The sequence below is a fragment of the Scatophagus argus genome, chromosome 18 (assembly GCF_020382885.2).
Source record: "Scatophagus argus isolate fScaArg1 chromosome 18, fScaArg1.pri, whole genome shotgun sequence".
NCBI classification, from domain to species: Eukaryota; Metazoa; Chordata; class Actinopteri; family Scatophagidae; genus Scatophagus; species Scatophagus argus.
The window spans coordinates 11892427-12036605 of NC_058510.1; the positions used below are offsets into that span (position 1 = coordinate 11892427).

The following is a 144179-nucleotide window of genomic DNA, read 5'->3' on the forward strand; positions in this document are numbered from 1 at the left end:
TCACATCTCTAACAAATGGCTGCTGGGGCAGACCCAGTGGATATTCCTGGTTCAGGTACATGTGTTAAGGTTCAAAATACAATGAGGAGTCTTCCTCATGATACACCAATATAAATGACATATGTGTATTGTTTGCCAAAACCAACATTCAAAACAGACTTCAGTTGCTCATTCTGCCAGTCTATGATATTATGATTCAACAGAGCCTAGCTCTAATTTCTAGAGGTCTATGATAATTATAAGGAGGGATTTATTACCTTCAGTATATTTAGGGACTGGTTCAATCCAACTGACTTGAAGATTAGAACCTGAAAAGGTGACCCCCCTTTCCCTGAGTTTGTGCTCGATTCAGAGGATGGTTAGTTAAAAATGACAGCAGGTAAGGCACCCTTGAATTTAACCTCTGGTGTCATTGTTCATGGATGTCCAATATGCAACCTGCTGAAGTGTCTGGAGAGTGGCTTTGTAACCATGGTGACCACCACAGGTGAGTCAGGGCGTGGGTGAGCATCACCCCCCCCCTCCCCGTGGCTGGTCGGGTTAATCTATCCTAAACAGCTGGTGATGCTATAAGAAAATCAAAAGGGGAAATATATATATTATAGGAAAAAAAAAGCAGTTAAAGGAACAGGGTTTCTGGTGTTAGGAGTATGTTTGGGTGACTAGGCGGCCTGAGTGGTCGATCTGAACGTCTCAGCCACACACTTCCTTATAAGCTCTTTTAAGCTTTCCTCTTGGAAGTCTTCCCTTTAAATGGAAGTGGGGCTTTGCCACCATACCTCCTACCCTGTTTGGAGTTGGATTTAAACCTGACCTTTCTGTCTGGCTGAGTGTCTTTGGGTGGCTCAGGTTTCGTGACCAGTTAGGACTGTTGGTCCTCTGACTGGGGTGTCCACCCTGTGGGCGGAGTGATTGGTATGCCGGGGGACCTGGTCCCGCTTGCATCTGGGGGAAAAAACCATGACTCCTCCTTCGTTTCGGAGAAGAGGTTTGGTCAAAGTGAGGGCGTGAGCGGCGCCCTAGATATGGCATGTCGGCCGGTGTGGGGCCAAAGTCCCTGTCGTCTCTCAAGGAGTATGGCTGATGTCCACCTTTCTCCAGGGAGGTTCTTCCTTTGGCAAAGTCAGGTATGGAGCGCTGGAGAGCTGATGAAGTTGCACTTCTTGTGCCTGAGGCATTCCCATGCCTATGGTGGACCAGTGGAGGAGTGTACTGGTCAAGAATGATCATGTCGGGCATCTCAGTAGGGGCTACTACCTCTCCACTAACTGTCCTCAGATCAGTGGGTGTGACTCGAACTGTCTGCCGAGCACCCTCAAGCTCCTGACATGTGGCGGCTATCCGTGCGGGATGCCTGTCGTTCAGCCCGCAGCTTGTCCTCCATGGTATCCGCCGTTCGCGTTTTCACCATCTCTTCTGGGACAGGGGCTGCATCTGGGTCAGAACCAATATCAGACGGATCAGGGATCAAGGCTGCTTTCACCTGATCCTCCGTCGTTTGGAGCTGCAAATTTAAATAAGGACAATCCTGCTGGATGGTCTCATTTTCCTCCTTAACTTCACTCAGCTGATCCCTAAGGTCCTTAACCTCTTGCTGTAGGATCAAGTTTTTGTGTTGCTCAGCATGATAGCCGGTCTGCAACACTGTAATCTGCTCCATATACTCTGCAGCTTGTAACTGGGCTTTACGGTGATAAAGCATTGTTACCTGACTGAGCATCTGAGAAATGAGGGACAAGTGACAAGTGACCACTTCCTGTATTTTCTTATCACAGGTGCTAGCGTTGTAGTTGTTCAGGTCACTCATGCCATTAACTGCCAATTTCACGAGGCCAGTGACTGTGGCCTGCATGTCCAGGTCATCTGCCTCTTGGGAGCCTCTAGCTCCTGGGGTGTGGAAATCCCTACTGCTCATTTTGTCTTTCCACTGAACAGACAAAACAAAAATCACAAAACTGCTACACTGAGCAAGTTTAAGTTGCACAGGTGGGCTTCAACCTGTGGCTTACAAACCTACAAAAATCAACAATGTGCTGGGCTAACTATGGCTGCTAAGTAGTTGTAACTGAGGTTACACAGTAGCACTATACCTTATGCTAAAGGAGTTAGTGCACGTCAAAACAGGACTCACAGAACCAGGAAAGCAAGAGAACACGGCCTGTGTTCTGCCACTTAACCTATGTAATCCACTGTCCAATCTATGGCACCTCTTAGTGCAATCACAACACAACACAACCAATACTCTTAGTACCCGTAATTAATAGTTAACAATTAAAAATGCAGGGGACGGCTTCTTCACTCTAATTCTGAGAAAAGAGGAGAATAAGGAGAATAATAAAACAACACAAAAGAAAAGAAATTCTCTAAACCGTCAGCAGCAGGTTACTGTGGTGATACTGTAACACAGCTGGAATTAGACAAACTCACCTGGGACCCAATTATGTTGGTGGACCCATGGAAAAGTTTGGTTTTGTTTTGTTTTGTGTTATTGTGCTTTTTTTGTTATTGTGTTTATACTGTAACACAGCTAGAATAAGACAGCCTCACACGGGGCACCAATGATGTTGTGCGACTTAGTAGGAGCAATTTGGTTATTGGCAAAGAGTCAATGATTATGGGAAATAATCATTAAAGTAAAATCAGTGTATGCTTAATACACATAAATATCGGGGCACCACCCTGTACCAGGGACCAATAGCCAAATTAATTAATGGGAAAACAGTCTCTTAAAATTGTGAAGGATGAATCCGAGCACTGGCTGTCATGAATTCAGCTTATTACAAGTACATACACAATAACCACAGACAACGACAGGTTAAACTATAACAGGATTTATTAAACAGCAACAACCATCCATAGATAAGTATCACTTTGTAATAAACACTATTATAATCTAAGTTTTATCAACACACATTAACTATTAACTAAGATAACACAGGTACAGCAACAAGAGTATATCTATATACAGGAGTGTGTGTGTGTGTGGGTGTGTGTGAGAGAGACAGATGATAAAGTATGGAGGCTAACAAGCTAGCCAGGTAGCGGCTAACAAGCTAGTGGCTAAAAACAAACAAATGGCGGTTAGCAAGCTAGCCAGAGGGTGGCTAACAAGCTACAGGCTAAAAACAAACAAAATGGCGGTTAGCAAGATAGCAGCTAACAAGATAGCAGCTAACAACAAGCTAGTGGCTGACTACAATTAAGATGGCGGATGGCCACATGAGGGGAGGAGCTACAACCAGAATGGCGAGTGGGGAAACTACAACCAAAATGGTGGAGGACTACATGAGGAGGGGTCAGCACACCAGGATGAACAACCACATAAAGGATGACTCAGCAAACAAAACTAGTCACACGCATGTGATGACTCAGCAAAACTCCAAATGACTACCGAAGAATACGCCGGCCGTATTATTCAGAGCCAAGATGGTGATAACCAACGTGATGTTGCTTATGTGGTCACAGAAGAGAACGATGGGCGGAAGCCTTTGAGCGCCACGTACCCCTTGGTTACGGTTCGTGATCGCGTGCTCGGACTTTCGCCTCACCGTTCAGAAAGAAGAGTGTGAGGAAAGATAGAAATGAAAATACAAGAAACACAACCCAATAAAATAATCCACTCTAATTCTTTAGAAACTCGCGTGTCACCACACAATAGCGGAGTCAGTAAACCGGAGCTTATCTGCTCAGCTATTGGTCCTTTAACTGGTGACGCGCGGTCTCGCTGAAACGGCGGAAATGACCGACCGGAAACTAAAATCAATGAATGCAGCACTTAAAAGTTACAGAAATCATGTGTAAACAACCCTACGTTACACTATCTCTGCCCAGACATAAGCCTCTTACGTTGCGTTGCTCCGATCGTTCGGAGTTTGAAATGATGATCCGCTTAAACGTTCGCAGCGTTGTCCTCGGCGGGATGCTGGCGGTCCGTTATTCTGATGATGCGGAGTGTTGATCTCTCGGCGGCAGCGGAGAAAATCACCGGTGAAGAAGTTAACAAACTTTGTTTCGTCCTTAACAAAGTCGGCTCGCGGCTCGTTAACGTGCGATCAGCTGATAGCTCAGCGATCCACGTCGGATGAGGAAAAAAAGGAAAAGTTACAGAAAATTACAGCAGTCTGTTTCTCGGCCTGCGAGTTGCAGAACTGTGACCCGGGATCTAAAATGATGTTAATCAAAACGTTTGATTGTTGCTCCCTTTTGGCGGTTTGGACATTTGGAGAGCCTGGAGAGGCTCTCACTGTCACAGCACGCACGGGGAAAAAGCGAAGGCTGATGGTCGCAGTGACCTTTTATTACCTGAGTGACGTCACCGTAGATTCCTTAGGGATGGCTGGCACACAGCCAATGTCTGTGCTCGTTTGGGGTTCGAACTCAGGAATTTATGAATAGGCGTACGCCATAAATAGATTTCTAACGGTTAGTCACTCTAAGTCAGGCTTTATGGGTCACATGTAGGCCTCTCTATTGTTCTCCAGAGCACATGACCAGAGATCCCAACAGATTGGAAACATTGTGTAAGCCAATATAGTTTCTCTGAGAGCAGGAGACAATGAAATTCCTTGGTTACCTCACCAACCAGACTCCTGCCCCAGGCTTTCATTGATTGCCCATGCTATATCAATCCAATTGAGATGCATTCCTCTTGAATTTGGCTGCTCTGTTTTGTCCATTATTTTAGCAGGTCTGTACTTTCCCACCATCAGAGCTTTGATTCTGTTGCATTCAGTCCGACATCAAATAATAAGTAGGTGTGGGACTGCAACCCACTGCTGTCAGCTGCCATTCCGGTCTTCACAACAAAAGGCAAATCAAAAAGAATATCATGCATTTCTACACTTTCTTCATCACCACATGCAAATCATATCAACTTCAAAACATACATTGTAAACATCACTCACTCCTCTCTAAGTTGGTGCACAAACCAGTATTTATTAATTAAGCAATGACAAATTGTACAATTCCATGACCTGCACCATACTTTCCTCATCATTGTCACTCTTTCTTCTGTTCTTGTGTTCTCTCCCTCTTCTTCTCCTCCCTGCTCTCCTTTGTCCTTCTGACTCCTGGAACCCACTTCTTCCTAAATATCCTACATATAAAAAAACAAAACAAACAAACAAAAAAAACAACAAAAAAGCAAAACACTTCTGGAACTCAGTGTTACTATTACTCAGCATTTTCTAAGGGCTAAGGGTAAGCTGCCTCAGCCCACCTACTCTGCCAACCCAGTCAACTGTCTGAGGTAATGCTGGTCTAATGCAGGGCCCCAGGGACCTGTAGGTGTATCATGCCCAGAGAAAAATGGGGAGTCAGATTCAAAGCAACTAACACACATAGCTCTCATCCCTTCATAGGTCCTGACTCACCCCACTGAACACCTCTACTTCCAAGAGGTAGAATCATATGAATGGACAAGGTGTAGACTTTAATGTGGCTGTGCATAAACTCTCTACACTAAAAAAGACCATCGATACTGCAGCACTACACGTAGAGTGTGCATGGGACACAGAGGGAGGGTCTGTTCGTACCTGCCTATAGGCTTCAGCAATGCACTGGTACAGTCAGAAATTAGCAAGTAATTTCTTGGACAGGACCTAAAAAAACTCCATTCTCGGGAAAGAAGGAAGGATTAAGAGTTCCAATATTATAATTCCAATCCATATTGAACATACATTACAATGACGTTGACTGTGGACATAAAGAACATCAACCATAGGCTATGTGGTTGGTAGATGTGAGAGGAGGGTGGGGACACAAAGCGTTTTGTCTAAATACATATCATATCGTACATATAAAATTGATGCTTGATGCTAAGTTACCACGAATGTCTGAAAGGTTTGAAAAGGCAGGGAATTGTATGTTTTACTTAGGTAAAGATCCTTAGTATTTCTCCACCACCGAGTAAAAAACAAACTAAAAGCAACAGTAAGCAGCCTCCTACCCACACATGTGAGGGCTTGTTTGACTATATTACTTCTTAGACTGTATTAATGCACTGCCATCGCTGCTCTATTAAAATGCTGGCCTGTTCTCATCATCATTATTACTCTGCAATGGATAATATATGTGTCCTTTGCCCTTTTACTTTAGAGGAAGATGATATGCTTGATGCTCTGACTTTATTGGATCATGAATTTTGAGCTCTAATTGTGCATGCCAGTTTTTAATTAGCAAGTTATTATAAGAGGTAGCATTGCAGATGTGCTTTGCAGTCCCAACCTGGTGACAGAGTTAATATGTTTAGCACAGGGAATGACACCCCCAGCTGGAATAACTATTTTGGTGGGTTGGCGGTGGCAGCACATGCCCAGCTTCTTTGGCAGGTCTGCTAATGTTCTGGCTGTTAGCGATAGGGATTTAACTGAGATGAGGAAAGACTATTGGACTGCTGTGGCTCAGTAACCGACTAACTCACCTAAACGAGTTGGAGAGAGGTCATAACTGTGTTCACTCCCCTCAGTCAGCTTTAACTCTCACTTGTTTTACAGCCGGTCTGCATATAAAACAACGTGGATTGAAACCTAAATTCGCAAGCAGTTCAGTCTCATAAACATTCAATAAAATGAGCATAAAACCCAGAAAGTGCTTATGTGTGGGTGCAGTTAGAATATGATGAGCCTGTACCAGGAAAGGATTTTGTGAAAAATTGCAGAAATTATACAGAAGGTCAAGTTTAGGCAACAAAAAGGATTTCTGATTTAGATTTTGCTGCTAATTACATGTGCAGACATGCATATTCTTTTACACCCCATAAAATCACTATCTAGTAAAGCCATTTACTGCAGCAGAAATCTTTATTCGACTAATGAGCAACAAAAAATGAACAAAACTGTCTCAGTATACGCTGCTCATGTAGACCAGTCATACCTAACATTTACATTTGAGAAAGTTTTGATAAATTTTGTAGCATCTTGAAAGTTTGGAGTTTTTACTAAATTCTTTTTGTACGGTTTCTTGTAGTGGAGACAAAATGATGTCAGAGTTACCATTCTTGTTTCTCTCATTCACACATAGTGTAAATGAAAAAATGTAAGAGCAGATAGTGTCCAATGACAACATTTTTTAATGTTTAATGTTAATGTTTTAACGCCCAATCATGATTTGCCATTATGTGTTACTGTGGTGTTTGAGCTTCAGAAAGCAGCTGATGATTGGATGAGACAGTGATGGTACCTCCTTTAAAATGGCACTTGCTCATCCCAGCTTTGTTTTTCTTCTCCATACCTGACTGTGCCTTTGTGTACTGACCCTACTGATGCTACTGTGCTGACAGATGGGAGCTGTTGTAGTGAAGCTTAACCTCTTTCTGTGCATACTGTAAATAACCTTCTAAAGAAGCAGTCCTGGTATTTGTAGGGGTGAGAGTGGGGCTCTTCGTCTTTTCTGAGGTTTTTTTTTTTATTATGTTAGAGTTGGACAAATTGGTTGTCTTTTGTTTTATTTTCAAGTTTGTTTGTTTTTTTACTGAAGGTTTCTTGCTTGTTACTTTGGGCCAATCTCAACCTGACACATTTTCCTACCACTTATTAGAAAACAGATCAGTTCTGTTTGGGGTGCACTCAGCATGGCACAGTCATTCTTGGGAGCTGGTAAGTGGGGAGTCACTATTTTATGCAGGGCTCGGTTTGCCCCCAGGCTGAGTGTAACAGCGTCCAACATGGAGCACAAGTTCATTGTCTATTGAGATACTGTCCGACAGTCATTTTGTGGTGCCAGTGAATGGTGATAACCCAATTTAGATGATATAGCCAACAAGTTGAAAAAGCAAAAATGTTGAATAAAATCTTAGATCTTGGTGTGTGTGTGTGTGTGTGTGTGTGTGTGTGTGCGCACCGCACGCGTGTGTGGACACATGCACACTGGATGTGTGAAACATCTATTTCATAAGAAGGTGATGTTTTGCTCTGGGCTATTCACCCTCAATTATCACATTCTTAATAGTTGGAAATTGGATCCTTCCACCTTTTCGCACATGTGTTCTCACCTGTAACACCATTTGAGATTTACACGGATGGCAGCAAAATCATTGCTGCCCATTACATCTTGTTTGTAATTCATTTCATGTTTATCTGTTACTCAAACTCTGTTACATTATATATATATATATATATATATATATAATCTCTCATTTAGTAAAATCCATCAGAAATCTTTGACCCAAGAGGCACCAGTATATCTTCATCAAATCTATCAGTTTTACCAAGTGATCCAAATCCATACCAACAAACTGTTTCACTGTTCTGAATTAGATGACCGTGTTTACATCTGCTCTACCCTTTAAAGACTGACAGATGTCACCCTGTACACTTTAGGTAGATGAAGAAATGTACACATGGTACATGGCATATGACAACCAAGTTCATGCTATTTCCTGTTATGGAATTAACCAAAGCTAAGAATACACAGCACATTGATTATCCTGACATGCTTAATTGATTAATTATGATGGCAGGGATCCCTATCTTCTCAAATAACCTTCTATATTGTGCTCAAGTATGTTATAATGAAAAGTATTCAGCAAACTGCTCCTTATAAATCAACATCACCACTTTGCTTCCATCCGCTGATGTGAAATATCCCAATCAACGTGACTTCCATGTTTAGGCTGTCTGAATGAAACACCTGTTTCTCCTCAAATTAGCTTCTGTGGCTGCACCTGTCTGTGCACTCAACACCACAATGCTGAAGGCATTCTAATTATATTTTATTCTTGAGACCAGGCTGTAACCAGGTTGCACTCGGAGCAATAAGCAATCTGAAATTAAATATGAACATGAGCATTTCTCTTATTTAGCAATATACTACATCCAATGCAACTGTCCCGTGTATTATTAAACTGGTTGTGTACAAGTGCTGGCAATATTCCCAGTCATGGAACTTTAAAAAATGGAAGTTCTTAACATCTCTTGGGTTGCTTTGTAACCTAAGCGCAAAGCTGTAGTTCAAACTCTGCCGCTCAGCAAGCAACAACAATGAAACCACTGGTGGTCTCGTGCTTAACGCAGATCTACTAAAACTGGACATTTTCTCCTTCATCGCTCACTAGGGTGTTCAGGGCATCACTGTACAGAATGATGTATTTGCCTAGTTTGATACCAGAAAGCTTTTCTTTCCACTCAAGTACAAAAGAACAGGATTCTGTGACACCACAACTAGTTTTGTCTAGCACATGAGTGACATATTTATAGTTGCACTTGCATGATTGTGTAAATGTCAGCTGTCAAATAAGCTGAAAATTACGCAGCACCTTTTGATACATATGCAGCAGTGTGCATGTCAGCACTGCAGTTCAAGTATTTTTCCTTTCACATTACAATTTGCAGGATAGGTGTGCTTTTAAGCCGAGAATCTGCACAAAATTTTGTTATGCTTGCATAATGACAATAAAGACTCTTGAATCATGAGGGAAATTTTAGCAGGTACTCAGGAACCAGTCTTTTTGACAACAGCCCCACTGTTCCCACTGCACTACAGTAGAAGATACCGTTTTCATACTCTGTCCTGTTTGATTGTATGTGATGTTTGAGGTTTGCAGAGTATTGAACACTATTTTATTATTATTTAATGTAGTGCTGCTGATGCGGCTCGGTAACTAGAATAACTGCTTATGTAATAACGGACTAATAACTGAAGTGAACTCAAAATGGGCCACAACTAAAATGTTTTCTCTTCGCATGTGAAAGTGGCTTAAAGAAAGAAAAGTAGAAAATAGGACTTTAAAACTAATTAGCGTAATTATGCTTTATTACAGTATACAGTATAGTATAATACCTGTCCTACCCTACATCACCACAGTTCAGTTTCATAAGCAGCAGTTTGATTATTTCGCCTGCAGCGGTATAGATAATTTATAATAATGGTAGTGTTAGCGTTGTGCGCCCACTTCAGAATGTCTGAGTAGTAAGAGCTGATATGTCTAGTTGGCAGGTTTTTTTTTGTTTTTTTAAACCACAAAAGTTTAGACTGAAAAGGCATCTCAAAATTCAACCCCCGCTTCCAACACCCCAATCAAAAGCTAAGACCAAATTTAACAGGCCACAGGATTTTTGAGATTCCAGAGACTTACAGTTAGCATCTCTGCCTCTTGACTCAGTCTCTGCCACGGCTTCATTATCCACTGACTACAAAGGATTTGGTCTCTCTGGTGACTCATAGCATGATCGCCAGCTCCTGGTAGTCAATGCTTATATTTGTCTGTGTGTGTGTGTGCGTGAACATGTGCGTGTGTGTGTGCCATGGCTTTATTGTCTTCATAGCTCATTAAAGCTCTCCTCTGAGGGATGCAATGGGAATAAACACAAGAGCAGGCAAAACATCCCCTTCCCTCTGCCGACCATCGCAACGACAGAATCGATGCTCCCTGTGGCCCGGTTGATGACCACAGGGTCACTCATCACATCAGGCAGCTGATAACGTACAAGGATGTGATTGTGGCCACCTGAATGGGTTTTTAATTTGAGCTTTTTATTGGAAAAACCACTGTGGTATTGCCCTCCAGAAACTACTACTCAGCCTGTTTTAGATTGACCTTGAAGGACAAAGGTTAAAGTTCCTTTGTCAAATCTTTTCCAGTCCCCACAAAGACGCTCAAGATGTCAACTGTTTTTTTTTTGGTTTTTTTTGCCTTTAGTGCTACAAATCACATTCACAGAATTTCACATTTTAGGCACCTAAATTACAGGGCCAGTGAAATGTGTGTGAGTGACTGAACTCTCATGCAAAAAACAGTCACCAGCAGCTCTTAGGCTGTACTTATGCTGGAAATAGTTAGCATATCATATATCATAAGGCTTCCTCATAAGAAATATACTAAATGAATAAATAAAATAACTGGAATAAATAAAATGCTTTGTAATTTTTGATGTCTACTATTGGGGAATGTATAATCATACACAGCAGGACAGGTGAGTACCCCCTTTGCAGCCTCAAATGCGAAAAGAGCAGCAACAAATCACATTGTCATTATGCACAGTGGCCCATTTCGTTTCTTAATCAAATTTAATAGTTCCAACTCCACAATATCTGCACAGTATCAGTCAAACTTCAGAAATTATTTGTTAACAGTAAAAACAGTGAAAAAGTGAATTCTGTTGAGACTGCCAAGTTTAGAAACACAGTCTGTTCACTGTCACTGCTGCCCTCCAGCTGAAAACGTCCTGTGGCCCAAGAGGACATCATGAACTTGAGGGCATATGTGCTATGTCACCTGGAAGCCCAGTTTAAAATGATTATGCAAAAAAATGGCCAGTTGTCTAGAAAGAATGTTTCTTTGATGGCCCACATACGAACTGAGACGGTAACTAATTAATTAGTGGTTCAATTTTCCAGCCACCAGCAAGGAAAACTCACAGAGACTTATTTGAGAACTTCTCTGTTGCCTCAAAAGTGTTTGGGCACAATGATGAACTTTTCCCCAATCTCTGTTGACTGTGTGATTTCAGCAAAATTTTAGATCTAATATACAGACATAACCTATAGCATGAATTTAACTGGACAAAAATGTAAAGAGGGTATTTTCTTTTCTTTCTCGTTACATTCATCTGCTGATAATGATAAATAATAAATAATAACAGTGTATATGTCGTGTATAGGGCTAAATAATCACGCAAAAAAAAATAAATATATACATGCAAGCATGGATATTTTCCCTATTTAATGTTAAAATTGTTGTGTTCTTTGTCAGTTCAAGTCCATTTAGAAGTATGTGACAGCAGTCCTACAGTAACAAGCCCCAAATCATTACTGGATAAGATGCCTCATTTTTGTCCTGTCTCTAAACTGTTAGTGATTATTCATAACATGTGGTAAGTCAAGTAATGATAATAATGCTTAAAATCATTTATTTCTTTGTGAACTTTTTGAACATAAACATACACATCAAAAACATAAAAGTGCTGGATAAACTTCTGAATACATTCGTCTGCTGCAATGAGATGAGATTATCTACACTGAAATAAATCAGAATCACAGTAAAGCCTTGTTTTTACTACACAGACATCTGTACATGTACATTCAATTTCTTGAACATATTTGATAACTTTGCTAGGACTTGTATAATGGTGGTATAATCTGCTTATGTGGATTATGCTGGAGAAATAAATATTACTAGAGACACTTTTCAAAAACTTCTCTGTTCACTTTACCTGTAAAGAAAAGATAGCAACAACAACAATAATAATGTTAGATACACTGAAAGTTATTTGATTTACCATCCACTGTCTGAATTCCAAATAGCTTGATATGTGTTGTAGAATGCTCCTTTTTTCCCACGTTAGATGTATTCTAGTGATATAATAATGATTTCTGTGCCAACCCAAAATCACCTTTGCTCCCATCTGTGCCACTCTTTTAAAATGCCTGGCACTGCTTCTGGTGTTGTATGTATGTACCTTACATACCGTATACTAAAAAAAAAAAAAAAAAAAAGAAAGAAAAAAGAAAACAGTATGTGCTATAAAATTATTATTTCCAATGTGTTGCTCTTAAAGAAAAACATAATGATCCATTCTAAGTTTTAAATCAAATGATGAATAATACTGTTCATGGACAATGCATATATGAGTAATCCGTTATGAAAACATCCATAGGTAAAACATGTTCAACCCATTTCTGAGCATTCTTAGGTCTAATGTCTCATCTGTAACCACTGAAACGTCTGTCTGTACATTAAAAGACCGTAGTCTTAATTATCCGAGGTGATTAAGCACTCTGAAAGGCTTTCCAAACGCAGTCATTATGGCACATTCAAATTCAATCAACCAGCAGGCAAAGGCTATTACAGCCAGCATGGATTTGGACTACTGATTATATGCTTTGATGGCTTCAAACCACTTGCCTGTACATTACTTGATACAATTGGAAGGAAAAAAACCCACCTTCCATAGCCGTGAATTCATTTTTATTGCTGCCTTTTCACTTGCTGGAGCAAATGTGTCCTGTCGACCTTAAACTTTGTGATAATAGACTGCTTGGAATTGTGTTGGTTTTGCTTATAAATGAGGTGATCTGTATCCTGGCCTGTGGAACTTTCCTGATATGGTAGCTATCCTATGATTGCATCCTCAGTCCTGAGGAATACATGGAAAGCCACGTGAGATTGGAGATTATTTTCCAGCCAGAGCCCTTCACTGAAACAGTGACAAAATAAGAGGAATGTACACAGTCTCAAGCCGGACCAGTCAGGATTAACCATTGCTATTCACAAATAGTGATTACTGACACTGTTACTTTAGATTTTGGTGCACAGCAAACCCGGGTATGACATAGAAAGTCACGGTCACAGACACAGTCCAACTGTGGACAGCAATAGTCAAAAGGATAAGTGGTTTTCATGGTCCAGTAGTGTGCGATTTAGATAACTCTCCAGAAGTAATTTTATCAAAATTTCTCATCTGAGGTGATGTTGTTTGACACCTCACTTTTATCATTTTTAATGACTCTGCCATGTAGAACATTATTCCCATATTAAAAGAAACTGAGTCAGTTACATTCTGATATAATGAACAAAGAAGTTAGACCTTTCATTTCAGTTGATAACATTCTTGGAAGGAAACCCAAGGACACAGCTACTATCAGTCACATCTGCAACACACTTTCTCTGTAACCCAGAAGCCTTGGTTGTCTTTGATGTGCAACAAGAAATGGGATTTATAACAAAAGGTATTTCATGCTAATTTAAAATTACTCTTCTTCATCTGCAGCATAGGAAGGCTGGATGTGATGGAAAGAAGAAAAAAAGTACAATGTCAGTATGTGGTGTGCTTTCTGTAGATCTAGGTTAACAGCACACCAAGGCTCCAGCTGTGATAGTGCAGCCTAAGCATAAATTTGTCCTACCATTATTGCCATTTTCTCCTCTCAGGACACATGAATCATTGAGTCACATGAGTCACTGAATAGCACTTATACAAGATGCAACATACAGTGACAAAAAGCTTGAGGAATCTATTGAAAAAGTAGTGGGTGGTAATTATTTGCCAAAATGTGTGTGTCCTAATCTTATGTAATCTGCACAGCACTTCTCTTTATCCTTGGCTTTAGTTGGCCCATACTGTGTTGTCAGAATCACACAGAAACAGGGAATGGAGTGCACTGCACTAATCCCATTTTTGCATTTAATTACCACTACCTCAGAATGCTCACTGCACCCTGGCTGTAGAACTGTTTGCAAAAAAAAAATGGAAGTTGAATACCACTCCGTAGCACATTCTCCCCCAAGGGACAAGAGCTTGGTTGAGCAATTGTCTGCACTCTTCAAATACATGTCACATTAGCATATCTGGCTGCCTGCACAGACATTAAATGCAAGTGAAGCTCAACCTGGGTATTATCACTTTGTTTATAACACAAAAGCAGTGTGTGCGTGCTCTTCCCCTCTTTTCATTTTCCACAGACAACATCAGACAGCATGCTTTGCATACTCGTGCTTTTAATTGCCTGCTTGGTTTCTGAATTCTGACCCATAATATTTATTCTCAGTTGCTTGTAAGCCATTTTTCTTTTGTGCTGTCTTTTGCATAGCTGTGTTGGTTTTGCTTGTGCATGTCAAGGTGTTCCCAGAACACAGTCAGCGCATTGAATACAGATGTTTAGGTTCCAGAGTATCATGTTAATTTCAGTGCTGAGTCAATGAATTTGAAAGAATGATGACTGAATAGTCTTAATGATGTTATGTGTTTATTCTACACACCACAAATGGTCTATCATGAGCACAAAGCCACCAATCATGAGGTTATTCCAAAGCAACATTTGTATTCTGAGAGAATAAGTGATACACTCCATAGAAAGCTATTTTTGTGGAAATTTCTTTCATTGCAAGAATTTCCATGACTGAACTGTAAGCTATGAAATTATACCTGAAAAGGGAAACGATGCAGAAATGTTCAGTATATGGACTCAAAAAGGCAAATGGCTTGACAATTAGATATGTGAAGAAGTGGCATGTGCATTATGGATAGCACTTTCATATCAAACAACAATCCAATTACATGACAACAAAGTAAGGGAAAATGCTCAAATTGAGGCAGTTATTAGTTATTGGGACAACATTTAAGGGGAAAAAAGAGAGATAAATCCTTCTTCTTCTTCCTTTAAAACCAACAGACAATCACAAAGTTAGTAGAGTGATTAAGCTATTTATAATTCATAGTACTGGCAGTCAGAATATACCAACAACTGAAGCTGGGGAACATCTAATTAGCGGTGACATCTCGAAACACACGGGCTGTGTGTTAGCATGCTGATTACCACACCATCGACTGCAGTGCAGTCAGGCTTCTCCCTGTCTGCTGTGTTCCCTCATTTTGACACTTACCTGATAATGTGATGAGTCATTCATTCATTCTTTGTGCCTGCTAACACATGTAAACACCAGGCCATTGCCGGGTGCTTCTTCCTCCACACTTAGTCAGGTTTCACTCAGGTTAATCCACGAAGGGTTTTTGTTATGAGGTACAGGCTTGTAATAGGATCTGGGAGAGCATCTGGATGTGCAGTAACACTGAGCTTTTAACTTGTATGAAACAGGACGTACCTTGGAAAATCGTCTTAATGGATAACCCCGGATCAAAAAGGGATAATATTTTCTCATAATGCATTTACTGAAAGTAAAATTAAATTGGATGAGTTGTACCTGATATGATGTAGAAAAGGAATTTTTTGAGATAGTTACACAGCAATCTGTGATGTTACATGAAGTTGAGGACTAAATGCTTTGAGATGCATTAGCAATCCCAGAGAACACGGTCAGTCAGGCTTGGTTTGCCAAAGGGTATCCTGAAACAGCAGACAGCTACAGGGGGCCAGAAGGGCTACACCTTCAGCTGTCACTGAAGCACAAATCAGGCAATGGGAAGAGTTCAGGGAAGCCATGGAGAAGGGGTTCTGACAAATGATTTATCACTCAAAGGGAAAGCAGGATTTGGCTCAGGTTGTTTTGACTGGGATATTGTTGAGCAGTGCTGAGTCAATGAATCAAAATGATTCACTATGCAAAACCTCTGAACATGACCAACACAAGCAATGTGGAACTGTATGGGGTTACTATGGGAGTCATGCGTGTTTGACTATCCAGTCTACATGTCTTTTTTTGAACTTGGGGAGCACCTGTTACCTTGTTCCACAGTCATTGCTATCCAATTCTTGTATAATTAAAGTGAGGACTGTGTCCATATTCTCGGCATAAATTGAAACACATTATGAGCAGATGTCAGCCTATGCCAAGGTTGTCCTGTGTCTCTTGATTATGATGTTCATGGACTAGACCTCAAGGTGTGCCGACTGTGAAAAGAGTGTCTATTGTGGGAACTTCAGAACTGCGTCTCTTCTTTTTGCAGATGATACAGCTCTGTTGGCTTCATCGCACAGTGAACATAATCACAAATTGGATCATTTTTCAGCTGAATGTGAAAGCAGCTGGGATGACACTCAATACCTCCAAATGAAATGTACATTTGGATTGTGCAGAAATAATGTAGAGATTGTTCTGAATCTATATGATGAAGAGCTGAGCCAGAGGGCAGAGCTTTTGATGTAACAGTCAATCTTGGGATCTCCAAGGAGGAGATGGAAAACATTGCTAGAGAGAGGGACATCTGGAATACTTTAGTTTCCTGCCACCATGACCTCATGCCAAATAAGCTAAAGAAAATAGATGGATGGTTGGAGAGAACAAGGTGTATACTGCATGAGTATCTTTATTCTGGGGAAGAGAAAGTGTGATTAGAAAAAAGGTGAAAAAATGTATGGTAATGATAATGATATATAATCCCCAGTACAGAGCCATTTCTACTTTTTCCTGACTAGAGGACAAAGATGTTCAGTGTAGAAGTTCCGTCACACACCTGCATTTTTTCACTCTGTGTATATGAGCTCATCCTGTGTGTATTCAGGAGGCTCTGTTGCTATGGATTCTTGTCTGGTAATATGTGAAGGTCATCATGGTAAATATTCCTCAGTGCATGCCCAATCTCTCCCTCACACACACACACACACACACACACACACACACACACACACACACACAAAACCTGCCCCAGTTATTCACACAAGTAAATGACAACGGAAAACACACAGACTTACAATCACGTGTTAATAAAAGAAAAAAGGGAAAGTGCCCTATTTAAAGTGCACATTGGGCTGCATGTTGTATTTGAAATGCACTATATGCACCAATAAATCTTTACATACTTACAAAGTGCTTCACAATTAAAGCAAGTTTCAAATGAGCAAAATAATAAACACAAAAATCAGATAGAATAGAATTTCTGGTGCTATTTAAAGTTGATTTTGTCAACATAACATCACAAAAAGGAAGTATTTAGAAACTGTTAACATTTGTTTATTGCTGATCATAGCTCTTCATTGCATCTACTAATATTGCTATGCCACATTCTGTGTCTCCCCACTTTAACTGATTAATCATATATGAACCACAGCAACCCCTTCATTGGTCAAGGAGTGTACATCCTAAAGTATGCTATGTTTATTAACTAGGTTCAGGTAGATGTCTAGACAGGGTCAATAATGCCCTGCAACATGCTGACATTAATGATGTAATTATGCCTTAGATGGGTAATGGCTTATTTACAAAACCCAGTCATTGGTGGGGTCACGTTCATTCCAGATGAAGCAATTTGCTTTGATAGACCTTCAGAAGCTGCTTGTGCATGCAAATGGCAGCATTCATTAAAATGTGACTTCTCTCTGCATGGCAGAGAGAGGCTATTACCACCAGACACTGGGTGCCATTACCAGACAGAAGAAAGTGAGATGGATAGACCTTTCTCTTCACACTATCCGTGGTTGATTTTATTAATTTGGGTACTTGCCTGTGGGAGTGGTGTGTTTTTCTAACAACCCCCTTCAAGTTTGTAATTGGCTGGGACATCTACTGCAGACAAGTTCTTTCACTGCACTGTCATGTTTGGACTGTGCAGCCGGCATATATGGGATAATGGTGAGCGGTGTGTGTGATGGAGTGCTAGGAAGCTAAGCACACAGTCGGTGTCGTTGACATGAGCTGATATGCCCACCCCTCTACTCCCAAACTCAACGACTCATTAATCATTGTGTGTGCCGAGAGTGGGATGACGGGTAACTAAGAGTGTAGACCTGCAAAATCAACAGTGTAATGACATGGATTCCATACTGGAAGACCTTGCCTGTATGCGCTTGTCTTAGTCGTGTACAGCTGAAGTGCAAACAAGCTCGCATTTACTTGACAGCGTTGGTCTCAGGTTGACATTAGTATCAGGACACACTCTCTTTAATTATGTTATTGTTCTCAATTAACCTGTCTCTTAGCGTAACACTTTACAGTGTGTGGGTGTGGGACAAGTGTGTGATACAGCAATATATTCAGTGTTTGCTTATGAATAAATTACATTTCGTGATTTGTAAACAGCAGTCAGATGAGGGTCCAAGTGCATAGGAGAGTGTAGATTCAGGTAAATGTTAACTAACTTGGAAAAATACGTCCATTCCAGCCAACAAAGACAGGAACTTTGTGAAGTACAGTTCATGAGATACACCAAAGCTCAAGTGATCAGGGGAAGCAACTTGGTAAAATCATAAATGAAAGTCACTGGCATTAGGAATAGAGTACCATGAAGAGCTCTGTTGTAGCTGCAGGCTCAGGATCTTGGTCAGTGCTGCAGTGTGTGGTCTTGATATATACTCTTACAAACAGGTGAAAAGATTTCCTTCTTTCCTTTTCTGCCTAATATTTTATTTCCTTTTGATTAGCCCTGACATCTTCTGCTTATATCCTTTTGCCAATTTATGCCTATTCAGTATTAGAATGATGATAAATAGTTGAGCTATTAAGGTTCAGGTTATAAACATTTTTTTTTTTTTTTTTTTTTTTTTTTTACAAAGTTATGTTATGTAACATCCTCTTCATTCAAATTCAATTCAAAAACACAATGTAACAAAATGCAGTGTCAATCCACTGTCTAATTAAATATGTGTAATTCCACTTTAAAAGGTGGATAACTTTGTTAAGTCAAAACAGCTGATAAAAGATGATTGAGTGTCCTGCAGTGGCCCAATGTGCAAGACATCAAGAAGGGTTCCCTTGCAGTGGAAAAAATGTGATGTAGTACCTTTGGCTACCTTATAGTACATCCTAGAAAATGAGTCACTTCATACTTGAATTTACATGTAAGTCACATAATAAAAGAATCTACACCTTCGTGATTTATATTATCTTGAGCCTTAGAATACACCGCTTCATATCAGATGTTGTTGAAATACCCTTACGTGCTGTCTACAGTTGTTGTCATATACAAAGTTTGTCCATGCAGGGGTGACACATGGCTGAGTGGGTTAGTGCGCTGACCCGTTGTACAGGAGGTTGAAGTCCCTTCATGGCAGCACCTGTCACTGTCTCTGCAACATCCATTTAAGTCACAAACACCCCCCAAATAAAGTCTGTTTGTGCAGCAGAAACGTATGTATGTGTATATATACATATATACATACCCACACACATACATTGTGGCTGACTCACCACTCCTAAAAAACAAGACTTACAAAGATCTCATGATTCACATGTGGCTGGTTGTTTGTTATACTGAGTCTTGGCAATCTGTCATTCTGCCAGGTTACAGTTTTTGTCAGCAAGGGTGTGTCACAACAAATCTTTAGTTAAACATGATGGAGTGTTTGTGCTCGGTGCTGTAATTTACCTTCTCTGGTGTTCATACCGGTTACGAGCACATTAATCAAACCTTTGCTTGACTTTGGTTGATTCTGCCATGTTGTCTTTTAAGTCATGAGCATGATATCAGTCTGATATCAGTTTTAAAACATCTAATTTTAACCATAAAGATCTTGGTAAATTTCATATGAAAGAGAACTGAAACATTTTTAAGTATTAGTATAGTATATTTTACATACAAGTATATTTTAAGTATAGTCATTGTGTTTCTCTTAATTTAATGCCCATTTGTCTAAGAAAACATTTTTCAACCAGAAATGAACACCCAAGATCTCAAATTCTTTTTGCTGAAATAGGGGCTTAGTTGATTTATTATAACTTGCTTAGTAGTATACCAGATAACGCTACTGCTGCTCTTCCCCACTCATGCATAGGAAGTATCTCCCTGTGGTGAATTCCATGACAGAATTTACTGTACTGTAAGTCAGCATTCTCCAGGAACTGTGCAGGTGGGGAGTCAGACAGCTTTAGCTTTGCAGGCAGGGTTGAGGGATTTCTGTGTGAGTGTGTGTGAGAGGGAGGAAGTTCTTAAGAGAAGATGAAACACACTCTGATAGGAGTTGGTAGAAGAGACGGTTATATCCAGACAGAAAGTCCTGGAATGGACTGGGGTAGAGAAATGGACAGACAAAAATAAGAACCTGCAAAACCATAAGGAATATATCACCTCCTCTGGGGTGGTGTGTGTCTTCCCGTGTGCAGATGTTACAATGTACAAAAGGTCCCAGTCGCCCATTATTTTAAACAGCTTGACTATGGCTTCCAGGGCTCTCCATGGAGTGGTCAGGTGGGTGAGAAATAGATATAATAAGATGGGCTATTGTGTTTGGATGGGACTGCGGTGAGTCAGGGCACTAAAGGTCTAATGAGGCATCGTGTTCCTACAATCTCGCATAAATATAGTACAGCGTGGCCACCTGATCACTGCACTTGCACATGCTGCAGAAACTGAACAGCTGGGGGAAATAATGGAGTGTGAAAACCTCTGCCCTCTGACATAAATATCAATAGAATCTAAACAATCTAAAAAAAAAAAAAAAAACAGAGGGAAGTAAATACTTCTTGCTTGTGTGTTTGTCTCAGGGGGTTTTGCATTTGTTTACAAATGTTATGAGCATAAGCAGAGCGGATTCACATCCCACAGTATTGTAGTGTTTCAAAGCAAGCTGTTATTGGAGCATTATGTGGTTGTGGATCCGCATAATTCCGTCCATCTGTATTGTCGCTTTGTTACTTTGTTCTGGCAAAAAGGACTCAAATGATATATGCTCCTCCCATACCTCATCATAACAGCACCATTAAAATGCTACATGTCACAATGTGTGACCATAGTCCTTTTTCTTTTTAAGTGTCTGGCTAAGAGTCACTGTCGGTATTTTCAATCTTGCTGCAATGAGGGCCCATGGGTATTTGAACACATTAGTGCTTTAGAGAGTAGCTCTAAGCTGTTACCATGCCACTGTGTTTGAACTCAGCAGAAGTAAGGTATTTCTTTCTGTAGTCATTATTGGATCCATTTTCTTTGTAGATATGGTAATATTTCTGAACTTCACTGAGTTGTGATGACTTCAAAGATATGCGCTTCATCATAAGGGTCAGATATAACACTCACAGGTAAAGAGTTCAGTGGCGGAGCAACGGAGATAAAAATATTTTGTTGCAATGTCTTGTAGAAATGTATTAATACACTATAGCGCTGTAATTTACAAGAAGAGTCATTACTGTTAAAGCAAGAGATTTCTAAATTTGTCTGATGTTGTTATTCTGAGTGACTTCCAAGAAATATATTTTTAGTTTAGTCACCAGAAGAAACTGCTACAGGGCTCATAATTGATTTAAATTCCTTCCATCAGAGAGCATATTAGTTTTACTATTTTAATTCATTATTTCACTATAGCGCTGTCCTGTTTCCTTTTAGCTGGGTACTTTGCCTTTATCACCTTAAATCACCTGTTCACTAGTTTCCATCACTGAGTTTGTACTGAGTCTGAACTTTGCAGCAGCACGATCACATGCAGATCCACGCTGAAAAGCAGTTAAACAAGACAGCAGCAGTCTATATTAAATGGAAGAAGGTCTTCTGGGAATAGGCAAACATTGCAGATACAAATACACAATACAAATGTATAATGATTTTTTTTCACTTCACCTGAAACAGAAATAGTTACAGTATCATGAGTATAAACAGGAAACACGGTCCAGTATATATCCAACTTTACTGTCCAAGATAAAGCTTCTCTGAAATGTCTCTACTCGGTTGTTGGATGAAATACAGTTTTTGTGTTTTCTTGCTTTGTTTGTTTCTCTGATGCGTTCACCCAGCCAGACGTACAGTATAGCTGTCACCACTGAACACCAGCTGTGAAATGTGGATGTTATTCATATAACACAGATGGCAGCGCATAGAACGCCTCCAGTCTAATGTAATGAATGTTGGCAGTAATAAATGAGTCGATCCTTCATATTTTCAGCCAAGTGAAAGTATGTCAATACTCGAAAGAAAGTGATATGTCATCAACAAGATAAGAAAAATAGAAACTTATTTGGTGTTTCTCAATACTGTGATCAGTCATGTTCAGTCATAATGGTAACAAAAATACATAGTCTAGTTGGGGATCATTATAGAGCAGACCTCCTGTATGGATTCAGCCAGCTGTGTAGTTTTTTTTCTTTGCAAGTTAACAGCCAGTGTGTTTATTTTCTAACAGGTTGTAATAGATCTTAAAGAATTTAAAATGATTAATGGATTTTGGGTTTTAAACATTTGGCAAGTGATGCAGCAAGTATGTGGACAACCAAACAGTAAGCACATTTGAGATTTTTGATTCCTAAAGAGCTTATTTCAAACTGCTAGCCATTAATCTGCTGTCATAACAGCCTCCCACAAGTTTTTTAAACCAGGCTGTAGGGACTTGTTCCTATTCAGCCACAAGAGCATTAGTGAGGTTGGGCTCTGATATTGGGTGATAAGGCTCATAGTCAGGGACTTCATCCCTAATCAGGTGTTGCAGGCCAGCCAAGCACATCCACAACAAACTGGCACAGCTGGAACACTATTGCCAAAATTCTCATGGTATGGTATAATGTCAAATTTTCATTTCAGTGGAATTAAGGAAACTACCAAAAGTACACAAAAGCAGGATTTTATAGTATAATTGTTTATTTAGTAGCAAATATGTAAGTCTAAAAAATAAAACCCAAAACCTTTTTATGTACATACATCTTAGTGTAAAACACTGTATTTTTATCTTTTCATGTAGCATATATTGACTCGATTCTACTCTCTGCGTTTAATACAGCAAATTTCTGTTGTATAGATTTATTTCAGGTTTAAAAAGATGGATAAACTCATCAACAAACTGGGTTTCAGTGAGCTTATGAGCCACCATTTTGCTTGTAGTGATATTTAACTTTTTTTTTCTTTTTTCTGAATGATACTGGTGAAGGTTGAATACCCAAACAGGTTCACTTTAAGAGCTGCAGAGATAGAGCCCAATCATGTTTTCTGATTTTGAGCTGGTAGTTTTTTTTCTGCATATTCAATTCACCTTTCTTTGGCCTGAATAGAGCTGAATCAGCCTTGATGCGTGTATTTGATGGCACGCGATGGGAGATTAGTTTCTCAGACGTGTTGAATTGGGAGGGTTTCTGAGTGGGAGGCGTCCATCCTGCAGTAGAGGTATTATGCAGTAGAGGAAATGACTTAGCTTCCTAATGAAGTAATCAGGCAAGGGAAGATGTTCATCATTCCAGCGATCACAGTTAAAAAAAAATATAGGTGATGAATGATGAATTACATGAAACAGCCAAAACTTTCAGTCCTGTATGCCTCACTACTTCTTATTCTTGTACCTTCTTCTTTTTTTATTTTGCTTGCTTTAGTATGCACATTACTACTAACTCATCTGTGCAGGGTCAAGACTTGCCAACATTTGCTATGCACATGGAAGTTTTTTTCTGAATAATGTATGCTAAGAAACAATTTCCTGCTGAAATTAGGGTTAGAGTCACACACATTAGCGTTTTAGTTTCAAAGTTTGCATAAAAGCAGGTTGAAATTTTAACTTTACCCAATCACTAGTCATCCATGTAATGTGATGTCATAAAGAGCACTGACGTTTTGCATGTCATCTCACACATATTCATACAGTCCACATTTTATTACCTTTGGATAGGCAGTAAAAGACCAACTTGGTTAGGGTTAAGGAAAACAAAAATACAATCAAGGTTTGGGTCAAAATAAGCTTCAGTCACATATGTAAAATATGTAAAATATGTCAACATTTACTTTTGGTTTCACATGGGAGACAAACTTTAACCCAAGAGTTAAAGTTCAAAGGATTTTTTTTAACCCAATCATCTCCATGTAGGGACTTGTCACTTTTTATAGCATGTCACTTGACATTTAGTTCAATGACATTTTTGTCTACAATAACATGAGAAAAATTTCATGCAGACAACATTAAATAACATGGAAAAACAAAAGAAAAGTTGAATTGTTATAACACCCAAATAATTTCAGAACATTCGGCTGTCTATGCCTTTTGGTGAAACCGAGCTGGGAGGATCTAATTGAACAAAGTGGTTACTGTGCTCAAGTTTCTTGGTCCCTCAGGGCCCAGAACACTCCAGATTAAATGTACTGCATTCCTTACTTTGTAGTGATTTAGATTTCTTTGTTAATACTGTATAGTGCCTTAAGGCAACACCTGTATTATTAACCGTATCTTAATGACCCACTCTAGTGGGGTGTGGGTGTGTTTTGTACATAAGTAAACTTGTACAAGTACTTTCTGACTAGTACATTTATAATGCACAAAAACAAGAGGTGGTGCAGAAGAGACAAATTTTTCCCAGGGTCCCATATTTGATTAATCTGGTCCTAGATGTGGTTGAAAGCTTCTAAAAGAAGAACTGTAGAAATTACCCTCGGCCACTGTGTTCTTTTTTGTCCTCAAACTTCACTGTTTCATAAAAGTAGAACCAACCATCCAAATTGTTAGCATTCATTTGAGATTTTTTTTTTTCTCCCCAAAAGACTCAAAAGTTAAATGGTTACGTTGTTTACTCCATGAAATGTAAGAGGTTTTGGACAGAATATCAAAGACAATCTTTGGATGTTCTCATCATCAGTTGGCTACAAGTTTCTTTTGTCTCTTTGTTGTTCTTATTTTGGTTGCAAACATTGCTATCATAGAGGGAATACAATGCTGTGGGAATGATAAAGTGTTGTGTAGGCAAGGTTTCATTTATTTGCGTATTTCTCCTCAAGCATCGTATTAAATAAACTTCCCTTGGAGATTTGCCTAGTCAGCTGGGACATGACTGTGCTATCAGGCAACCACTATGCAGGCTCCAGATATTAGCTTTTGAGTAAATGGGACAAGATTCAACCCTGCCGTATGATTTCAATATGTCATCCACACATGTGGGACACAAAACATTTCCCCAGAGCCTTGGAATTGGAGTGTCGAGAATGAACTGAGTTCCTCACACAGCACACGCAATAATGGAAATGATCTTTCCCACTTCTCCACTGGGAATCTCCCAGCCTACAAGACTAATAATTTTTAATCCACGTCTGTTTGCTTTTGTACATTTTGAGCATTTTTTCACTTTTGTTGTAAATTTAAAAAAAAAGAAAATTGTTTGTGTGACGTTCCCATTACAAATGCCTCAGGCAAAAAAAAAACAAAAAAAAAGGGAGAAAGATTGAGAAAGATTAATCACTTCAGTTTTGTGAACACTTTCTCAAAGTTGAACCACAAATACTATTCCCATTTTTACCTGTTTGATGTTCCTCTTAATCTCTGTGTGCGTTATGCTTGTCATCTTGTGAGGTCCTTGCTTATTTTGGAAGAATACTGAGGGTGTGAGTACTGTTGGACGCAGCATGCAAATGCCAAAGCAGTGGCTAAATCGCACCCCCTTGAGGGTTTTGTCTTTTTATCTCCAGATCAAGAGTAGTACGGGATAATCACACGACCCCCACATGATTATACATAATCATGAGAATGCAAGCAGTGATGAACATGAGTCCTTTGCATTACCTGTGGCATTTTGATGTTGTTTTTCCCAGCAGGTTTTTACAGATCACTCTGCATGTCCCCGCTACACTTCTCAACTCTACAAATAACACCACTGCAGTGCCAACATTTCTCAAGGGAACCATCGCCCATAAGAATTCTTCCATCCTTTATTTTAAATGCTGGTATGGATGTTGTTCTTTAAATATTGCATTGTTGGCTGACCAAGTTTGTTGGTATCTAGAAATCCAGAAATAGAGATCTGAAGTGTGTGTATACAAGAATTGAATGACAGGAAATGTTGTGACTCTCTGCTCACTGAAATAACTGACTGGGACACTTGAAATCATTAGTTTCATCAGTTGCATTTGTGTTTTTCTTGCTATAACAAGTCAAAATGTCTGCAGTGAAGTTAGCTTAGCCAAACTGATCAGTAATGTGTGCATCTCATTGCTTATTTTTGCCACAAAACCTACATGCAACAGCACATTTTCAGTCCATTATGTGTGCAAAAAAATCCAAATAGCACACAACAACCCCCCTTTATTTATTTATTTATTTTTAAGGAGCACACACTGCCTCTGATGAAGGAAACCTGGCTTAACAAAGAAAGTTGATAACCACTGTCATGACACTCATCTCTGACTAAGGCTTTGGATTGTGTTGAGCCAACTCACACAAAGAAAGCCTGTCTATGTTGAATTTCATAGTGCACCTCTCAAGTCTCAGTAACCTTGCTTCCTTTCTCAGCCCACATTTCTTTATTTCTTTATGTGTGATATCTGGCTTTCTCACAGCCCAATATCCCATAATACTCTTTCGAAGGAATTTGCCACCCCTCATAGAAAATGGAAAAATGAATGAATTGGAGCCGCAGGCTCTATCCAGCTCAAAGCATTTGATGTATTTTCACTCTTGAAAACAGCCTGTATGGTTCAGCATCCTGCTGCTTTATACTGCAGCTCTCTAATCAGTGACTAATTTGCACCAGGTGAAGGCTGTTAACTGTTAACCAGCTGGTAGGGCTAGAGCAGCAGTAGAAGCAGTATTGAAAACCAATTGCTGCCTTTTTTCCCCCCTTTTTTTACACATTCTGACAATTTACAGCATATATTTTGATCTGTAAAGCTCACATTTCTATACATCCTAAAAAAGAATATTGACGTATATGGAGAAAATAATTTTAACTTAAGATAATGAATAAAACCTATAATCAGAAGCATTTTTTAACAAATGTTGTCTCAACACTTTGTGCTGCCGAAAGAGAAATGGTATCTTGCCTTTTATCATCCATAATTGTTATCACAAGTGAAATGCTGCAACGCCCTCCTTCAACAACAAGCATCAGTATGAGAAAACTCGACTTCCTCATCTCTTATAAAGTTGAATCAAAGTGATTTATATTTTGTGTCCCTCATTCAGCTCAATGTCAGAAATGCTTATCGGCGTGTCCCCAAAGACCTCATTATCCTCTTAATTTCCAATTATTTTGAAGACAAATGAGTACACCTGGCATCCAAGCAAACCTGTCAATGATGACTGTGCCATCCTCACTTCTCTCACTGGAGATAAATGGGCTGACGATCAAACCTTTTATTTTTTATTTTCACATTCCAAATAGGCTTGATTTCAAGAACTTCCTTCTCATAGCAGCAGTATTCCTTTCATTCACATTCACAAGAAGGTTTCCATGTTATCTCCTATGTACTGACATGCTGTGTGGTTTTCCTCATTTGTGAGTGACACTGAAAGAAGATCTTCCCAGTGTTTCCTAACATGTGTTCAGGCATTACTGCTAATAGTATCTAACACTCTCTAAATATACAATAAACAAAGAATTCAACATGAGTGAAACTGATACAGTCCTGAAGTAGGCTTATCTACATGTATGTCTCAGATAAAGTGTAGATAAAGCTGCAGATGAGTCAAAATGAAGTTGAAATATGCAAATAAAAATACTAAATCTGAGCAAAGACAAGTTCTCCCATACTGCTTATGAAACAAAACTTCAACATCAAAGAGTATCAGAGTTGTGTGCCATGAATTAGCACAGCGTATAAAAGAGAGAGGACACAGTTAGACTCATGCTGGATTGAAATCACTTAAGAAAAATGCTGGTGAAGGTTTGCTAGCTGTTACAAACTGTCAAAATTGCAAGTCATTTGAAAAAAAAAAGGGAATATTATACTTTGTTAAATAATATGTATTAGTGATATTAAAACTTTTCTCCTTAGGACCTATTTATTTCAAAACCTGTGATTATTGTCATTATCATTATTATTATTGTGTCTTGCAAACATGGAATTTGGGTCAGTTCTTGTTTATGGAGATAATAAGTTCTTGGAGAGACTAAATCTAAATACCCACAAATCTCACATCCAATCATGTAATGTTGTTAGCTTTATTGTTTTTTTGTTTTTTTTTTTTGTTTTTTGTTTTTTTATGAAGCTCAGATTTGCTTGGTTGGGATATTATTCATAATTTAAATGTTACCACCTGTGGACAAAGGAGTATGGAACCCAGCAGGTATTCAAGGTAAAATTTTTGATCGTGCCTGTGAACAAATAAGTAATTCAGTCCTTGAAATGAATAATTCCTGGCCAAACCGTAGGCTTCAAAACACATTTCAACTAGGTGATGTCACAACTGCATGACTTGTTTTTCAAATAATTTACTGAGCACATGATTTATTCACTAAGTGTTAAATTAAAATTTTATTTGGTGTAGCTTTTAAGGAATTTTGAGGGCTACAGATGCATATGGGCATCGTGTGGGAATCTCACATCACAGATGTTTAATTGAATTAAGCCTGTGAATGCTGATCAGACCTGGACACACACACACATACTGTGCTGACAGTGCACCAGCTCACATTAAGCCCCCAAGAGGCCAGAGTTATAAAGTTAAAAACACACCTCATTTGAAATCAGTGCAGTAAAGCATGATTCTACCTACTGAGCACTGGGATTAATGCTGTAATACATTAGTGGTTCGCCGTGTGTAATACATATGACTTATTCCACACTTAATCATTTAAATGGTTGTGGCTTCAAACTGTCAGAACAGCAGGGAGTACCAGAGCACCTAGATGAATTGTTAATGTTCGTAATGCATCTGCAGTAATCATTTGTTTAGTTCATGGGGATGTTGAAGGAAAGGAAGGTTTCACCACGCTCTTATTAGTGAAGAGCTCTGAAAATTGCTTGCAGCTTCCATCACTCACAAATTAGCAGTTTTCACATCTAAGAGGATAACGTCATGGAGTAACTCCACAAGAGTATGTCTACCTTCACCACAGGTCCCCACTATTGAGCAGATGATCTAATTACACTTTAGAGCTTCTCAGGGCCTTAATTAAATGGGTAAAACTTGATCACTGGTACACTAAATCTTTAATGATTTAATATATTATGGGGATTAAATTAACACTGTGCATGTGCTATGAGAAGACAAACACAGCATTCAAAAACATTTAAAAACAACTGTCAAAATGCATCGTCAACAGGAGAGCGGTTTCCACACCACTTCTTCAATGACAACACATCACAAATCTTTATAGCTGAGAGCTGACTTCAGGTTGTTTTTGTAGATGAACATTCCAATTTCATTAAGAGTGCCTCTGTAAGGAAACGCTCACATTGGGGACTAATTAGTGCAACGTATCCAAATGTTGCTAGAAAAATTCAGGTATTAGAATGAACTGCACTTTCATTCGACAGTGGATCATAATCCCCTGAGGCATAAATCTGTGTGGGAGATGATCCATTCTTGAACAGTCTTTGAGTGACTGTGAATTTGCACTGAAGCCACGCTAGAGGTTTTGAGAGTCTAAAGAAGAGTAAGGAGTACTCTCTTTGATTTGACTGCCTATAGCTATAACTTCCTTGGAAAACATTACATGATACATCAAAGAGTGAGGAGGGAAACTGGCACATGTGACTAAACATACACTATATAGACAAACGTATTGGGACAACTGACCATTACACCACCAGGGACTTTAATGACATTACATTCCAATTACAAGCTTTGCAGCTTTAACAGCTTCAGCTCCTATTCCACAAGATTTTGGAGCGTTTCTGTGAGAATTTTTGCCCATTCACGCAATAGAACATTTGTGAGTTGGACCAAAAGGCCTGGTTCACAATCTCCATCCCAGTTCATCCCAAAGGTGTTCGATGGGGTTGAGTTCTGGGCTCTGTGTGGGCCAGTCAAGTTCTTCCACACCAGACTCATCCAATCATGTCTTTAAGCATAGCATTGTCCAAAATGTCTTGGTAAGCTGAAACATTAAGATTCCCCTTCACTGGAAGTAAGGGGCTGAGCCCGACCCCTGAAAAACAACCTCCATACCACACCTGAATCCAATAATAAAAAGGTGTTTCCCAATACTTTTGTCTAAATGGGTAACTTGAAAAAGTTTAAAACTTTACCTCATCAGTGGACATTTCTGCCTGAGTCATGTCAGATTTTCATTATCCGTTGTGGTAATTTAATAGTAAAGACGATTTGTACAGGCAGTACATTGCCTGTTTGGTGCAAACAAACACATGCTTTATTGGCCACATCTGCATGAATAGTATGAGGCAAAACTTTGTTTTAAGCCTAAACGTACCTTACTTTTGGTAAGGTACACTTAAACAACGAGATCACTTGCATGGCTGGTAATCTTTGGTGATTTTGATAGGAAACTAGTGTTGCCAAATACCAGAATATAAAATTTGTGAGAAAGTGTGTCCATCATCTATTTAACTTTCCAAAAATGAAACACCACTGTACAGTTCTGGAAGCAAATGCAGTTATCTTAGTCTCACTAACACACTGACTGAATTACATTTTAAGACAGAATTTGCAGTTCATTCCATGTGTATTAGGCAGCATATGAATCTGTCTGGTATGCATGAAGAGGTTTCAATTTCATGATGTAGCTTTATATTAGTCACACACTGGTGAAGAAAATCTGCAGCAGCCTGTCCCCACTCCTCCCCTGCATAACTTTTCAAAGCTATGTAGGTCAGCTGTCCCACTGATAGGGCTGTCTTGAACCATGATCTTTAAATTCATCCTTGTTTATTCTCTCATGTCAGTTAACATTATGTATTGCTGAAGACATGAAGTGATTGGGAGACAAACGCTAATCAACATATTTAAAGCCTTATTTCCCCTTTTCAGTGAAAGCACAGTACATATAAAAGCAGCAACAATCACAATTATGTAATTGTACTTTCTAAATGGGCTCATTTTCAATGCCTGAATTCACAGGAAAAGAGTTTTGCCATTGAGGCCTTTCAAATGTCATAAACATCCGTGGAAGACGATGTGACACTGATAAGTCATTTTGAATCTTAAAGTTTAAACTCCAACTTTTACAAAGTAGTTTTTAACAGCAAACAAGCCTGAGCACCTTCCCAAAGTTTTGGGTAAAACAACTTTAATGATCCCAAGTTTGAATTTGAAAGGATTTTAGTGTCTTTGATCTTTTTATTTCCAACTCACCTTCACATACTCCAGAGTCATGAACATTTATAATATGCAAAGCCCTCCTCCATTAAATCATACTCTATGTGAAAGCTTCAAACCTTCTTAGAAGCCTCTGACCTCAAACGGTATGAAAAGTAGTACCAGCTGGCTCTGCCGGCCCTGAGGTCTTAGCTTACACAACCCACCGAAATAAAATAAAGTTAGAAAAAAGAATATTTACACCATGCACACACACCTTACCTCTCAGACAGTCAGATACACAAACATAAATGCACATCCATCCTTGACCTGATATGCAAAGTGCAATTAAAGCTGTTTTGGTATGCAAACACAGTATGTAAACAAAGTCTGCTGAATGCTGCATGGCTGCTCTTCCGAAAGATACGAGGGTGTTATGGGTAAAAGAGGCAGTAAAACATCAGGAGAACTATAGGATGCAATAGGATGAGCACTTTTTCAGATAATCCATTCTGCCTCTTTTGACAGAAGATAAAACCCTATTTCCCCAACACATATCCTCATATGGCTTGTCAGATTTTACCCTTGCCTTATCTTTGAAACAAATGGGCAGTGCTTTGGTAGATTGTAGCTCTATGAGTAAGAAATATTTATTCAGGGAGTGACGGTTAAATTCATGAACAACTTCGCAGTGTCTAACACTGATGTTAACATTCATTTTCCGTACAAAAGCACAATTTGACACTTCTTCGGGAAAAAAAATACACCACTTTTTAATTAATTAAAATGCAAAGTTGCTCAACTAAAGTTTTTCCGTAAGTGTCATGTATGCTTAATTACCTAACAAGTCGCTAACTGCTCTGAGATTAGTTTTTCCAGTCATGGATGAAACCCCCGCTCCTCTTAAGAAGCTTTATTCGCCACGAGATTTATCTTCTGCACAAACTGCATGTCTCTGGATAAGAACATGTTGGGCACAATATAACAGCACTGCAGCAGGAAAAATGATGTTGATTTCACATCATTAGTCTGGCATGGAGAAGTGATAGTGTAGTGTACACACCAGGGTATACATTAGAGGTCAAATTTAGTTCCTTCAAATTGAATAATTACCCATAGTAAAATTAGCTAATTTTGCCATCATTAAGAGAAGGCAAATGATTTCCTGGCCCAGGGCTGTTTACTGATTTGAACATCATCAACAGTACAAAAGTCAGTTTGTGTTGGGATTTTCAAAACTATGAGCTACCATATTGAAAATGCTATTGGATACTTGTGGATTGATTGGTTAAAAAAATGGGCAAAACAGTTTCTGTTTACATTTCTCACTCTAAAAAGTTTTCATGTAAAAATATATTCAGACAATACTGATTATTTGAGTTATTGATCAATTATTTTACTTTTCTCAATAAAACTGAGAGAAATTGCTTTTGCTTGACAAATAACTCAAATAATCAATTAATTATCAAAGTTGTCAATTTTCTCTCAGCTGATCAATTGATCGGCAAATTATTTCTGCATGAAAAGAGTTAATGGGACGCTCATGGTGCATGGAGATGGTTTTAAACAGAATGGCGAAAACTGCACAACAGACAAACTGCGCTCCAATTCACTTTTGCTTTATAATTTAACAGAAGCTGCTCTTATCAAGGATGCGGAATGCACATAATGGGGACCTACTTAAATACTATTACTACTTGTCATACATCAATCAGGGCCATATTAATTATACTTAGGAGTTGCAAAGAAAAAAAAATAGCAATAGCCTACTAGACGTGTTGTCTTCCGTTGTTGTGTCCTTGTCATCTGTCTGTGCTCTCTTGGTGGCTCAGTCGATTTGACTTCCACTGTGCAGGGGATTGTTCTTCTGAATATCCAGTAAAGCACACTGGCTTGTGGGCTCTGGCATACATAGACTCTTTTCTGGCATACTATATGGCAGTGCGGTTGTTGAAACACTGTTCAGGATTTCCTGTCTGTGAGGCCATAAAGGAGTAAAAGCAATCTTGCTGTAATATCTAAGATATGATGACATCATCAAGGTTATTTACTTTAACTTGACAAAGTTTCTCCAGAGCCACAGAACAATTTATACATTTATAAATATAGAACTATTTTTCACTGGCTGACGTATAGTAATGACTACTGTGCGTGCCATGTGTAAAATCAGTGGGCTGCCTCTCTTGATGCTTAGTTTGTTGTTGAGACCAGAAATGAGCTTTTAGTCACCTGAAAGGCTCCCTCAGGAATCCTTGTGCAAATAATGACAGTGCTTTGATTCATTTTATCATTTGGAGCATTCTCCTGCTGTATGGAGGCAGCTATCTATCCAGAGCAAGGCTTCCTTTTTCCTAAACTATTCCCAGTTTTCACTTGTTTACAAACACAGCCCTCCAGGGCAGGTGGGAGTATATTTGTTGCCTGAGGAAAGAAATTTTGACACTCTAGAAGTCTGGGAGTCATCAGAAAGTTGCAGCTTTGTGGGCTATGTTTCCCTTGGCAATCATACTCAGAAAAAATGATTTTGTGAAAAATGGGAGAAAAAAAATGAAGAATGAAAAGGAGGGAGAAAACATTTTGATTGACTGTCGCTGCATTCACCTAAAATCAAACACAGCCCCCTTAAAAACGCAAATACACAATGCCTGAGCCAGAAACATAAGCAGAGAAATAGCTAAGCCTACTCAATGTCAGTCTGAGAAACTTCCATGATTGCCTTTGGCCACCTTATTGTGTGTATGACCTTTGCCATGGGCCAACCCTTGGGCTATTCACAAATGTCGGATAAAATTCCATGCTTGCTGTCTCCTTGTTTAATCCAACTGTGAAAAAGAAATAAATAAAACACAGTCTTTCCGCGAAGGGAAATAATGAGCAATAAAACAAGGTTGAAAAATGAGACAAAGAAATGTTATAGAGAGAAGGGAGTTGTGATGTCAGGTCATATTATTGGAGGATCTAAAATATTAATTATGCTTTTTGTCTTTCTCCAGACCACAGTCAGAGTTTCACATTCAGAGTTTCTGGAGCGACCAACACTGAACAAGAGTATGACAGGATAAAAGGCCGGGTGAGGAAAACTCATCACGGCATACAAACAAAAACGACATTTACAAGTGTTAAACTTTTTGTAAGACAGTGCTGATGTTAGCGTCCAAGTACTTTTTGTTTCCTGTCATTGTTACACAGTGAACTAGACATTTTTGTGAGAAAATGAGACATACGCTATTTTTGGCAGCTGGTGAACTTTCCAGACATGAACACGACCCTGATTTAAAAAATGTTGAATGGAGTTGAGCCGAGAAATGACTCTTTGTTCCCTTGTGCATGGAAGGCACTGTGAAATTTCTTCCCTTGGATATCATGCTTGACTCAGAATTCATGGCATTGTGATAATAAATGTTCATTCTCTTGCTCCATGTTACAAACAAATTTAAAAAAACTACCATCAATATTGTTATATGACCACAGGATCACATGAATTCTTGTATGTGTAATAGTGAAACCCCATATATTTCAGCTCACTGTTTTAGTTTTATGTCCACCATTGTTTTCACTTTCACTGTTCTCATTTCAGGCATCCGTGTTTTTGTGAAAATTCTCCATAAACCATGCTACCATTGAAGCACTAAGTAGCAGTCACGCAAAGTGTTTGTGAACATAGTGGAGTATTTGTCAGCTTAAAGAAAAGGCAGGTGAGGATGGGAGAGGTGAAGGCGAGAGAGAGATTTAGGCATTAGCAGCAGGTGAAACAAACCTGCAGAGAGGGAATATTTTCACATCTTGCTTACAAGATGTATGTGTTGAAGGATGTCAAAGCACTATGAACATCCATAGAGAAGATAAACATGCTAAAAGGCCAAGCAAGTTTAATATGCACACCAGGTGAAGACTCTTGCGTGAAGGGTATATACCCAAGTGGTCCAATTGCAAAAAATGTAGGAACAAATTAATGAAAATATTCAGAAACAAGTTCCTACAGAAGGGCTTGCAGACAACTAATGAATTGGAACGTTGACCATGAGGAGATCTGAGATCGCATGTTGCCATTCTGTGGCTTTAGAAAATCAGTCTTGTGGGGGATAAAATGTCAATCACATTCATTGTTCGCTTTGGAATATATCACTGTAAGTATAATTAGGTAAATATTCCAAGTTAAGAAGCTTGGAAACATGAACACAGATTGTCATGTACATCTGATTTCAATGAATGGAATAAAAGACACAATACATATTCTACGCTTACTTGACTGGGGGTGTCAGGATTGTGCATATGGATGGCTCAGCATCATCCCCTGCATGGTGAATCACAAACACGCCACCCACCACGATAATCTTAACTGCAGGATGCACTATAAATCCACTCTTGAAGGAAGAAGACACAGACAATTCTTTCACATATCCACTCATATGGATTTCAGGACTTTATTGAGCAATAAAAAATATACACCAAGGAAAATATCATTTTCCTTTATCCCCATATTGTTCTTCCATCTCAAAATCTGATTTAATACTTCCACATGAACGACCCATGATCCAAAACGACAAATGAAAAAGAAAAAAAAAAATAGAACAAATAGTCTTTTTCAGTTCAACAGTAGAAGTTGAAAACCACTAGAACAGTTTGAAAGCATCTCTGTTTATATTGTTCATTGAAAATTTGAAAAACGGATTTCAAACAGATTTGGTTTGAACAGGAGTGAAATCACAGACTAGGTCGTCACATCTGAATCTGCCTCTCCGTAGAGTTCTGCCAGTTTCTGGAACTCAGGTCCCCAGTTGTCCAGGTAGTTATAATCCTGCTCTGATTGTGTGCCAGGAGAGTCTAAAGGGCTGACGGATCCTGTGGGTGAGCCCTGGCCCTCATAAGCGTAGGTCTGGAGGGAGTCGTAGGGTGGCACACTAGTGTCCATGTCGGCCTCCACCAATCTCTGCTTGATGAACTCATGCACATCCACTTCGTCCAGCTCCACCGACGGGCTGCGGCAGCTGCGGGGCGGGATGCTGTGTTGCCTCGCCTCCGGGCGGATGTCCCGTCGGAACTTGAGCTCTTCAGCGGCAGCTGGGTTGCGAAGGGCAATGATGTCAAAGGCCTCGGTGTCCTCCTCACCTCCGCCCTCATCGTCGTAGGTGACCACATTCTCTCTGATGTCTTCTTCGGAGATGATAAGGGGCTCTTTCTTGCTCCTCCTCAGGGTGATGAAGAGAACAACGATGGCTACAAAGCAGAAAAAATATATATATGAAAAGTCTACACTTTACAAAAAAGAGAAGTACGAAAGACAATACAGTAACAATAAATATGCAAGTATAATTCTTGAAAATGACTTAATGCGATAAACTGACATATTAACATTTATAGATAAAAGTCAGACATAAAGAAAACTGCTTTTCTCAACAATTAACCTGACAAACCGCTTAGCAGAGCAACATCATAAAATGGAACAGCTGAATGTGGTTACAGTGCTCAGCCATGTTTTTTTTTTTTATGCAAATACCGGTCCCTGTGTGTGCTTGTGTTGTCTGGTAATTCATAGCTCATGACAGACAAACATGCTGTGCTTCATAAACAACCAATCAAATGAACACAAGCAAATTTTATGTGCATATTTATCTAAATTGCTATCATGACACTAAAACAGGCCAAGCAAGGAAGGACTGTCAATCAGTGGTAGGTAATAGCTGAGATTATCAGTGGCTGTGATGATACTTTGAATGCAAGCTGCTCATATGATGACAACTTACACAATATCATTTGATTCCACCTAACATCAGACCAAAGCGGATACATCATGTAAACAAAAGGTGGACATGTGTCAACGTATGTAGGTCTCCTGTGATCATATTTTAGTTTTGGTGAGCCCAGTAATAAAAGAATGAGACGGTGGTGCTACAATGGAGAAAATATAGCGTAAAGTTACAAAATGTCTCTAAGTAGCTTACAATTTAACTTTTTTTCTCCAACTGTTAATGTAGTCATGAAGCCAAGTAATATTTGATGACATGCTAAAGCTCAGAACTTGTTCCAGCTAATGAGTTATACTTCTCTTTGGGTTAGTGATGACCTAGGGAAGTACATTTTTATAATTGTGCAACATCTAAAAGGAGTTCATTATACTACATTACCAGAGACGAGCAAACTAGATCAGTGTTCCTGCAGAGATATATTTGCTTCACAATTAAATTCTATTCAAATTCAGCAGAAGAAAAACATAAAGGTTCAGGAGAAGCAAAAGAGAAATTCAACTGATGAAAAGCCCTTTTGATTGGAAGTTGATATAAAATGTTTTCAGCTTGTTGGCATTCCACATCATATATGCTATATTTATCTAAACAGCAACACAGATCAGCCTCTCGGGATTAGAGGAAGAAAGGTGGTGTTGGTGGATTAAGACGAGGTAGAGGTTTCAGCTTTCATAATTTCTCTGATGCAAAGGTGCATTTGGCTAATCTACAGTATTTACTCAAGCAAAACATTTTTGTATACATTTTGTGGTGATGCGTTTAGGAATGCTGTAGACTATGAAGCAATTTCAAAGAGAGGACTTAAGGAGTAAAGGAGCACTGACACCAACCTTGAGCTTTTCAGTCAAACACAGGAGCATTTCCTCCATCGGTTCACTTTGTCAAGTGAAAATAATGCCATTCAAATTATTATAATATAATATAATATAATATGGTCTTGCATAAGTCAACCAAAACAGACTAAAAATGCAAAATCTCTCCCAGATCTTGTGGTTATTGAGTAACTGAACCAACTACAGTACATACATTCACATTTCATAAGTATAATGAAGGACACATCAACCCACCGGGGAGCCCTTGGCACGAAAAAATGGATATAATCCATGAGTAATGTAGAAACATAAAGTGTTTGTTGTCACATTCATTTGAATGAGACCAATGCACTAATACAGTGGGGATGCCAAAGCTGGAAAATCACTGGCAAAATTTGATTAGTCTTTACAACTCATGGAGATATTATTTAAAGAGAAACGTAAGATTAGGTTGAAAAGCAGTGTTCTGCTGGCTTTTCTGGTTGAAATTTTCAAGTCTCTTCCACCTCTGAAAACACCAAAAATAATCAGTGTGGTTGAGTTACCGTGACCGATATCACAGGGTCCTGGAGTACACCTGTGCATCACAGGGAGAGAAGTTAAACCACTGGAGGCCAGCAAAGGTAAGGTTTTCAATGGGTTGTTACTCTTTAAATTGGCCTAAGACATGTGGTCAGGTAATAATGACAAAACGTAATTCTTATAATCTCCACAAAAAAGTACAATTAATCAAATTACTTAAAATCAGATAGCAAAGTGAATCAGGTGGGTTTGAGACCCTAGGGCACTTGCCCACTTAATTCAACACCAGGTAATTAAAGCAGACTATTAGAAGCATCTAATAGCCATGCTTGAGGCAAAAAATAATAAAATGAATTAATGTGGACTGATTCACTCTTCAACAGCTACTGTTTTATGTACACTATTTTGCCAAAAGTATTCGCTCATATGCCTTTACACACATATGAATTAAGTGACATCCCATTCTTAATCCATAGGGTTTAGCATGATGTCGACCCACCCTTTGCAGCTATAACAGCTTTGACTCTTCTGGGAAGGCTTTCCATAAGGTTTAGGAGTGTGTTTATGGGAATTTTTACCATTTGTCCAGAAGTGCATTTGTGAGGTCAGACATTGATGTTGGACGAGAAGGCCTGGATCACAGTCTTCACTCGAATTCCTCCCCAAAGGTGTTCTATCTGGTTGAGGTCAGGACTCTTTGTAGGCCAGTCAATTTTATCCACACCAAATTTGCTCATCCATGTCTTTATGGACCTTGCTTTGTTCACTGGTGCACAGTAATGTTGGAACAGGAAGGGGCCTTCCCCAAAATGTTCCCACAAAGTTGGGATATGGAATTGTCCAAAATCTCTTGATATGTTGAAGCATTCAGAGTTCCTTTCACTGGAACTAAGGGGCCAAGCCCAGCTTGCCACAGCCACAGCCCCACACCATCACCCTCCCCTCCACCAAACTTCACACTTGGCACAGTGCAGTCAGACAAGAACTGTTCTCCTGTTCAACCGCCAAACCCAGAATCATCCATCAGATTTCCAGATGGAGAAGCATGATTCATCATTCCAGAGAAAGCGTCTCTAGAACACTTCTCTAGAGTCCAATGGTGGCTTGCTTTACACCACTGCATCCAATGCTTTGCATTGCACTTGCTGATGTATGGTTGGGATGCAGCTGCTCTGCCATGGAAACCCATTCCATGAAGCTCTCTATGCACTGTTCTTGAGCTAATCTGAAGGCCACATGAAGTTTGGAGGTCTGTAGTGATTGACTTTGCAGAAAGTTGGCAACCTCTGCACACTGTGCGTCTGTCATTTTACACGGTCTACCACTTTGTGGCTGAGTTGCTGTCATTCCAAATCGCTTTCACTTTGTTATAATACCACTGACAGTTGACTGTGGAATATTTAGTAGCAAGGAAAATGTCTGGACTTGTTGTACAGGTGGCATCCTATCACAGTGCCATGTTGAAATTCACTGAGCTCCTGAGAGTGGCCCATACTTTCACAAATGTTTGTCGAAGCAGTCTGCATGCCTAGGTGCTTGATTTTGTACACCTGTTGCTATGGAAGTGATTGGAACACCTGAATTCAATTATTTGGATGGGTGAGTGAATACTTTTGGTAATATGGTGGATTTTCTATTATGTTTTCACTACAGGGCCAACAAGTCCTAGTCACTAGTCCTGGTCCCCACTACATGGGGGTTGAGTTGAGGCTAGATAATGTGAAACTGAATTGCGAATATAACAAAATAAACTTTTTTTCCATGATGGACTAAAACATTACTTTAAACATCTTATTTCTAAAATAATTATGTACAGATTCATCTTTGTACATATATTTCAATGTTCAGAGTGAATCCCTGCCTGATGAAGTGTCCCTGCAAACGGCATGCAATTAATCTGTGTGGAAGTAAAAAAAATAAAAATAAATAAATAACCTCGTGCAGTGGCATCCCAAGTGGGGTTACAGAGGGTGAAAAATGCAATTTGTGCGGGACAGTGCTTATCATTCAACTTGTTTAAAGCAAGCAATTACACAATGCAAGGATATGAGAGAGCGTGGGTTGAACTGGGTCAATCACGGTGAGCAGAACTAGGAAATAGAGATTTTTTTTTTTATTTCAAATAAAAATGTTGGGCAGACATTCAGTTAATGCACCTTTATAATTTAATAGAATTTCATACACAAGACTGCACTTTCCATAGTTCATAATCTACTTGTATTCGCAGTATATTTCTATCCAATGTACTGTGCACACTGTGTTATAATACACTCTCTACTTTAATGCTCCCTTAGTGATCTGTTCAGGTCATTTCATATGCATAGCTGAGGTCAGCTGAAGCCAAACTTTTGCTCAGGAGACCACTTATGCCATCAGGGTGTATTACTCCCAATCATTCACAGCAAGACTAATTTTCTGCAGATGCCTATTTGCTAGTATAGAAGCCAATGAAGATGTCTCATTTATGCTGCAGTTACCCTGCGTATGGAAGATTACACTGAGGGACTAGAGAGCTGTATTTTATTGTAAAATAATCCAATCCAAGCAAGAAGTATTTCCAAGTAACTTCTTAAGGCAAAGAGCAAAACACTGAAGAATCACAATTATAATGTTGTAACTATCTTTTTTTAGTTTTGTTGTTTTTAGTTTATCAGAATCAGAATCAGAATTCCTTTATTTATCCCCGAAGGGAAACTCTTTTTCGTACAGACATTGCACTTGCAGTATTCCCGACCAAGAAAGAAAAGTGAAGAGTATAAAAATAGGATAAACAAAACAAAATAAGTATAAATCTAAAATCTAAAAGTACAAGTATTTACAATGTGTTTACATTTTTTTTAAAACAATTTAAAAATACAGGTATAGGTATAGACAGTACTTCAGCCAGTCAATATTCATGACGTGCTATTCTTCACCTACTTTTTCAAGGCTGAACAACCCACTTTAAATCAGCTTTGTAAATATGGTTTATATTTCAGATTGCTTTAAAAGTAATCTCGACCCAGTCAGACTAATGTTGACAGTTTGCGTACTCATCTGTTAACTTGTTGCCGTGCCAGTGAAAAACACTAAAAATTATTATACTAAATAAGATGCTTAAATTAACATAAATTTTCCTTTTTTCAACAAAACATTAAAACAAAAACAAAACATTTGCAAAAGTATTTGTTCAACACTGAGTTCATTCTTCATCAAAGAGGTTATGTTTGTATTTTTAATCCAATTCTTCTTTTTACTCAATTATTTTTGTAATACTATCATTTCATTTGAAGTCAAATAAGTATGATCCAAAGAATGATCTCCTAATGAATATTTAAATCACGTGTAAAGGCCATTATCAACTGAGTCAGCTCAGAGAATGATTGTATCCCTTTCTGGTTTGTTACAGACTTAATTAGTTGGCTTATTAGCGAGCACAGAGATAAAACATGGACGTGAATCAGACAGATGGACAGACACAAACAAATCACACTGACAAGCAAAGACGAGTCAGAATTGAATGGGTGGGGCATGTCTATGTAAGTAATACACAGTAGACACTTGTGCGCTACCGCTAATACTTTTATCTGCCAACCAATCAGCTTTATTCGGCATTTTTAAACATGCTTGCACTCTTTAGCTACACCCTGTGTAGGAAAGCCTCTCGCTCAATACTATTTAAACACAAACTATCCTAAAGTTTGTGGATGCAAAGAGATGGATTTATACAGTTTATTGGTAGGCCTAAATGCTGATAAATGCTGACACAATGGTGTGATTGTGAGAATTTCTAAATATCGTAATATAAATACAGTTGCAATCAGAAATATTCAACCCCCTCACCTCAAAAGACATTATAGTGATGTGGATGAAAGATAATGATAATAAATAAAACCTCATTAGACAACAAAAAATATTTATTGATACATATTTGAGTTATTCTGACAACAGAACTTGATTTAAATTTGAAGTTCAAATGAAAAATGAATGAAAATTCTTTTAACACATAAGCCTGGTCTTTCGCATGGCAGACATACCGCTGGTCCTTATGTTCAAACAGTTCCAATTAGGTTTCATCAGTCCATAGAACTGTCTCTCAGAACACTGTAGTTTTATTCAAATTACTCCTGGCATATTCTAACTGACTTTTGAGGTCAAGAGTGAAGTGCGTCTTGGAGTCCTGCCATGAAGTTCTTGTTTATTCAGTGCATGTCTTATAGTTTTTATATATAGTTATATATATAGTTTCTCTAAGTTGTCCTGACTAAGTTGCTAAGGGCCCTTGATGAAATTTTGGGCTTTCTTCCATGGCCAGGCAGGTTTGCATCTGTTCCATAAGTTTTAAACTTCCTTATAATGCTCCCAATGGTGTCTCTTGGTATGTTAAATTTTTTGGAAACCCTCTTATATCCCCCAAGGCCCTATAGATGTGATGAAATAATCTCTTCTGTCAGCTTTTGTTGAAACTCTTTTGTCTTTTCCATGATTGCAACTCACCTTGAATACCTTCATGGGTGGGGTTTATATATGCATCACAGCTGAAGCAAATGAAGGATCATTATAGAGTTCCCAAAGGCTTAATTATGTTTCAACTCCACTTTAGGCCATAAAAACTTTCAGAAAGCTTTTAAAGCAACAGTGTTATATAGGGGTTGAATAATTGTGACATGGCTATCTTAACACACCAATACTACATCATGCATTTTCTGTGTTGATTTTATGTATCACTCAACTCATAAAGAAGAAGTCATCCAAAGCAGAATCTTGCTTTTTGAAAAGACTTTAACTGATAAATCCTGTATACACACATCAGGAAAAGAAAAACATGCATAAGTATTTAATTTGTATAAGTACTTCTATACATATAGATATCTCTTTCGAAGTTTTATCAAATTACGATAACACTGTACACTGTTTTCCCAACAGATGGCATTACCCTTTTTCCACCTATCTGTGTGTGTGTGTGTGTTTCATGCATTATTGTGAGTAAGAAGGTAACAGAAGAAGGCAATGGTGGTAGACGTAGCAATCTCAAGCGACAGCAACATCAAGAAGAAGGAACACGAGAAGTTTGAAAAAATACCAAGGGCTGAAAGAGGAGCTAGAAAAGATTTGGAAAGTAAAAGCAACAGTGGTGCCAATGCTAATCACGGCCAACAAATTCCAGGTACAGCATCTGTAGTCTCGGTCCAGAAATGCGCAGTCCTAGTAACAGCTAAGATATTGTACAGAACCTTCAAATTCTCTGACGTCTATATAGATTTTGACTGAGACCCACTCGCAAAATATCAAATCTCTTGGGGTGACTTCTTACCAAACCTCTATCCAGCAGTTGAGCTACACTTCACTTGTAACTGGAAAGTGTGAAATCCAAAATGCACTAGAGGTTCAAAAAGAAAAAAAAAAGTGTGATAATATCCTGTCCTTCATTGTTTCTCTTTCTTCCTCTCCATGCTAACTACTATCTTCCTTGTGTACATAATTAGCAATTCAGCATGTGTCTCTCACTCAAGCTTTTGCTCCAGACAGTGGTGATGGCCTTTTGTTCGCATGAGCCAGAGAGTTTGGCATAGAGGAGGAAGACAGCTAGTATGAATATGCATAACCTTCACGCACTAATGTCCACAGACAATTGCTGAAGAGAGGAGGGGACAGCAGCAACGGTGAAGCGGTATTATTTAACAGCTTTGTCTAATCATGTCCCACTGCAGTTTGATTTGCAGTAGAATAAATTGGTCTGTGACATTTCTTACATGGTAAGTTTTATTGACTGTTTACTTGACTGGCAAATTTAATGAGTTCAGTTTTGTCTTTGATTTGGACTTTAAACCATTTTTGACACATACATATACACAGCAACAATGAATGCATACTTGTTGACTAAGGACATGTTTTGTTGTGGCGTGTTGGTATGAACTTAGATCTGTTTATTTTGACTGTATTCAATTTTGTATTCATAGTCCGTAATTACATTCTTGTGATTCAAACATGTGCTTGGCAGAGAGTGAAATTGATGATTCAAATCATCAACAAACATGATTTAGGAATAATCTGACAGAAAATGGTTTACTCTCAGAATTCTTTTAGTTCTACATACTTCCTCTCTGAATCACACTGACTGCAATCTCCATTGGCCTCTTCTTTGCTGTCTTGGTCCTCACCATCAAGTCCCTCTTATCCAGCCTCCTCTCCCTGTGTCCTCTTGTCTTTCATATCCTTTTCTTTTTCTTCCACCCTTGCCCTCTCCAACTCTTTCTACCCTTATTCTGAATTCTACCTGTGTCCCCATATGTCTATTCATCCCTCTCTCCTCCTCTGCCCTTGTCAAATGCTTTCAAACCCTTCCACCCTTCCCTGCTTCTCTATGGTTCATCTGCTCGATCCATGCCCTCAGGATATTTGCCCCTGGGCTGCTCCCTCCTGCTGCAGTCCCCACAGTGGCTGTCCCAACTTACCCAGCAGGATGACGATGCACAGCAGGATGGCAATCAGAGCCCCCGTGCTGAGACCTGCAGAGGAGAGGAAGGCCTCGCCTTGGCACATCCGGATCCTCCCGTGGCGTTGGCATGGGCACACCCGCAGGGTCAAGGTGCTAGTGCCGCTCAGGGATGGCTCCCCACCATCCCACACCACAATGGGCAGCTCGTATAGCTCTTGGGTCAGGTGGTTGAAACGCCTCCGCCTGGCAATGATGCTGGCTGTGCTATCTACAAGAAAGAAAGAACTTGTTAAAGAAAATTAGACCCCTGGACTAAAAAGACTAATTGTTGGTTCTTTTCAGTTGCACTAATCTTTCAGCAGCCTGCAATAACTTATTTATACAGACACACATTCAGAATAAGTGTAAAAATCATCAGGTAAACAAAACAAATAAACAGAAATAAAAATGTGGAATTTGTAGAAGAAAAGTCAAATAGGAGAGGACTTGAAAGAAAGATTTTATAAGAAGATTCAGCAAAGATGAAGCAGATAAACAAACAGATGGACAAGCTTGAACAAAACGCAGATTGAAAATTAACTAACTGTGTGAAATGTTGGTGATCTCTTTCTGGTGGACATATTAATAAATAAATATTGGTCACCAGGGGAATCCTTATTTCATTGTGTCTGTCATTAAGATGGGATATCAACAAAACAACATGCACAGCAGGCCACAAGTCCTGTATATTGCTGCAGCCAATTGAAGCAGCCTTATTTATGTCAGCCAAGTTTATTTTTACATCAGTAGATTGTGGAACAACACAGAGATTATATGAATTTGGAGCAACATTATATACACTAGGAAAAAAAGTCAAACTGTTAGAAGCACACACCGCTCATGCATGGACACAAACATGGGCAACATCACTGGTGGAAATACCATTAGCCATCTGGTGTCATTTATAGTCCAGTTGCCTATCAATTCCATACCGAGTCAATATGCTTCATTGACTTTGAACCTAAACTGTTTCGTCAATACTAGTTTGGCAACACCAGCACAAGAGGAGTGCCAGCAAAGTGGTACAAACTTTCTTCAAGGATGAACCAAGGAAACTACCAATGCCGACAGGAACAGGAGAACAGCTGGCCACTGATTAAACCCATCTGTAACTTAAATCAATCTATAAATAAATCTGTACTAAGTGAAAAAAAACACTAACTTTAAGTGGCTCATGGAACTTTAGGTGAGTCCTCAGCAGAATGTTGTGATATAATACCTAATCATAGTCAGATTTACAGGATAATTTGCTGTGGTAAGTGTGGATGCTTAGGCTAGCTTGTGAGCCAAAGTCATAATTTCACCTGCACCTTTCAAACTACCTACATTCAGATGTTTTCAGACAAAGATCATCTGACATTTGTTAGGGATTTTATTCAAAAAGCTTGCATGATAACAAGCTTACACCAACACATAGGCCACCATACAATCATACATCTCACATGCTGATCTGCTCTAACACGCAATGCTTTCTGGTACACATGACCTGTATGAGGTCCCAGGAGATCACCACTTTACCTGTAATATTAAGGGCATCCTAATAGCTACAATTTTATCAATGACAAAGAACACTAACACTAGATGGGCTTAACAACCGCAATTTAGGGCAAAATACCCCTATAAAAAGGTGTACTATGAGATAAGGATCAGCCTTGTTCATTCAAAGTATATGGCTGTATGAATGACCTACCTTGATGACTAACTGGCATCACTACTTGCAGAAGACATATTGCTAAACACACACACACACACTGTATATGTATATATTTATATTTACACTAAAATTACAAAAGTGCTGAATCGTGCACAGGGCAACCTCTTCGTTTCCACACAGTGAAAACACCTCCACTGAACTGTGCTGTACTATCGTGCTGCTGCTCTGAGACCTCGCTTCCCACTCCAATCTCTGCTCCATCTATGAATAATTATAATGATCGACAGTTGGAATGACAACACGTACTTCAAGCTTTATTAAGTCAGACTCGCAGTATCACCGTATCAGCAAGCAGATGGGTGGGGGGTTTGAGAGAGTGGAGTGTGAGAGATGCAAATAACAAGGAGGAAAGATGGGGAGTTGGATGATGAGAGCAGAAGAGGGGAAGGCAAGGGGGTGAATGGAGGAGGTGTGTGTGTGTGTCTCTATTTGTGTATGCGTGAGCCAAGGAGAAAGCAGAGAGGACGAACACAGGCTGAGGCAGAGAGAGAGAGAGAGAGAGACAAACCAGCTGTGTGTATGTGTTCACCGTCACAGCCTTTACACTCTGAAGCACAGAACAGCTCGTGTCCTTGTACAGACCACGATGAGGAAGTGCACATCAATTATGTCATGCTAATTTCATATTAAACCGCCTCTAGTTGCAGGTGGGTGGAGGAGAGCTGCACGCTTGTTGATTAGCGCTGCAGTAAGACGGGCCTTCTGCAGCCACGTGGCAGCCACGTCAAAGGGAAAACGGCACGAGTTAGCACAGTCACAGTTTAACCAAGTGGTGACAGCTCGCACTGTGTGACTTTATCTGCAGGGAAAGGCAGGTGATCATTAAGGAAGTGGGAGAAAATGTGCTTTTAAGAGCATTTCACACCGTATTGAAAGCGATCCTGAACTGTTTGATTATGTTATTTATGTTATTATCACTGACTATCAATTTTCTATCTTTATATCTTCTCTTTGGCTTTCGGTTACATGAAGATAAATGCCCACAGGCATTAATATGCATGTCTGTGAGGATCAACACAACCCTGTGGAAATGCCATGCACTGGGTTCGTTAAGGCAGAGTAGAAGCTACTAACAGGCAAATGGCCTCATTTTTTCACTTTTCCAAAAGCATTTGCATGCTAGATGAAGCATCACTTACAGAACTTTTGTATTACTTATGCATTACTGTCTCTCAAATTATGAAGTTAAATGAGATTTCACAGCAGCAAAAGTTGCTGAAATTAGGCAGTTTCAATGGAATAATTTCCCCGTGCGACTCAGATGTGATCTCTGTGGTCACCTTTTCTCATAATTTGTTGGCATCATCTTTTGACTGTACCATGTGAACTCTGCCAAAGTTAGGGGAAAACAAAAACTCCTCTTGATGAATATAGATGCAAAAAAAAATGCGGAACAGTGAATCCTCAAAATCCCTGATTGACGATATCAGTTGATATAATGATAATAATCTTTAGTTTACATTTAAACTAAAGATTTTACGATACAGTTAATGCAAACGTCTTTGTCTTGTATCTGGCTCACAGTAGACATGGGATGCAACCACATTTCTATAGACTTCACACTTGCCCACACAGGCACTTGGCTGGATTCCTTGTGAACTTTGGTGGGTGTGTGTAGGTGCCGGTGATGGGATTTAGCACGAACTGTCTCTACAGTTACCACTTGGAATACAACATAAAGTGTGGCGGCACTGTTTTGGGAAAGAATACCTAGTGGATTACTTTTTAAAGGTGGGTACTTAATGTTGGACATGGCTCAAGCTTATACAGGTGCAAATGTCAAGAAAATGAATGTAATGTGTGGGTGCTGCAGGTATTTAGGTCTGCACCATTGTTCTTTCTATTTTCAGACTCAGTAACATATTTTTGTGAGATTCTTCTCAAGTCTATTTGTTTAAATATTTTTGCATTTGTTGCAAATGGTACATTCATTTGGGATTCTCTTCTTTGTCTGTGAGGCTCTATACTGACTGGGTTTTTTCAGTGACCGCACTGTCATCAGTAATAACTATGTGAGGCCCTGCCATCAAGATTACTGCCATATGGAGAACTTTAGATGGCTCACTAGTTTTAATTTAGTTTATGTTTACTTAATGATCTAAAGTTTACATTACAAGTTTTCACACATTCTAAAAGCTCTCCACGTACCCCCTGGCAACTGCAGAAGAACAACCTGGGGTGCAGTTAACCCTTGTTGGTAACCATTGTGCTTCCACATGCCGAAATGGCTGTAGTCTATAAGCCCAGAACAACTAAACAGAACAAGATAAATAATGATATTTAATACTTAAGATTAGGAAATATATGCTACACATTAACATCATCATTCCTGAATTTAAAGTGCTTCTCAGACACAGTTACACATCTTGATGTTATTAAAGAGAAGCTCTGAATATCAAACAATAATATCATTTTATGAAGAAATTTCACGTGGAATAACAAACAAACATAAAAATCTCCTTTTTAAGAGGCCCCTGCATTCACTAAGGATTAGTATGACTCAGTAAGACTTAGTTTAACAAAACATGCTCAGTAGTGTTAACAGATAGCAGTTAGTGACCTGGCAGCTTGTTTAAAGAAGAAAAATAAAAGAAGAGAAAAAAGCGCTGTGCTGGTTTCAGCATAGATACTGTAACAGCATGGTATGGTTGTAGCATAAGGCTGTGTTTTGTGTATTTCAGTTAATTATAAGTTGGCTTATATGGTTCTACAGTAACAATAAAAAAGAACTGCACAATGCTTTTATTATGTTTTTCTGGTATGCAGGAACAAATTAGTTCACAGCTCTGACATGGCCGCAGCGTCTGCTGAGGCCTTACTGCACGCAGAAAAGGCTTTTGCAAAACAACATTGGTTTATTTAATTTAAACAAAATTATTATTTTTTTTCTTAAATCATAAACATTAAGTAATTAGGGGAAAAACAACTTAATTTTACTCCAACGTGATTGTGACTTTTAGCTGTTCCAGTCTTGACAAGACCAGCACAAGACAATCTGCTCTGCCCCATTTGCACGTATGCTGTTTCAGCAGATTATGGGTGTTTGGGAATTGAGAAGTATAACACCCATTGCAAGTGAAGTGTGAATGACATAAAATCTAATTAAATGTCCCACATATCAATGGCTTGACGGCGCTTCTTTGAACACAGCTGATTAACTGTAATATTATAAGGTCTTCTGTATGCACACTGGAGAAAGATGCCTTCGGAATCAATTGATCTATTTAAGTATGTGGGTTATTTAGAGATCATAGCCTCCATTTAATTGCCTTTTTAGAAGCAAATGTCATCACAATGTGACAGATAAGGAGATCAAAGAGGACTTCAATTTTCAGTCAGTGTACAGTAGGCAGTCAAGTTAAAATACATTTAAAGCCTTTTAACAGAACAGGTTTGTCACAAAGTGCTTTCCTATAGCAACAGAGCAGAAGCATCCCCCTTGTTTTTCAGCTTTAATGGTGCCTAATATGCTGTAGGAGTTTGACCTGCATTCATTGTAGCACATCTACCACTTTAACAGCATGAACACATCACATCGACAACTCAGTGTTTAAAGATCTCTGCCTTCATCTTTTCAAACAAGGATTGCAATTCAAACAGTGAAAAGGCCTTGATCTGAAACTAAGACTCAATCTTTGTTTTCCTTTTAGCCAAAAATCAATGCTGAACTGATATACAGTTCTGATTTTGTTAACAGCTGAACTTGTTACAGAGCTGAACTTGTTACAGAGCTGAACTTGTTACAGAGCTGAACTTGTTACAGGTCTCAATATGAACAGCACCATCCCAAAAATGATAACAGTTTTTAACCAGTCTAATATGGTTGCAAATAAAAAAATAGAAAACAGCTTCCAAAAAAAAAAAAAAACAACTGAAGTAGTCACTGAGTGTATCAGAGTGTCTCAAGCTGTTTGTCATAATGCGAAAAACTGTGCACAGAGCCATAAAAATTCAGTTCATAAGGATCCATTGTGAAACTGCTACTGAAGAGGAAAGGAGGTCATGAGAGAGTTAGTCTGGTGAGTGACTGAGAGGGATTTTCGTCCGTTGCACAATAACAGAGGGAGGTATTAGGCTCTGGCACAGAGCAGCTACCAACTGTTGGTCTGCCACAACAGCAATGAAAGAAGAAGCTTCGAGTGTGAAGAGCTTACTTTAATTATCAGACACAGGAGTCAACAGTATGGTGCATTGTGTCTCTCTCTCACTCGGATATTGTGAACACAGCAAATAACTTCTAATACACAGTGGCAGGAGAACACTATATAACTCTGACACCTCTTTTGAGGGGAAGTGCAAATGCAGGCTCCAAGTGACTGGAGTTGAATGTGGCAGCCTGAACTTAGAGCGCAGCGTCTTAACATTAAGATGGAGGTGGGTGATTCTGAAACTGCTGATGAGCAAGGGGAGCTCAGAGAAAAATAATACATACGAATCATTCTAGGTGGACATGGATTATAATATACAGGAGTAAGAAAACAAATTACACAGCAGGAGAGATTGTGGAGCTTATGATAAGGCAAACCTGATGCTAAACACAATAATATAATGGTTTGCCATTTCAGTTTTTAGTCTGATAACAGCAGTGTCCTTCATTGATAAAGTGTTGAATTCAACTGCGTGTCTGACAGTGAGTAGTTCTTAAAACAAGAACCACTGTCCCTGTCTAAAAACTAATTTAAGTGTGCCCTTGATCACTGTATTTAACTGCTCCAGTGGAGCTACTCTGTGGTCACCAGAATAAGTAGGAGGCTTTGCAGTGCAGCTGCCTCCCTTTTATCAGGTCAACTAAAGGTCCAGGTTGGTACTCTAAATCTATAACAGCTTTCCTGGTTAAATGAAAGGAAGTTGTGAGAGGAAATACAAGGATTCCTGAATATTAGTGTTGCTGCAGTTGCAGTTTGAACCCCACATATATCTCTTTGACATAACCAAAGGCAAAAATTCAGGATCTGCTGGTTACAATCCCAAAGGGATAATTTATCCTGCAGGGAATAGTTACAGTACTACAGACCTGGAAAAAAGTCCCTCTTCTCTGTCAAATTTTCTTTAACAAATAATTCAAATGAATGAATGAATGAATAATTTTCTGTTTTCATGTTATGAAACATACATAATAATATATAATTTCAGAAAATACAAGATTTGGTTTGAATGCAACAGAACAGGACACCATTACTCAAACAGTCTGGACAAAAAAACATGTACTCAATCCTTCCAAAAAGATTTCTTTTCTGAATGGTTTCCAAATTTCACTACAAACAGCTCTGTTGTGATAAATGACTTTGTAAGAGGAGAGAACATATTTTCAAGCTACGGGAAAACAGATTGGAAATCTAGAGTTTAAAAAGTTTACTTTGCGATATACACTCAAAGTAGAGCCAGCTCAACATCTCAACGTGGGTAAACGTGCCCACCAGGCACTTGTGTGTGAGGCCTGGCCTGTATGTGTTACCTGCAGATCTGATCTGTGGCCCACTGTCTGACAACAATGTGTCCAGTAAGACCTTATCAGGAGCTATTACCCACAACAAAAAAGCCATAATATATTTGGTCAAAATATTACAGATGAAACAGTACAGCTTTACCTCACTATGCCTTTACACACTAGTATTTGTGGCCATGGATGACATCATTGTCATTTTACTGCTCACAAATGTATATGATATGCGTCTTATTACCAGGAAGACATCTGTAGAAAAGATTTAAAGTTTTCAGTATCAGCTTCTTTCAGCCTTTGTTTCAAAGTGTGATTCCCCAACACGGCATATGGCAAATCAGCAAGAGATGTTTTGAAAGCAATAATGGAGGTGCACCTCTGAGGATTCCTCTGAAATATCTTAGAGCAACAAAGTGACAAAGCAGAAAATATAGTGTTTTTCAGTGTGTTTTTCACAACATATACAACAGATCTAAGCTCATAAATAGATGCCAAAATAACAGTCTTCAAAACAGTTGGAATAAAAAGCATGTCACTATGCTGCCAAATTTTGTACTACGTGCAGAATTCTTCAGTGTGGTGTATTCAGTTTTTGAATTATTAAATACTATTAGGGGAAATTGGTTTCTACACCAGACAGCAATACATATTACAAAAGAACAACTACTGTTGTATAAAGTTATAGTTATACTGTAAATGCAGCTTAAAAAATAGTGTCTTGTTTTGAGCAATGCTGCAGTTAATCTGTGTTTTGTTTGATTCACCTGGCCCTAGAAGACATGCCTCCCTCAAGCACACATCCACTCCTAAAGCTCAACAAAACTTGCCTCTGCATCTCAATGTAGTTTAACACAGCAGGGGAAAGCTCATGGCGAGAAGCAGCAGGACCAAAGGCTAAACAGACTTATCTCTGCTCTTATCACATTGATTGTTAGCTGAGACCAGCAGCAGGTCTTTCGATTGATCAGAGGGAGCACAAAACTATCTCCACCATTCTTGGTTTTCATCACAGGAGGCTGATATTTGGCATGATTGTAGAACTAGACAATAAACCAGAACAGTAATTGCCTAAATATAAGGTTCCTTGACGGAAATGTAACAAATATTGTTAAGTGCTTGATATAATTACTCTAAACCACCCACAGAGCATACACAAGAAGAGTGCGACACTAATGCACTTTAAACTCCAGTTGCCACGCAACAGAGGAAGAAGACTAACAGCCACTCATGTCACAGGAAAATGGGTTCCAGAGGTTGACATGCTGCTACCCGGAAGAAAATTTTGTCCATGTATTGTTTTATTTGTTCACATAATCCTTTAAAACACTTAAACTTTGCAGTCTGAGCCACCTTAAGTTAGATGTATGCTGTGCATGGCAGCTTTTTATTTTCTAGTATTTATTTTGCTTTGAACGTTGAAAAACATTAAGTAATTAACACATTAAGTGTAATTTGATGTTAAAAAAAATGATTATCATTACAACTGTTTTGAATGTTCCACATCCAATTTGTGAAATGTTTTCCTGTTCAGCAAGTGTTTCTCATGACAATAAATAGTAGTTTAAAACAAGAATTAACTATCTGGTTTCTTGCAGCTTTCATTTAGGATCCAAAATGGGCCTTTAAACAAGAAATAATCATTTGACATTTATTGTGATAACTACTGATACTACTACTACTACAATTTTTACCACGTTTTTAGAGACCCAGAAAGTATTCTGTCCCTGTTCCCAGGTCCAGTTACCACTCTTAGTGATTTTAGACAGGCTGCTCACACATCAATCTTAAAGAAAATCTTTGGAAAAAAAAAAAAAAAAACTACACTGGTTCACACACACAAACACACACACACCACACAAACTCCTATGGGAGAAGAAGCAGCTTATTTTTCTGACAATGACACACTTCAATAAAAATCCTTTTATGATGTATCTGGACATTTATGAAATGGTAATACTGGGAGCAGCAGCTCTATCTTCTTCTGTTCGTCCACCATTTCATTGGTCCACAAAATGATTCATTTATGGGTACACAAAGTGGGACATCATGGTGGTGCAGTGGTTAGTTAGTGGTCACTTCACAGCAAGAGGGTTCCAGGTTGGGATCTCGGTCTGGGTCCTTCTTAGTGGAGTTTGCATGTTCTCCCTGTGCTTGTGTGGGTTTCCTCCCACACTCCAAATAACATGCATATTAGGTTAATGGCTACTCTACATTGCCCTTAGGTGTGAATGTGTGGGTGTGTGGTTGTCTGTCTTTGTGTGTCAGGCCTGCGATTGACTTGTGACGAGTTCAGGGTGTACCTGCCCACTGCCTGTAGTCAGTTGGGATAGACTCGAGCCCCCCCACGACCCTGACGGATAAGCGGTATAGAAGGTGGATGGATGGATGGATGGATGGATGGACAAGGCTGTAGCAATGCAACCTTCTATGAGGCTGGAATTTGCCATGGATGCCAAATGTGTGTGAAGCTGTGAGCATGTGAATGCACAAACGCATGGATGCATGGGGGTATGCGGTTGACTGGCGGCAGCTATAGCAAATTTGTTTAATCTCTTTGGTGCTCCCTTTCTCTCTGTTCCCCTTCCACTCTCTGGCTCGGAGATTCACTTCTGTGAACTCCTTCTCTCAGTGGGCAACTGTGGGATCTTCTGGCTGAGAGCCTTTAAAAGCCCTGTGATTGCAGACCGACCTAAGGCTAGGTATTCACCTGAGAATGAGATGGTTGCCATGGTAATGCCCACTGTAAAGCCAGCACAAAATTGCACAAAGGAAGGGAAAGAGAAAGTACCAGAGAAGATAATGCATTTGACAACACAAAGCACAAACATGTCGAACCCCCATGACTCTTGTGTTTCATGAATAAATGACACAGAATAGATCCCAATGGTATTTGGATCTTGATATGTCTGCCATACAATACAACACATATTTCTATTGCACCTCCAAGGTATTGGGAGATCAGTGGAGCTTACTGGATCTTGCAATGTGAGCAATGAGAATAGAACCCTGCCCTGAAGGCAGAGTGCAAAACTCATGAGAAATGCAAACAAACAAATTGATCACTTTAATTACCTTCATTGTCTTTCAGAGTGAAGTTGGGATTAACTGGTAGCTGGCTCGGCAAAGCAAAGGAAAACCGCTGTCCATTGGCAAAGTCATCCTTATCCACTGCTGTGACAGTCTGGATCACCTGTTGTTCACAAAACACAGGGTAAAAAACTCTCCAAAGACAACACATGCAACATTTAATTAGCTGCCGCACGGTTTAGAATTACTTTTGATTCTAATTGGTGGCATGACAAGGAGACAACTCAGCTGCTGATGCTTGTCTCATGATTTGGTGATCATAACTGGTCAACGCCAGAGTTCCTCTGACCTACAGCCAACTGGTCTTGTAATATTTTCTCCTCGACCTGTGTGTGCTGCCTGAAAGAGAGTGGCTAGTTGTGATGTTAGGATTTCAGAACATTTGGCTTGTGCTCGGGGGGGGGCTGGCATCTAACAATGTCAGGGGTTCTCTAAGGGCAACCTTACTGCCACTTTTGTCATCTTGTTACCCTTAATTGGTAAGAGACACAGTGAGAGCAGGGAGAGAGGCTGAGTTGAGAGAAAAGCGACCCGATAGCCCCTGACACCACAGGGAGTTCTTATCTTCACTGTGAGATTTGCTGTGTTGTTGTGCTCCTGGTATACTTGCACAAACCTCTGTTTTTAACTGTGCAGTATTTGGATGTTCTTTGTGTGCAGTTGAGTTTATTTATGTGGATGTCATGGTTGACAGGGTGGCACTGGTGGGAGCTTTTTGGCTGAGAGCAGCATGTTTGTTTTTTGTGTTAATGGTAAAGTTGTAATGATTGCCGACTAATGTGAAAAAAAACAAAAAAACAAAACAGCTATCTGCCACTTAATCATGCTAAAAAAAATTAGAATAGTGGGAGGTGTGTATAACAAGAGGAAGCAGTACAATTGGCTTTTTTTTTTTTTTAGTTTAGAGCATAACAAGATGTCTCTTAGTACAGAAATTTCTGCGCTTGAAATCTGTGAGTTTCTCTATGTAGAGTACTGGCTACCAGTGATGTAAAAAGACTGCACTTTCTTTTTCAGTACAAAGTTCTCAATCTAACACATGGAGCAAGGATCTCACATTTTCACAGCCGTACAGAGCTGTGACTGCTGAGCTGACAGCATTTTCACTTTCACTGTTAGCACACCTAGGTGTTATTGGAATATGACACTCTTCAGATACAAAATCAGACACAGCTCATTTCATTTTATTATTTATTTGCAGGCACGTTTCAGCACCTGTTGTTCTCAGCGCCATTTACAAACACTGAAGTGTGATTTTGGACTTGTTAAAATAAAGTCAAAATGGAAACTTCATGAATCATTACGCCACTACACCAGCACCATGCTAACCCAGTAAGTAAGTAAGTAAGTAAGTACATTTTTATTTATATGGCACTTTTTAAGGCACAAGGTCACAAAGAGCCTCACACAATAAAAACACAGCAAACCATATGTTACAATAAATGAAAGAACAAACAGCAGATCTAATGGAATGGGGGAGTGTGTTCCAGAGAACATAGCAAGGGCACGATCACCTTTTGTCTTTAAACTGGAATGGGGAATGGATAAAAGCCTGGAAGTAGAATAAGGTAGCAAGAGGTCAGAAATGTAACTAGGGACGAAGTTGTGTAGAGCTCTATATATGATCTATAGAATTTTGTAATTAATTCTAAATCTTATTGCAAACCAGTGGAGAGAAGCAAGAACAGAGGTGATGTGGGACCGACGACTAATTCTTGTTTATAGCCTGGCAGATGCATTTTGAACCAGCTGTATTTTAGAGTTTATCATTTTAGAGTAAGTTTGGCTAAGGCATCTGTAAAGGGGAGTTACAGTAACCTAAAGGAGAAAAAATGAGGATGTGGATCAAAAGGTTGAGATCTGCTGATGATGCAACATTTCTGATTTTGGCAGAAATATGACATTTCAGTTAATTTTAGCAGTGATATGACACATTCAGAAACTGCTGAACAGTTGACCCAGCAGGTATGAAGAAAACACGATAGTTCCCAAACTGACCCCTGCGGTACTCCACATTGCAGAGGAGCTGAGGAGGACACATGATTATTAACACACACATTGAAGTACCTGTTTTCCAAGTAAGACTGAAACCATTTTAAGTTTGTACCAGAAGTTCCTACCTAGTTGTGCAGTCTGTCTAACAAAATGGCATGATCGATGGTGTCAAAGGCAGCAGTCAAGTCCAGGAGGATGGATGGATTTTTAACCCTTAGCAGAGCGGTCTCAGTGCTGCGTTTAGGGCGGAATCCAGATTGAAAAGTGTCGAAGGTACTTTTTCAGGAGTGGCTGAACACTGGCAAATTTAAAATAATCAGGTACCGATCCAGATGTGAGGGAATAATTGACAGTGGGAATGAAGTTAGGACATATGGTAGGAGAACAGATTTTAGAAATTTTGTAGGAACAATGTCACTGGGACTGGTGACACTGTAGAACCTTGAAGATCTGAAACACACCTGAACACTGGCAATCTGGGTCTGAAGACCCAAGGCAACTTTGTTTTTGGTCAGTTTTACCATTGTGACCGTTGTTATGGTTTGACCTGTAGTTTTTATATATATATGACCTTGAGCACTGATTTAGAACAAAGATTTAACTCTTACTTGGAACTAGGTGTCTTGTTACACTGTTAACGAATACCTGATAATGAATAAGAAAATTTTCCATGTCTGTTGTGTAAAAATTGAAATGCAAACACATTCTAAAACACTAATGAGCAGCTCTGTTCTTTCACAGCTTTGTAGACCAATGAATGGTGGTGTGTCACTGTCTCATTCAGCACATAACTCTTCCCACTTAATCCCCTCGGCAAAGAACCCTGAGGCTATAAAGCAACCTTAATTCAAATTTAATGCAAACTTTAATTCAAATTTCTCTTCCACTAGCTTGAAACTATTAAAAATGTATTTAGTTGTGTCTTCCCCACTCTTTACTCTATCATCCTTTTTGCCAAACGACTCTCTCAGCCATTTCCATACTGCTGATTGCTATATCTCAAAAACCTTCTTAATTCGAATGAATGAAAGACTACTGAGAGCAAATTGGAATGAGCTTTGATTTTGAGCCGCCATGGTTTGCTACGAAGGTACTTGGAATTTGGAATCAACAATGATCAAGTAGCTCTCTCTAGTGCCCCCAGAGTCTCTTACTGCTCAGTGTTCAGTAAGCAATGCGACCTGCTGAGTGAAACAATAGCTCAATGCAGAATGCTTCTAGTCATGGAGATAACTGAGATAAACGCACAGCTCTCAACACTGTCCTTCTGAGGTGTGTCTGTGGTGTTGAAAGATTTGGATATGAGAGTAGAGAGAAGGAGAGAAAATCCAATACAGAAACAAAGGTAGCCATTGCAGATTTTTCGAGGTGTGCCAGGTGCTCACCTGTCCGGGCCTTGAGCTCTCACACACAATGACTTCCTCGTCTGTAGCTATTTCTGGCGGATTGTCATTCACGTCCAGCACTTGAACAGTAACAGGAACATGACTGAGAAGGCTGGGGTTGTCTGGTGCAGAGAGGGAACAAGTGACAAAGACAATGAAAGTCAAATGTAAGCATTAACAATAAAGCAGAATGTAACACTGTAATTTTAAAATAGGATAAACTGTGTTCGCCTTTTTAGACTACTTCTGTGTTTTTTAGTGTTTGCCACTGTACCAACAACATTTAGTGATGGCTTGTGTCCGATTCTGATTCATTATTTGCCCCTATTTGCCCCCTAAGTCATTTGCCTTACCCCTAAAGAAACAGTCAGTGGCAACAAAAGAACTAAACTTAAAAGAAGAACTAAAATACATGAAAATACATATTTTCACACATATTATTATCCTTAGATTTTACATCTACTGCAATATATGCCATCTATATCCCTGCAATATTATATTGTGATAAGCACAGCAATGTCAAGTTATCTTAATTTAGCTCTTAGCACTTAGGAGACTAGCACTGGGTGCCAGCTGGTGCAAGGTAAACAGTATACCAAAACAAATCAATATTGTGAAATAAAAATCAATATTGTGGAATATTTACTTTTTTAATGAACAATCATATATTTATGTTCAATACTGGGATGTTGAATCAGCCTTTCCTCAAAAAACACAGACTTTAAACATAATTTCCCCTGATTTTTCTTTATTACCAGTTGTGTAATTGCAATGCCCTACAGCAAGGAATTTATCCCTGAACTTGTGTTGCACCTCAGTCTTCAACAAAATAAGCTCCTACATGTTTTAATGTATGAGTATGTAGGTTTATAGTAGGACAGTACTGAAAAATAACATGCTCACTAAGCATAAACTTCCTTGACTTGAAAAAAAGTCACGCAGGTGCAGCAGTCTTCCTATGAAATTAATGCTTTGACATTTTTATTTACTTTATCCAGTGCACAAAGGTTTCCATACACTGGGTTGTTTTCAATACTTAAAGAAGGACTAACACTGTACCACCTGTATTATATGACAATGTTAAGGACTAATTTGACTAACACTAAAATTCAATCTCTAATTCACTCGCTCACTGTGGCCTCTCTGGTCTGGGTGGCCTTTGGAAGGATGGTTTGCAGTGAACTGTACAGGAAGTTTTGTGTCTATGACAGTGTGTGACCTTGCTCATTCAGAGTGGGAAAATTTATCTTTCTACCGTTAGACAGTGTCTTGTCATGTAACTGTATCCTTGAATACTAAGAAGAGGTGAAGTGATAAAGAAACATTAGCATGCAGCACCTCTTTCTGTTGGCAAGAGATTTGGCTAATTGTGATTACAAATTACCCAAGTTACCTGATAGCAATTATTGAAGTTAGCAGGGACTGCAGTGATATAATTAATTTTCAGTGTAGGAAAGGACATTGAAACAATTGGGTCTAATTTGATTTTGTAGTTAATTAAAACAAAAATACACCCTAACCTATTTGAATACATTCTAATCAATATGCAAATTATTTCTTTCATCCTTGTTTTCTCCAGACTGTAATTGATAATTTCACTATTAACTCACCTGGTATTGAGCTTGCTTTAAATAATGCCAATGACTTTGACATTACTGTTAATAATTCTGTTAAAACATCTTGCTGCTCTCAAAACTGGATGGGTATAGGAATATTATTGTTGCAGTTAACCAGAGATGGAAATTTTAGGCAACTTCCTTGTGTCATTAATAATTAAGAATCAAAATAAGACACAAAACAAAAACTTTTCCTTATTTAAAACCTTATGTTTTACCATTCATACTAGATTCTTTTCAAGGCATACCTCACATAAGTAAAATATATTATTCTCTAAATTAAACATAGTAGTTTTGTGACTTAAGCTCTAATAGCTTTTAAGTCAATAACATAAGCAAAATATGAGCATTTGTATCATCAGGAGTGGCTTGTATAAACTGTTCACACGGACCATCAAATTAAATGGTCAAAGAAAAGTAGAAACACTGAACTGGTTAGCTAGTTAGAGTACCTACTAACCAGACTCATATTGTAGTTTTGGTTTATTGCCCTTGTTTTTGTTCATTCTTTCCAGATATGTAATGGGTGGAATTGTACACTGACAAGTCGCAGTCCTACTGCCCCCGCTGAAGTGTTGTTGATCAACACATTGCAATGAATATCTGAATGCTCATAGCCTAAATGGTGCTGTTGATTTTTTTTCTGTAGATGAAAGGACAGTGTGCAGTACAGATTCATATTGTTATTCCGTTTTATGGAACCTTTCTTTTGTTGATATTGATTCTGACTCCAATCTCACACGTTATGAAGCTGAACCTAGAATATTCTCCGACTATATGATCCCCTCAGGGTGTCTTGTTATCTTGTGGGAAAGGAGTTAAAAAAAAAAAAAAAAAAAAAAAAAAAAAAACCCTCTGCGTACCTTTATTTTTCAATATTTACTTCTTTAACGTATATTGTTGTCACACAAAACTCACAGTTGATTTGAATGCAATACTGATAATTTCCAGACAAATACATAACAGTAATTCACAAGGTTACTACGGGCCTAAAGAAGTCAAACATGGGAACACTGTATACCCTAGGATTTAATATTTATATTCAATACAGTAGGTAGTAGGGGCTATGCCAGGGCAGGAAAACCTACATCTGCTCTTACTCACGTAAGAGCAAACAATGCAGAAGGTTAATTACATTTAATTGCCTCCTTGTAAACATTCAATTTATGAAAATAAACCTGGTTACCTACCAACCTCCGAGGCCATCACAGTGATGTTGTGCCAAGTTATATCCTCTCTGTCCAGGGTCTGTGTGGTCCTTATAACTCCACTGTTTTCATCAATCCTGAAGTAACTTACACCTTCCTCTTTGCTGTCCAAGAAGTACCTGTTGAGAAAAGAAATTATGATTCTGCATGTATCCACTCCAGGTGCATTTTCAACAACACAGTAGAATGTAGTATGCTGGATCACTCTTAATGAGAGAAAACAGCAGGATGTAGATGGACAACTTTCTTAGGCAACACTTTGCTGATCTATGTTAACTGCATGTGTAAATATATTTTTGGTAAATTAACTCAAAATATGAATTATGTTAACTTCTCAACCTCTAGAAATACTGGATCCTACATTTGTGCAACTAATAGATTTTTTTTATTTTATTTTGTTTGACCCTGCTTGGAAAAGACTACTGTATTTAGAGTTTGCTGAAGTCTCCAAGCTTAACCACAGATAACTGATATCGTCAGGGTTATTTTTTAAAACTTCACGAAATATCTCTCTTTAGAGAGATGGAAGACATTATACAACTGTCTTCAAAGTTTGAGTATTACTGCTCATTAAGAGTGCACTGACCTTTGTATAAATAATCAGTGGAGTGTCCCTTTAAGCACATTAGCCAAATATCACTTAATTAAATGCCTCAGAACACTATGTAGGCACTTTTCTGCCCTTAACTTTGGTGGATCAATTCTGTTGAGGCCTTGGGAAATGCATGTTTATTTACTTTTCTTTTCGTTTCGTTTCTCTTCAAACTTGGCAACAAAATCTCTTCAAACATGAGAACAAAACCTTACATTACAGATAAGAGATTCAGTCAATCCAAACAATAAAGCGAGATGAATGAAGTACCAATGCAGCATAGGCCTATTGAGATGTTGCTCCTGTGAAATTTAAAGTCGGGTTCCATCTCTAAAAGACATGAACAGAATAATCTCCACTGCTTTGAAATGGACTTCAGGTCCTGACAGTTCTGAAAATACATATTTCTAAGTCAAAAGCAATTATATTCAATATTTAATAATGACTAAAGGCAATGTTCTGCTGGCAGTGTTTACATTATTGTAATGGCTTTCTAGCAACGCTATTATCAAGAAGCAAAGCAGTCTGTGGAATACAAAGGAGGAATGGGCTCAGCTGCTGCTCTCATGAGTTCAAGCACAAAACGATCATTGACTGTGTATTCCCTAATATATCTTGTAATGACCTATTTACACCTGTATTTATTGTCCAGAGTAATAGTATTTATTGTCCTGAGTAATGCAGCCTAAGTCAACAATTTTCAATTGACGTGAAAGATGGAAATAGTATAGGGAAATTAAATATACAAAATTAAAACAATACAATAATTATATGTCTATGCAAAAACGCTTTTTCTAACTGTCTTTAGAGGTAAATTGCTATTTTTGAATGCGCATTCATACATAATTAATTAAATAAGTTGGAATGATCAAGTGTCTCATTTGCTAGCCTTTCTTTTCATTGTTATCTACACCTATTTACATCTGATGGGGGAAAAGTCAGTTAATAAAACTGAAGACAGGGCTGACTCGAATCCCTGCTGTGCCAAATAGTAAGTAGGCCAATAAGTTTTCACCACTTGTCCTGATGATTATGATAATGCATAAGCGCAGCCAGAGGTAATGAGCCATCAAGACTTTGTTTGGCTATTCAGATGTCAATTTCAGACCAATTTTGATATGTCACTTCAATAACATGCTTTTTGCATTGCATGCATGGGCAGAGTTGTGATGATCAAAGAGAGGCAAATACTGATCCCCACTGCTTTCTGAATCCTGATGCAAACAAAGGGAGCAGTGGCACAGTTGTTTCACTTTTGTCTGGGTTCAAGTGAATGTAAATGTTTCCCACTGCCTTCTTCCTTTTTGTGGTGAACACTGGGAGAGATATACCGTAGGAATGGACAAGGAGGCGGTATCCCACAAGGACAGCAAGGAAAACTCTTTCATATGCAGATTACCTTCTTGTTTACTACTAACCTTTCACAAAGTCTTAAGATTTTGATATGAGTGAAATAATAATTTTTAACCCATGCCTTCCTCCTGTTTGAAACTATACATCATTCATCAAGGACTGCAGCACTCACAGCTGCAAAATGGAATGGACAGTAGTATGGTCATAAGTCTCTTATTAACACTCTTATTAAAACTCCTGTGATCTGCAGCCATGATAAGTCTCTAAGCTATGGTCCTATAACATACACGACCAACTGAAGATTACTTTTTATTATTAAATCAGCAGGACTTGAACTCATGATGAGTTCCATGTTCACAGCTACACCATCATTTACACCAAGGGTATAGAGGGAATTCAAATTAAAACAAGCAGTGCGGTGTTGCTTGAGTCTATTGTCATGAAATGAGGCACCTGTGCAGAGCAAAACCTTGCGATTAGTCCACTGCCTGAGGGTAATATCAATCTTTTTTCAACAGTACACAAGCATTTGTTCACAGTGTATATAAATGTGCTAAGCAGTTATATTGCCCCGGGTTACTTCGCAGGCTCGCAGACAAAACAACCTATCTATCTAAATCTAGCTGATGATAACAACAAAGTGAGAGAGGTTTATAATGTATATTGCTGATTTTAAGAGGGCTGTGAAAGGGGATGTATCAGGAACAAACAAGAGGCTATTACACATATTGCTGGACATATTTCACATACATCTATTTAACATTATGCTCTAAATTGATATGACCTAGGACAAGTTCAAAGATTCTTTAAAAAAATACTAAATGTTTAGCAGATACAAGTTATAGGTTTAAAATGCTTGTTATTTCAGGTGCAATTATATGGGGCAGAGAGATGACATGCAAGTTGGAAATTTAGTTAGACAAACATTTCTTGGAGGCTGTTGACTTAAACCTCAATGGGCAAATCCAACGCCCCTTAGAGACACAGCACTAGTAAATCTAAATTTCAAAAAAGAAACTCTGATCAAAATATGACTAGGCAAGTCCATCCATCCATCCATTTTCTATACCGCTTATCCGTCAGGGTCGCGGGGGGGCTGGAGCCTATCCCAGCTGACTACGGGCGAGAGGCGGGGTTCACCCTGGACTGGTCGCCAGCCAATCGCAGGGCCGACTAGGCAAGTCATTCCTCATAAATTGTGACTAGTTTCTCTATCAAAATTTATGCATGGCAAATGTATGCTTTACCAACTAAAGTTATTCCAAAACAATAATAATAAAATAAAATAAATAAACAATAATACCGATAAACCCTTTTATTGACAAAATTAGTGTGTTATATTGGCTCCCTTTCACATCTGAAAGAGTGCTCAACCTCATAAAATTAGCAACCTCCTCTCTTACCATTTACTTTTGCAGTGGGTAAACCACAAAAAAAGAAAAAGAAAAAAATCTGTCTAGCGATGTATAACTAATAAGATAGTATGCCAACAGAGCTGCTCCTCCTCTGAATGTTTGTAATTATGCCTTGAAATTATATGTATACGCAAGTCTCTTACCTGACAGGACTATTCCTGCTGTCAGGATCTCGAGCCGTTACAGTGCCCACCTCTGTGCCGCTTGGTGCATTCTCATATACATCCATGATATAATGATCTATAGAAAAGAAAGGGGCTTCGTCTACATCCCCGACGGTGATTTTAAGGGTGGCGGTGTCTTTGAAAGAACCAAGATAGGAAAAACGAGGATCCACATGCGTGTTCATTCCCTCAATGTGGAGGGTGTAGGCCTTCTTCCTCTCGTAGTTCAGAGGCTGTCGGGAAAAGGCAAATGTGATTAGCACACTCATAGTACAAAGTGGCCACACTTTATCTGGATGGATCAAGTTACAAGGATTGAAGGCTGACTCAGGGCTCACTTACACTTTTTCTAGAAGTTTGCATGGCAAGATGACAAACATAAGCGTAATCACTTTGCTGCACCAAAAGTGTAGGACAACTCAAGTTCTGTTTTTGCTTTTTTCTTTTGCAGGTTTTTTTCAACACTGATAGACATGGTCATTTCCTCATATACTTTTGAAGAGTGTCTGACAGATAATATTTATGTCTTTTAGACAGCACAATCGTACCTTTTTAAGGCTGAGGATTCCCTCTCTTGTGTCCCTGTCCGTGGATATGGAGAACATGTTGGCTCCCTCTGAGTTAATGATGCTATACTTGATATCTGCATTGATGCCAAGGTCCTCATCATTGGCTTTGATCTTCCCCACCGGTTTCCCTACTTGGGCTGATTCAGGGACGTAGAGCTGGTAATTTTCTGTGGATGAGCATTGATGCACACTCATTTAAAGATGGCAAAAAAACAGTTTTAAACAGATGCTGATCAGGCCCACATTATCATCTCAATGTTCAACTAAAAAGGCTTAGCTAAGAAATGTGATTCTGTCACCATTTATTCCTGAGGGAATGTCATTAAAAATATTCTGCAGTGCTTCAGTTGACATTAAATGCTAAACCATGGTTGATAGCACTGCAATGGAACACATCAAACTCTGGGGCTGATGATTATTCGGAAAATGTTGATGGTTTGGAAACAGTTTGTCAATGCAGCACAAAATGAAAAACTTAGCCGTGGGGATTGTTCTTGATGAGGCACTTTCAAAGACAAAGATTCACAAATTCATCATTATTTAAATTTATCATTAAAATGGAAACAAAATCAAACTGAAATACAGAGCACTTTGATGAATGCTGTTCTCATTTTGCTAATTATGGAAAATTTAACTGCAATATTAGACAACTGAGTCACACAATAATGAAGTATGATACATCACAGTGAGGAATGCTGAGTAGGTCTGCGGGGATAAGCCTGGATAATTAAAATCCACGATTTGGTCTTCTAAGATATATGGTTAATTAATGCATGTATGAAAAAATATAATTCAAACAATTCTGTCTGCAAATACTGAAATGTTAATGCTTTCACTTTCCACTCAAGCAGAAACAGAAATCACTGTCAAGAATAATTCCATTATTTCACGGGCAAAGATATTATGACTTTTGCTTGACATGTGAATGGTTTTAAAAATAGCACCTTTCTTACAGTTATCTTTCCACAAGAAACAGTACAGAACTCTTTTAAGAAATGCATTTCAGGTAATGTAACTGCCTCAGGCATCTGTGGTGGAGGTCCTATGCTCAAGGCCAAAAATGGCTGAGAAGAGCTGATTATATTTGCAACCACAGCTTGTCCATTTAATGTAATAGAAGGTATGTATTCAAGTTAGTAGTAGTGGTAGCACATAAACATTAACTACTGGTTATTTTACTGAATTACCCTTCTGGCTAAGTAACGAGCAAAGAAACCAATCGAAAGCAATCTCCATTTGTCAGGATATTTTAAATAGAGGCAGTGACCTCTAATGCAAACTAATGTCACAAAGTTTTGAGATAAAGTTTGCGTACGTACTTTGGGGAAACTTGGGCGGATTATCGTTGATGTCTGTCAGCGTGATATTGATGGTGGTGGAGCCAGACAGACCTCCAACCTGGCCTGCCATGTCTTTGGCTTGGATAACAACGGTGTAGTGTTCTCTGGCTTCCCGATCCATGTTAGCTAAGGCAGTCCTGATGATTCCTGCATAGTTGGAGGAAAACAAACCATTTGAGCTAAAATAGGTATTGATAGGTTTTCTCATTGCACCAAATATACAGTATATCTATTGAAAAAATATTTCAGGGAAGCTAATAAACTGAAACAACATGCAGCCATATAATGTCTAATAGGTCTTTTAACAATAAACACAAAGAGTCCCTTGCAAAAGCAAAAGAAACCACATAATCATGCTTTTCCAGATTAAGACATACAAGGGGATCACAAGAGAGTGAGGGTAACACTGTAACTGCTGTCAAGATGTTACTGCCACTGTCCCAGTATTTCAACCAAAACATCTTTAAGTTATGGACCACTCACTCACTTCTATCACACTTTTCTTTAAAGACTAAGACCACATGACTGTGCTTCTTTCGTCTTTGATTCTCCCAGTCTCTCATTGTCAAGGTTAACCTTTCCTCATTTTTCATTATATTTAAAATGACTATGCAACCTTGGATCACAGCAGAATGCAACTTTCTAAGGTGCCCACTAAATCACATTTATTACTACAATAACACAGCAAACACAACCATGAACTTTCACAATGCTAACTCTGTGATATATGACCGCATCTCTGCCCACCACAGAGACACTGTCCACAGGTAAATTGCTACACAGTAACAAGTCAAAAACACAGGTGTATTTGCTTCCTGTGTTGCTGTGTGGTATGTGATTTACTGAATGTAATAGCAGGGTGTGTTGCACATGTATTTGTCTGTGTGTGTGTGTCTTCGTGTAAAGTCCTAACATGTCTGTTTGTCCTTATTAGATTTTTGTGTGTGTCCATATCTGTGCTAGAGGGTTAATTCGCCATCTTAGCTCCTGAAACCACATTACCACATGGACCGAGATTTAATAGTTCCACCAGTTACATCAGTGTTTATTGTAAATCTTGCTTTTCCTCAGAGCCAAGACCCTCTGGGCAACCATTGAACTTATGTTCTTGTGAACTTGTGAACCTTGCAATAATACACAATGGTTGACCGAGAGCAGTGAGACCTGGGAGGAAATGGGATGGTGTTGATCATGATGGTAAATGGACTTTGCTGCTCTGGCCTCATGTCGGGAGTGAAAATCACGACAGAAGGCGACGTTTGATAAGAGAGTGGCTTTTAGAGAGTGAATCAAGGCATCGCTAACATCACTGAAACCTGGTGAAAACATCATTTTCTGAAGTGGTTTATGTTTAAAGCGCTAACATGTTTTGCACAAATCCCATGATGCATACTAAATCACATTATATTCCTTGTTTTGCTACTTTTACACACAGTTTAATTAAGAAGTACACCAAATTTGTTATGTGGTACTTTCCTACTTCAGTCCAACTGCTTATCTTAACTCCACTGTTGGAATGCAAAAATTCTGCAAATATCCCTTTTCACAAGAATGACTGAGGAGAATATGTTGATTTTGTTTTAGAAGGGAAAAACTTCTTCTGACTATTATTATGCACTCCTTTTCTGTTCTGAGCTGCCACGACAAGTGAATTTCCCCACTGCGGGATCAGTAAAGTTCATCTTATCTTACCACATCTTATTACTACATGTAGGCTACAAGTGTCCTTTCAGAATGAATTATTTTGAAACTCAAACTTGGACAAAAAAGTTTCGAGAATACCATATCACATTATGCAGGTGCTGACAGCATCCATATCTTTCTGTTGTCAAAAAACACAGAGAGATAGCTGTTTTTGGAAAATAAAATAAATAAATAAGTAAAACTTTAAAACTTTATTTTATTGTACACATTCTACACATTCTGCCCTATATGATACACAGACAGATTTGGGGCTAACTGATCAACTATTTAGCAGCTTAAGAGCCATATATTTTTCTCAGGCGTACACAGAGACCCAAACAGAGCCAAAGGGTAAATATCTGACATACGTTCATGATGTGGCTGGAGACATGACTCCAAATGATCGTGTAGACCTGTTCGCAAAAGTTCAAATTAAATTAATGATGACAAAGCTGCATATCATTGTTTCGTGGTTTTATTGTTTACAGTTTCATCTAAAATCTTATTCAGGTGACTGACCAAGTATCATTAATTGCTTCTGGAAGTGTTCAGTTTCTAACTCAATCCTTCATCAATTGAAATTCATAAAAAATATATTTCGGAGTGAATTAATGCAGTTTTATGATTTCCTAATTTCACAAAAGAGGCAGCTGTGTTAATAGGTCATTTTCCTCTCTCTTTCTTCAGGACTCTATAGACAGAAAGTAATCCACTCTCCTCAGGCAGAATAATCATTAAAAGTGGGTCAAGGAGCAAGGCAGCCAACAGTATTAAGATCCAGGGGATCTTAGGTCACACATCATCTGTCACACTGAGTCGTAGTGCTGAGGTCCCACAGACTTCGGGTGAACTCATTAGCACTGAATCAACAAAAAAGGGCAACTATATTAGAAATAGCATGACGAACAAAAACATAGGCAGTAAAACAAATAAATAAACTAATAACATATAGATGAGCAAAAGGTGCACAAAGGGTAAGTGTTTCATTTAAGAGACGCTAATGTCAGTGACAGATGATTTGTAACAGTGTATTACTCTTGTAAATCTAACCTATTGATTTCTCTCATTCAGATTTCTCTGGTTGCTAATGCTTCATAACTGACAAAAAGATTGTTGTTCAGCTGACCGGTTAAGAAAGAGTTTTCCATTTAAAAAATGTCACAGTGTACTGTGTCTACAAATTCCACTATAAGGGTACACAGAAATGTTTGTTGGCTTTAGTGAGATAGAGAAAAACAAACTAGATTTAGCCACTTTTTTTGTACTTAGAAGCATACTGTGGTGGTTCAGTGTGTTTTTTTTGTACAAACTCTGATTGTGCCTTACACTCATATGGTGAAATTTTGTTTGTATTAGTTATGCTTGCAAAAAAAGACTGTTATCATTACTGTTAATGTATTTTAACAGTTTGCATTTGTATTCTTCAGTCCCAGAATTATTTGCAAAGTAAATGGTTTGATTGTTTGATGATGGTGAATTCAGAATATTGGGTGATGGCAGACATTTGCTGGTCTTTTTCACAAGACTTTATATTTTCTTCCCGTGCAACTCCAAAGCTTTTACTCAAATCTCTTATTTTCAAAAGCTTCAACCAAGTGCTAAATGCATTTTTCTTGAGCCTGATCTCATTGAACTTGCACTTATCCATATCAGATGGTTCTAGAAGTAACTATTCCTTTGTTAGAGAGGACACTCCACATTGCAACACATTCGCTGGGTGTGAAAAATCCTAACCAGGCTGTTTGGGTTGCATAAGTGATTACTGACTGAATACTGGTTTTGTTTTGTAGTTTTATTAGTATTATCAATATAATTTGCCCCCATGTTAACTTGAGCCAAAATCACATTTAAGATATTTTGAAGCTGAAAATGCAGTACCATCTGAATTTTTATTTTACCCACCCCAAAAGTCAAGTATCACAAATTCTAAAATTTGATCAGGCTTATGGAGGACAATCACACAATGTCTGTCTTTTAAGTTCCCATAGGGAAGTTCATAAACTTCTGCAACAAAAACAAAACAAAACAAAAAAAAAAACAAAAATTTATGTGAAAATGTTCTTTTCAAATGCCACATCTCAGCATGAATCTCCTGCTTTTCTTGTATACAAAACTAATCAAACTGCAAACACACTTTCCTGCTTATACAAGCTCTGCAAACTCTGTTGCAGGTCTTTTGCTCTTAACTGGTGTCTTGGCATTACTTGGTCCTTGAGGACACACGCCTTGGCAATTGGCCAGTTTTTCCATTAAACAACACCAAGCTGAACTTTCCCATCTCTTAATACCCCTTTATTCATGAACGTGCATCACTCCTGAGCAATATTCCACAGCGGAGGGTTTGGGAACTGCGGGCACAAGCATGAGGTTTTCTCTTTTTGGCTTTGAGAATTCCACAGTTGTCCACAACACTGAAGATGATTTACTCAATCAATTTAGTCAATCATTTCATGTCATCATGTCACATAAACAAAAGAGAAGCCCATAGCCTTTCAGAAACAAACAGGATACAGAATTCAACAGGAATAGGGATTTATGATGATCTAGGAATGTGAGGGAACACATTCACATCCACAATACAAACATACAATCACTCAGCTGCATTCATTCTTAAGTAAAATTATTTAAAGACACAAAAAAGGCCACAAGGGTATTCTTTGGAAAGTGCAAATCCCTTCAAGGTATGTCAGTACTTTGACATGAAGATCACAACCCTAAATTCCCTTTCTTGACCATTTCTGAACCACAATACCTCAGACAGTCTCCGCTAACTCTCTATGGAGCTCGTCAGTTAATTTAGAAAATAATTGAGAAAGAGCTGACTTCCTTGAACCTGGGCCCATTTGACACAGTGAGGTGGTTAGCCTTTTCCTCAACCTCCCCAGTCTATTAGAGTTGATACCATCACACTATCCACCTCTTTGTCTGGCTGGAAACTTCTAAAGGAGGACAATCTCCTGGGCGAACAAAAAGGATTATAGGAGATTACTAAAGCGCTCTTCAATCTCCAGCTTCAGGAATCTTGGTTTTTGGCACGATGTTATCCCTGTGTGTTTGCACTCTTACTGCGCTTCCAGAGAAAAAGGTAGATAACAACAACAAACGCATCTCTAAAAATAATAGAAATAGTAACAGACCTCTTCTTTTCACTTTACAAAGATTTTTCTCTTTACATGCTAAATCAAATATCTGCTGGAGGATAATTGGTTGGACTACTACATCATGACTGATTGACATTTCGACATATTTTCCCTTGATCTAACCAGCGGCAAGACTTAATCCATGAAGTGCAAAAACGTCTTGATCTGTGTCAGCTCCTTCAATAAACTTGAACACTTCCAAATCCCAGATCAGCAGAGAAATTAGCCTATTTAGGATGCAAAAGGGACTTGAGGGTTCTGCAGTGTGGTGTGTCTTTGCATGTGTGTGCGAGCAAGTACAGATGTGAGGTGGGGTTGGGGGTGCATTCAACTATGAGGCTCAAGAGGAAAAACCTTGGTCTCTCTGTGGGCAAGTGACAGATGCACAGTAGTGATGGGAAAGACAGGAGCTACGACCCAACTATAAAAGAGAAAAATGTAGCTGCAGTCTAAGATGTACTTTTGCTGAGATATAGAAAGCTCTTAAAAAACTGCTGGCTTTCAGTTTTGAGATTTGCAAACCATGTAATCAAGTAGGACCATTGCAGCACATATTCTTAGTGTGTGTTAAAATTTCATTCAGCAAATAGGCTATTACTAGTCTGGTGATGTGGCAAGCTAAAGTTGTAACATCATTCTGACAAAAAAAAATGACAGAACTTCCCCAGGGAAAACCTGTCAAATACACATCCAGGCATCATTTTTAATTTTTATCCGCTGTGATTTACATTCACTGAGCAGATACAGGTTCAGTCCGTCTAATACTCTGTTGTCCTTGTGCATCTGTTCTTGTTATTGACCGAAATCCCCAGACAAGTCACAACATAAGCAGCAGGTACGGGGCTCAGGGTCTTTCTAAAAGGACACCTTGCAGGGTTCAAAACTGTTGTTGGAAACTGTTGAGTGTTGCTTTCTTCACCCTCCAGCTTCTTCGTAAAACACCATACATGTCGGCAATGTAAAGGAACAATCTGACATTTTGGTAAATACATTTATTCACTCTGAGAAGATCACTAGATTCTCATATCCAGTCATATTCTCCTATCATGTCTGTTCAACATGAAGCTAACCAGCAGTAAACAGCTACTTCACCACCTAACAGCATCTCTAAAATTGACTAATTAAGATGTTTTATCTGGTAAATAAACTAGCCTCCAGGCTAGCCTCTAGACTAAGGTGGCTGGTAGCTCTAGCTTCACATTTAGCATTCAGACATGAGAGTAGCGTCAATCATTTCATCTGATTCTCAATAACAAGAAAAATAAGCACATTTCCCCAAATATTACACACATTCCTCTGGATCCATTTTTTAGAAAATCACAAACGAATTCCTGTTTATTGGTGAGGGATATTGAAAAGTAGACTAGCTGTAAACTGCTGCCTGTGCATGCAAGGTAGAATTAAGAGTCTTGACTCCAGCCACATACAGCACCAAGGAGATTTTAATGATTGCAATTTCACTGTTTTTGAAGGCGTGATAATCAGCGGCATTCACTGTAATGTGCAGTTCTAACAGAAACCTGCAGAGTCTTGCTGTTTCACAAGTGGATGATCTATACCTACCAATAAAAGACTAAAAGAGGTTAAATTATATTACATTGAGTTTTACATAATGCTAGACACCCGTCTTATTTTGAATTTGCAGAAATCTGCACTCAGTTATAGAGGTTTCGGTACATGCATCTGAATTTAATTTGACAGTTTTTGCCTGAGCCAACACCTATACTTTGGGATTTGTGCTGCACATTTGTTTTTTTTTTTCTTAAATGAATTATTATTTTTTTTTTTTAAATAACAACAATGATAACAATTAGAGTTGCCACGCGCACCATTCAAACTGGTTCTCTTAACCTGTGATTCATTCAGCATTTAGATGGTTTTGACAGAAATGTAAATCTCACACACCCCCATACAATCTGTGTTTTTTCAATGGAGCACTGGAATTACATCCCATATTGCTCACATTTTATTAGCTACCTATGTGCTAAGCACACAGAAGAATACTACATAAAATGAAAATTTTCATTTTATGTACAACTTTGGAGACATTATTTATGATAAGGCCATAAAAATATTCTGGAATGTGGAAATATTACTGCACAGGTCAGAGCTGCCACATTTGTTTGCTTCTGCCCACATTTTCCCCCTTAGGTCGTCCGTCACTATCTGTTGCATTATTTATTATTTCTGTCCTTACAAAGTGTGTGTCATGCTCATTTATTTCTTCAGCAAAGTAAATATAATCCTAAAGTCCTATCCCTCCTGTTTTGCATGCTGCATGACACCATCGCAGATGCATCAATTAAAATTCTACATCCCTGTTTGAATCTTACATCCAGTGAAGACAAGCGGCTGCTTGTTTTCCGAGTTAATTACTCAGTCAGGATGTATGAACTTTCCTAGTGAGCCATTAACATGTCGGTATTTGTTATCTGACTTTGAAATGCAGGATGTGCCAAGCAATTTGCCTCTGATTTGGTTAACTGGCAAAACTGGTGTTAAAAAGTGAGAGTTATTGATAGTTATTGATTTGATTCTTTGTAAAGGATGATAGATTTTCTTTGATCTAGTCCCTACAATTTAGGATTGCTAAATTATTCTTAGATTTATTTATATGGCTCTACATGAATGACTATATGCCTTATGCATATAGTCATTGACTGATTTTGTTTATTCCTGTGTACAAAATAAATCTCTCTAAATGTAGATATGGTGCTCATTCTAAAGAGGCATTTGATGATAATGCTTATAGACAATGTATTATGCTGGTGATCATGGCATTGAGTATCATTGCATATTAATTTGTCATAGTTTTGACAAAGCAAGAAAGAGCTTAATTAAAATATAAGCACTGTCAGATTTGAAAAACTGCTCAATACTAAAATGTCAGAGACGTGAACAATCTAAAAAAACTTTATACTTATTTTATCTATGCAAGTATGCAAGATAGTCATCATTATTTATTTTACTTTGTTTCTATTTTTACACACAATAAAATATTATATATTATATTATGAACATGATCGCTACATGATGCACATTCATCTCAAGATGTTTTTTTAATTTCCTTTATTTTGTAATTTGATTGTAAAGCACTTTGAATTGCATTTAATTGTTTGCAGTATGCTGCATAAATAAAGTCTGACTGATTAATTGATATGCCAGAGAGAATAAACCTATAAAACTATTCACTTTGTTGCTTGCTGAGGATTTGGGTCAAGTCTGAGATGGTCCTCTGAGGTATCCTTCAGCACCATATGTGCAGGTCACATGCTATCATTACCCTCTGTCCTTAAATGATCTTTAAGTCTACCTCATGGGTCTTATAAAATCTGTCACCGCTGTATCAGGCCACCAAACCAAGGTCAAATGGGAAGAGGTGGATTTGCCTCTGTGTGTTTGCTTGCATGTGTGTGTTCTTTGAATCCTGCCAAAAATATATGAATTCCTCATTATGGTGTATCAACAGCTTAAGCACAGTGAGAACCAGGTAAATGTAGATATGAGGAGGTGTAAGCAAGCTAATACACTGTGAGACAGATGCAGGAGCAGCTTCAGCTCCCCCAGTGTGGTGCTAAAATGTGGCAGCATGCCAAAATTACCACTATAAGACTTGGGCTTAGAATATTAAAGATCACATGCAGGGGCAAGTCCCTCCATGTGCACATTTTGCACTGACCACTGAAGTTTCTTGTCCTAATTTGAGGGAGGAGGGTGGTTTGCCGGTGGCGAAAACAACTGCAGACTTGTGTAAATTAATACGTGTGGGTGGAATTGTGCTGTGCAGAGAGTGCAGCTGGCTAGGCTTTCGATCACGTTCCTACTCCTCTACACGCCCCACACCAAATTATAATGCAGACAAGATGCCGAGTCAGCTCAAGCAAAGCAAGCCATCTGATGTATCTAAAAGCTCACTGCATATGGAAAAGAAAATCATGGTAATACTCATTTTTGTAGTCAAAATGTGATTTAAAATAGTGTGATTTCAACCACCACAATGTATAGTTGATTGGACAAAGTATGTGGCGTTGTGTGAGAAAGACCAGTTTTTCATTCAAAAATTGGCATTGCTTCTGCCTCACCACACCGCTGTGAAATTGCTCCATCAATCCCCACTGCCTTTTCCCTTGAGGTAAAGTCAAAATATTCAGCAATTCATTTGTGTTGCTCATTCAGCAAAGAATTCATGTTTTACATGGGCGGTATAGTCTCAAAGGGGCCAATAGTTGTTCCAAACAGCAATGAATCAATTCATACAAGAGGATTGCTGTTCACGTAAACCGACAGCAGGAGCAGCAGCAGCAGCAGCATCAGAGGCAAGCATGCAAAACCTCTGACACATGTACACACTCTTTTGTGAGACAAAGAGAGTTCAGAAATACTCAGGGACACTCAGCTACACATTTTTCACATCATATAAAAGTTATATGTGTTGCACTTTAGAAGGTTTATTAACATTTAATAGATTCCAGCAGAGGCCTCTCAGACAAAAGATGGATCGTGAAAGACTGTCTATTGTGGCTTTTTACTTCTTTTCAAAAGGGAAGAAACAATGGGTTTCTGAAGGACTCTCTACAAATGTCTCCTTTGACCCTTGAGGAGTTAGTTATGGACCACAAAGAGTGAATTGCGTGCTCAACAATACAGCAGCCTTATGGGTTGTCCATAACTCTACAGTGGCTGCTTTAGTTTTTATGATGTTAGACGTGCTGCAGTAACAGAACAGGATGTTCACTGCAGGCGCATGATACCCAGATTTCACAGCATGATAAACACATCACTTCAAATCACTTTAGGAAATCAGCAATAGATGTTATAAGAAAGTTATTACTTCCATTTCTAGTTATACGTGCAAGAGCATGAGCCAAGCATTTTTCCCTTGCATGCAGTAATACCACACCTGTTTTGGGGTCAACAGAGAAATATGGCTGTCCTTGCAGAATACTGTAGACTATTCTGGCACTGTTTCCATACGTGGGATCGTCAGCATCAGTTGCTGTGACTTGCAACACAGAGGTGCCTAAAAATGAACAAACAAAAGTTATCTTCTGATAATAACTGTCTCTCTTAATGGCTTTCCAATGTTAATGCAGGTACATTGATGGGACTGAAACAGTGGTGGAATGTAACATTTGTTCAAGCAGTGTATTTGTACACAAATTCAAGGTACCTGTAGTTTACGTGGGTATTTCCATTTTATACAACTTTATATTTCTACCACCTTACATCTCAGTGTCAAATATTAGTACTTTGAAAAACGTTTTACTCCATTATATTTATCTTGCAACTTTGGTTAAGGGATGTTATGAAACATACACATTAATGCAGCAGTAATATTAATCCAAAAACATCAGCTATAATGGTAAAACACACACAGGGACAGTTCTAAGCTATATGAGTACTTTTAATTTTAGTATGGTATTGTTGCTTTTATTTCACAGAAAAATCGGAATACTTTCTGAACCGATGGAATTAACTGCAATGACAATGACAATGTGTTGAAATTCTACAGTCATGCCTGGGGCCTTTAGATCCAAAAAGAATTGCTGTGCACAAAATTGAAATGCAAGATATTAAGATCAGAAGGAAGACTTGTAGCCTAAAGAAGATCACCCCTATTAAAGAAACAGCTAAGTAATAAGCATTTTGATCACAATATTCCACATGACCTGTTTGTCCACTGCACAAAACTCTTATCGATATCGAATGTTGTATTGGCAGATGTTGTAGTGAGCTACATATCCAATAATGTGCTGTTTTGGAAGCACGAAACAAGTCAGAAAGTCAGATTATAGTTAGTTCATATAATGTAATAAAGAGGAGTACATTCACTTATTCACAGGCACTGTTGTGGGAGTGTGAGTCATGTCACAAGAAAGTTTAATTGCTTTTTCAGACATTTTTTTCAACTGACAAAGGAAATACAAGTCCAAGCACTGGAGTTAGTTTTCGAGTATTTGGTGAATAAAATGACAACAGCAAAGACAAATGATTTGAAAACTTAGCAGGATGGCTCATTATTTACACCATTATTTAAAGTCTGTGTAAAAGCCATTTAGGTTCAATTTAACACTTGACGTGTTGCTCAAACAGCATTACAAGCTTCATTAACCCATTGTAATTGTATGATGAGTGTATTGTAATTGCATTGCAAGCTTATATAATGTATTAGAATATGTAAGAATCATAGTATGATGGTGTTAGGTGACATATGAGTTATATGATACATTCTAGTGCTTGTAAATCTTATGGACACTTGCTTTTCCTATGGAAGTTAAACTAAATGAAACAAGTAAAAGTCACTCTACTGTGTCTCACAAGATATGACTATATTCTTTTTCTTGGAAACCTAAAAAAGCAGAGTGAAATGCCACCCATAATGAACAATGTACTCCACAGTATGGTTGGGCACTCTGAATCTCTGTCAAAGCAAATGTTACACCAGGAATTATTTTGACTTCATCAGTTCTAGGATTGTTTTGGAACAGCCGGTTCCAGGAAAACTCATTAATTAGTATGGAATTTAACTGATGAACCTTGAATTGTTCAAGTGTTAATGGCTTAAGAAAAGTAAATGCTCATCTGTGACCTTGTATATTTAACATTTCTGCACAGCATGGCAAAGAAACTGACTAAATTAAAATTTTTACATTTTTAAATTAACTATCAAAATGACGATTGCTGCTTTAAAAGGTCTAATTGTACTCAGTTAGGAGTGAACACTGGCATTGGCACAGTATGTACGTGTGCGCTGAACATTAACTTTAGAAACCAGTTTAACAAATGTCGTCAAACTCTGTAGTAGCTGTAACCTTTTTTTTCATGTTACAGGTTCCCGGAGAGGAAAGACACTTACAGTACAGCCACTGTTAGAGAAAGTCTCAGACAAACAAGCCACCACCTAACAAGACCCGGTAGGTCTGTCTCATAAAAAAAAGGAGGCTGAAATCTCAGTTAGTGTTAATGTCTAGCAACTGAAACCATTAATAACCCTTCAACACCTATCCCTTTAGCAAATGGTACTCAAACTGAACAAAATGAACTTTGATGATCAACCCTTGCAGAGAACGTCACCTTGTTGTGCACCTTGTATTTGCTCCTGTTGAAGAGGTCCATTTTTTCAGAGCAGAAGAAGAAGAATCTATTCTATCAATTTATATACTCATTGTATCGATAAACACATTCTATGTAATGATAGTGTGTATACAACAATGTTCAATTATTACATTGTCTTAATGAGATAAAAGATATGTGGGTTTTCAGAGAGGCCTTCCATCAGATATGGAAACTGACTGGAAACTTGATAGCAAAACAAAATGCACAGTGCATTTACATTTCATAAAACGTGGGGGCTATGTGGGAGTTAAACAGAATCGATCTGTGTTTTATGATGGACAACAGTCCCTGGTGGAAACATCGTTTGAGAGAAGCTAACAGGGGAAAATAAGTCAAATATGTGTTCCCCTGTATGCAAGCCCGAATCTTTATTTTGTTTTGTTTTTGAGGGGCTCGACACATACATGCACATTTCTGCTCAATTTCCATGCATTAGTCCCAATAACACTCATTTAATTAAGTATTTATACAAGTATTCATCTAAACAGACACCAACCAGGCCTCTGAGTTTTGAAACCACTATTAAATGGTAATTTTCCCAGAAGTAGAATGGTTGACAGGAAAGCAGAGCTACTATCTCCAGCGTGTCCATTTAGAGATATCGCAACTGGGAGATATACAGCAGCGGGAAATTGATACTGATTTCATCTAGCACTCTAAAAAATATGATTGTACCATTGAATGGGAGTTATGAAACAGTGATGCTGGAATACCTGGCACATGTCCCGCTAATCAATTTAGACAGGAAAAAAGAACATCACAACCAATTAGCTTCCAAACTCCTAGACGGCCCTTTCCTGCACATGGGAGCACTAGTATTGACAAACGCTGGAGGATTAGTTCTCTGGAGTGTGAGGACAGTTGATTGTTACAGCCGATTTGGCACCGCAGATGCCAAACTAAAGAGGAGTTACTTTAACAGACATCAGTAAAAGAGGAGGTGGGAGAAAACGCTAATTATTTCCTCCTCGCTGTGCTTGATTTCCTTGCTCGGGTCATCAGTGGTGATTGATTATTTTTTGTACAACTGATGATGAAATTTGAAGTGAACATTTAAACTTTAAAATAACTAGTCTAAATGAAGGATTCCAATATGCAGATTAGTGCTTCAAGCATATATCATTACCCTTTCGTGCACTCATTCAGATAAAGATAAAGAGGTAAAGATTACAATAACTTGTTTATCTAACAATCAAAATCATTTCATGAAGCATTTTGTACACACAATTTATCATCTTAAGGTTGCAATATCGTGTTTATCTAACTTATCTAACTAAACCCACCAATCAGTCTTTATTCCACATGCAAAGCATTAGAACATACAGTCTAGCACTCTGGAGAAATTAAGACATGTACTTGACACATCCGACTTAGAAACAAATATACTGACTTGCAAAGTTGTATGTGTGTCAGGCACGTCTGTCCATGAATATTCATGAATCCAGTCAGAGAGATATTGACTGTTTATAAAGAGGGCGCCTACAGGTCTATTGGGGTTTGCATATTTAATCGGGTTTTGCACATTTCCATCTTCTCACCGAAAAAAACTCACGAAGCTGTTCAATTTTTTTAATTTCTACTTCTTTTCAGCAACTGCAGGGATTATTTTAGACAGACATATATCAATGAATGTTTTCAACAAACTGTCAGCATCACAAATTCACTATCTTATAGTATATTTGAGGCAAAATATCTCTTTGACAGCGGTTTGGCCAACCTACACAAGTTTTGAAGGAGTGCTGTGAAATATTTGAGGACTATACTTTTGAGCTATTGTGCTGTGAGGCAGAATCCACTGGACTGAGAAAAGGGTGGCTTTTGTTCACCCAAGCTAAAAACAGAACGGTACAATAAAGAAATAAAAAATAGATGTTTGCCACAACATGATGCTGGGCATACGAGGAGCAGCTCTTTCAGAGGAGGTGGATAGAGGCTTTTCTTTCCTCTATGATGTTGAGGACTCCACAGTCTCGATGGCAGGGATTGCTGTGGAGGCATTATTGAGTGCTTTATAAAGACCTGCCCACCCGGGAAACCATCACAGCAACCAGAAAACAAAGATGAAAAAGAGGACTCGGCTGGCTTACAGAAGATCAAACATTCTAGAGAACATTATCACATAGAGGACAAACCAGAGTGCTGCACAGGGTAATAACATGTTTGATGAAGGTTTTTCCTGCTAATACCTTCTTTTAAACCATCTCAGAGTAGTGCTTGGTCATGAGTCTCTTTGAGACAAACACAACTTGCAAAAATCAAAGGTTTTACCACCATACTTTTGTCTTTACTGTAGAGACAGAAAGAGATTATGAACATGGACAACATCTAAAAAGCAAGAAAAATAACATTCAGGTTCAGACAATTTCCTCATCTTTCAGCCCATTTAAATAAAGGCGTACTGCTGCTAACAGTTTAGAGCAATCAATTGATGTTCGTTTACTTGAAAGCACTACTCACCCACTTCAGACATCTCAGGCACCGTAGCTACAAAGGGTCCATCTGGAAATTTGGGTGCATTGTCATTGATGTCTTGTACTTTGATGATGAATTCCGACTTTGGTTCCAGGGCTTCCTCTGTGTTGCGGTCCAAGGCTTGTGCATGCAGGACATAATGTGTTTTCTTTTCCCGGTCCAAGCTCTTAGTGGCATGAATATCTCCTGTCACTTCATCGATGATAAATATAGTCCCAGCTCCTTCCCCGTCCAGTATGTACCTGACGGATCCATCACCTTTATCTGAGTTTGAGTGAAGCTGCAAAGAAAAGCAGACAGTGTGTAAAATACAGTGAACAGAGTATATAAAACAATTACTTGCTTTTTGAGTAAAATATGGTTCATGGTTGTAAAATTCACAATGATTACAGAGTATAGCTGTGGACTGGCTGCAGGAGAAAAGCCTAAAAAGAGACTACAAACATTATCTAGTTTCAGCTTTTCTAAATTTTTCAGTTTTACATCACTGGATATCTTTAGATTCTGGACTGACAAAAACAAGAACAGCTGCAGATATTTTTTTTATATTGGGATCTGGGAAAGTATGTTGGATTTTTGACATTTTTAAAATTACTTATTGTGAAAACAATCAGTGGATTGATCAACGAAATGCAGACAATATTATGAAAAACTACAGGCCTAGTCCACATGAACGCATGGGTGGGAACTTTATAAGAATAAATTGCAACATTTAAAAACATCAGTGCTTTATATAGCAAAAACCTTTGCACCACTACTGCACTGCATAGTGATTCCCAGCCCATGTTCTAGCTTCAGAAAACTCCCAACATCAAACCCAGACATTACATTATTCAATATTCTTCTCTCAGGCTTGACTGTGTTCAAGCATTGCTGAATAAATGCATCTTCAGAGATTAAAGTTTTGGAGGAGAAATCTTTACAAGATGGAACAGTGCTGCCTCTTTCTTTCTCACCAGGAGAGAGGAGCATAAGAGAAATATGAGCCACTTGTTCAGCCATAATTGACACCAAGAGGATTAAGACTTTTCATGCCAATTGCTCAGCTGGGTTGCAGTTTTAGACTTTATAAATATGTTTTACATATCACTAAATTGCCAAACCATGGTGTCACAGGAACATCATCATTTAACAATTTCATGTTCACCCATGAATAAAACATAGTAAGAAACAGTCTTTTTTAGCAGTTTTCCACAGGGAAATATCACAGCTTAACATAACGGAACAATCCACTTACACTGTGCATTGACAGTGCTTTATGTACTAATGGTGCTGGTGGTATTTTTGTATTTCACTGTAGATGCACACCAGTGAGCTGTGGAGACTGCTTTTAAAATCCAAAACACACCTCAGTTTCATCTGACACAAGATCTATGCAAGTCTTTGTGGAACATACTTAAATAAGTAATTTATGCTGTGTACTGTGTGTGTGTGTGTGTGTGTGTGTGTGTGTGTGTGTGTGTGTGTATACATATATACACACACACAGCAACAGCACCAGCAGTTAGATGAATGCATAGCCAGGCTCTCAAAGCAGCAACAAACAATTACTATATGCTTCACACGTTGATGCTTTTTAATGGGTTTTTAATAATACCTTTGAAAATGAGGAATTTGAACTGATAAATAATAACTGACCCACCACATAAGCTTCCAAGCAGAAAACATTTCAGGGTTTAGACAAATAAAACTGACAAATTTTGATGTAGAATTTACTCTAACAGGTTCTCTGTTTGTATCTTATATAAATCTTGGTAATGACATCCCTTAGTCATTTAAGTATCCTAAAACTATTACTTGTAAATTTTAGAGTTAAGGGAAACTTTAGCTCAACAGTGACAGTTACTTAATTAATTTTGTGACATAGCACAGTTTACAATGTTTTTATTTATTTTTTTTGCCCAGCCCAACTAGTATACAATCTATCCTTGCAAAAATAAGAGGGCAGCCAATGTGATTTTGTTGTAACACAGTTCTGACTGGTGCAGTCCCTGAATTGGGACAAAGATACAGCATTTTGGAGTACAGACTAGAGGTGATTGCAAGTCATTCTACTTTCACAGTAACCCAACTTAGAAACAATCAATCATCACACTGTCCATTTTATTTAGAGCACTGGAGCAAACCCCCTGATTACTGACCAAACTGCGTGACATATCCTTTTCTTGTGTGTTTGTTACATAATTAAGTACTATTTCAGCTTTGATAGTCCTCCGCTGGACCTCAATCAGACACCTCTGCTGGGAGATACGACTTGACTGGACAGCCTGCAAACTTATACAGTTCATTAGGATAAATATGCAGTGCAAGTCCCACGACAAACAGAAAAAGTAAGATACTTCAGTGCCACTTGCACAAAACGCACAACCATTCACAGACACATTATTTATTTAACAACTTGAATAAGGGAGGTCATGAGACCACATCTAATCAAAACCTGGACGAACAAATTGCAAATTAGAAAGCTGCCACTGATTGTGGGCCTGACTCTTGATGAGAGCTGACTGTCCTTTCTGTGGTAAATATCAAGCCTGCAATTAGATAAGAAGTCAAAGATCCAGATGAATGAGGTAGTTAATCAGTTGCTAAATTGTACTAATATGAAACACAACCTTCAAAGCAAGAAAGAAGAACATGTTTACACATCCCTGGCAGTGTGGATGGGACCAATTACTTTGTTGACACCTTTTGGTCCATTTATGAACTCTTTGAATATTTAACATTGTGACATTTTGAAATAGATGATTATCAAGTCCTACACACAAATTTTATCATTTAAATGCAAAGCACCAGAGTTATTAGTTAAAAGCAGACCACTTCCATAATTACTACGGGGATATTTCCACTTCTGTCCAGCAGCACTCTAGAACTCCAGCTCATAAATGAAATTAAGCCTCCAGTCTGTGTGCTAATTTAGCCATTGACTTCCTTTGCAGAAGCCAATAAATCATGTTCTGCAAAGCGTGATTTATCTGTGAACCAATGATGCATATGGCGACTACTGTCTTCCAAAATCTATGGGTCATAAAAATGTCAACAGGTTGTGGGCAATTACACAAGCATCACAGACTGAAGTACCACAGTGTGCTGAAACAGCTGACAGTGAAACAACATGAAGATACCCAATCATTAAATATTTAAATTATAGAGGAGTTAAGTGATAAGGATCAATGTTTAATGTGAGTATTGTAGGCTGTTACATGCAACTTAACCTTATCAACTGCCATCTTGCTCCATTTAACTCTTACACATATTTTTTTTTCATGTTACGTGTGGTGCTATTTATGCATCTAGATTATTTTGGTGCGAATTTGAACTATTTTCCTTCCACATCACCATGCATAATGAAGTGTTCATCTATTCATCTACCTAATGCCCTCAGACAAGGAAGATGCCATTAATATTTACATCCTACCCTGGCACAAGCCTCTAATCCATGTGTTTATAGTTAGTACATGAAGCTGTTCAAAAAAAGGTCTGTGGGCTGTCTTGAGTAACTTGGATTTTTTGGAAAGGGATGTTGCTGTTGAACAAATTCAGATATATTTTTTGGCACTTTGAGAACCACAAGTAAAGTGGCATCTACTTTCATTATATTCAATGAAAGTAGATGCCACTTCTTAGTAGTAGATGCCACTACATACATATCTGGAGCCAGTATTTCAAATATTAAGCAACACTTACTAAAAAAATCTCGATGGATAAATCGCACTAGATGTAAGAGGACAAATATGTATTTTTCATTTTGGAATTATTCCATTAATGGAACACTCAGTCACAGAGCTTTGCTTGAGAGTTTAATTAACTGAGATTCAATTAATCTCTTTATTAATTTACAGCTAAATACAGTGATTTACATAGACTTTCTGTTTTCGACTTTAGATTGCCATTGTTAAAGAGTGCATGATCAGTTTCATCATAATTTGCTATAGACTGAACGTGGGTTTGAGAACCTGACTTTATTATTTACCCCTCATTTCAGAAAATAAACACACACCCTTGCATGTGTTTAATATTTTTGTATGTTGGGTGGCTATGGTCAGCTAAACAGTTAAAAATGAACAGTGGATATGCTTAACATTGCTGGTTGTCTGCATTAACACTGATCCATCCTATTACAACAGTCAAGTTAATTTGAATAATTTCAGTCATCTGCAGCCTGAAGACAAAAAAACAAGAATAAATAAAAAAAAAGAAAAAGAAAAAAAAAACAGCTGAAATGTCCAGTGATCTCAATTACTGCTTTTCAAGGGACATTTTATAATTCATATATTTCCTTTCTAAGTCAAAGCTGATTGTACAAAACTGGGCTTTGGGCACATTTTTGTCAGTATTTTAAATACAAAGCTGAATTCTCTCTGCATGGGTGCTATTACTGCTTTTAGGCTTCAGAACTGGTGTATTTTAATTATACTTCATTCATTTTGATCACAGAGAAAATTTCATGAACACCAGCATTAATGTAATTAATGGAATTATATTTTATCACAGAGCAGGCCTGATATAGGCTTAACAAATGTCAGCACTATATGTTGGAATGTGGAAGGGGGGGTGGAGGGTGTAATAATGCAAGCAGTGTCCAGTCTATACATTAATAATGAAAGGAAATGGAAGGAAATATTTCATACACACTGATCATTAAAGTCAAGGGAGACCTCACAAATACAGGTGAAATTATGACCTCTGCAACCTTGTTGTTTTGTTATGTCCTCACAAAGATTTAGAGGAATCCTTTTCCTCCACGGGGCATCAAAACAAGGGATTGTGTTTATCTCTCTGTCTCTATGGGTGACTTTATCAAAGACTGGTGGAATAGATGACTGGAATGTGGCTGGCAGCTGGCAGCTGGCAATGCATTTCTGAGGAGTTTAAAGAGATCACCGCAGTCTGAGGCTCTGAAGTCGCTGGCGAAAACACTTCAATCTCATGGAGAACCTCACTTATAATTTCATCATATGCCCAGAGGAGCAACCTGAGAGAAAATCTTCACTTACTTTTGTACACAAGCTACGCGTTTCCACTGTTTGGGCTTTGTGTGCTCATTGTCAAAAGTAGCCTTAAACTGTTTGTGTTCCAAGCTAATTTCTGCTCACAGCCAAACAGTCTACTTTTGTCATACCACTTGCCAGGTGTCAGTTACAAGAAAAGAGAAGATTTGAGGGAGAAATCCCATAATCCTATAACCTAACATATATTTGCCACTACAAGCTCCTTTCTGCAGCATTAAATAGTATTTATTTACTCGTTTAATAATGCTGTATAATAAAATGAACTTAACGAGTCACAAATGTACTAAAACTAGAGCTGTAACTTAAAATTCTGTCAGAGTTAATGACAGACTACTGTCATTAGAGCACACAACGACAACTGCAGGGGTGAATTAAAGGAAAACCTGCAAACAGCACATATCCGTATTTTAATTGCACCTCTATGACCAACTCAATTATCAAAATACTAAAGAAATTCAGCCGGTTTCTGATGAACAAATTGCTCATTGACTAATCTTGCTATTATTAAAAGCTATATGAATCAGCTCTCTTAACATCTTGATTACTGTGATGTTTTTAACAGTTTTAACTGACATAATAATGACACACACCACTGATTTAATAGCCAGATTGCATATACTATTTCAATCCATTATTATTTTTATTATTTCTAAGTCTTCATGAGACCATATGGAATACTGTTGAAAACATAATAAGAATAAATAAAGATTATAGGGCTGGATGAAAAGATCTAATACTAGAATAACACTGACATTTTCCTTGCACCTAACTTTTATTTAATACATCAGTACATGACACATTTTTTATTGGGTTAACCCTATTTTTATGTTTGTCTGGATTCATTTCATTTCAAGATCGTGGACTTTTAGTCTAGAAAATGGTCTCACTGGGTTTATAGAACATTTGGTTAGATAACACTAGTTGTTGTGAGTCTCCCTGCTCTCAGTTTAATTTTACACAATCCAGATTATTTGTTTTTTGAAACAAACTGTAATGAGAATGTTTTAAATAGCCAAAAATGCCTATTACAGTTCCTCAGAGCCCAAACTAAAATTTTCACCTTGTGAGTGTTATCCAGCCCATGACAAAGAAAAGCCCCAAAGCCTCATGCATGATAAACTGGAAGCAGGGAATGAAAATAAAACAACAAATGGACAACCATGTATACCACAGAATATTTTATCCCCATGAACAGAGTAGCACAAAACTAGAATAGCTGCAGTGTATGTTAAAAACCATGTAACATCTTTAAAGAAGCATAAACACCAATAAAACCGTTCACCCATAGCAGACAAAGGAAAATTCAAACTCTCCATGTGTGGACCAATAGAACAACAAGCAGGATAACAGCTTTCAGTTTTAGTTTAGGCATAATCACCATGCCAAGTATTCTCTTCCTGCCAATTTTTCTGCTGAACAAACATAGAGCTGACTTTCCACATGGTACGGCGATAATCAGCCAAAATGCTTAGAAGTGGCTGCAATTCAAACAGACATAACTCATGTCTATCTTTAGGTAGAGTCAAGAAAATGACCTAATCTCCTTATGCTGGCAACCATTAATGGAGCATGGAAAAAATCAACTTTTTGTAAATGGGAGTATGTCACGTAACACAGTCTTCACAATTACATGGTACTGAGGGAGGACACACTCTATTGAGTGCCACTCTGATACATTGTTAGCTGGTACACAGCTTGACCTTCATCTGTTTTTTCTCCTCTACTTTACTGATCTGCACTGACTTTGTTTTTTTGTTTTTTTTCACAGTACAGATCCTGATAATGTATGTACCTGGTCGGATTGCATTATTGGTGAATGCCCTTTGAAATGACTTGGTCGTATTCGGTTTACAGATCCACATAATGTATGTGCCTTGCTAGCCTTGTTTGCTCGCTGCTTGAGGATGTTGCTTTGCCCCTCATTATGGAATGTGCTGAACAAGAAGGAGAATGCCAACAAGAAGAATATCTGTCTGGTGCAGACAGAAAATGAATAAGTATGACAATAAACTCTGCATATGACCAGTATATGAAATCCAGGATCAAATTTTATACCATGCAGGCAAAGAGCATAAAATATGTCCAACTATAACCATGATGGCTACATTTCAGCTGATTGATCCAATGCTGATTTATAACAGATTTTCCTGGGAGCTAAACTTTCAGTGAGACATCAAGTTTATGACTCAGCTAAACAGGCCTGTGGGCTACATGAAGGCACAGCACAATTTGTAGAGATGCACCAAGGTTACAAATAGCTGTACATGCTTTGCTGCAAGCTCAACATCTTTGTTTATTCTGTATTCTTTGCTGCGATTTCAAAAGTCTTATAATCAGATCAGCACTACACAAACAGTAGTGACACTTAGTTCATGTTGGTTAAAGGTTTTTTAAAACTGCTTTGTTTTGATGTCGAAAACAGGTCTCACTGGTGTAGAAATGGGAGTTGATGAAGGTGGGAGTCAGGGGGGTGGAGCATTTATTCCATCAACAGTGTGTATGGGGAGTGCGGGGGAAGCAGGAAGGTCTGATGATCAGCGCCTTGGCTTCATATTTACAATTAGTAGAGGGTGTGAGTGTTGGGGGTTGGGGTGGGGGCGTTTTTGATTTAATCTCGTCTCTTTTACTTCACTCAAGAGGACTTAATCACTTTTTAGATGAGCGCGCTTGATTGTCTGATTATCGCCACATTTTGGCCATGCACCCTCCCAATCAAATCCTCTGAGCATCCCCTTCTCTTCAATTGATTTGTAACAGTCACAGTAAACTCTGATGATGGAGTGCCCGCCAAATGACCATACATCAAGAGACAGTGATGAGGGGCGTGTTGAGGACGTGCAGTTCATGCCCATTACCGAGATCCGCCCTAATAGCTGTCCTCTATTGTGACATCAGCAGTGAGAAAGATAATGAATCGTTGTCTTCCCAGCAGGATGGTTGACTTTTTGATGTACAGTAATGAGATTATTAGAGTCCCGGAAGTAACTCTGACACTCATTTAATGGCTCTGCCTCTAACTGCTGCTAACATTTGATATTGCAGTCAGACAGATATGAAACTGTCAGCAGATCAGTCTTAGAAAACATGTTTCAGCTTTGTGCTCTGGCAGTGAGTGCAGGCAAACGGTTTTCAAGCGTCTAAATGGTGCTAATATGTTTGAATGTTTCAGCCAGAGGACAAGGGACTGCACTTTAGAAATTATGCATGCCTGCATAGACAGCAGCCATAAGCTGCAAGTGTTTTTTGGGCAGTTTTTGAATCAATGGAGGTTCAAGTGTAATTCACTTGGGTGAGAATTTTTATCATCTTAGGGACTCAGCATACCATATACTTTTCTCTCTGTCCAGATAATGATGATATTTTCAAATAAAGACTGCCTAAGAAAAAAAAAATTAAAAAAAATCTGTTTATATCTCATCACCTCACGTGCACACACAACATTTACATGCATGCACGTACACATTGGTGTTATATCGACTGCTCATTTTCTTTCAGTTTTGATCATCATTAAATTTTTAAAGCCACAGTAATCAATGCCTTTATATTAACAATGGATTATATGTCTATGTTTATTGTCACTTGTGGTGACTAACTCACACAGATGGGGCAGGAAACAGATATTTTCACTGAAAAAGCCCAGATAAAACACCAAAATGACCAACTGTGTGGTAGTTTGTTCAGGTGTCCCCATTTCTCCAACATTACTTATTGTCACTACTTAAGATAATATAATTACATAATCATAAGCATATTTTATCATATATAAAAATGACTGTATGTGTAAGCTCACTACAGATAAAAACATTGAGATATTTTGCTCACGTGCATGTCGTCTCTTTCTAACAATACAGAATAATAGTGTAACACTGGCTGTGAAAATTTCCTTGTTATTTCATGTAACACTTGACCTGTTTAACATCTACAACATTCCATTCTGCACACACTAGTTTCCTGTTTTCCAAAGTGTGGCTGAAAAGCAATTTTACGTAAAAAACAAAAATAAAAAAAACAACAAGAACAATAAAAACCTTGCCTTATTTTTTTTTCTTCCCACTCTTGAGCTATTACTGTACATACACCAAGGCAGTTGCCTGATTCTGTCACAACACAATCCATTTTTAGATGTATGAATAAAACATTTAGCCACCTTTCTCAGAGGTTACTACTTGAACATATAAGACATATAAGATAAGACAATGGGTATTCCTTCTAGTCTGGGCTGAAGCACCCATTCAGTCAAATCTCAATTATTAACTGTATATTTTAGCAGCAACCCAGCGCTGAATGATGATACAACCCAAGGATTTCTGACCATCGATCTATTTCTTTTTATCAAACAGCTGCAGCTGTTCAACAATTCCTTCAACTGAGTAACATCAGACAGTTCGCTGCAGTTCAAACTCATTCAGGGTTTAGGGATTTGCATAGTTTTCTAAAAACTGCCATACAGTTTGTAACCTGCCTGACTACTTCAAAGCACCACGCTGAGCTGATTGACATGAAGACACTCACACCTCCCATTGGGAGAGAGGGTTGTCTCCTGTCTCGTATCTGGAAGCCCTGTCCCCTACCAAGCATTTGCGTATCACTCATGCACAAAGCTGTCATTTCCCAAATGCATCAGCCCCCCCCCAAAAGGTGTCATTGGGGATTATGGCATACCTCAGGGGGATTAAAATGTTCTTGACAGACTGGCCGCTTCACTTACTCTCAGAAGTCACTCTAGTGACTATGCTGTTCTTTACGTGAGAGTACTGGTAAAATGTGCACATAACATTTCCAACTGTCATGACCAAGTCTTGCATTGTGGTATGCTTTTATATTTTTTGACACTGCAGATTTCTTATCCCACATCAGCTTTTTATGTTGACCATGCAATAATTAGAAATTCCTTTCAGTTTTCACCAGTGCAGACATCTTATCGTGAAATGTCTGTTTCAGAACTTCCTATTTTTTGAAGATGCCAATTATCGACAAAGAAAATGTTGGCAATTCCCTGTAGTGGAAGTGCTCATTTGCTGCTTGCTAATGTCTAGAGTTTTTAATCAAGCAAAGGGAGGAAGGAAAAAAAAAAACAAAACAATACAGCGCAGTACGTGCTGAGTCCATTAATCCTCCTCCTCCTCCTCCTCCTCTCCTGTCTTTGTCTAATTAAGGGTCATTCTGTATCCTGGCCACATTAGGACACTGCACACCAGTCCCAACCCACATAATTAAATGTTTTTTTGTGCTAACCATCTGGAGACCTCATCTCTTTAAACATGCATGTCAAATTGATTCCTTAATAATGTTTATGTTTCTTCTCAGTGCTTTATTATCATCCAGGATTAGCTGTTTATGTTTATTTTGCTTTCATCAGTGGTACCCGTCACACACACACACACACACACACACACACATATACACACAGAACAACACCCAAAGTTAGGAGGAGAACTAGTGCATCAGCCAGCCAGCCAGCCAAACCAAGCAATCATGAACTTCAAAGCAGTGGACGAATTTAATGTAAAAGTAACTACATCACCATGCAGTTAGTGCACTGACAAGCTGACACTTTGAATATGCTGCAAATATTTCTGCTAAGGTCTTATACTCAGGAAACAATGCCTGCGATTGTTTTTGTTGGCACTGTGGGATTTTATGGTTCATTCACGCATCAAATAATATTAGCAAAAACATATTTCACCGATAAATAACCTTTCTTTCTTGCTTTGTCAGCTTTGCAAAGATATTTAAACCCCAGGGTTATTCAATAAACAGACATTTAAGGTGGAAAGTGATATTAGCTGTTGTTGATTTTGTTTTTCCCTCTCACCCTTTTTCCAAGCATGTCATTCCTGCTTTCTTTCTTTTTCCCTTCAAATGGCACTATTGTTGAAATACAGACATATGTGCAGTCAGAGGAGCGTTCTGCCTTTCTCATTCTCTTTCTCGCCGAGTGCTGCTGAGGGGATTAGTCTGTGCCAGAGTGTCTAGAATAATGATCACTGCAGCGGAGAAACACATTTGAGGAGATAAGGGCAGGCAATCTGCAAGCAGAGGACTTAAACAGCTCTCTTTGGCTTATTGTGGAGCTAACAGAAAAGTCGCCACCAACAACTAGGCCACACTGTACTTTATACACAAACAGGAAGAATACCTGCGACTATCTTTTCTCCTGCAAGACAAATCAGTCACTCTTAGAGGAGATTGAAATTACATCAAAAAAAATTCCTATGATGAGGCACTATAGCATCGGTGCAGTACTGTCCAGTTCCTTACTGTGGTGGTTTATTTTCCAACCAAGAAATCAAATCTAGGGTCATTTCCCATAGAGAGGCCAAATCTATCAGTTCAAAGATAACTTGATGTAGAAGCCTGGAGAGTTCTACTTTCAAACAGAATCTACTTATGTACTCTTCCCAAAGTAACAGGCGTGTTGTGAGGCACTCCTTAATTACAGAGAATAAAACATTTTTTGGACATTATTTTAAGAGAAATTCGGTGACACAACATAATGACAGGGAAAGCAAAAACAGACACACAAAAACACCTTCATAAATGAGACCTGAATTTCCATATCAGAAGATAATATTATAAGATAATGCCGACATGGCAATCTACCTCAATAGAACAGCTTGATCCTGCTGTAACACATTTCTCAATAAAAGGAGGAGAGAGAAAAATGCCAAGTTCCCTGGGATCAATATATATATATATTTTTTTTACAGTTGCAGTCAGTTCAATGAAAATCCTACCTTTCCTACATACTGTGCATCTGGTCCCATGTGTTCTTCTAAAACGAAGAACTGGTTCCAGATCCAGCCACGCTTAGGCCTGTGGTGCACCTCCGTCTCCCCATTGGCCAGTTTGGTCTGGTTCTTGGAGGGGACCTTGGCAGGGATGTGGTGACTTGCCCCGTAGCACCTCTGGATGAAGCAGAGGCAGACCAGAACGGGACAAAGACAGGAGGGGGTCGATATCCTCATGGTGGTGCGAGCTTTTATAAAGTTCTCCCCGTGTTCCAAGATGGTAAGTTCCTCCCACCACCGTCGCTGCGGCCGCCACCTCTAGCCACCGCTACAGGTCCGTGCAGTAGTCCTGGTAAAAGAGGAATCTAAATCCAAACCAAGGAAAAAGCGGTCCTGGTAGATCCTCTAAGATTCATGGCCATAAAGCCGAAGGTTTTATTAAAAGAATAAAAGAACAAGATGCATTTACATTATGGAATTTCCCAGGGAGTGAAATGCTGTGCAAACGGAAGTGAACTTCTGGGTAGTTCTACCAAGAGCAGAGGTTAATCCCAAAAGCCATTCTGGATTTCCTGTGAGAGAGAGGAAAGGAAAAAAAGAAACAGAGTCAGAGATTAATTTGATGGATATTAGAAGCTAAATGTCCACTAATTCCCTCCAATTAAATTGCAACCCGTAAATCCTTGCAGATGAGGACATGTACTTCAAACTGGTTGACTGTGATAAAGTACAAAAAAGCCAACAAGAACTCTCACTTCAGTATTCCAGCCATTTTTGCCAATTGTGCAGATGATACAAACAAGTTTAGACTTGAGGAGTTACAGCACTATTAAAAGGTTGTCCATGTCTGTAAGGGCTGAGCATTGCTTGGTGACTGATACCGCCCTGTGAGGTCAGAGTCATGTGTCAGAGCAGCGCAGCAAAAGCCCTGTTAGTCAAAGGATGAGTTGGCTTTATTAAAAAATATACCAAAAAGGTCTGATTTGGATGTTTTAATAAGGCTGGGGCATACTGCAAGGCTTAGCGTGCATCTTGGCAAGGTGAATAATAAGTGTGAAATACATATAATATGATAAGGACAGACATCAAGCTACTCAGATGTGAGGCAGGGGGTGATGTTTAAAAGGCAGTTGAATGAAAAATACAGAGGGAAATTATTGTGTATTGAAGTCAAATCCTGCTAGCCCTGTGTGCTGTGTGCAAGAATATGCATTAAACTTGCATGTGCAACTCTGAAGTCTTTAAAAAGATGTTACGGAGAACTGTCTTTGTGAATTTTAAAATTAGTTTTATTAAAGCGTGAAACCGGGGCTCACTGCTCACTTTTTGGAAGATGGAAGGAAATTGCATCATCTGAACTTGCTGATATGAAATGCCCTTCGGTGTGATGTCACAACTAAAAAAATAGCCAGGTTATTTTAGGTTGCTATAAAGTTTGGTACAAGGCCTGTCTCAAACAGGGTATGGGGAGGATGCATTGATGCTCAGTGAACAAAAGCGTAATGACTGACATTACCAGCTCTGTCATGCTATGCTAAAAACAATTGTACACCTGCTGTGTGACAAATAGCTTCAGCTCAAAGGTCCTCATAAATAGACGCTGTTTCGCCATATGATATTTTTTTATTAAATGGGGCAAGAAGTGTAAGTACAGGCAGCAAAACGCTCCCAGATTCAGGAGAACTGTCCATTGATGAAATTTAAATTTAAATTTACCTAGAGCCAAAACCATCTCACAAGTAACAAATACCAAATTTTGACTTTTTGAGCCTCAAAAAGAAATCTTAACAATAATTTACCAGTCCGCAGCAACACAGTTCGAACCTAAAGAACACAAAAAAGACAACTCTTAGGTGTTTTTTTCTTGAGTAGGTGCTAGGTCAGTAATTATGCCAACCAATCACTTTGGTGGATTATGTATGATTTTAGTTTACAAATACACACATTGTTTCAGTGGAGGCTGGTGTGACTGTGCAGTAGTCATACCAAGTTGTCATAAATAATAAGAAAATACATGGGTGACAACCAGCTACATACAATACCAAATGAAATTCAAGAGAGTTATATGAGAGATATCTGTCAACAATGAACACAAACACAAAAAAGTAAATAGAAATTTGGAACCTTTTTCATAAATAATACTGATAACAAGTACCACAGTCTCTTAAGACAACTTCAAGCAGGAAAGTTGGTCCAACATTCAAAGTGCTACAGTAGAATAGCAGCTTTGTGGGGATTATCGAGAGGACAAACACATGCATTTGATATTTAACAGGATCTAGGAGCTGACAGACTTCAAAGGCTGCTGCTCTCTATTTCTTACAATGCATATGACAACATTAGAGGGAAACGCGAAAACGAGACATTAATGCAACTTATGACTGTCATACTTTGAAGGATAATCACTGAATTATTTTTTTATAAATATAAATATTTTCATATATATGGATTAAGGTGCACTTAGAAATCCTGACTAATCCCCATGTTTCAAATATCTGTACATGCAAATTACGCAGCTCAACTATGGTTGTTGGTGATGTTGGCTAAGTGCAATGGTTGTAATGGGTAATACCTGCTGCCAGCCCAAGCTGTGAAAGAGAAGGCAAGGTCTGGTCCATATCGACTTGGATTAAGGCAGCGTGGGATAAATACTCAGCCACACACTCAACACGTGTAATCCTGAGAAGATTCTCATCTGCATAGGTAGCGCTACACCCAAATCCCGCTTCAGCTGTTCTTTTCCAGTAACTGTGAAAATTGATATCAAGGCCCACAAAGAATACAGATGGACTAGTTCTTTCAAAAAAGTTGTTTAAGAGATTTTAAGGTCTTTCTTCTGGGTTCAGAATCCCTTTTTCTGATTTAATATGATTCAACAGCACTGTAAATTTCCCTACACAGTCAAAGCATCGGTGAGACAATTGTTGTACCTGAGTGAGTCAGACTCTGTGGCAGGATGAGAATATATTTTCCAGTGGTTTCATTTTCACCTCCGGGGGCTCTCTTCAATAAGTCCCCTAATTGTCTGATTATCATGCCAATTCTAAGCCAAATACATTTCGGGAACCCATGAAATCAACAGCATCTGGCTGTGTCAATGGACGCGCCCACCCTTCCCCCCTTTTTATGGTAATCATATTGTTTTGAGCAGCCTTCTGCCCATGGCATGTTCATTTATGTACAACATTTAGCAGGAGTGGTTATGCACAGTGGGAGATACAAAAGATTTGGCAGGATCCATGGAGAAGTGACTTTCTTTACGGGCACATGCAATTCTGTTTTCATCAGGTGCACCTTACTTTTAATTTCCTGGAAAAGTTATGAAAAACCTGTTCTTCAATAATTTTGAAAGTTTAATGCTGGGTAGTTTTCTTGTTGTCAAGAAATCCCTAAAAGTAAAATCATCAATCATTTGATCGTACTGACAACTATTTTTTATGTAGCCAGAGCCTGATAAATTCTTAAATTCACTTCGTTGCGCTGCCTGATTCGAATATTAACAAACAGGATTCAGTTGTGGTGGAAGCTTTTACTTACTTTTCCACTTAAAACCCTTGTGATACTGAAAACCCTCTCTTTACCAGCAGAAGTGCATTATTATTAGAAGTGCACCATCTTTGGTTATTTAAACTGTTGATCAGTCAAAGCAAACTGATGAAAGATGTTGTTGGAAATGCATTGATCTGCATTTTATTTACACTTTTTCATCACATTTCTTAGACTAGATGATCTGTCAACTTCTCAAAATAAATGAATCAGTGATGAAAATGTTAGTTGTAACTCCCTCACTGACTAGGTGCCGAGTCATTTCTTTCCCAAAGTATACAGTGTATATATGAAATACACAGTTATGCCCATATGTAAGCACATTTGTGCAAAAATATCTATAACCACCCTTTGTGATTTTTGTTAGAGAATCCCAGCATTAAAAACTCCCTTCTTTATTCTCACCATCTCCCACAGTACACTGAACCACTTATTTTTTGCTTTTTTTGCTGGTCCAACGTATGCCGAGAACATCACAGGCAAAGAGAAATTCTGTATCTCTCTCTCCTGTTTTATTAATGGAAACAGGAAAACTCAATCACAGGAAAGGAACCAGTCATTTAAACAGCACAAAGTAAATTAGACCTTAGCTAGAGTATAGCCAACAGTTTTTGCACATAACCACAACCAATGTCAATACAGGGGATGATACACTTAAAAAGGCAGAAAGGTAAAGCAAAAGGACTGACGGTAAGAGGGAGAGAAATGTACAACAGAGATGCACCTCCATTCAATCTGGCAGAGAGGGAGAACAGGCTCATGTCACCTGCCACTAATAGCTAATGTTCTGGGCTCCCGTTGAGAACTCACTCACCGCATTCGATTTTACAGCATCAGCTTTCTGCCGATGTCAAACACCAGACAGAAGAAGACTAAGGCGGGTCAAAACACATATCACTGAACCACTGGTCTATCCTCAGAACAAAGAGGACCACTAAGAGAGACAGAATCACAGTAAAATAAATTCTTGACTTTTTACCTCACCTGAAGGGAACAAATACAAACATTTTACTCCCATTTATTGGGTTTGTTTGTTGCCTGTAGTCTCAGATGATGTTTCACTGAACTGAGGTAAATATACAAGGGGAAAAAGTAAGTTCAGGAAGAAACAATCAGAAGGAGCTCCCCATGAGCCTGTTGGAATGCATGCTTAAATGAAAAGTCAGGCTTAAAGTCATATTCTGCACATCCATATGGAATATGTGTGCTAACACATTATCTAAAATCAGTAATACATTTTTACAAAGATATGATTTGTAGTATGACAGAAAAAAGAATCGTAAAATTGAAAATAAAGAAAAGTGTGCAATAAGAAGAGGTGGAATATAGTCTACAATGAGACAGACAGTGTCTACCCTCCAAGACTCATGGTTGGTTATTGTGACATTTTCAAGTTTTTAATTTAATTAGGCAAAAAAAGACATTCTGGTCTGGTACTGTATCTGAAAATATATTCTCAGTTGATTAACCAGAAATCTTACTACTTACTGTGATACTTTGATTTATGCAAGTTTATCTGCATAGGTAACCATTTGCTCAATCTGTAAATGAAATTACTCTCAGAGCTCTGTCTGCAAGACATAGTAGAGTCTCAAAAGTTGAGTTACATTACTAGTCCAAAGGGAGTTTGATCACAAAAACCTAAGAAGAACCACTTAATCTCTTCTACTGTTTAAATCATGTGTGTGTGTGTGAAATTAATTTCTGTATAAAAGCATTGCAGCATGAATAAGAATACATGTAGTATAACATTTTAAGCAATTTTTTTCATCAAAACTCTATTTGGCCATCAAATATAAACTAGAATCAGTGCCACATGGTTGTATGCTCAAGTCAAGATGTAGTTTACATTCATGTCCATCCATGCTCATATATCGTGAGTACTTTGTAGGTATTTAATAAAAGGTAAAGTTAGTTCTTAGCAAAATGGAAGTAAAATCACGATACTCACACACAGAGAAGCGCTATAAAACACCCAAGTTTCAAGATAGACACCCAATAACACTGTCATTAGTATCAGTATCCAATCAGTATCCAACCAAATGTGAAATATGGTTACAATCTACCCTTTTGTTCCTGAGTTACTTTGTTGAATAAAGACCAGAAAAGTGTTTTTGCAAATTATTATCATGTCCGAATGAAGATGACCGTTGCCCTTTTAGATATAAAATATCACTTAGTCAATTTATCCTATTAGACATTAATGTGTGGTCAGACATTTATGTGGTGGCCACGCATGGAGCGGCCCTCTGTGGACAAATACCTGCAGGGAGACTTATTGGTGTCCCATGTCCTGTCCCTGCACACCAGGTGGCAGGAAAAGGTAGGGACCTAGTCATGCTTACTCTTGTCATCATAGAATGGTAGGGATATGGAATGTCATCTCTGGCAAGAAAGGAACCAAAGCTGGTCCAGAAGGTGAAGCAGTACCAACCAGATATAGTTGGGCTCACCACCATGCACAGCACTCATTCAGGAAAGGGGCTGGACTCTTTCCTTTTTCAGAATTGCCCAGGGTAAAAGGTCCCAGGCAGGATTAGGGACAGAGTCCCTAGTGCTGCAGTTCTCTCTGCACTGAAACGCAGCTTGGAGCATCTGGCATTCTTGGAATTAGGGACTTACCTGATCAGGGGCACTCAGAATGGTGAAGAAAGAGAGAAGTGACTAAACACCACCTGGTGATGTATTTATTGGCTCAGATGATGGTACAGGCAGCAGCACAGAACTACTGAACCTAAACAGGCAGTCAGGGTGAACTGACAGTCTCAGTCTGTCAGGTCTTGATCTAAGACATGACGTCTGTGTGGACCATGTTCAGAACCCTCCATTGTAGCAGCACCTGTTAAGGGCTTGTGTCAAAGGTTTAGTGGTGCCTGTTGTGGCAGTAACCCAAGAACCTGCTGGAGGACACCAGCAGTAAAGGAACACAGCAGTAAAGGCTTGACTGCCCCAAAAGAGTTGCAATATTGACAGTTGCTGGAGCAAAACCCAGGCATGGGAAAAGTTTGGGGAGGCTGTGAGGAAGGACTTTTGGTTGGCCTCAAAGAAGATCTGTCAAACCATTCAACAATTCAGGGAGGGAGACTAGGTCTTGGCCTAGGTTATTTTTAGTCAGGGAAGAAAACTGCTGTCCCAGGCTCGGAACATTGTCAAGTGGTATATTAAAATGGATGAATGAATGGGTATTAAGTACTTTTGGACATCACAGTTTGTATTTTTAAGTACCTGTTGTGCAGTACAGTATCACATTATACAGATCTGTGCTTGTTCTAAACATAAGAGCCTTCTTCCTGAAGTCTACTGGGTGATTTGACCCAGCTCATTTGTTTGTGAAAGAAAGCAGATTAGTCTGATCAGCTCACAAGCGAGGCAATCCTCTGAATGTGCGGCACACCCTGGAGGTTCCACGAAATTGGAGGAGATAAATAGGTTGATGAGAGCATTTCAGAGGTTTAGCCAAGCAAACAGTAGTATTTCCACAACAACATCTTACTGGAAAACACACAAGGAATCACAGCTAAATTAATTGTTTTAGGGGTTAGTTTTCTGACCCAAAACTATCTGAACTGGTGAACCCCTTTCCAATCTGATCTAGATTAGGGTATCATGGTTTTCTACTGTATTATTCTGTTTTGTTTTATTTTGTTTGGTTATTTTTGCAAATTGGTATCACCTGCTCCTGATGTGATGTATGTCTATACACGCAGCCACATTAATTGGTTTAAAATCAGTGGAGAATCAGAATTTGTGAGTGATATTTGGAGTGGGTATTAAATTCTTTGCTCATCTTGAGAGTAGTTCATCACATTACATAACTAAAGGGTGGTTGTTAGAAAACAACCCTACAGTGATATTAATAACAATGACCCAGCTCAGCATATAACACTTGCCATGACTCGTCTTCTTGTCAGACCAAGATCTGAAGATCTGGGAATCAACTCTCTTTCTTCTTCGCTAAAGTCATGAGGGTGAGAGTAGTTTAGTTTTCATGTTACAGACAGCATCACTCTGAGTAAATGAAGGTGTAAGATATGAAACACTGGAAGAAATACTTGGCTGTCAAATGCACTCCTACTGTAGAGCTAGTTGACAGCTAAAGCCCTCTGTGAAAACAATCCAGGAAATACAGAACCGCACTGAAGCTACAATTAGGCATCTGAACCTTAAAATACAGCATATTGTAATAATTTCTGCCTTTAATTTTTCTCTGTCTCTCATACAGACACGCAAAAACACAACAAGTAAATATTCCAACCTTGCATTTCAATCTTTTTCCAACACTTGTGGGTAATTAAAAGCAATAAGCAGCAGTTTTCAAAGCACAGATTAGGCCTGAAGGTAATTAGGCCCATTGCATTAATGACTCCCACTGAGTCTTTTGGGCAGGATGGTGTGTCAGTCACCCCCTCCCACCATGTCTCAAAGTCGACAGTGACTTGTCGTTCCAGTACACTACCCTCCAAACGCCATCTGTCCTAACCCTCAGCTTCGATTACCTCAAACCCAAAATGCACCACTCCTCACACAGCTTAGCAAGGCAAAGGTTGCATAGATGAGAGAGAAGCCTCCGATGGTTTTGTCTCCTCATGTTTACATGCCAAGATAAACAACCTCAATTATATCTGTGAAAGAGGAGTTCTTTCTCCTTTTTGTCTTGCTATCAAATTAGAAAACATGCTTGCACTCGTCAACCCTACTATATGTTGTTTGGCTGCTTAATGAGAGCTGGGTGGAAGATGGAAAATGTTCCATCTGTTGTGTGTTTAATGGCTAGATTCTTGAGCTCTAATCATACAGCAGGAGTGCCAGGATGCAGCAGACAGCACCCATCTGCTGGACACTGCGAGGAAAAAACACTGTTTTTCAACTCACATCATCATCATCTCTCTCCACTCTCACTGTAGCCACAACTGCACAACATCCAGATGAGGGATGCTGTGCAGGAGCCGGAGTGAGAGTCATCAGCACTTTGTGCGTAAGATACTGGAGCATGGCAAATCCTTGGATGTAGGACTCCAAGTCATGGTAATTCTTTTTTTTTTATTTACTAAACTGTTGATTGTTTTTTTCTGTGATCAATTATTTAGTCTAAAATTAAGTGAGAGATTGAAAAAAGAGAAAAAGAAAAGACAATTTTAAAGGATTCAGATTGCTTGTTTTATCTGATGAACAGTCCTAGCCTACAAAATTGTATATTATTTACAGGGTTATGAAATGATGTTAAAGGAAGGAAACTCATTTTGACCAATTAAATGACTTTGCTTTAAAGTAATTTCCTCTTCAGCTCTAGCCTAATTTTTTCAATTAATGAATTAATGAATCACTTCAGCACTACTTTGATGGACTTATAATGCTTTTTGGATCCTCTCCGAAACAGAACGAAAGGAAAAGACACAGGGTAAATTTGGGATGGAAATATATACATATAACCTACAGCGCCTGGTTCTCTTCATGTCTGCGTCTAAATTCAGGTTGAGGTCACTGGAGTTTGGCATGCTTCACGGTTTCACACATGCTAAAACACAGAGAGCAGGTGGGCTTTACAACAAGGAGAAGGCCTCTGTGCTCTCATCCACAAAGTAGGGCTAAGGCTATTCGCATTAGCATTTCATACACAGATAAGCTTGCTTTCTCGCTGCCAGGTAGATTCCCTCATGAGAGGATGAAGTGCGAAAGATTTGGGGGGTTTTGCAGACGCTCGCCACACTGCTTTTCAAGTCCCCACAGAGACTCATGGGGGGGGTGTTAAGAGCAGCAAATAAAGCATCCAAATAAAGAATAAGCTGGTGATGCAGACAGCAGAGACGGACTTAGAGAAAAGGGAGGACTAGTCATGGAGAAGTGTAAGGAGGGTGTGCAGTATGTTGTGTGGGCTGTGGGAACATTAGTGTTATCACACTGTATTTGTTTTTTGTTTTTATTTTATTTTTACATCATTACAAATGCTGGTTAAAGCTAAAACTACTGCAGTGAAATACAGAGAAAATAATCTACTAAAAGAGCATATTTGGGGCCAAATATGAATCTCGATTTTCTTACTTGTACTGAGATTATGTTTCTCCCACAATTTATTTCCTCCTTCTCTAAATCATCAGTGGGTTTTCTTTTATTCTGATTCATTTTTCTCTTGGTTTTCTTTTGTTTTAGTTCTCTCTTGGCTTTCTCCCCCTTTTTCTTTCATTGTATTACTTGAGAAATCATTTTGGGACATTTGAAAGATGGACTCAACATAGGCAGGTTGTCATTTGTTGATTCAACTTAAAGCATAACACCAAATGCAGTATTTTTATTGGTTAATTAAGGTTAATCTTCATTCCCTTTATATATAGTCACTGGAGTCCCAATTTGCAGTGTTCATTGCAACAACAGGTTGCTTTTGCCCAGAGAAAACTGAGTTATGCTGCCCTTTAGATAAGGGCTACCAGCTATTTTCATTATTTATAAAATGACAGATAATTTTCTCAGTTAATTATTCATAATTATGGGAGGGCTGTGATGGTATGAACTGCTTTCTTACCATGTTGAAATAACTAAATACACGTTACTAAATAAGTAACATGTTCCCACGGTTTGGTTTTACACCACCAGTGTCCCCCACCCAACCCCAACAAAAGAAATCCCCTATATATTTAATTGATTGCCTCTCCCCTTTGTATGCAAAACTGAAATGCCGAACAAAGTGAACAGATTTTTTCACCAGAAGCCCTTAAAAATAATGATTACTGTGTTTATTATGTGTCATATCACATGCCACATGCAATCCTTACAACTGAATTTAGCAATAGGAAAATACGCAATCATCAGACATCAAAGTGCCATAAATTTGGCCTATTCAGAAGAAAACAACATAGTAGTTTGGATTTATTCTCGTAAATTTGTGACATTAATCTCAGAGAATATCTTCTTGGATTATTGTGAAAACAATCTGGATAATTTATTTATATACATGTGTTACTTTTCACCCACTAAGTAAGATCATGTAGTTAACTGTGTTAAATATTAATTTGGCTCCCAGCACAAGGTGGTTGATTTGTTTAGGCGCACTGAGAGGCAAGTTCCCAGAGTGCACATTGATGCCTTCAATATTTATTTATTTTTTTTGTTTGTTTCTTAAAAATTGCTTTGAATGATTTGTCAATTGTCAACCAATGCAAGCAGGCATTGCAGGTCAAATCTAGGCCAAAAATGCAGGCCCTAGTATGAGACAACATATTTACTCCAATTTTGGCCCTGTTATCTCAGTCAGCGGATACAGTATATGAATAGTAATCAACTCTCAGTTACGTGTTTGAGTTGTAATTTGCAAAGAGATCTGGATTTGAATGCATTTTCTCAAAAGTGCAAAGGGGCCATTATCAAGCTCCATCAGAGTGTGAAGTTGCTCTTTTAGGGGAAATTATGATCTCTTGGTTAGATGCAAAAGACCTCTCCGCTGGGGCAAATACAACAAGTCACATGTGAGAGAGAGATTGTGTAGATACACAAACTTGTATAGATAGTAGTTCCTGTATTAGTCAAACTTGAAATTAGGCACATGGTGGTTGACTTGTTTAGGAGCACTGACATGCATTTTAATACACGCAGAGCTGCATGACACTTTGGCACATTCTTTGACAGTCTGGCAGTAGTGCACTAGCTCACGAGCGCGGTCCTTGGGGCGAGGAAACATGCAGATGTTGCTACAAAGTGAATGGTTCAATCACTGTTCTGGAGCCTGTTCTAAAGGAAAATCTGCTTACACACTGCACAACTCAGCAGGAACATTAGCAGCAATGGCAGTAATGGAATACAGCCAGTGTTGACTGACATAATGAATTAACCAATATTTTCTGTTAATTAAGAAACACAGGGAAAGTTGCATGTTGACACCAGTTCTTGTTCCTCTGCCTATTTCCAAGTTGCCTAGTTGGGATATTTAAGAATTAGACTTACGATTTCAAGAATATATTTAGGCTAGCTATTGTCTATTTATAGAACTCAGAATTTAATTCAAGCTTTTGTGGAGGTATTCAAGCAGCAAAAAATCCAGTTGTTGCCTTAACTCTGATGGACAGCACCCCGTGGCTCGCTTCTCATCCACCTCAGATCTGTGAATCAGTAAGGATGCTCTGTCCATCCTTCCCTCCCCCTTCTCCCTCTCACTTTCATAAAGCGTTGACATGGTCCAATTAACATTAACATTCCACATCCTGGCGTTGCACGTGAAGGGTGAACAGGTCTGACAGGCACGCAGCACACTAATGTTTTATCAGTGCCACATATCAGGGTTTCTCCTCACACTGTGACACCAGCTAGCTGACGCGACTCACCTTTTCTCTCTGTCAGGACACTACAAGACTTTTGAGTTAAGAGTCCACATTCCACTGAAAGCGAGACAGATAATAATTCTAAGGTTTCTCAATACTGAAGAAGTAAAATATACAGAATTTGTGTAGGGTTTCACTTGGAAAATACTGCATTTTTTTTTTAACCCATTCAATTTTTTACATTTCACATTTTAATCATTAAGAGAAATAATAAACTTGAGTGATTTGTTTTAATCCCATACTTTGAAACATGTCTGTGTCATTTTTTCAGGTTTTTTTTTATCATCTTTTGCATTTAAACTGGTGTCCTGATATTCTGTGAAAGCTGCTACAAAAGCTGCCTCATCATGCTGCACATTTCACCTCAATATAAACACACTTATATTCTGGTGAACTCTCCTTGAGCAGAATACTAAAGATCTACAAGTTTATTCTGTGTGTACTGCTGAGTAAAAAAAAGTGCATGAATCTTAGACTGTAATCTAGTGGGGCATAGGTAAGATAAAGGGTGTGCCCAGGTGAATAAAGCGCAGGCTTTCCTTTGAAGAAGCTGAAACCTCCCAAATTTGACCAAAAGGCATACCCACCACACTTGGTTGCTTTTGAGCAGAGAACAAAACAAAATATTTGGAGGCAGCCCCGAGGATTCCAAGCAGAAATGTGTAGTGATTACATAATGACAGTTCATCCTTAAGAGCTATCTAAAAAAGGGAAAGTCTCTGAGCGAATATTCACAAATATGAGCTAGAAACCCAACCCCTTAATAGTACATTAACTATTCATGCAGCATATCGGCAATAAAATGGCTTTGGTCTCATAGCTTGCTAAGACATGCTTCCCATAAAACAGCGAACAAATATGTAGACAGAGAATTTTTTTTATCTACATCCCACTGCTGCTGCAGTTTTTATTTCTCTTTTACATTAGTTTTTTTTCTACTACATCATGCTTTGAAGCCTCTGCATCATTTGATTGTCTCTTTTGATTGTGTCTTCTGGTATAATGCCAAACATCCTGCCAAAACTGATTTCAGCTGATAATTTGTTGCTTTTTCTGATCGTATGTCTATCATTTGTTTCAAATCTACCACACTATGCTCAATGTGACTGAATACAAAGCCGCTCTGCCATGTAGGGCAGAATAATGCTTCTATTAATTTCTTAAACGACAGCATGTTGCACACTTTGTTGACGTGTACAGCATTGTGACGTCAGAAGACGTTTTGTAATGGCTGGAAAGTTGTGACTGCCCTCTTCTGGAATTTAATAGAGCATAATTTTTTGTTTGTTTGTTTGTTTTCAGCATCCACTTAAGCATCCACTCAAAATTGTCTGTTTTTATGAATTTAACTGAGGTTAATTTTTATTGTGTGTTCCTCAGGTCAAATTCACAATGCTCTATTGCCACTGCCTTATAAAAATGTGCTGTTACAATCTAACTTTAAGTTCTGAGTGCTGAGTGTTCTTTAGGGAAATGCTTCACTTCCCATTCGTCACTGACAGTGAGAGCAGGAGATGAATCATTCCAATGCTGCTTTCACCCATACTGAGAAAATCCAGAGTGCAATAATGTCAGTGTGACGCAGACAGCTCTGCGTCCCACTGTAAAAAATGAAAGTCTAATTTAAAAAGAAAAAGACAAAAAAAAGGAATTGCTAGATAACAACAAAGGCCAGAAATGGCAGGACAAAAATACAAGATATGATATTTTCTTTGTCGATATATTGATGAGTCAGATGTACTGAGTTTCAATCAAGAGAACTCACTTTTGCTGAATTCCTCCATGACAAGTCAATTGGCTTCAAGGTGTTCTCACTTTCTGACTGATTACCATGTGGCTCATTTGACCACACCTACTTTCTTCTTATTGGCCTTTGTTGTATGGGCTGGGTTGAATGGAAACAATGCAAATGCCCTACAGGGAGGTATAACAGAAAAGGGCAAAGAAAAATGCTGAGTATTGAATCATTTGATATTTACATGGAATTTGAAATAAAATGTCCCCATTGAAAAACAATAGTATCTGTAGTGACTGATAACCTGCAAGTCTGTCGATAATTTCTGTTTGGATGATTATGATGGTGACAAGTGCACTTTATTGATATTTGGGTAACAGACAGTGGCAATAGCAGACTGGATTTGCTGCAGAGTGATCCATGCGGGTGATTTATTAGAACCAGTGTAACTGAAAACTTTTACTGGAATCAGTTTAACTGAACACCAGGTCATGTGGAACATATTAAAGGTGCACGCTGGTGAATATCTAGCGATGGAAGAAAATTGGACTTCAGCATCAATACCATCGAATCTCTTAAATGGCAATGCAAGGCAATTCATATGCATTTATACCATTCCCTTTAGATGCTGGCTTGGTGGAAGAAAAAAAAAAAGCTTTTCTTTCAGGATGCAATTGCTGAATAATATGTAATTCAGTGTCTCATTAACACTGACATTCACATACAGTCTGCTGACTAGCTGCTGCTGAAAGAAATTTAAAATACAAATATTTCCTGCATGTTTCATGCTCAGTGTGAAAACTCATGTTTTGAGTCCATGTGTTCTTGCATTGCTATCTTTGTGGACTACTGTTCGCTTTAAACCAGCCTTATGAGGAAATTCCATCTTTGACCAGTTCTCACAAAGGACTGCCTGAAAATTAAGACTGTGTTTTAAAATTTAAGACTGAGGAACCTCACAACTATGGAAATGCCTGTGTGTGTGTGTGTGTGTGTGTGTGTGTGTGTGTGAGTGGACATATATTCCTGTAGTTGTTAGGAGAAAAATTAGTTTACAGGGTCACATGGTGAGGACCTGCCTGACTCCCATCTACTTATGGGGACCAAATGCTCAGTCCCCACATTGTAAATCATTAAATATTAGGGTGAAGACTTGCTTTAAGGTTAGGTTTGTAAGTGAGAGTTAGGATGCCTATGTGGTGGTTAAGCTTCCAGGAAATTAATGTAAGTCTATGTAATGTCCCCAGAAGTGATGGAAACATGACTGTGTGTGTGTGTACGCGCACTAAGAAATTTAATGACAGAATTCATCGATCATTTATTTTTGTAAACCGCACAACAACATCACACTGCAGCATGAGAAGCAGGGGATTATTTTTACCTTGTTGAATTCCTGGATTTAGATGAAGATGGCATCACTGACAAACCCAATCAACATTTGATTTTTCATAGCTATAATTCTTATTGCAGAAACCCCGTATGTTGTCAGTCTTGTTTGGCAGACAGAGACAGTGAATGACCACTTTGTGTTTGCTTACTGTGAAGAGGCTGTTCAGAGAATGATTCATCTTTTGAATGGCCTTTGAATATGCTGTTGGAACAATAATCCATAGTTCCTTTTCCTGTCTAGTCTGCCAGCGATATGATTGACAACACAATGGAGGTCAACACTGTAGACATGGGGGTGAACCATTTCTGCATAGACCACTACTTAATGATTCATCAGATTTCTTTAGTACAGTTTACAGAAAGCAATTTAGTCTTCTATGATGCTGGGGACATTTGCAAAATCCATTGATGCAGAGATACCCTGAGATTTAAGTACAGGTCAAACTCCAAAAATTCTGTGTCCTATAGTTACAAAATGATCTTCCCTAAACGACCGAATAGATCAACTGCCAGTGACTCCCTTAACAACATATATGACAGTTCCTTCATTGTCATGTAACATATTCACAGTTTGGTTGGGATTAGACAACGAAAACCACATAATTTGGTTTAAGCAACAAATTTTCTTGGTGATCTTTAAACTAAAGATCATGCTTTGGATTATATTAAGTACATTATGTTACGTCATGTACATGACGTAAGTTGAAAAAATTTACGTAATTTAAAATTACTAACTTCTGGTTTTACAGTGGTCATCTGTGTCAGTATCCTGTGTTGGTTTGACTTTCTTGCTCTTTATACTTCATTATATTTACAACTTCCTTCCTTTCCAATCAGCAGAATTTACACAGCACCACATTGTTGGGTCTCGGTCTAAAACACACTCAAATACAGGCTATATGATCATGAGCAAGGCTGTCACTTGCTTTTTGCGGTAATCCATGATTTGACCATGTGTAGCCGTTCTTCAGTGCAATGCACATGCAAATAAATGTATTTCCATGATTGATTAGGTTGATGAGTTGCCCAGCCCTAAGCCACGCACACACAATGTCTTCTCTGGGGGAGCACACTGTAGTGAGTGACTAATAATTGCACGATTGCTCATACCATTACCACTTCAGGGTAAGGTTTGTGTAACTGACATCAAATTAGGGATTCCATTGCCATTAACATGTAAGGTCAGCCTTTATGTGGTTATTGTGATGTCGACATCACATACAGTGTGATATTCAAACAGTGTAGTTTGTGAGTACAACAGACATTTTCCTGAGTTGCTGTCCACAGTGAGATTAATAATGGTGTAATTAGCTCAGTGCCCTTTTCAAACACGGGAACATCCACAGGCTGGACAAACAGGCATACTATTATATCAACAAAGAGTGTCTAATAAGGGTAGTGAGGCCACCTTTGTCCTTTCAGAACATTTTCAGTTGCAGAGCTGTATTGCTTTCAGGCAGGTGCTGACCTGTTTATAATGGGATACTCCAAAAGCTTACAAGTCGCTACTTTAAAAAAGGAACTGAAAAACAGAACTTTTCATTAGTTAAATAATGATTTGCTCTGGTGACTGCTGGGACAGTATGTACTTTTTTGATGATGCTAACTGAAAAGCTGAAATCATTTCAGAAAAAATATGAGTCAGTCACAATTTCTATTATTTAACATATATGGCATGGGTCAAGTAAAAAATATCAGCTATGTGAGGGCTTTCTCTTTGATCAGCCTCTTATCATTGTGTAATGCTTGAAAGGTTTTTTTCTTGTTGGTGAGACTGACAAGTAGTTTTAAACCTTTTTGGCTACCAATGTATTATTGACTTTTGCCGTATTTAGCAAAGTCAGACAAATTACTAAGGAAAACAATTAACACTTCTATTTATATTTTGGTAGTGCAGCTGGTGGGCTTTCTTTATATTGTCATGCCATTCCAGGCTTCTCCACTTTAAACAGAGATGACAGTGAATGAAATGAAATGCACATCTCAAATTCAAGCAAAAGTTATGTTTCTTCGGAGCTCTTGGAGCTGCATTGTTTGATTTAACAATTTCCATAGCAGTGATGACAGTTAAACCACTTTGAAAACAAATGCTGCGTTGTGACCACTTAACATGTCAATGCTTTAGTTGCTGTAGTTGTTACGGTCATTTTTTGCTGTTCCATCTTCCTCTGCTGCGTATTTCAAATGTGAGAAAAGTGAGTGATCATGGCTTGTACAAGGGAATAAATTACCACTTCAAAACAAGACTGACATGATGGATGGATGCATGTTCGGCAGGGGAGTCCTCTGAGGCTGATGCCCTCTGTGCATGTGATGAATATTGTACTTTAATGTTTGCAAAATCTCCAAATGAATGATGTTCACTCTGAGACTAATCTATAATTTTGAAGACTTATTAATGATTTAAGACATTTATTAAGAAAAATTGCCCAACATTTGCTGCATTAAGCTTCTCAAATGTGAGGATTTGATAATTAAAAATAAAAAAAAGACAATAGCTGTACACCACTGCAATAGGAATTGCTTTAAATGTCCCTAGCCCCTTAAAGAAAAAGAAAATCATCAAAACTTCCCTCCCACGGTACAGCTGTCTGCATCAATGTCAGAGCCCATAGCTGCCAAATGGTTTATAGTAATAACATTCTGTAAACTCGTCACCATATTAAAGAAACATCATCCACAGCTTTTTTTTCCCCACACTGTATAGCTGCTGAATCCCATGACACTTGTAATCTAAACATTTACAAACACATCAGAGAGGTGATCACCTTGCGAAAATAATGCAGTTCTGGGGATTGTAGCCACGCAGTTCTCCCCGAGCACACCAGAAGCCAATCAACACAACATTAACAGAGACAGCTAAGCATCTGGCACCTGGCTCGCGCTTCTTTCTACACACACGACTGTCAAAGCATTTCAGATGACTGAGACATCCAAAACATGGTGTTTTTTCCTCTCCCCTCTGAGAGACAGGAGTGGAAGCTGGTGCGAAAAGAGAACGCTGGATTTAAAGAGAGGCTGCAGTCAGTGAGTGGACTCCTGTTTCCTGCAGTGTGCGTAAATTTCAGTCTGGCTACACTGGTGCGGCGTGTGCATCATAGGGATCGGATAGCAACTCCCACTCTGTTATAGCAACCCGTCTATCATTCATAACAACACCGATGCACTGTGTGCAACAACATCCCAGGAGGAGAAGACAGAAAACGCACGACAGCCAAGTGTACTTATTGCCAAAAAAAAAAAAAAAAGACAGAGAAAGTGCGCACTCTTCTATTTCTTTTCTCCTCGTCCCCTTTTCCTTCTGCCAAGTGCCTAATTTCAACGAGCGCAATTGCAAATGCGCACACAGACAAACTCACCGTTTCCGAGTGCGCGCTCATGCTCTCGCGCACAAGACTCCTATTTATGACCAGCTCTTTGAAACACAACAGTATAGGCGGGGGGGCGCCACAAACAGTCACGCGCACAGATGCAAATTGGAGGACAAAAAAAAAAAAAAAACTTACAACGTAACACAGAAAACAGCGCAAAGCAAGACAAACTTATTTCTCTGTCTTACCTTTCCTCGCGCACTCTCCTGGACACGCATGGCAGCTTATTAACGGCGAAAAAGATGAACGAGTTTGTTCCTCATTTCTCATTTCCTCCGCGTCTCTCTCAAATTCCTCCCCTTACCGCTGTCATCCTCTCCAGGGCAGAGCTTGACTGCACGCCTTGCGGAGAGCCGATACCCTCTCTTTCTTCCTGTGTATACGTATGTGTATGTGTGCGGGCAACGGGACGAGCGAGTCGAGCCGGTGCTCGTGTGCGCATCTCTCAGTCGAAACATCATCCAATCCTGCCGGGCTACTGCGGCGGCTTAGGGCGAGGAAGGCGCCCGATTGGTCGGTTTTCAGATCAATTCGAGGCTATCAGTTTCGGACCGTCCTCTCTGTGCTTCCTCCCAACCTCCCTCCCGATCATCTCTCTCTCTCTCTCTCTCTCTCGCCCTCTCCTTCTTTTCTTTCTCTGTTAACACGTGATTATATAAGATAGTGATCTGACAAACGCACATAAAACTGCCTGCCTTCCCTGACTGTCCCAGTGGGGTGCAGGGATTCAAGAGTTAAGAAAAACTGCATTTTTCTTTCACACTTTTAAACAACAAATTAGGGAGATATACCTTTAAATAGCCTAATTATCTTATTATTATTCTGTTATCATTTGTTTGGGTAAATTGTAGAAAATAATCTTAGATCAGTTGAGGAAGTAATTTGTTTATTTATATTTTTTTTACACTGTAGTTTCATTTTAAAAGCATGAGAGACTCGGGATCAAAGTCTGAGCAGCAAATCACTGACATTCAGAACTGTGCTGAAGACTAAGTGTTGCACTGATTTCTCCTTTTAGTAGCAAAACTGGGACTAAATGTTTAAACTCCTCTCAGTTCCATGCCAACAACTGTGTTGTTGTCCTACTTCCATTAACTGCCTTTAAAAGTCTCTCTTGAAGGTTCTTATTTTTAGAACAGAAGTGCCTAATAAAGGCAACTGAAAAATAGTGAAATAGACAACTATTAAGTGAAATCTTTGCAACATGTTGCATGGACTTCAGTAACAACACGTGGGGATATAACCAAATTTTTAACCATGTGTGATATTTTTGCTCAAATGGCCTGAAATAGTGTGCTGATTGACTGAGAGATCAGTTCATGTGAAAGCCTCATTTTAACCAGATGTGCAGACATGAAGGAGTGCATAGAGTGAAATAATGACAAGAGATTTGAAACATGGAATCCAGTAAATTACTTTCACTCTTTTAAAGGCACACTATACAAGATTTGTCAGCTGCTGTTTGTAAACATCCTTTTTAAAGGTGCACTAAGCAATAAAGATACTCGATTGCTGAGTGTCTTTCCTAGGCTTGTTTGTGCTTCAGCAATCTTGGAAAAACGAATGAGTGTGTCCAGTGTGTACTCTGCAGCTTCAGGACAGCTTCATCAGAAAATGTTTTAAGCACAAAAGCTCTTTATTCAGGTCAGACTTTACACTCATAAAGACACGGCTCAGGGGTTCTACTGATACATATAAGCATAGCACCAGTATGGATGAGTCTGTTTCAAATGGATGCTTGAATCTTTGATTTAAATCAATTAGTCAGTATACCTCTCACTGAAAGCTTTCTTCTTTGTTTTTTTTTTAACTTTTAGATATGCAAAGCTTTATATGAAGAGTGATGAAACATTTACAAAAAGAAAGATAAGTTAAAAAAATATTCCTTGCCCAGTGAATTTACTTCTGCCAACAATACAGAGCTTCTCTTTACAGACAACAGCATGTAACAGTGGTTGCTTCAATCTGCACAAGTAATTTGCTGAGGCGTTCAATAAAGAACGACGTTTTGAACCATGTTGCAAAAGACTTCGCACTGCTGTCTGAAATTCCAAGCCCTATCTGCAGCCATATATGCATCTATAAAACACACTTTCCTTCTTGAGCATGTACACATCTGGTGTCACTGACAGTCTGTCACAGGGCCTGTTCCCCTGGGCCATTTTGATGATGTTCAGTGTCAAGCCATAATCTGACTGGGGATTGAATGCACAGACTGACAGATGCAGCATGTCTAAACTTTGTTTTTAAGAGCACAGATGTGTCTTCTGCTGGCCAAAATGTAAAGATGTGATAGAAAATAACATGTTTCATAAAGATAAAACCTTCTGCCAATTTTAAGTGTCAAAATAAAGCTATCTATCCTGTCTTTATTACAGCACCTTTTCATAATTGGCCTATCATAAAATATAAAATAAACTAATTCTAATTGATTTGGCATCAATAATATCCAGGTTATCTGCTAATTAACATTATAATTTCACTTTATTGCTTCTGGTGCTCAGTATGTATAAACCATGAGTACAGTGAAGCACAGTATCAACCTGTACTACTTCTTCATACATTGTAACATGTCATCTAATGGTGAAACAGGCAGAAATGTTTAAAATGACTAAAAAATAGTTGATGCTTTGAAATCAAGTCTTTTTATGTTGAAATGATACGAAACCATGAACTAATGATGACATGATCAATATTGCATATCTAAATGTCTGCTGAGCAGGACAGTCAGGACATCACTAGCATAGCCTAATGTGTAGGCTGGATGGCTTTTCTACTTATCCAGCTTTCCACAAAATACTGTTTTTTAAACAGAAATTCTCAATCTCAGCCTATCCTTTTTACCTTCTTCACCCTCCTCTATATGCCACTTCTCACCCAGGCCACACTCGCTTTTTCTTGGTTTCAAAATACAATCACTTCCTGGAACGAGCACCTCAGCTCATCTGTACTGCATTTCCTGGTTTCAAAGCCCAAACTGCACTGTTTTGAACTCCCCTTTTTCATCAGAATACTCTTGCTCTTTGACTTTCTCCTTTTCTTTTTCTCTCCATGTCTCTGTCAATCAATTAGTCATTCTGTCATTCAGTCACTGTCTTTCAGCTTCTCTTCCCTCCTCCTTCTATTCCACACATGCACACACATTCACATTGCTCAGGTACCCTTGGGCAAGCTGTTGAGTCTGCCTATGAATTCAGCCATGCTTTTGCTCTCTCTGGATCCAAAGGGAAACATAATGAATAATGAACAGAGCAGTGAAGGGGTAGGTGGGGAAGTGGGATGAGGAGATGGGCAGCATGAGAGAGAAAGAGAGGCCCTTCAGGACCAGGACACGATGGAGAGATGGAGGGAGGGCAACTTGTTAGTGTTCACCCATCAATTAGGCCACAGAGGAGACATGAAGAGAATGGAGGGCGATGCGTCATGAACATGGGTGGGGGGTGGGCGGAGGGGGTTGAAGCTCTATAAACTAAAGAGTGTGCTTGCCAAGGAGACAGATTAGGCATCAGAGACTAGGAGGCAAGGAGTGAGAAGAGAGTAAGGAGGAAGTGGACACAGAGGCAGGGGTCTTGAATATGTCAGAGGCTCGCAAATTTGTCTGTCATCCAAGCTTACATCTCCTTGCCAACAGAAATGTGTCTCAGGTTTGCATCTACTTTAGAGTGTTTTTGAAGCTGGATGCCAACTGTGAACATGCGAAATATATTCTAAAAAAACAAAATATAATGATCTCTTCGAAGCTGCAGTCAAATATTTGAATTCTTAGCACTAACAGAAAAAGTTGCTGGCTTTTTAAATGACGACCACCACCTTTTTCACCAGCACTTTGGTCATACATTATATAAACAGAGAATATTGAGTACAGAAGATAATGGGGCACCTGACCATTACACCAACAGGGACTTTAATGTCATCACATCCAAAATACTCAATATAAAATGCAAACAAAGAGCTTCCACTCTTCTGGGAAGACTTTACACAAGATTTTGGATTGTTTTTCAGAATTATTGCTCATTCAAGCGGCAGAGCATTTGTGAGGTCAGACACTGATGTTGGACAGAAAAGGCCTGATTCAAATACCCAAACTGTTGCAAAAGTTGGAAGCATAGCATTGTCCAAAATGTCTTGGTACGCTGAAGCTTAAGATTTCCCTTCAAAACTTAAGAAGTCCTGCCCAACTACTAATAACAGCCCCATACAGAGGTGTGTCTGGATACTTTGTCTATATAGTGTACGCTGTGACTGCAGTGGTGGAGAATATGCACATTTACTCAAATGCTCAGGCATATCCAATTTATGCTGTTGTATTCTTCTGCTCCAAATTTCTGAGAGGCAATATTCTTCTTTTTACTTCACTGACTTTATTTAATTACGACATTTTCTTTGATTTTTCAAACAAGACCAAGACATGATCAATTTATAAAATATAACGTGAACAACATAAATGCTCCTTTTAGACTTTTTCTTCTTTTAAATGTTTGTACAGAATGAAGTCTGGATTTTTCTGGTGGCAGGCAAAATTGTATCATAAATGCAAGAATATAGGGAACCAGTCTGAACGCAGATTAGTTTTTAGCCATTATATTGTACAATCAGCATTTACTTCATGATGTTAGTTTATTGGTAGTCTAAGTAAAGGATGTTAGTACTTTTTCCATCACTGCCTAATTGCCCAGAATCTCATTTTAAGGTATGAGGTCACAACTCCTTCGTTTATCCTTTTAATAAAGCATGCCTATCAAAGAGGGCTTAACAGACCTTGGACATCATCCAGAAATAGTGCATTAGCCAGTCCATAAAAAGTGTGTGTCACAGTGGAAACATCCTGTTTACTTAGAAGACAAATCTTTGCTCTAATAGTTGACATGCTTTGTGCACTCAACACACTCAACGTCCTGCATCATCACCTTACAAAAATTCCACATTTTCTTTTGCATTTTTATTAGTTGGTACTGCATTTCATTTCAATCTTCAAAACATTTCAAATTGATTTGGGAAAAAAAAAATCTCAAAAATGTTAGCAAATAGGCTATTAACCCCTATGACATGGATATAAAGTGCATGAATTTCACTGACAGTTCATGAATGAGGGGCAGGAGAACTTCCTTACACATACAGTTTAGTGTGAAACTCAGACAAAGGCCTCTCTAATGACAGTCTGCATAGTGCTTGGGGTTACTCAGGTATCGATCTGAAGAGTCATTTCTCTGGACGATGTCTATTTCCCTGACTGATTTTTAATGACAGGTCCGTAAATCATTTTCCCATGGGTTGCTAATTGCTGAAGAGCCCTTAACGATACATTGAGATTACAATACGTTGAGATTACAATGTATTCCCTGGTCAAGTTAGCAAATTATTAACTTGGGACATTTTTGTGGCGTACCAAACAGTTTTCTTTTTGTCTTCTTTTTTTTCTTGTAATGGTGCAAGATGGTTCTGCGGACCGTCCCTATATATGAGACATTTGGTCAATTAATCACAGCTAAGCAGAACTGAGGGATTATGCACTTGAATGAATCTCATTTCAAGCTGCTGGTTCTGGTGGGTGTGTGCACAGGAACTGCTGTGGACACAGACAAATGGTGGTAGCAGCTAGCTCTGCTGGAGTTGGGGGACCCATATCAGCAGGGTAGGGCTGTGAATTTGTTTGCCTCCCACAATTTATGTGTGGTTGACGAACATCAAGGTTACACCGCGCCCCATCGTTAAAAATCCATATACTGCTCTTCCCCCGGTGGAAAAATACGGTGAGTACTGTTACCCCCAGCAGTTACACAGCCAAAACAAATTGCTGCTCAGGAATCAAACAAATAGTTGTTTTTGCTGCTGAGTCTGAAAACATATTGTTTCCAAGTTAGAATGCATCAAACATCTCGCTGAAAAATATGTAGCCCCCTCAAAGGCTGGTAGTTTCTCTCATGCACAATGATTTATCCAGTTACAGTCAGACATGAACAATGAGTAGTTCTACATTTATAAGTCATACTACTCATTGTACATACCTGCAGTATACTTCCCAAAACTTACTAATTTTTTAGGGTTTAGTTTCGTAAAAGGTTAATTTTGAATAATAGACTTAAACTTCATATTTCAGTTTCTGAAAATGATGGATGTGAATATATTTTGGTCTTTAATACACAAAGGTTTCACATTCCCAATCTGCACTTTATATTCTCATTAATTATGAATTCACAAGATCTGATTTACAATACAAACACAGGCACTGCTGGGTGAGAAGGAGGGAAGAATGTCAAGAGTCAATCTGTTTTACACAGGGGGAAGTTTACTAGCAGCTCATTTACATTCAACTTGTATACACGATGGAAAGAATGAAACTGTTAGAGAAACTGCCAATAACTGCAAATCATATCTGACACAAAGTATTAACTGTATAATTGGAACTATAAGAACTTGAACAATTGACAAAAAAAATGAACAAAAACAACTGAGCAAAAATATCGATCCTATAGCAGAGCAGAGTCATTGACTTTCAAATCCACGTTTCTTTGCACTCATGTATCAAGTAGCACCACGTGACTCAGCTCTGGTGCTCTGAGTGATGACTAAATGCAGGAAATGGTGTGAGCAGAGAGACACTGTTGAGAGTTATAACTCCTAATGGGCTGGGTGCACTTTAACTGAACACTGGAGCAGCTGCTAATGAAAACAAGAGGTACGAGTATCGAAGTAGGTCCCAAACATTTAAATCTTAATCAAAGTAGATAAACTGCTGATTGGTTTAAAGTTTTTTTTCCTCCTCTGATTTCATGAGATTTTGAAAAAATATGAAAAATATGCATTCTGCTGTGCAAAAAACTGTTTGTGTACAGCTATGTTACAAAACAAATATGTTGTGAAAGAAATGTAATGATTCCCAGATTCAGTTTTCAATCAACATAATAAAGAAAGGATTTTAATAAATGCAATATCTCAAAAGTGTCTGGAAATTATTATGCCAACGTAATTCCAGTGTTTTCCCTACAGTATCTGCCCCTGTTCTGAGAGCTCTGAGGGTTTTGTGGACACATAATGTTTGCTTTAGAAACCAAAATAGATGCAATTTCCAAAGTTAGGGAAATAAGAAATCAGCAAATCCCCAGACCTGAGAAGCTGGTACTGGCGAAAATGTAGAATTTTTGCATCACTTGGCTTAAATGAATAATTGTTCATGAAAATATTTGACGGTCTGCTGTCCTGGGGTACTGTGCTCTGAGATATTGAATTAAAAACGATTTATTTCTATGTTTCATTTGTGAGTCACTGGGTTTTAACTCAAGTCTTCACAATCTTGAAGTGTGAGATACAATACAGTGAGGAAAAGGACACCATTGATGGTTAACAGTGACCTTGAAAACCTCTTTAATGCACAGTAATAAGTCAGGCTCCACTGCACTCACTCCCAGTCTACCTGCAGGCTCAACCGAGGGGCCAAAGGTCTTTGGTGGGATACCCTTATTCTCCCCTTAGAAATATGTGACAAACTTGATGACCCCCTGTTCACCCCCTCCATTGGGAGCCTTTTCATATCTTTCTGAGCTCCAATCAGTTTTTGTAAAAAAAAAAAAAAAAAAAAGACGTGAAGTTATTGACATCTATAATTTGGTTGCTGTTTCTGCTTCATGTCTGCATGCTGAGCAAGGTGTATGTCCAAATTGCAGAAATAGCAATTTAAACCACAGTTAATGTTTTCAGAAAAATTAATTTCAGCTGTTGATTTTTTTGGACACCATGGATGTTCTCTGACACCTAAATAAGAATTCAGCTTTGAGGTATTTTATGCTACATAATACCTCGACTGAAACCTTGTTTAATTTAAAGTAAAATAATGTAATTTTTGTCAAAAACATTAATTTGATGGAAACACAATGTGAACATCCCTGTCAACAAGCTTAGGTGTGCTTTTGTTAGGTGTACTTTTGTGTAAATGCCACAGCACACATTCATATTTCAGACATTAGTTTTCTTCCAACTTTATGGACATAGCCTCTGCAAGGGCCTTCTCAGAACACACTCACAGTTTTCCCATGTTGTGGAAGAACTTTCCAGTGAACACATTTGAAATAAACTGGAACACCAAGTGCAAGCCAAACACAATATCAGTGGCCAACCTCACTAATGCTCTCAAGATTGAATGGGTGCAAATTCCTAGAGCCATTTTCCAAAATCTTGTGGAAAGACTTCCTGGAAGCTCAGAGCCTGTTTTTGCGAATGCAGTAGTGGCACAGAATGCATAGTTTTGAAATGACACATTCAACAATCACATTTGGTTGTAATGTTTCCACACCAATTTACTGGTAACAACAACAACAATAATAATAATGTGAATAATGTTAAAGTTTTACTGTGTCTTGTAAAAACATGTAATTGCAATTGTGGTGGTGTTTTTCGGTTTCATTCTCAAACTGAAAGCTCACATTGTTATTTCTGTAACATGGTATCTTAAGCCCTTACTCATTGATTTGTTGAAAAATGTACCTGTTCCAGCTTTGGTTTCTGTCTGACAAGACTGAAATGTAGCTGTGAATGAATTATTTAACATTTCACATGGCGAGGTATACACCATTAGATATGCACTGTTGTGTGAAGCCTGTTTGTGTGACATTGCAAGTGGACGACTTTCTTTTTTGCAGTTATGCTTACATGAGAGTGATTAATGGTACAATTGCAGCCAGATGATAAAACCATAACAGTATGTCACAAAGTATACATGTTTTGGAAGTTAATGTTGGAATCTCTCCAACAGTGTGCTCCTGCCTCTGGCAGTGCCACAAGGATCTCTGTCCTCCCATGCATAGAGATCTCATTTGTAGAACCACAGTAACCAGTCTGGACTGACTCAAATAGTTTTGTCTCACACGAAGACAGTTGGCGTGTGAAAAAGTGATACAATAAGTTTTAAATGTGAGATGGCAATTCGTGTGCTTTTTAGCAAAGTGACCTAGTTTCCATACATTCGTTCCCTCCTGGGATTCACAGCATCCATAAACGTGAACAGCATTTGTATTTTTATTTATTTATTTAATTGTAAATGGTTTCGCAATTACAGGTTCAGAAAATGAAAAAAGATTGTCAGCAATTGTCTACATAACTGGCATCCTTTCAGTGAGCTTGTACCTTTTATAGTTTTTTTTTTAATAGTTTTATAAATTACTGTGTTTTTCATGTTTTTTTGTTCTGTTATCCGTTACATTCTCACTTTTACTGTGTCCTTAAAAATACACAAGATCAATAACCAATGATAGCAAGACAATGACAGAAGACAATTATCCCTTGAATCCTTGAATCCCTTGAATCCCTTGAATCCCTTATGAACAAGTAGCAAGCATACCATACCATACCATAACTGAAACTGCATCTAAACTGTATAAATGTACCAAGCTGTTGCTATAAGAGTTTAAAAATTTGTTTCAATCTTATTTTAGAAAACTTCCACAGGTGGAGGGAGTGAGAATGAATTACCCTCTTGACTTGAGCAAAACACAAATATGTCAAATAAACACCATTCTTTCTTGCAATCAGTATCCCACATTATGTTATGTATAAAAGGCTACACCAGCCACCAAGTGAAGGGGAAAAACAATTTGATAATCTGCCTTTTTCCCATCATTAAAGAACCAGAGACCAAAATCAACACTTTTGTACTGGTATGGCCCATATTCTTATGGGATTCATTACACTCAACGTAATGAATCTGCATGGTCATGTAAGGTACCCAAGCACACTATTACTGTGTGACAGCCATAGAATATGAGACCATTTTACACAACACAAGCACCCCATTGTGTGAACACTGCTGCCTCAAGATGCTCCCATTTGTCAGCCTATAGCAAATACCTGACTGTCTGTTAATAGTTCGGTTGACCTCAAAGAATATATTTTGACAAATCTGCAAATTTCTGGGAAAACTCGTATTACAAAAACTTTGCATCATAGAGTATATTTTACAGTATATCCTTTCAAATCCATAGGAAGTTATTGCCTTTTGCATGAATAGGAGCTTGCACATTTTTGAAATATTGAACAGCAAATGACAAATAATTGTGCTTATATTGCGTTTAGCACAATTATTAAACACTATAATATAACCACATTGTTCTTATACAATTATGTTAATATTCTTTTTGTTATATAACATGCTTTGCAGTACAACAAACTGCTTTGTGTTCATAAGAGGAAGGAAGTAGAGCGTATTTGGTGGAATGAAGGAGCTTACATCTTCATCTCAAATAGTGTGGGCAGTAGTTTTCTTTTGGGTCAGTCGCCTTCCAAAAACACACAGAACTTAACTGAGCCACTGGAGGACTGTTGACACGGTGCCGTGGTGATTTGAGGAATGATGGAATTGGACAAACTTTCAGTTTGCACAATGAGCTCAGACAGTCATTTTCCCGAGAGTCACAACCTCAGCAAACAGCACAAAACCTCATTTGGCCTTTGAAATGATCCACTTCACTACACTTAATTAATCCTTTTACACAAGTAAGATAGCGTCCAGGTATTCTGTCATTGCTCATACAAAGAAAATGGCTCCCTAAATCTAAATACTATTAATAATAGTATGTTTGTTTATTATTGGTCTTTTATTACTGCTTGCAACTCACTTTGCCCTTTGAATCACTGTGATCAATACTGGGTCCGAGTACTGCAGCTGCGAATGAAATCCAAGCCGGGACTTTAATATCGGGGCAGGCACAGTGACCACAAGGCATTGAATCATCCTTAATAATAGCTGGATGAGAGACTGTATGGCGGATGATGGTTAGCATCTAATGTATTAAGAAGGATGCTGCAGAAGAGGTGAGGGCTGGAAACATGGATTCATTTCATCTTTGGGTCAACAACCTTGTGGAACATCCAATAACAGTGGATATCTATGACTAGACATTGTTGAAATGCACATTCATGAAAGGTGAACACACACGCATTCCTGTATGTGTAAAGAAATGCTCTGTCATAGCTCACTTATTGCTTATCCTGACATTGCACCTCTATAATAAATTGAAGCACGAGGACAGTGCTGGTCAGTGAGACAGGCAGAAATTTCTGACTGAAGAAGCAATCAACACGTTTGCTTGAGAGCTCAAGTGGATTTGTGTGTGAAGATTGAACGCTTTGGAACCAATATGAGCAAGGTTGACACAGGCAGAAGGAGTCCCAAATGTTTATATAGACTCCTTATTGGTGAGAGACTCATCGTCTATGATCATCTGATCATAGACATGATTTGAGGGTGTATGGAGCATGACTACAGAACAACTTCAGCCTGTCAGAACGAACTAACCAGAAAGACCATATTAAAGTCGTTGGTTCAAAGTACACTATATTTTACATTTTATGCTAGAATGTAAGTGTTTAGGCATAAGGCACTGCCCAAGACCCTAAAATTGTTGTCCTACATCTTTCAGACTTTCAGTAGAGGAGTAGAAAAAAAAGATCTTCAGGGACCTACAAGAGAAAAAGGCCCAGTAATATTTACAGATGGGCTTTGCAGAGAGTCATGGGTCAGAAGGTTTCACTCTCTGGCATGGCAGACAGTGTTCAGCTTGGCTTTAAAAGTCTATACTATTTTTTTAACCAACTCATACTCATCCCAGCTCGTCATATTTGGAGAGAGAGTAAATGAACTATGTGAATTAGATCATTTATTGAAACATACTTCATGCATTCAACATTTTTTTGTTTTTACTGCTTTTACTGAAATGTGGTATCAACAAAATATTGAAGAAATAGAGTGATTTAAGGATAACAGAAAACCAAAACGTCTTATAATGTATTGTGCTAATCATCACAATGAAACATGTGATATTACCATATAGGTGGAAGAAAATGCCAGCATAATTTCACCAAATGCTTATGAACAACACAGTGATAAGTAAAATAATAATAATAATAATAATAATAATAATTGTAAGCATGCATGTGTTATCACATGTCTGCCTTTTGCATCTCATTTAAGGCATTAAGCTATATGTATTTCAGGAGCAAATTTGACAGAGAAAAAAAGTCAGGGGACATAGTATAAAGACGGGGGACGTCTGCACATGAAGGAGGTTGAGTTGCTGTATGGGTCGAACAAAGAAGTTAAGTTCTTTTACATGCTTACGTTAATACAAATTTTTATTTTAACCCAAGTCATGATCTTACCTGACCAAGCCGTTTTTTATGACTAAACCTAACCAAACTGCGACTATGACAATAAAAGTCACATGACCAGAGTCACCTGACTTTACCCTTGCATGCACATCCAAAGCTCATAAAATCCAAACAGCATTGAATGACACTTGAAAATCTTTAAAGTCGTGATGTGACACAAAATGTTTTGAAGTGGGGTATTATTTACATGCCATCCAATCAGGTCGTGTTGGAAATGCAGAGAATGGTACTTTCCTCATTTACATACAATACATACAATGGGTACACTGGAAAAGGATATCCACTTGCTAAATAAGTAACCTGAAGCTTTTAGTGGCTGTTGGGTACCACCAAAAAATTAAGGTAGGTAGAGATACAACCCTTTGATCTATGTAATATTCAGTAGACTGATTAAAATAATGTCCTTTTACCGCTTAAGTCCCAGTCAGCCTCTGTCTGAGCTTGTGTCTCTCACACAGCTACAAACCTATATGAACGTTAATAGACCCAGGGATCATTTGTAAAACCCTCTCAGATCGTTAAACACAGTTAGTTCAAAGACATCACTGGCATGGATACAAGTTACATTCGGTAGTGGCTTTAAGAGCTTCTCTCATTATGCTGAGTCAAGAGCATTTGATAAAACACGAAGTGACAAGCGTGTTTCCAACAGCAATACCACCTAAACGTCTGAAAGGGATTTGCTGCAGACGAGATGAGCAGAAAGGTGCCTGAAGCTTGAACCAAACTGTTCTGTGGAAATTGACACTGTCACATGTCAGTTACATGAAGAGGAGACAATGTGGAGACACCTGTGTCACTCAAATTGTCTAAGACTCCAAGACAAAGGGGAGCAGACAGGCAGTGGTGACAGAAAGCGATTATAAAGAAACTCACACAAGACAGGAAACAGAGCATATATTGAGGTATGTGACCATTATAAAAGGTTACATGCAAAACACAATACTTACTGAGAAATATTTGTTAAGAAGTTTGTTAAGAAGTTTGCTGCTTGACCCATGGCTGTTATAGGCCATGAAAAAAAGAAAGAAGTCATAGGAGAAGCAGAGATCTGGCCCTATGAAATGTTCATAATAATCAAATGTGCCTCAAGCATGCTTCACTTGGTGTACACATTACATCAACTAAAACTATTTTATATCCAGTAAAAGGGTGGGTGATTTATCTCAGGAATTTCTTGCCTTTTGGTTGATACATGCTGGGATAGAGTACAGCTCACACATAGCCTGAGTTGCGTTCAACACAATATTATCAATAGCTGTGGGCTGGATCGACAGTAGATTTAATTTGTATGAGACAGGGTGATCAGCAGATTAGAAAATGAATTGTGCCAGCACAGAATTACACCAAATGCAGAGAAAGTAATATTATTTCTACACTTGAAGGATATCTTTAAAAGATGCAACATTTCTTGCGCAGATCAGACATGGCTTAGATCTACTGTTTATCTACAGCTACACAAAGAATCCTTTTCTTCTCCAGTCATGGACGCTTTGGCACAAATCACGGTCTCCCACTTTGAAAGTAAGGGTCCATAATCTTAGAGCAACAAGATGCACTCCCACCGAGAAGTGAGGCTGTTCACATATGTTTCAAGATACTTGATTTGTATGCAGGTCCTGCACCAGTTTCTCATCTCTCACATAGTGTGTTCCTCAGGAGGGAGCACTCATTATGTTCTACAACAGCAAACACACTCTAAATTCATGGTGCATGTATCACATATACAAGTGAGAAATCAGTTGTTTGGGTAGCTCATATAGCTGTGCCTCAGTGGTATTTAGATGAACCTTAAAAACCAATGTAAACATAGATCATTAACAATATTTAAAATAAAGACCGCCTTTATATCAAAAGTATAATGTACTGTTTGTCAGATTGAGATTTTTTTTATACAACTTGTTCATCTTTTTATGGAGTCATCATAAGTCAGAAATCTTTTCTGATTTAGTTGAAGCAACTCAAAATACATAGTTAAGGTGAGGAACAAGATCAAGGTAAAGAGCAAAACAAGGCTACACAAAGGGCAGCAGCTTGGCAGGAAAGGCTTTGTTACGAATGACTGCAACAGAGCAGAAAACCAGTCTTGTTGTCCTAGAAGCAGAAGAAGAAGAAGAGAAAGAAGAAGAAGAGGAAGCCTTGGCCATGTATGAGGAAGGGTGGGAACTCATTTGGGACTGACAGGTTCTTCTCTCGAGGCACAAACAACTGATCAGCCATGTGAGTTTAATGTTGAAAAAGGTGTTTCAATTTAAACAGCATTAATTATGTTTTTGAGAAAGGCAAAAACCAACTCAAGTAAGTGTAAAAAGATTTTTTGCAGAATTGAAATTTTCTAATGAGATAGTGTGCATAAAATACTATGATGGAAACATGTCCAATGAAAGACAGCGATTTGTCAGAGTCCATTTTGAAGTCTGGTATGTCTGTCTGCCAAGTCTGTCAAGAATTTATGACTCAATGACACCCTGATCATCTGAAAGCAAAAATCACAAAGAAATCTGATTTCAGCATTACACTAGACAGATAAACAGCTCTAAATGTATTTATTAACTCTGTGTCAATATTTTCTAAAAATTATAATTGGAGTAAACAACATCTATTTTTTATTCATTTAGAAAGTTCTCTTTTTACACTTTTAAAGTTGCTTTAAAGTAAAACATACTGTTGATGCAACCAAATGTTACGTAAGATGAAGCAAAGATGTAAAATGACATGTCTGTGGTGTTTTTGTTCTGATGAAACTCAACAAACAACTTCCTTTCTTCTCACACTTGGGGGAAAAAATCATTATCTAATGAGAGCAATGTTTGGAGAAGCTGGAAATAGCTCAATGAATATTTTAAACGCACTAGCCCCAGCAGCTATTTACTAAAAACTAGTTTGGGTGTGGTTCAAGAAAGAAAATATTCACAAACAGCGTGGGGTGTTGGGTGGTTGGACCGTTAGGGCTTGTCACTTCTCAGCCTTTGCATGCCGCTGATTTCCACAGTGCTAATCTTTGCGAGACAGATCTGGGATTAGAGAATCAGGAGCGTATAACCAGGTAATCCAGCTTGTGTGTCTCACTGGCAGAGGTCAAGCATGTCAACGTCTGCTGCTAAATATGGCCTCCAGCCGGCATGCTGCGGAGTGATGGTGATAATCTGGTGGGATAAGCTTTTCACCCACCAAAGCAAGTAGTCTTTATAAAGAGAATCACTGAACCTGGCCTTGCTGGTTGGTCCACCAGTAGATTTCTGAATATCCTGTGAGTGTACATAGCATTCGCCATTTGACCCTTTGGGAATTCCATAAATCTAAACATAAGTGCTTCACTCAAATGGGTTGCAAAGTTTTAATAAGAATGTAATCAATGTGAAAGTGTATGAATCTAAACGCTGCCTTTGCCTGTTCTCTGTGCACAAAAGAAGGCAGCTCTTTTAAATACTGATTCTGAGAAAGCTAAGAGGACACTCTTCACGCTGTTAGGCAGCTCAAGAGTCCACATCTCACCAGATGGTCAGGGTGTCACGCATGCATGCCCCTACAACAAGAAATTCAGACCTCCAGAAGTCACAGGCTTTCTACAGAGAGAACCCAGATCAAGATTGGAGAACTACCATATCTCGGTTGTGAACTCCCATTCCATTTGCCTTTACACATAATCAATACTATCCACCCATAACAGCCCTACAGCTCCATGATTCAATAAAGATACTGGGTGGCACACTGACCTGAGGAGGAAGAGGCATTTACCTCAGAGGTTAATATCGAAACTGAAATAAATCCTATTCTCCAGTCTTTAGCAACAGCTTTGGGAAAGCAGGCTTCACATCTCTGAATCAGTCCCTCCAGGATTTCGCGTGCTTTTTTGTTGATTGCTGCGGCTCGAAATGCTTGATTTCGCGGCAGTATTTGAAAAAAAAATTGCAGTGCATGTTGTGATGTTTTAAGCGCTTTTGTTGTGATTAAATTGCGGGAAACAGTGAAAATTGCAAAAATCAAAGGAAAATTGTTCCAGGAAGAACAAAACTGCATTCTGCTTTGTTCCAAGTAACCTTGCCAAACAGGCTCAGGATTACAAAAGTTCTTAGAAAAACAAAAAAAACAAACAAACAGTATTGTATGGGGTGCAAAACAGTTTACCTCCACTTTCATGAAGAACACCAGGACATTGTTTTGCACGGCCTTTAGCAGTAATTTTTGACGGTAAATGTGAGATGTCTGAGTCGCACATGCCTGCATCTTCTCATCAAAAACAAGGAAGTGAATCTGGTGGCGTATGTATGATGCGTTTTCATGGGGACTGCTATGATCGGTGGAACTCGCAGAAAGCGCCAATGATTGGTCCAATTTGTGGAAAAGTTGCGGGGATAGGTTGAATTTGCGTTAATTGTTGCAATCGCGACATCGCGAATTCCTGGAGGGGCTGCTGAATGCTACAACTGTCCTACAAAATGTTACAACATTTTCAAAACTGTACCGTCACGAACAAGATTTCTATATGACTGACCATTGACATTGTCAACACTCAGTCAGTCAGTTAGTTTCAGCCCTAGCTGATTTTGTGGTTACCGCAACAGCAAATGTGGTTTAATACTACAGCCAGCACTCCATGGGTAACTGCTTTATCAGAAGTATGACAGGAGAGCAACTGCTGTATACATTATAACAGTGCAACAAAAACATTGCAGGTGTCTTTGCAACCAAGGCAGGACTCCGCCACTAATGATCACTCTATAGAACATATCTAGGACTATATAGGAGGGTATTTATGACCATCAATAACATCAGATATGTGATTTTATCTCCTGAAAGTCTTTAACATTAACTGGGTGATATTATTATTTCTCAAAACAAGTTCCATAATAAAATGAATATAAATAAATGAACAAACAGAACTCTTGAAATGGATATGTCTTTTTGAAAGGAAAACTCTTCTAGCATCAGAGGAAGGTTAAATACAAATTCTTTTGAAAGTACCAGCACATCATCATAGTATAATTACATCATGCGGTAACCTCTGACTTAAATCAAATGAAAACTGTCTGGTCGACCTACGAGGTCAAAAGAAATCCCTGTCTACTAACTTCAAATTCCACAGTTAGAAATTACATCCAAATTAGAGATTTATGGAGTAATCACCAACCACTCCATCACTCTCACTCCAAACAATGCTACAAGAGGTAGCCGCCGAACACACTCATTTTGAATCCAATGTGTTAATACAGCCTTTGCAATGCGAGGGCAACATCTTAATCTCTTACCTCATTAAGCTGTATAATGTGCAATAAAATTCTCATTCCAGGCACAGAAACGGAGTCCAGTGTTACTGCCAGTAGCAATGATGATGGTAAAATCCCACATGGGCAGCAGTAGCAGTGGGAGTTTGTTGTGTGAAAAGCAACATGCAGCGTGTCTAAGACCATGCACTTTTACCAAGGCTTTGTGGTAATACCTGGATAATCCCTCATTATCAATTTAGGGATATACAGACATGAGAACATTGTGTTTTCAGAAATTATTTCTTACACATCTTTGCAACATGTCTTACTCCTAATTATTTAATATTTCAGACCTTAAGCACAGTGTTGTCACAACATAAAACTGAAAATAAAATGTAATTTTAATGCTGTCAGAACCTATTGAACAGATATCATCAATGAACAAAACATTTTCTTGCTGATTCGTTGCAGATTTTGAAAGGTGCCTACTTCCTATGATAACTACAAAAACTATTGTTCTATTTTCCAATCTTTCTTTTTTTAGTGTTTGTTTGCCTTTATGCAAAAAGAATTTTCCATTTGTGGGCAATGCACCTCTCTCACAAAATGCTGTCACAGGTGATTGTCATTCACAATCCAACACGCAAATGTTGTCACATTATGCAACAAAAAGCATATGTACGTATCTCCAACAAGTGAAGATCTTGTCTTGAGTTTGCTGTGAGAGTAGTTGTCAGTTTGCTCTAACTGAGATGTGCATGTTTTCTATAAACATAAAAAAGGGGTTTTAGAGGTAGTTACAGTGAGCGACGTGGTCATTTATCTTCTGGATGGTTGTCTTGTGCTAACACTGAGGGATCATCATCAACAAACCAAACTGAATATTTAAATGCATTGTAGAGGGTGCCTCAATGTCAGAACTTATTTAAGACACCTTTTTTTCTCCTGTAATGGAATGATTTTCCCATCACATCAAACTACAGCCCGGTCACACAATAACAATCCATCCTGAGATGTGGAATCACTTGTCAAATATAATGCATTAGGACACAAGCGGGCCGCCTCATCGATCCAATCCCAAGGGTGCTTTAAATTGTTCCAGTACCATGATACATTATAGCAGTATGAGCAAGAGAGAATGAGTTCGCCATCCTTATCATCCTCACTGTATCCCAGTGATGGTAATTAACAAGCTAGATTTTGAATCTCAGAGTTTAGGATACTCCAGACAGCCTTTAGTCCAGCGGATGCCTTAGATTTTCCCGCTTGCATTGCCAACACTCTCCCCAGGGCTTTGAGTGCTCCAGAAATTTCTGTAGGAATGCCTACACTTCTGCTCTGTCAGTCCTAGTGATCTTCAGGAGGAATGGCCCTGAAGAGATAAGGCAGCCGGACAATGAGCATGTCCACCTGGCAAGGCGAGATGCTCCATCACAGGGCCCAGGGTTACTAAGGTGTCAGTAGCTCTCCTGGTCTGCTACATTGAAGAAGTGCCATATCCTCAATGGCTCCTGGCAGATACAGAAGACCTCCTGGCATACTAAATACTGCTTACTTTGCTGACTACAATGTTTGATTTTATACTATATTCAGGGTCCAGAATTAAAGCTGCACTAAGCAAGAATGTTATGTAACAAGGACACAGTGTCACAATGTGAAGCACCTGAAACGAGACCCAGGAGAGCTGCACTGTTAGCAATTTAAAAAGTCTGGACCTTCAGTTCATGGCCAAATCTGCACTGCCACAGCAGCAACACCAGTTTGGAATTACAGAAGGAGATGTATTGATGTGCAGCATCATGGATAATGGTTTCTACTATTTTGATTCTGCAGAAGTTTGAATACATCTAATTGTTTGTATTGACATTTGGGTTCATTTGTTGTGAACAATTTTAGGTGTTCAGAAAACCAAAGAAACTTTCTGCTTCAGACTCTTCTAAAGTTAATACTTGGTGTTTTACAGCAGCAAGGTGAGGTGTCTTTCTACTTGGTCACATAATATCAACTAGAGATTCAAAATACAGAGGAAGCAATATCACAAAAAAGAACTTCACAGTAATCCTCACTGCTAAGGTCATACCATTGTTAACCTTGCACCAGCTTTGATTTTCTTTACCTGCAAGACAAGATAATCCTTTATTGATTCACTGTAGGTGGAGATATTTACAAATCTACAACTAAATTGCAGTTAGTTTCAGTGCCTGGAGGTATTAAGACATCTACACCTGCTGTTACTCTCTTTGCTCATAGATGGCAGGATTTCAGGTATAGAACATGTGGGAGAATGAGCAGCTGCTCCCCCCTTGGGTCAAACCTGCTGCAGGAATGTGAATGCGAGACACGTGACGCTCGATGGTCATCGCCTTTGTAATCTTTGTTTGCCCGTCAGCCTGGCTCTGAGCTGCACGCCCTGCATGCCACTCTGCTGCCATCTCGGTTCTTGCCGACATCACTCACGTGACGACCCGCCATGTTGGCTTCAAGGGATACACCCCCCCACGTCATCCCTCCGCCATCTTGGTTCTTCCTGATACGTCTCTTTCTCACACACACACACACACACACACATACTCCTGTATATATGCACACCCATGTATAGATATACCCTCGCTGCTGTACCTGTGTTATCCCTAGTTAGTAGTTAATGTGTGTAGATAAAACTTGGATTATAATAGTGGTTATTGCAAAGTGATACTTATCTCTGGATGGTTGTTGCTGGTTAATAAATACTGTTATAGTTTAATTTGTCGTTGTCTGTGGTTATTGTGAATGTACTTGTACTAACAGCTGAATTCTTGACAGTCAGTGCTCGGATTTACCCTTCATCAATTTTAAGACACTGTTATTTCCTATTTATTAATTTGGCCATTGGTCCCTGGTGACAGGGTGGTGCCCCGATTTTTACGTGTATAAAGGATACACTGATTTTGTTTCAGTGATTATTCCCATAATCATTGACCCTTTTTGCCAATAACCACATTGACCAAATTGCTCTTACTAGTGTACAACAGAATGCAAATTTGTGAGTATATTTAGTTCCACAGGATTTATGAATCAAGTCACTCTTGCCTTGAGTGTCTGAGAATGTGCCAATTTTTCTTTCTTTCTTTGAGCGGTTTGCCGTTTTGATGTTCAAGCTGATGTTTAAAACTTTTCAATTTCCTTGATTTCCTTTTACAATGTGACAGGTTTGTCACTTATTCTCTTGTGACTTACCATCTGGAAATAAAATTTCTGCTAGAATGAGGCTAGTTATTTATCCAGACGAAGGAGTGACAGAAGTTTAGATATCACTTTGTGCTGAGCTACAATTGCGGGCCATTTGATACAGAGCCATTGTTTTCCTTTTTGACTGCACTGGCTCATCACCAGAGTATACAGTAGCCAGGGGGTACATTTTAATACAGGCATTACAGCAACTGTATATAACTGGGACATTCAAATGATAATGACATTTTTTGTCATTTTCATTTTTCAACGGTACATTGTATTTCATTTTCTCATACTGAATACTCAGTGAAATTATGAAATCAATGAAAGATTCGATAAAGACACATCCACACCCCATTAAAATTATCTGTCATACCTCACCTTAAATGTACTGAGTGTCTGAATCTTTCTGGTTTTACAGTGTAATATGCAGTTACAATGAATGTTTGAATATGATTTCTGTAGCAACACAAAGCTGCTTGATTTCCAACAGAACAATCAGGTGCATTTGAACGGTACATTCTATTTTACTCTAATACCACCTTTTTTCAGGACACCGCAGGAAAAAAAAAACAACAATTCAGTACAGCAAAAATGCCCTTTGACAACACATACAAATGAATGAAAAAGGAAAATCTAGGGAAAACATGAAGTCACTAAAGGCATTTTGCTCTATTTTAATTGGCTGAAGTTGTGACGTAATTTCTGTGATTTCTGAGACATTGACATTTTTTTATTTGGTCAGGGAGGTGCTTGTGTTGAGTTAAAAAAAAGAAAAAAGTGTTGCCCACTGCTTAAATCACACCAGATGGCTCAAGAAGCGACACAAGAAGTAGGTAATCTGGATTTATGACCTTGCACATATGCTGAGTGCAGGGGCATCTGCTGTGATGAAAATGGCAGCTATTTTAATGAAAGCAGGAACTTTGCTCGAAGATGTCATACAGACAGGGCTGTAAAATTACAGCACATTACACCAAGGTTAGTCCTGTGTTTGGCCTTGCAATCACAAAGCAGCTTTAAGCCACACTCAAACAAGTTCGAGCTCACCACGCTGCTTCTCGGGAACCCTTCAAAACATTTGTGTGGTGAAAGACGCAAGTAATAATAATAACAATCATAACCATCAGCATCAGCTCTATTTTTTGAAGCTCTGTTTTTTCTGAAATGTTCTTTGTGACTGTTGATGCATGCCTTACAATAGAAAGTCTTTCTGAGTTATTACTAAGGCTCTCTCACTGCTTCTTTACCCAGACATGGACAAAGAACTATCAGGTGTTGTTCAAGGAGACGGAAAGGGATGATAGCGAGGCAAATGAGATGGCACAATGTATTCTGCTGAGGGTGTGGAAACAAATGTCATTTGCTGTGAGAAATAAAATAAAATAATAAAAAAAAACCAATCAACCAGTTACTTAATTTTGTAGTCAGTCTTGCAAAATATTACCACTTCCACTTCCACAGCAATTTTCCTGAAATAAGCAATACTGTGGAATAAGGCAAAGCCAAACTTAATTATTTTGCAGGCTTGTATGATTGTCAGGATCGTCTTTGCTGAGTTTCTGGCCATGGCTGACAGCCCGGTTAACAGATCCAACTGTTTCAGCAACATTTTCGACTTTCACAAATGCTGCTTCTGCCGCAACAGCGAGATGAACTGTTTCATTGCTCTTTCTCACTTAAGTGTTGCTCATGCTTCTTTTTTCTCTACAAAGTTACAATTTGGTATGACAACCATAACTCTTAATCCTCTGAGATGACAAAGGAGTGTAAGTCGTATCGCAGTGATTCTGAACTAGAAACTGAATCAGACGCTGTGATGATCTGCAGAATAACAACCTGTTCCACAAAGAACTGACAGCGAGGCTTGTTACAATATGTGTACACCATTGATAATGACCGCTGTGCTCCCATGAGATCATTTGTTTTTATACATGATTGTCATGTTATTTGGCGTTAAAATAAGAGCCTCAGAAGTTGGACAGCTCTTTTAATGCAACTTGGCGGGGAGAACTGTGTCCTCATTTTGTCCATTTCAATTGCGCTTAAAGCTTAAGCTTTATGACTAATTGATTGTTAAATGACTCGATCATAAACAGATTCAGTTGTTTTCCTGCCCCCTCATCAGGGGAAGTGACAAATGCAAACAACATCATCCATTTGATCTGCAATTGTTTGAATCATAATGGGGGTGCCTCAGTCAGAACAAAGCCAAATCCTCATTAGTAATCTGAGCTGTCAGGCTCAACAAAGTCATTTCCCATATTAACTTGTAAAACAGTCTGTTTAGTCTGGGCTGTTAAATAAATGGAATTAAAGATTTATTTGTTCTTTTTTTTCTCCATTCATTTTCACACAATCAAACATGATGGCTTATAGATAAATTAACCCTTATGGGAATTGCTGCACATAATCTAATACAGGTACCCTCTAAACTAATCCCCTTTTCAAATGGTATATTCCAGGTGCTGGCACAGATGACACAGGAAATAATAAATGAATGGAAGGGCTGTTGATAAGACAGATTAAATAATTTTCTGAGCAAAGATGAGGGTCAGTCTATGTGTAATAAATTTGCTGACCTTTCCAATTTTCTTTTCCAACTGCCACTTTTCATTGTCCTCAAATCCACACCTTTCTCACTGTCTCTGTCAAGACTGGCAGTCACTTTTGCAAGCGTATTACAAAAACATTAAATCACATACAGTTAACATTAATCATTGCATGCAGATGTTTAATAGATTTGTTTACTTTGGCAGTTGCAAAAGTTAAGTTTTGAATTCAGTTGTCCTTTATTCCTGGAAGAACTCGGACCAGGGTCCTTAAGGATTTTCAACACATCAGGATTACATTTCTCTTCTGCAACACAGTGCTCTGATGCAGTGTAAATTAAGGGAGCCCAGTCCGGTCCAACTGACAACACCTTCACCCTGAAACCTGATCCACAGATGGCAGGTCATGAATCTTGACGGAAAAATACCCTTGGCTCTATCAATTCTACCGAGCCTTCTCCAGTCAGACATAGTTTATGTGAAGCTAGTATGAGAACAACAAACTTGGATACGAAAAGGTCCATTTTCTTGACACAGAAAGGACCCTGTTGTCATTCCTTTAAACTGCAAAGCCCAGTCATAAAGCTTCTAGATACAACCACGCATCTTTGCAGCTCTCAAGAATGTAATTTTAAAATCACTGCTTCTAAATCACTGTGTTCAAATGCCAAGTAACCAAGTGTTTTAACTGTTGTAATTTTTCCATAGGCTGGCTTGTTACGATTGCTTAGAGCCTGTCAGATATGTCTCTTCTTCTCCCTACTGATGAATTCTTGCATTCTTACTGACTTCTTCTTTTCTTTATTTTCATTTTCTCCCCTCTTATGCATTTTGGGTACATGCTTGCAACCCATGTCCTGAGCTGTCATGGCAGATCCTTCACTCCTTTACCCTCTTTGAAGTGCAATTACCATTGATGAAGATCCAATGCAAGCTGTGTTACTGACAATCAAACCGGAGCAAAGTCAATTTGATTTAATTGGTTGAGAATTAACTGTGGAACCAGCATCTCAAGGCGCTCCAGCTTTAATTGTGGCATTTCTTCCTCTCAGTACATGCCCCACTCTAAAATTGATCGAGAGACAGTCACAAGTCACTGTCAAGTATCTCTTGTTCACTCCCAGCATGGGTTCGCATGCTAAATACAGAGGTTATTACACCCCTCCTAATTTTTTTGTTGACAGGGGCATCAATGTATGGCATATGTTTGAAATTTGCCAAGGGTGAGCAAGCTGGCAAATGCATGTGACCCAGTGCCCCTGCTGTTACAAGCTGTGTTGGTTTGCAGACAGCTATATTAGAGCTTGAAGCAACTTGATCTAGTCTCCCTAAAGAGAATGACTTTGTATTGACAATTTGCTAATCAAATTAGAGGATGGATTACAAGCTGAGCATCTGCTCCTTGTAATAACAGCCATTATTAAGCTCCACTGCGTCGCGATGAGCAGACTGTTCAAGCACCTGCATTACTTGTTTTCATGTCCTTTTATACTACGTATGTACTATTTGCTTATAATGTACAGCATGAGAAATTCCTACATTTTCCTATCACTTTGCCTTTTCCTTACTCTCTGATCAAATTTACTTTAATGCATCTGCAGAAAATGAGTAGAATATTTCATTTCTTTCCTCATATTCTGGGAGATGGGACACTTCAATCTCTTGACGGGTGAGACGTCTGGCTGCTGGTGAGAGATTATCATCACTGATGTATGAACTTCAGTGCAACTTAATGAAAGTAATTTTTCCCCTCCCTACAGTGCAGCATAAAGCTGTAGTGCATTATGTTCAGCCCAGTCTTGGAATCGCAATTTCCTGCATACAAGCATGGGGAGGGGTAGCAGCTCTTAATAGGATACAATATGTTCTCTTCATCGAAATATCCATTAGAATCTATGTTCTTTGGGAACAGAGGATCACTTATGATGATTTACCATCCAAGTAAACATGACATAAATAATATACAAAAAAAAAAAAAAAATCAAGAATATAAATTAACCAAACATCTCTGTGGGCAAAAACAACATATCCCAGTGTTAAAAGTGATAAACAGCACAGTGATTGGGTTGCTCTGTAGCAGAAACAGTAGCATTTACATTACACACAGCAAACTGCCAATCAGGTGTAATTAGCTATGGTTAGAAGAGACTGCTAAGTCCTTAAATGTGCAATAAATATTACAACATTTCAGAATGGTGGCACAAAAACAAATCCTCCAAAGTTTGTAATGTTGCATTGCTAATTACTTCCAAATGGAAGAAAGATTTAGAGTAATTACATTTTTACCACTCTGTTCTCTTATTTAGCATCAGCAGTGTGCACTGACAGTCAGAAGGGGACTTACAGCTGGGATTACCAAAGTAAATCAGAAAGCTTCTTAGCTCCTTGTCCTACGACAGTGCTAGCACACTTGAAATTTTTGCGGGTGTGTGAGGGATTGATTGCGCTGCAGAGATGCGTGATACAAACTCAGTAGGTTGGCTCTAAACGAGAGCAGCTGTCCTGTGGCATTGCTCTATTAATTTGTTTCCTACTGAGATGCCGTCTCGTGCTACAACACAGAAACCACACGATGCTGTGTTTATAGTTTGGTACATCAAGAGGTCTCCACTTGGTTTGGTCCACACACATTTTGGTTCACATTTGGTTCTGTTGCTGTCCCTAAAACACTGCTTTATGTCGTATAGGATTCTCTGGTAATATACTCAGTATTATAAGATATACCAGAATTTATTCAAAAATAAACTCTATACTACAAAATATATTTGGGTTTTCATGTTTTCATTTTAGATTTTCAGTTTCTTAAAAAGAGCCAATTTAGGATTAAAGAGCATACACAGCTGTTCTGTCTTCAGTTCAGCCCCTGGGCTAACACGGGTTTATTTTCTTGTGAGAGAATAAACCCTTGCATCAAATTCTCCAGTACTTTTTTTTTTTTTTCCTTTTTGACTCTTCCATCCTTGGGACTTCAATAACTGTTCACCTTCACATCAGTTAAGTGTTAGAGAAGAGGCACAGGCTTATATCCTGGTCCTGACCTGGACATCTAATCTCTGACATTCGCTTCTCTGTCTTCCATTGCTTTTAAGGGAAATTAAATAAGTACAGCATGTCTTTTGCTGTCACTGTGAATAGAGGCGAGGGCCAGTCAAGTGACATTTCCAGGCTTATGGCTTGTATTATAATGAACAGGGTAAGTTCAGTTACTCAGCACTCTCTTTAATATGTGAGAGGCCCTATTTGTGTTTCATAGACACAAAAAAATATGCAACTTGAGATGTTATATGTTACATGAGATGTAATTATTTATAGTGTTGTTGTTTCATTTTTGATAGCTTCTGAATTTGGTTTAGTTTCCATCACATTTTTGGCAAGGCACACAGGAAGTGTAGTAAGTTTAGCTGTACTGCCGTAATATAGTTTGTATTTTGGCAAATCTGCAAAGTTATGTGGCAACCTCTTGCTATATGATCTGTGAATGAATTCATGGACACGTCTCGTCAGCTTATCAGAAAAATCACTCCAGCAAGTGAAGTCATGCTTATTAAAGCAGCATAACATTCGGATTCAATGGATTTATCACACAGAGATGCAATTTTTGATTGCAAAATTAGCTTGGTCAGTAAGGATAATGTGTTCTAAACCTTAACGCTAAACCACTCGTTTGTTCCTGTTCAAAATGACCACTCTGAGCATTTCCTCATATGGCACCCCTATTATTGGAATGACATTATTTGTTAGTGTCCTCCAAAACACATACAACCATTTTAAAATGGAGAGAGTAGCGATACTAATTCCAGCATGTACAATGTCTTTGCACTTTGGTTTCACTGTTTTATGAATGTAAGATGGAATAAAATGCATTTATTGCAGCAATTTTGTTGTTAAGCTGTTTCCCTACCCCAATTTAATCATTATGCTGTATCTGATAATTGTTTCATGTTTGTTTGATTTTTTTGCGTATTACATAGACAATAATCAAGCAAAGTACAACAACAGACTAACTGATGTTTGCAAATTAACACAGGCCACACCTGCCATCATATTCAGCTTCCATTGCTATTTGAAGCCATGACATCCTGAGTGAAAAATAAGAAAATGAGTGACCAGAGCAGCTTGCAGGCGTGGCCCTCACTGGAGCTATGTGGCACAGCAGATGATCCCCACCATCATTCTCCTGTTAGGGTAATAGGAGTCGGTGAATAGCTCTGCATCGATTTGCTCTTTTCTGAGCCGTGTCTGCACCATAAACAGGTCTGGAAGGCAAACAGGTCCTCTGTCTCCCTGATTGTTGTCTAAAAACAACAATCTTCCACCCCTTACATCATCTGAGTGACCACCGTTTGTTATTATTTTATCAGCACGTAATGATTTGATCGTGTGGGACCACCCTGGTGCAGTGAGCATTCTGAATCATCATAATCGCTGTGTTTGTGCACGCAAACCACAAGACTGCTGAGACAATCCAAATAGGAGCACATTTGCATGGGCCGCTGAGGTTTGTGTGGTCCCAATGTGGTGTGATGAGACTCGCACTCTGACAGCCTGGGGCTTGAAACTGAGCTGAGGTCTTATTGACATGAAACACACAGCTTTGCTGTGACCAGCACTGCGGTAGCCGAGCTGATCCACCAACCCCGCCACAGACACACAGATGCTAGTGTTTAAGAACACAGCAGGGTGCAGTGGAGAGGGGGGGAGATAGTCACAGTGAGAGAGGACACACAGAGAAAACTTTTTTAATATGCTCTCTCAAGAATTTGAATTCAGAGAGAGACAGAAACCGCTTCAGACTGATAACTTAGGAAAACTATGCTCAGACAGAACGCACACACACGCCTTTCTGACCACAATGAAAGCACATTTACAGTTTTCAACGTTTTACAGATTTGTGACCTTTCCCTCCACAACACTCACACAGACAACCCCAAGACCTCAAGACACAAGAAGATGAAGGCAAGCCCAAACAGAAAAACAAACAAAACAAACAAAAAAAAACACTAATGTCTTCTTGTGAAAGATTTGTAGCTATACCACATGTAACAACAGGCAGACTAATTTAAATGGCTACAAAGCAAAGTGGAACATAACGAATGGATCAAATATCACCACTGTGTCAGTTTGGACTATACGTGGTAGATTTATTTGGCATATTCCGATACAACAAAAACAAAACTAATCTGAGGCACCAGGAGTCCTGATATAAAGATCAATAGCTATGAGTCAAATATCACAACGATCAGATTCAATCAAAACTTAATAAACAGATGATGATGAGGTCAGTTTTTGCAGACAGTTCACAAACACTGAAAGACCTCCTGACCAGATCCTTGTCCAGTTTATTCCAGTAATAAATCAATAAATCAACCTAAATTAGATCAAACTGCACTGTCATCTATTGCAATAATGTCCTTCTCTAAAATCATTTTAGAGATGACAGCCTTGCCAACCTAGTGGGTGGATCTGGGTCATGGTGATGCAACATTGTGTGAGGCTGTTGCATTTTCAAAATCTTATAGCCAACCCCTGCTAGCCACAAAAATCTTGCCTCCAATTCTCACCGGAGAGCACATCTCCGAAACTTATTTTGAAATATTTTTCCTGATACTCAGTGTTGTGTGTCCTACATCGAGCAGCAGCATATCCACTCTGAAAGCTTCATCTCTCGCTCCAAGCAAACTTTGTTCCTCCCACTTCCAGCTAGCTTTGCTATGCTCATCAGCTAACAGCAGCTCAGTGCTTTATGTTTTCCAGTAACACATTCTTCTTGGGTCAATGTCTAAGTGTCTCATATTTTTATGTCCTGAATTTTCTTCTACATACCAGTACTTTAAAACTTTCTCTTTCAGTGTGAAATCAAATCTCCATCTGAGTGCCATGCCTTGATCTGATTCCAGTTCAACAATTATGGTCATTGTAGCTGTCTGCCTTTCTGTCAGGGAAAGCAGTATTAGTATAGACTGTGCTTCATCCCAGCAAGTGAGAAATATTACTGTAAAAGGGGACTAATTGTTTGACATCCTTCATTACTGAGTCTTCATAACTGGGGTTTACTTGATGTCTTTTCTACCTGTCTTTTTTATTCTATTTCCTATATCTATCACTATGGAATCATGGGGATCCAAAAAACACTGTCTGAATGAATAAAAATTTATTTCACTCTTCTACTAAACATATAGTCTGTGGTTGAATGCATGGTGTAAATCCAAATGCAGTCACAGGTCTTTCTCAGAAATTTGAGAAATCAGTAAGGAGAAATTATGGGGAAACAGACAAACTTATGACGTGTAAAGGTGTCCCAGGGTAAGGTGTTCCTCCAGTACTTGGCAATTGAGTTGCTTTGTTAAACAAGTGACACATAGTTCGATAAAAAGACGTATCTCAAGAAAACTGAAAAGTAGAGCAAAGCCCGTACTTCTCCTTACTGTTAATTGCACAACAGTAAAGCAACAACATCTAAGAGCACAAGGATCCAGAAGGACGGCGAGAACTCTGAAGCCTCTTTCACAAAATGATGGCTGTGAAAACCATTTCATTACCAGTTTCACCATCTTTTATATTTAAATCAGAAACAACATTTGTCCACGTATTTAGTCTAGTGATTGAATGAAATTTGTGGTCATACAAAAGACTCTGATGTGCTAAAATGATGGCAGTGCCTTTCTGTCTGTTGGGAGGACCAACATTTCCCATTAGGTTGTGCTGGCTCTGTTTCACTTGATTTGATTCAATATGCAAAGGCCCTTTGAGAAATCAGACAGCCTGTAGGGTGTGTGCCATGGTAATGTGGCCCTGAATGAAAAGCACGATTATTAAGAGTTTAATACAGAGCGCAGGGCAAATGATCTATCTATCTATCTATCTATCTATCTATCTATCTATCTATGCTCTACTTTTTATCATTTCCCTGACCCTTTAACTTTCATTCAATTTGTAAAATCGTTATTAATTTCACAGTTAAATGTTACTTTGACCTATAACAGTCACTCCTGGAAGAGCTGTGTCCACAGGGTTCCGCTTATTAGCTGTAGTGCTAATAGGTTATATGTTGGAAGTGATGGTTATGGCTCCTGTTGTTGCTAAGTGACTATAGAAAAGCCATTTGAAGCATGCTTGGCGTACTTGGCGCTGGATTCTTTCCAACCATACCAAGCTCTCAGAGATAACTGACACTCCTTCCTGTGATATAACAGGTTGCTCAGATGTGAAGCTTAAGCTATTTTATGCAGTCTATTTATAGTTATGTAAACAGAAAAGAGTTGAATCTATGATTCAAGTTGAACACAAAACTGAAATTTTAGCCTATCCTTTTTGCTTCCTTCAATGAGTTTTCCCTTTGTTGATGTAAATGATTCAAACAAAACAGAACAATTTATGGTACATGAATGATCATATAAATACATTTTAAAATTGTAGCAAACCACTCCTTGCAATGTAAAGACATTGTCACAATTCAAGCCCTTACACTAGTTGTCCTTGTGTTTTCATGATTTGTTTCATCTCCTTTGTGTCTTCTCACCTGTGTGTGTGTGTGTGTGTGTGTGTGTATTTGATGGGTGTGGCCACCTGATCCACAGCACCTGGCACTTCTCCACACCTGTTCTCTATCAGACTCTCCTATAAATACTCCAGGTCAGTCTTCACTTGTTAGCTACTGTTTGTGCTTGAGCTGCTTCTGAGTGTTATTTTGGCTTCTCTTTTGTACAGTGGGAGGGATTGGGGACTCACTGCCCATCTTTATATATGTCAGTGTTTTAGGGCTCAAAAACACAAGGTGAACCTACTTATCACGCAGTCTGGTGTGAACACAGCAATACCCTAGCTTGTTAGTTTTAGCAAGCTTGGCAACTTCCATCTAAGTGGGCGAGTTTCAGTGATCGTCTCACCTCAGCTCCACCCGTGCTCCATCTGTTTGCCCATTTTTGGATTAGCCTGAAGTTTGGCCAAGTCGGGCAAAGCTAAGAAGGTGCCGGCCAGCAGAACCCACATGAGCTTCACGTTTTGTTGAACGAACCATTTGCGCAATCGTCTTGGTCTGAGTTGCTGCTCTAGTGCAATATTTAGTGGCAGTTAATGTCATTTATTTCATTTTTATGCCATGCGTGAGATACTGTTATTTTTGTAGATTCCTCACAGTTCATGATTCAACTGCTTTCTAAGAGGCATCAACAAAAACTGAAGACTTATCTACAGTCACATAATATTGTAGGACTATTGTATTAGATTACTTTTACCTAGGTATACCTAAAATACTGGCAACTGAGTGTATAATGTGATCAAAGCACACAAATAATAGCCAGAGGTGATACTAGGATAGCGATGTGATTTTCATATATTTTTCTCATTTTTCAACCAGAAAATGGTGTCATGAATACAGAATAAACAGCTGTGCTACACGTTCTTGTTACTTTTCCCTCCAGCAAACAGGGGTGTCAAACACAAAATGTATTTGCACGTTAGCATTGTTATTGTGGAAACAGCAGTAAAATATACTGTTGGAAGTCACAAACCCAATCTGATCACTTGCAAAACACAATGTGGACAGTCATCCATGAATATCATGTTCAACAAAGCAAATTTCATTTGCTTTCTGTCTGTGCATCTCTCTCCAGAACTCCACAATAGTCCTCTTCTTCCATTCAAAATATGAAGGAAATGAAGCCAGCACTGTAAAGCAAGGCTCCCAGCGAGCCCTTAAACTGTAAATGTTCTCACACTACGCCAAGTGAACCAGTGGTGTGCAGCAACTGTGTCATGCATTCTTACAAAAGTCACACCACGTTACCACGCAATCAGTGAGATGTGGTGAGCGGGTCCTTAACCTTCACAAGGGACAGAAGATGAATGGTGTTATGTGGAAAGGCAGTTGGAAGAGGGTACAAAATTAAAAATAATAATCACAAAATAAATCATCATGCATGGCAGAAAAGACTGATATGGTTGTTTTGTCTGATTAAGTAGCATAGTACATATTGTAATAGCTTAAAGCATAGACATAAAACTAATTGCAGGTGTCCACATGCCTTCCTGTTGAAAATCAGAGTGATTTCATTGAACTGTCAAGGTGACTTTGCATTGTCTTTGCTGGTAAATAGATCAAGCTAAATAAAATAGAACAAGCTAAATAAACCAATAAGGCTGCCATCTGGCAATGTCAATTCAGTCGTACAGCTGATTTCTAAGGTGCTGAAACAATGTTAAATATATATAATTTTCGAATATCTGTGGTATTAAGTGACATGTTGAGAAATCACACCATACATTTGGTTTATTGCCTCTTGGCTGTTGATTTTTACCTCATCTTTTGTCACTTCCTCAGTTTCCTCGTATGTAATAGTAATTATTTGAAACAAACATACTTCTTTTCTTTATTTATTTATACATATTTATTGAGTAAATCTGTTAAGTTAGAAAACATCTTTTACAAAAACATTGGTTTGTTTTGAATAATACAGATAGAGATCACATCAGCAATATGGCAAAGCTAGTTTAAGATGCAAACAAACTGATGAGCCTTATTCTTATTTGTGGACTATAAACACATTTTTCTTTTTAGAATGAATTACTTTTCCCATTCTATTACACTGATACGGTTTTCACAGTCAGATCCCTCTTCTGTAATGATCTATAATTGCAATGGCTTTACACTCAAAAATGACTGCCATGGTACTTTACTGTAATTTCATACATTTGATGTGAAGCAAACACTGGCTAAAATATCCTCTATTTCCATTAACAAACTCAACTATGGAACTAAAGGCAATTCAACCGACATCCAAAATTAAATCAAAGTAAACTGGGACTGCTGCAAGCCATTTTCTCCCTCTCCACCAACTAAAACAGAATTCAGCATCTGGTCCCTTAGGCCACTTTGAGACATCACTTCAGAAATACTCATATGTGTGTGAAATTTGGATTACTAAACTCTCTTTAATCACTCATTTAATGCCTA

The 144179-nt window shown here is 38.6% G+C and overlaps 1 protein-coding gene across 2 annotated transcripts; it reads right to left on the bottom strand.

Moving 5' to 3' along the window:
• Positions 1-35427: 35427 nt before the first annotated feature.
• On the bottom strand, positions 35428-111889 carry LOC124049764 (cadherin-18). 2 transcript variants are annotated; one of them, XM_046371786.1, is made up of 13 exons: positions 111291-111888; positions 93225-93327; positions 92762-93104; positions 81001-81295; positions 76328-76447; positions 66584-66751; positions 65244-65431; positions 64675-64928; positions 61154-61290; positions 58348-58469; positions 54953-55070; positions 44704-44955; positions 35430-36408 (listed from the first exon to the last, which is right to left on the bottom strand). In XM_046371786.1, exons 3-13 carry the CDS (start codon positions 92990-92992, stop codon positions 35903-35905), a joined length of 2391 nt encoding a protein of 796 aa, XP_046227742.1. In that variant the 5' UTR covers positions 92993-93104; positions 93225-93327; positions 111291-111888; the 3' UTR covers positions 35430-35902. The 2 variants fall into 2 exon arrangements, with proteins under 2 accessions (XP_046227743.1, XP_046227742.1); XM_046371787.1 differs by lacking the exons at positions 92762-93104; positions 93225-93327 and having other exon boundaries at positions 35428-36408; positions 111291-111889.
• Positions 111890-144179: the final 32290 nt, after the last annotated feature.

Coding starts and splice junctions, on each gene's coding strand:
- LOC124049764 (XM_046371786.1), bottom strand. CDS start 92,992: ATGAGGATATCGACCCCCTCCTGTCTTTGTCCCGTTCTGGTCTGCCTC. Junction 58,470..61,153: donor TGTGATGGCCTCGGAGGTTG/GTAGGTAACCAG, acceptor TCTCTGCACCAG/ACAACCCCAGCCTTCTCAGT. Junction 44,956..54,952: donor CACTCTGAAAGACAATGAAG/GTAATTAAAGTG, acceptor TCTTTCTTGTAG/ATAGCACAGCCAGCATCATT.